Here is a 118176-nt window from a genome sequence, read left to right on the forward strand (position 1 = left end):
AGATGAATCCTTGCAGTCACGAAAGCTTTAAATCGAAATTAAACTATGAACATTTTTTTTATTTTGCCATGTAAGTGCCCACAGAGCTGTCGCTATTTTTCAGTCGTGACCTGGCCAAAAATGATAACTCGACGAAGTGGATTATCACGTGTACACTCATAGCAGCCAAATTATCTACATGCGTGATGTTGATTTAAAATGTGGAGGGGAAAAACATCCACGCGAGCACGGGAAGAACATGCAAACTCCAAATATACAGCAGCATGCGTCAGGGTCGGGGTTAAACCCACGACCTCCTGCATACCAGGCGAGGTAGTCAACATCTCCAAGCCACCGCGGCGCCTCGAGGGCACGAGCTCTACTGCCTCAATGCTCATTTGTGCAGGAGATCACTTTGAACGGGAACAGCTGCTCACACCGGAACTGCAGAAAAGAGCAGAGCCATTTGGCGAATGGACAAGGAAACACTTTAATTTCACCCTCATTTCTGAGCTGAGAAAGTGGAGGCTATCTATAGTCAACGTTTGAAGACGTAAATGGGACTTTAACAATCAAATTTTTATTTCAATATCCAACCCAAAACTACCGTGACAAACAGCACCTTTGTATACAGAAATACCTCTTGTTAATTTCAAGTACATACAAAGTTTACAAAATGTTTAACTATATATGTCCAATTCTACATGCTATAAAAAAATAAAACACCTGCTGTGGAAGAATATCTGTGAACACTCAGATTTACGAATTCCTGCTCTGCTCTCCCTCCCCAAGCAATGAGCTTCAAACTGCCCCGTTCATCATCCAAACATTGAACGTGTTAGAAGGACAAAAAAAGCAACGCTGCATTTCCAAACTATTCCCGTAACAGTATGTACAACACACGGGGAACGGATGCAATTGTAAGTCCTGCCGACGGCCGAAGTTGTCGGCACGCAGCTTGATCCGTGCGGACATGAACAACGCAAAAACAAAAGCGCACCGCAAACAAACGCGGAGGGTAAACGCGAAGAACGGGAGTCCAGCAGACTTCAAACGCCTCTGTCCTCACGTGCGTGGCGCGTTGTGCGCCGTGTTTGTGTGTTGTGTTTATTGTGACGTTCTCGACTCGCCCCGACTGGACGTTGTGTGAAAAAAAGAGCTTCATAGCTCATGGGATTCCTCCAGCACGAATTCTGATTCTGACATCACACAGCCCTACGCGCCGTGGCAGGGAGCGGACACGTGCGGCTTGCGTTCATGTGGAACGCTCCAAGAAGAGCCGTGTGTCGATTACCCAACAGTCCGGGCAATGAACAACGCCACGTTATGGAAACTCCAAGCTGCTGTGGCTTTCACCAACCGGTTAATCCGTGCGGGGCTCTGGACGAACGTGCTACGACTGTGAAACACCAACTCGCAAGGCGACGTCGCAAATCGCTCGATTTGCCGAAGCAAATGACACGTCCCATAAACATCTGTTAAGAGGTAGTCTAAATAATCAGTAGTTCTAATTGGGTGGGTGTGTGCGTGCGTCAGTTGCAAATCAGCTATACTTCGGGCACGGGGGGGGGCTCAAAAAGAAGCGCACGTGAAGCAATGGGGCGGCATCACCGAAAGGGGGGGGGGGGAAGCCGGGGGGTGAGACGCATCGAAGCGCGAGATCACACGCCAGATGTTGCAGACAAGTCAAGAACTCGGATGCGCGCAGCCAAGCTCAGGGCTGCTCGACAAGCCGGGCCGAAACAGATGAGAGGCCTTGAGATGTTTCTTACAAGTCAGATGTTGCGGATGTGCAAAGGGATGGAGAGTTCCACACCGTGGTGGGCGACAGCAGAGCATGGTCACATGGTGTGGGGCCATGGGAAGTCGGCGCAAATCGTGTCGATTCAAAATAATTTCACAAAATCAGCAGATTTCATCCGCGAACTCTCCACTATCCCAGGATTCAACACGGGGTTGGGAACCACTGCTGTAGCAGACGAACCGACTGCTGTACACGGCTTCATGCTGTGTGATGAACAAGAGAGACGGGATGCAGTTGCAGACTTCTGGTTAAGTACGTGTGTGTGGATGTGTTGTGTGCCGTGTACAGATATGGAGAATGCATACATGTGCACGCGTGTAACTTATGAACTTACATGCAAATGACAGGGGGTTGGATAGAATCAGGTCTTTGAAGCACAGCAGCTTAAAAATACCATAGAAACTAAAATTGCACTTGTTAACTTTGGCGATAATTTAGTTTGCTGTAAATTAAAAAATAAAACTTCACCTAATTAATGATATATACACCGTGGTTTTATATTTCTTTACACGTACATTTGCGACTGCAAAATAATCGATCCGGCAATGCACAAGTACAAGTCTTCTACCCAAAGCTTGATCAATTCTTGCACGCGCCTGCATTTGTTCCGAAGACAATGGCAAGCTCTTCCCAGCGCGCATCGCAGCGTTGCATAGCGACGACACACGGCATCGATCGTGCACAGCCATCGTCGGTGTTAGGCGAGGCTGGATGAGCGCATTTGAAATCCATGGTTTACAAAGCCCGTTTTAGGTGCAATATCAATCAAAAAGGCGATAACACAGCATGTGGCGGTAAACGACACACGTACATTATAAACACGGAGACGTACACTCAAAAGAGCACCCACAAAGTCAGCAAACTTGCCAGTGCATTCAGAGTAGCGACAGCGGAGTTTGCGCCAAAGCGAGAACTGAATTTGTCGATAAACATGTTTCTTTTACAATGCTGTTCTTTGCTCAAGTTTGGTACACCATATTTAACTTCATACCATGTGTCACTCAGAAAATTCGGTCATAGTTTGCACATAAAGACATCACACATTATGACGTGTACTTAAATCGCTTTCACCTTACCTGAACATGACAAGAGCAAGTTGAATTCAGCTGGGCCTTAACCGAGAAATAATGGAAAATAAAAACATAGCCCAGCATATTGTCAGGTCGGTCACAGCGAATGATGTAGGTACAGCCAATGCAAAACACCCGCTTGCCTCTGTGTTACTCCCACATGTTTTTTTTTTTAAAGCCAATCTAAATCTCACTGCTGAATGTCAGAAGGCGGTCGGGGACCACATGCAGTTTAGGTTTCCCTCGCTCTTTGCGGGTTCTGTTTGTGACCTATTTCCACTTCACATTTACGACATGCGATTTGAATTCACTCATGTGTGGTCGCACGTGGGACAACCTCGTGTGTCTGCGCTACTCGGCAGGCAGCTGTCTCACGTGGTGCATTGTGGGTCGGGTGACTGCGGTCCACGGTCGGTGGTTTCGCTTTGTGCGCCCCTTTTTTTTGGAAAGCATCTACCGCATAAAGCGAGGGAAGCCTACACACAATCACTCACCGTGCTATAGTAACACCGGTGAATGACATTGGAGAGCAACGTCACGATGTGCAACTAAACCAGCGCCGTACCAGCGAATATCAGCGCAGTCATGTTAAGTTGAACTGAATTATATCCAGAACGGTTAACTTCACTGGAGCAGTACTGAACTACTGGGGATTGACTAATAGCCAACAGCAGTGGACAGGAGCTGAACAGAGACCGGATTACTCTTCAGTTTAATTTGAGCTGCTATGGACTAATATGCAGACAAGCATGGCAAAGCGAGCTCAATTATAGGACGTACCAATGGACCACAAATGTTTCTACGTTGCTGCACAGAAACTTTATTTGTAACCAAAGTTGTACTGTAGAATTCTAATGTACCAGAGCACCCTGGCTGGCCTAATTTCAGTACGATTCAAGCAACGCACGTGCTGGCTAGTCAACCACACCCAAACGTCTCATTGAACATCGTCACCACCACGCTTGTCTCGATGACCCAGAGAAACACAACTTTTCTCTGAAACGCAATTGCCCATGGGTGATGCAACGGACGTGGGGGGGGGGGGCGCTCTCAAACAGAAAACCTAACTAAATCTTGACTTAAAGCTTTCGTGACTGCAGGAATTAATATTGTTTGGGTCTTTCGATAAAGTCACGTAAATAGGTTCAAATTTAAAAAAAATAAAATAAACAAACTACGTTTTGATCACAACACAAGCGATCGTCAGTGGTTTTTGGTTTATTTTATTTTTATTCATTTGAACCCATCTACGTGACTTTACCGAAAGACCCAAATAATAAAAACGTCACTACTTGCAATGCAAATTTTTTATTGCTGTGGGGGGAAAATAAACCTTAAAACGAGATTAAAAACACAACAGCGCATCTCATTGTAATTTGGAAGTCCTGAAATTAAAAAAAAAAAAACAAGATTTAAAACTACGTTAGTTTGATTCTTTCACATTGTGGTGCATGAGTGCTTGTAGCGGTTGAAGGCGATCCCATACAGCATCAAGGAACCAAATATAATTGATCATTTGTGCGATTTGCTGGACGTGTCTCGAGCCAAAAGCAATGTTCTTACCCCCCCAACTCCCAGACGAGCCAGGCAACAGGGCACCAACATCAGGGTTCTCTGGACAGTCGATGGCAGCAACCACAAGCCGGTAACCAACAGAGCAACGGTGTAGAGGTAATCGGGTTTAATGGATCAACGCAAAAGGACAAGACAAAGATCCCCCATATAGCCTCAACAGACTGTTGGGGCAAGTGCTGTTAGCGAGCACCTGTGAAGGCCGCCACGGCACACGAGGGGTGGATGGCCAGCACGACGCCAGACCGCCTCTGTCTCCCAAGTGGCGACGATTAAACACCGCACCAGGTACTCGTTGGAGGCCTAGTCCACGTAGGGGAGGCCCAGAGGCGCTTCAGACAATCGTCACTGGTGCTGGCCGTGAACAGGAATCGAACTCGGGTCGCCGAGTGCAACGCAGTGGGACAGGCTGGGCAATTCACCAACAGCAGCACCCTCTCAGACCTCATTCACATGCACGAGGATACGAAGTAAAAGTTTAAAATAACCCAGTTAGCATGGTTTGCAGGAGAGGTAAGCAGAGGATTTTTTTAATTCAATAAAATATAATAATATACTTAAGTCCATAACATAGGGTTTTTTTGGGCTGGATCGCGTAAATATAAATGTGTCGTTAAACCCGCCACCACCGACACAAATTTATATTTACGAGATCTAACGCAAAAAAACATGGATATTGGTCGCGAAAGCCGACATGTCAAATGCTGAAGTGTGTAAATGTTAAAAGACACATTGAAATAAAAACTCAGCACTTGCGTCAATAACACTGCCTTAAAAAAGAAATGTATTATAATACTGATGACTAATAATATATTATGTACCTTGCTTTTTAAGGCAACGTTATTGAGAAGCGTGTCGAGGGTTTTTTTGGTGCTCATGCACCAACGCAGCATCACAAAATTATTAATTTAAATCTTAAACAGTTACTCTGTGAACTTTCACAACTGCATGTTTCCCTCTGTACAGGTGTCATCACTTGCCCTGCGATCACACCTGACAGCAACACTGCTTGTTCTGAAGTCTTCAATGTAATTTCAAAACGAAACATTTTAGACAAGACAAAAAAGATGCGTTTCTCGTCACGAAAATGGCATTCAATTACTTCTTAGCAACTCGCGAATGAAGAAACGCTGGAATTCCCCCAAAAATATAGATCGTATAGCTATGCAGTGTGTTCACATGCAATCATCGGCCTAACACAATTCAGCTCATTCCACTCCAAATTATGAACGCGTAAACCAAGTGACAGGAGCGTCGGTGAGCATGAAATCCACGTGATTGTGTAGCAGTGGCCACCCACCGCGGTACAATACTCACATCAGAGCCTTCCAACCATTCAACGTAGGCGAGGCAGAAAGATTTGCCCATTTACCTCGTTTTTTGTCTCGCTTGCAACATTAACTTTGCGATCAAAAATAAAATGTGGACTTTCTCAGGTTCCATTCGCTTCGACGAAGCGTCCCCAGCCGGGCAGCGGTGACATCTGCACTCGCGTGGAGTCGGGTAAAGGTGAACAAAAACTAAACATCGCTGTGTCCGATGGTGCGAGGTGCAAGCAAGTCTATCGACGCACGACATTGTCAGTTGGAAAGCCCTTTAACCGAGACCAGTATGCAACAATTGACAAAAAAAAACTAAATCATAAAACATAATTATTTTCCCAAGATCGGAGGAATCAAAGATACACGCGGACCGTGGAGATTTTGCGAAGGATGTATCTGGCGAGCGGCGACACCCCTTCACCATTTAACGAAACAAAGAGATATGCAGAAAATATTTTATCCACAAAATCAGCCAGCACTTGAGCACAAGCGTGGGAGCCGACAAAAACCAAAAAAAATATTGAAATATTAATACCACCCACTTTGTCTTCACGTTAATCCAAAGCAGAAAGTATATCAATCATGGCATTATTATTATCATCACAATACTCCAAAGCGTGAACAACAAATGAGGATATTCACAGTTACATTAGTGCACCTGAAAACTACATCAGGTGAGCCACCAACCACCTAAAATAGCTGCCAACGGTGAGAGATTTAAATATGAAATTTAAACCTGGTAATGGATCAAAGATCTCTTCACGCAAGGTCTAACATATCAGTCCAGCTATTTTTTTTGCTTTTTTTAAGTTTTCTGGGTTTTTTTTTTTTACCCCAAGACGGTCTCTGCGATATTAAATGTACAAAAATAAACACTGTGTTCAATGCTGTAAAGACACAGTTATGTACAACGTTAAATGTATTAATAACTATGACATGTCAAGGATTTTTAAGTATTGTTACAATAATTTTATGTTATTTACTTTGTATTTGGTATGTTTGAAAAATTATACAGTCCTATAGGATAAGACTCAATGGAATTCACGACAGTGTAGTTGCGTGTTTTATTTCTGTACAAGGTAATGCTTTCCTGTCGTTCACAATTCGGGTCAACAATAAACTCGCAAAGAAAAAATAATAGGATAAAATAAGAAGTTTTCAGAAAGAATCTCGTTCAATGTCCCTTCCTACGCATGTCTCTGCAAGTTGTTACAATACAAAAATAAGGAATAACTCTGCAGAAAATGAGTGCGCACTTCAACTTGTAAAAAGGAGCGAACGGTTAAACGTGTCGCAATAAGGTTGTTTTCGTCGAAAGATTTTCATTCGGCCGTTTCAAATTCCTTGCCATGCCTACCCGAGCACGGACCCCGCAACACCCGTCTCTCTCTCTCACCCCGTCTCTCTCTCTCTCTCACCCCGTCTCTCTCTCTCTCTCACCCCGTCTCTCTCACTCTCACCTCGTATCTCTCTCACTCTCACCCCGTCTCTCTCTCTCTCTCTCACCCCGTCTCTCTCTCTCTCTCTCACCCCGTCTCTCTCTCTCTCTCTCACCCCGTCTCTCTCTCTCTCTCTCACCCCGTCTCTCTCTCTCTCTCTCACCCCGTCTCTCTCTCTCTCTCTCACCCCGTCTCTCTCTCTCTCTCACCCCGTCTCTCTCTCTCTCTCACCCCGTCTCTCTCTCTCTCTCACCCCGTCGCTCTCTCTCTCTCACCCCGTCGCTCTCTCTCTCTCACCCCGTCTCTCTCTCTCTCTCACCCCGTCTCTCTCTCTCTCTCACCCCGTCTCTCTCTCTCTCTCACCCCGTCTCTCTCTCTCTCACCCCGTCTCTCTCTCTCTCACCCCGTCTCTCTCTCTCTCTCACCCCGTCTCTCTCTCTCTCTCACCCCGTCTCTCTCTCTCTCACCCCGTCTCTCTCTCTCTCACCCCGTCTCTCTCTCTCTCACCCCGTCTCTCTCTCACCCCGTCTCTCTCTCTCACCCCGTCTCTCTCTCTCACCCCGTCTCTCTCTCTCTCTCTCACCCCGTCTCTCTCTCTCTCACCCCGTCTCTCTCTCTCTCACCCCGTCTCTCTCTCTCTCACCCCGTCTCTCTCTCTCACCCCGTCTCCTGCCTGCCCTCGTTTGTGGAATAGGATTGGGGGGGGGGGCAAGGGAGGGCTTTGGCAAACCTCGCGAGGGCCGGTGGCGAGGTGCGACGATACCGTCCAGATATCCCGACGATAAAAGACGCACGCAATTGGAAAGTTTAACAATTTCATATTTGAAATAGGAAGAAATTTGGTGCGTGCCACTTTAAGCCAACCGACCAGCAAGAAAAATGCAGTGTGATGATCTGCATTTTAAACATTAGACTTATTTCCTGAGGATGAATGTTCTGCACATATTAGTTGGAATGCTGTGCAAAGCTCATGGCTCCAGCGGCTTGCAAGTCACTGCTATGCATCAACACCATGCGGATCGCCAGTCCTTACTAAAACCTCATCATTTGGTCACCATCGGCAGTCTTCTACCATTGTGAACTTACAATCATTGTTGTTTTATCAGGCCACGCTCATCTCTGCAATCACTCCCAATGCGAACTCAATAAAGATGATACTTTTACAAGGCCCCGTCAATCCACCGCCGGATGGAGGCCTCCCCCGACACTTGTGGAGGTCAATGGGGTTGTTTGACTATACTTCACTACGCAGGCCAGTGTGGTTTAGTGGAAGGTGGGGGGGGGGCAAGGACTGGTTGAGAGAGATCACTCAAGGAATAAATTGACAAATTAAAATGATACTTCCGCTGAAATCTATTTCCACAGCAAGCAACTTTAGTCGCTTTATTCTTGGTTCTTTCGGTAAAGTCACCACGTAGAAGAGAAACAATAAAATAATAAAATATAAAACAATAAAATTCTCACGTTTCGACTGCAGCACAAGCAACCATCGAAAGAACCAAGAATATGAATCCCTACAGTCACGAAAGCTTTAAATCAAAATTCAACTTTAACCTGTTTTTGTACTTCAAAATCCGCTCAGAATTTCAGGCTACCCCATTTCTTAAAGTTCCTTGAGATGCAGTCACATTCAGACACTTTATAAATCCAAATTACATTGCACATCTGTGGAGTCACGGATACATTACATTCTGCAAAACGCTCAACAGGTGCTCTAAAATCAGAGCTATCACTAATCATGTCAGGCTGACCGACTTAACCGCACCAGCTGTTATTGAAGAATTGTATTTGCAAAATCACAAACTCATGAGTAACGTTAGAAATATATATTTCCATTGAGATGCAAAACACGATGAGCACGGTTGGCTGCGTACGGTGCAAAAGAAGTTGAAGATACTTGCGTACATAATCAAGTACGATTATTAATGACATGGATATAGAACCTCTTTACCACCTAGTGGCCAATGGGTACAGCCTTTTGCAGATTTTGATTGAGAGCCAACTTCAGAACACCCATTCCACTGGTCGCTTAATTTGAATCCGAGCAGAGCCATCAACACGGATTGTCGTGCCCGCCGATGGGATACCACCTCTGCTGTTAAACCAAAATGTTTTATCACGGGATGGATGCCCCAATCACCGCTGTAAAAGGAAACACTTGAATACAAACTGGTATCATTCAGTGCCGTGTGCACGCAAAGTCCACGTCAGGTACGGGCGCGGTACAACGTTCCGCCTGCTATTTGATGAACCTCTCCCAAGGACTCGACGTCACCACCGCTTCAAAGGTCACTCGAGCAATGAAAACCAAAATCAGTTGAAAATATAGATAGTACACGGCTTTTCAAAACCAGAGCAATTACACGTGTGCTCTTCAAGCAATAAGCAGTCAAACTTGTACGTGCAATTGATGTCCCGGCCATAAACGAATCCCAAAACACTGCAAAAGCCATGCTCAGCTTGTAAACGGCTTTCCTTGACCGACAATCTGCGCCTTGCACAGCAGTTTAATTCTGGATTACGGCAGTGGGTCGCTACATTCGGCAGAACAAAATTAATCGTCCGCCCAGAGTCTTCATGCTGGTGGTGAGATACGATTTCGTTTCCAATGAAAAACATGAAAAGAGACCCCCCGAACAATCTTTAACATTTAAACTCCCCTCATTTTTGAAAGACCGTGTGCACGTTTACAGCAAACCCTAAACATTCATCAAACACAAGGACTTACAAAAACCCTACGGAAAATAATCTACTGGTTTTTCTTAACAGACCAAGTGTTCTCTTCTGTCTTCTCAAATGTTGTTAAAGTATTTCAAGCCATTGGCCCCATTTGTACAAGAACAATTATGAAAAAATACTCGACTTGTCAGATTTTACACTCCGTTTTCTACAAAAGGCGGTACTGGATAAGCACCATAGGAATCAGATTTAGAAATTCTACTTCCTCTAGGAGATATAAACTTAACAGCCAAATGCCATTTTTATTGTAGCAAAAATGTACGCGATTCTGTACAGTTATTAGGGAGACATTTGAAATGGGACGTTTCGATGTCACCAAAAAAACATAAATTAAAAAAATGGTGACTTTCACAAGACCATAAAAAAAACCATTTAATTCAAAACGTATTACACAGTAATGCCTACTCCATGTCTGGGCTGTCATTTTGGTTCCAAGTCCCAAACACAAGTAGACCAACGTTTTAAATGTAATAGATGAAACGGAGAACAGATATGGGTCTATACAGGAGTTCCGAGTTCACCGTGTGGGTCACTAGCTCTTGCAGCTTTAAACAAAAGTGTTTGTTTTCCAGTTTGTAAATACGTCAACGTGAAAAACGGCACTGCCAGTGTCAACGCTCGCCCTTAAATCAAAACACGATGCGACCAAACGGCCACCAACGTTGAACCTCCTTCCCCACCCCCACCCCGAGCCCTTCAAGGGGCATTGCAGCAGAGACGGAAAGTACGTACGCAGCACGGTCCTGTTGGCTGACTTGTCTTCGTCCCATAGCATTGGCCACGAGGCCTGAATAAGACCGGCTTGGTGGAACCTGCAACTCACATTCCTCGTATTCAGTTTGTTTTTCGTGAAGCAACTCTTCGATTGCAGTTCATCGTTTTCACAACAGCCGAGAATTTCCCCCGTGGCAAGACGGTTCAGCATACTGGCACAGCAACGTGATGTACCCCCAATTTCAAAGCCACAAATTGGGGATACAGTCAAAAGTTAATTTAGGAGTGCTTGACTTTTCTTCTGGGGAGGTGCCCCGCAGAGAAACTAAGAAAAGCAAACCCCTCACCCCTTCACGCTCACCCGAGGGAGCCCCCAACCACTAAAATCGCACGCCACTATTTTGGAAATCCACACCTTGAATACTCGCAGGCACTTTTGAGCACTAAAAAGAACTGGCGTCAGTCTCGCTCCGACGAACATCGCCACATGCCCACCATCGGCACGTAGGTACCAACGAAAAACCTTGCGGGCCGTCGTGCGTCGCGGGGCGGCAGGGCGAGTGACGGTCATCGGGCGGCCACCGTGCCGTCTCGCCGACGTAGCGACGCACGCCGTTTGGGACGGGGGGGGGGGGGGGGGGCGGGGGTGCTCAGGGCTCCTGCTTGGTGCTGAAGAGCGCGAGGCTGGAGGAAGAGGCTGCGTTCACGCCGCACGGGGGGTCTGCGTCCATGGGCTCCTCCTTGACTGCCATCACTTTGTGGAAGGTTATGGAATGGATTTAGGCGAGCGGAAGACAAAAATAAGAAGACGCATAAGAAATACAGCTTCAACGGGAAAGACGCAGGAGAGGCACGTTATACGCCAACAGAAATCGCACAATTGTATAAAAAGGAAAATATACATTTTATCCGCACACCGCATATCAATATTTGCCAACATAATTTGTATAAAAAGGAAAATATACATTTTATCCGCACACCGCATATCAATATTTACCAACATAATTTTTTGTAAATAGGATCAACTTTATACTGCTAATATAGGTGTATTCCAGTGGCCGTTCATAGTTCCATACATCTCTATAACAAAGCACACGATACCAGCCAAGTCGAGAGAGCACTGCGTGCGCACAGCAGCCTTCACGAACTCCACTTGGGAAACGGAACCGGCACCGGCTGAAACCTTGCATTCAAATCCAGGCAATAGCCCATGATTAAACCAGCTTTACGAGTATACCGAGTTGATGGTCTCAGTCCAGTCACCAAGGAATGCACAACAATCCCATTACATAAAAGTTGGCGGTACATTTATTTCAGCTATGAAAATTCACATTTTCGGTTCGATTGACGTGCGATCACTCTTTTCACAGCATGAAATGGTGTGCTGCTAGTGGTTACAGAGGCCCCATTGAAGAGACTTCAGAAGTCGTTCTGTTACGTCAACTTCCGGGGAGAGGTGGGGGTGGGGCAGGCGTTCTCCGACACAAGATGGGTTTTTACTGCTCAGCGCGAGAGTTCCAAATGGAATTTTTTTTTTTTTATCTCATGACGTATGAAGCCAATGGGCACAATCGAAATGCAATTGTGGAGAAAAATAAAAACGAGCAACACAAAACCCAGTGCAGCGTGACTGAGCGAGTGCTCACCGTGCCCCTCCGGCCTGCGCTCGGCTCGGCAGTCCACGCTGCCCAGGGCGAGGCCGTCGCGCCCTGACACGACCGTCTGTGTGGCCGGGAACGTCCTGCACGGGGGCGCTGCAGTGCTCTCGTCCTCACGGACACCGCCCCCGGCCGCCGGGTACCGCAACACCAAACCTGGCGACTGCTGCGGGCCCCCAAGGGCTATGGGCCGTCGACCCAGCGCCATTTTCCTCTCTGCGCGGGACGCAATACACTGCGTTTGGCACAATAACGCTTGCCGTTGTTGTCCCTAAGCGCGCGTGGAAAGGGGTTAGGCGGCCCGTACTCTTAGTCGAGGCTCGGCTCCTCTCAGACTCGAGTAAGCCGACTCAAAGCCGTGCTTGACTGGAGCAGGCTTCGATCACGGTCCCGAGCCACGCTGCGGGTTTCCACGAGGCGAGCCAAGCCACGGCAGAGCAGCCGAGCGGCTCAAGCCAGATCCGAGCCGTGACTAAGGAGCTGAGCCGTGACTAAAAATACAGCCCCTTAGGCAGGTGGAAGCGGCATTCTAAATGAAGTTATTTTAATCAATTAGCTCACTCACTTTTCTTGTGTCCTTTGTACCCAGATTTCGTTTTTTTCTTTTGCTTTGCGCCAGCGGGGTGGGGCGAAGCGGGCACTGTGAAAAATGTTGCGAGATGTTGCGTTTTTACCATTTTATACTTTCAATTGTTGTTATCTTAGGCCCAAAGAATGTCACGCGCTTTTCATGGTTTTTTTTGGAAATGGTTTGCAATCATCAAAGATCGTAACAAAGCAATGGAACATGCCAGGAAAGTTATGCACTGTAAAAACAATACATTGCAATGGCAACATTGGGGTGAACCTTATGCACAAGTGGACACTCAGCTGTTTGAAACGCACAAATTTAGATCGTGACCCAAATACACACGCACACCAAAATAAATTAGCCATCAGACTAAATATTAAATCCCTAAGGGATCAATAAAATAAGAATCATTTAAACTAGATTTGAAGCGTTCGTGACAGCAGGAATTACTCTTTGGTTCTTTCGGTAAAGTCACTTAGAAATAAATAATAATATAACACGACGTTTCGATTGCAACGCAAGCAACCATCATCAGGTAAGAATGAATGATAAAACACAGACACGGGAACAGCATAGGCAGACGCACATGCAGAGAGATACACAAAGACACGCCGAGCGAGACACACCTTGTGCGTGTGTCTGTGTGTGTGTCTCTCTCTCTCTGCATGTGCGTCTGCCTCTGCTGTTCCCGTGTCCGTGTTTTATCATTAATTCACATCTGATGATGGTCGCTTGAGTTGCAACCGAAACGTCGTATTCTATTATTATTTTATTTTCTACGTGACTTTATCGAAAAAACCAAAGAGTAAGAATCATTTAATGCGGAAATCAACAGTGGTATTCCTATAGATATACTCACCCTCGACATGAGAATGTGGGATTTCCACCACTGGGTCAGGGATGTACAAATAAACAGAAGATGAGCACCGATGCCTAATACAGCTAATTTGAGCAAAAAATCCCTGTGACCTTCACGACTTTGAGTGAACGCCAGGGGTCTGAGAGAGGAGCACGGCCCGGGCACCCACCCACCCACTCACCGGAGGAGAGGGGCGGCTGCAGCTGGTACCCCGTGAGCTCACACCAGCCGACAGGGAAGAGGTCCGGGGACTGGCAGTCCACCCACTGGTCGTACTCGTCCTCCCAGCCGTCAAAGTGGATGCGCAGCAACCGGTTGACGATGCGCACGACCGTCGCCACGCAGATGAGCCGCGGCTCCATGAGGTCCACCGCCTCCAGCTTCATGCCCACACGGAAGCCGTGGTTTGGGATTTCCTGCCGACGACGAGGCGGGCGGGCAGCAATAATGGAGGGGGCGGGGTATGTATGGATGTATGACACCGTAGGCTTTCGAGACCTAACTCAGAAGCGTTTATGTATGGATGCATGTTGAACTTTTGCACCGTACGTAGCCAACCTTGGTAATCGGAGGTGCGGGGGAAGGACGACAAATTAAACCACAAAAAAGGGGTAGAAGAGGAGGAAATTTTATAAAGAGGCGGCCTTTCCCACAGGCCCAATAAAATAGAGCTTATTGGTACCCCTCGGGGTCGCATGTGCAACCAATGATTTTCTCAAAGCATTTTATCCGTAGATTATAATTATGTACGATAGCAAGGGCAAAGTGGTAGCTTTTTTATGGAAAACAATCGTTAGAAGTAGGGTACTGTAGTGTTGGACGGAGAATATAGTTTCAGAAGAACAAAAAAACAATGCGAAATGAAACATCCACGAAATGTGAAAATAGGAAGTGCGTCTATAAAAGACACTATGTATAGTATGTACACGAATCTTTCTGCCCATGGCGGACAGTGGTCGCATTTTCCTCCCCGGGTGGTACCGAAAAAGCCCCTCGGCTCGAGGAAATACAACTTTGGCGTGCACCACTGCGCAAACAGCACCCTCTGTGGGTGATCAGTAGATGCACTCTCACGTAACCATTGCGCTCACCTTGTTGAAGAGGCTGACTGGAGCAGCAGGGGAGCTGGTTTCCCGCAGGTACTCAAACCAATTGAACGGTGTCTTGTTGTAACCTGGTAGATTAAAGCATACGCTGCGTTATGCGCGTACAGTTTCTAACACTTGCATCAATAACAGCTTGCAGAAATGGTAAACCTGTGCAGCTTAAAAACATTAAGCTGAAAACTTCATAAGTCACGCAACTGCAATAAACATTTGGATAATATTTCACGAATGCGGCAGCATAGAGTTGGAACATCAAAATAAAACCTTTAAAAACGTTTGCTTTTACCAGGTAAGGCCCACTGAGCTCTATAGCTCTTTTTTTAAGAATCGACATAGCCACAAATGATAGCTAAACATGTGGCTTATCATGTGGAAATGTATAGCAGCCAAATACTCAAAACGCACATTTCTAAAATTTGGGGGGAAAAACACAGAGGACCCGGAGAAAAATCCACGCGAACACGGGCAGAGACACCGCAAACTCCAATATACAGCAGCAGGCATCAGGGTCGGGATCGAACTCATGACCTCCTGCATACCAGGCGAGGGGGATAACATCTCGCCACCGATGACGGTACGGGCGGCGGGGATAGGCGGCGCACGCCGCACGTGAACCAACACGAACACCCCTACCACGAGGTGACGCCAGCTCGATCTGGTTGATCTCGCAGAATCCAACGGGGAAGATGGACGGCGACATGGAGTGGTAGCAGAACCAATCCGTGCCGTCAGCCGCCTCGGAGCCATCGATGCCGATCATCAGAAAGCCGTCACCCAGCACCTGCGCGCGGACGCACGGTCGTCAGGAAGAAGTTAACCACGGGCTCGGCGCAAAAAGGGTTACAAGGCACGTATTGATATATCGCAGAAAGCAAGTCGGTGGACCATGCCTTTCGAACGGTAGCCACGCAGATGGAGGACAGGTTTAGCGGGTCGATGGCTTCCAGCTTCATTCCTTCCCGAAAGCACTCCTGCTTCTGGGGCATCTCTTTCACCTGGATTGAGGCACACAACAATGACACACACATGTACACAAAACAGACACCAACAACCAGAACCATGACACACACGCGCATACACACATGGCGTAGCACGATGCCAGATGGTTTGGGCATGTGTTGAGAAGAGACGGAGAAAATGCAATGAGAAGAGCCATGCCAACAGCATAGGAGAGATTGAGTAGAGGGAGGGCGAGAAGGAAAGATAATGTGGGTCAAGATGAGGCAAGTGGAAATGACTCGAGAACAGGCACAGCACAGAAGCAGATGGAAAGCGAAAATAAGCAGCCGAGCCCAATTAGTGATGGGACTTGGTAAAGATATGCGTAATAATCAACTCAGCTTAACAATGAATAAAGATAAATTGTATGGACATTGATGGATAGAATTCCAAATTAAATCTCCAGACACTCACAATGGGGAACAAGTAGGACCCTGCATCTGAACTCCCATCATGTTTCTTGGCTCCTTCTGAAAAGAAAAGCATCATGGCCAGGCCAGCAGTCGGGCGATGGATATTTGCGAAGGTAAAACGAAAGTTATTTTCACACGAATGTAATCTTCTGGCGTCCGTGTGCATGCACGAGGGTTGTCGCAAGGTGACGACAATCGTAAGGTCATTTTTACAGTTTTACCACCGTATTGCAATTATCGTTTTCACGTCGTGGTTGCGCACCAGGGCTCTTGTGCTGGTGCCCAACGGCCCGCGACCAGCCAATGGGGTGGATGAGCGGGCTGCGCATGTGGCACCAGAAGTCGTCCTCCTCGACGCCAGCCACGCTCCCGGCGCCGCCCCCCGCCGTGCCCGTCGCCACCGTGCCGGCGCCGTCCCTGTACGCGAGGCGCAGCCGGCCGCCGATCACACTGTCCACGAGAGCGACGCGTGTCCGGGAGATCTGCGCCTTGTCCACCACCTCCAGACGCATGCCACGCTTGAAGGGAAAGCTCAGACTCTCCTGCACCTGGCGGTGGGATAGGGGATGGGGTGGGATCGGCGTGGGCATGGCCGGAGCGAAGGGAAGGTACAACGGGTAGAAAGGTTAAGATCAAGTCAAGATTAAAGCATTTCGGAAGCGTGTCGGTCATGTCCTGCATCACACCGCTACCGTCAACTAAATCTAGATGAGTTTGTTGTCCTTCCCCACACCTCCGATAAGCACGGTTGGCTACGTACGGTACGAAAGAAGTTAAAACACACACGCAACTATGTCGCGCTTACTTTGGCTTGGAAGTCTGGCGGGAGAGTCTTGGAGCCCGTCAATTTCTTAACGAGGAACGCTTTCCAGTTGGAGCACCTGTGCATGATCGCTGAACAGCGTTCAACGCAGGCAGACACACGTAAACACACGCCTTTAGATACGCGTCCCAACATGGTCCACACATTTCACCCGGACAATAAAGCACAGGCAATATAGCAAAACGTCTCATTGAAAAACTGGTCATAGTATACATTTACACAAGTGATGCACAGGCGTGAGAACGATAAAATTTGTGAATTTGCAGTCTGCGTTGGCACTGTCCGCTGGCTTACTCTGCGGCGGGACAAGCGGCTTGCCAATGGTTGCGCACCAGCCGATGGGGTGCACATCCGGCGTGCAAAGGTTGCACCAGAAGTCCCGGCTGGAATCACTCTCGTAACCCTCGTATCTGAGCAGACCCTTGTAACCTGAGTTAGAGGAGAGGCAAGAGGTTACATCGTGGATGGTGTGGTGGAGCAGTGGAAATGCTTGTGCCTCATGGCAAGACTGGCCCAGGATCGATTTCACGACTCTGGTGCTTTGCGGTGTGCTTTGTACGTTCTCTCGCTGGTCTGCATTGGTTTCCTACGGTTTTATCTCACGGATAAAAAAATTTACTAAAACAATGGAATTGGTATTGGCCAACATCCCAATGCTGAAATATGTACTTGAAAATTGCTCAATTTGGATTACACACAGTAACGTCAACCACCAACTACAAAAAACTTTGTAGGGCCCTACTTAAAAAGTATCAAGCCTCAATGGAGGCTTCTCCTGGGTAAACAAGCGTAATAATAAAACAGAATCTGGTTCCCGTGAGCAGCTGTGCAAGCAGATCTTCAGAGCGACGTCATAAACGGCGGCCACTTCACACTCACCTGCCAGCTTGATAACCCACGCGATCCAGAACACCTTGCTGGATACCACGCAGTCCGTGTTCACCACTTCCACCCTCATGCCCTCCGTTATGTCTCCCCAGTGATCCGCCATGGGAGCCTGCGAACATCAACGCGCATGGTGAAGGCAGAGGCAGAGCGCAAGCTGGCGGGCCACGCTGCACGCGGGCTGCAATTCGGCACTGTGGAGACGAGGGTTGATGGATCACACACACAGTCGTGAAACTCCGCCTCTAGCCGCAGGCATCAAGGTTGCTATCTCCTGGCCTACCAGGAAATTACATCACAGCAAGTAATTTAATTTCCATCTGTATGGGGATTTAAGTGTTATCCCCCCTCCCCCACTTGCTTAGGACATCTCCAGGTACTCAGGTTTCCACCCACATGTAAAAACGCTCATCAATGGAATTGACCAAACATCCCTATATAGTACCATAGAGCTTGGGCAATTGTTGGCACCGGTTCTGGTTGCCTTCCCGCTTGTTTGTCATCTCCCGCACATTCAATTAATTTTCTCTGCGACCGAACAATACCTGTGCGCGTTGAAAAATATGAATTGATATGCTACGTGCTCTGCATCCAGAGCATCAAGTGTACGAAATGACCGATTTAGAATGTAGAAATTCACCAAAGAACAGCAATCAGCAGTGTCCATCATAAACAGGTACAGTAATCAGGTACAGTATAAGAAAAATGCGTTGCCATTTTCACACGTCGCCCACTCACGTGCTTGAAGCAGCCGACGGACGCTGCGGTCAGACTGTTCTTCCAGATGTAGCGCCCCCATTCAAAGCCATCCGACGGCGTTTTTACTGCAGAGAAATTGGGACATGGGAAACGCAGGTTTTACTATTGCAAAAGAAGATTTTTATTTTTTTCCCAGATAAGCTCCCACATTGTTTAACGTTTGGAAAGTGATTTTTACTGGCCAAAACCACGGAGGCACAAAGAGGCTCACTTGATTTGCGCTTGGCCTGACTCTGCAACGTAGCCTGCAGCATGCTGCTTTGCGTTAGCTTGGGTGCCATCGGTTTTGGCAGCAGTTTGGCTTTTTTCGATGGCGATTTTCCCTGCAAATGAGAAACATGGCCACTTTCAAGTATAATGCACTCACGTAACACAGTTCAAATCAGACAGTCTCCGATCGCCAATGCATTTTGCTCCAGGAGATAGGAAAACAGCAGCGTCAGGCACCTGCAGGCGGGCGAGCACGCTGGCCTTCTTTGAGTTGGAAGAATAACTACGTGAGCAGGACACGCTGCAGAACCGCTTTGTTTTGGAGTAGAACGCGTCCCTCACACCCACCATGCCACACATTTCACAGGTAGCTGGAAAGAAACAAAATACATGTTACACTTTAAAAAAATCATTGTTCAATGACAACAAATTTTAAAAGACCAAGGGAACATCCATTGTCAATGTGGTCGTCTGAAGAATGCGCACAATGGTCCAACGAGGAACACGGGCCCATCCTCCACCACGTTACTCCACCCTCTCCCTGTGGTCTTCTGTTCAACCTTCCAGTCTGCCTAATCCAAACACACGTGAGGTGCCCTGCGTGTGGGCCACTCGGGACAGAGGGAAAGAACGTGGGCCCGGCACACATGCACCCGCGCGACTCCACTCACCCATGCCCGACTTGCCATCAGGATAGGTATACACCTGCCCGTTGGTCTTGATGACGGGGAGGCTGGCCGGGGGAGTCTGCACCACCTCATCTTCGCTCTCCTCCGAGCTGCTGCTGCTGTTGCCTCTCTCGTCAGAGCTCTCGTAGCTGTCCATCGCTCAGCCACTCGGTGCCGCGCTCACGCCGTCACCAGCCCCACCTGTCCGGTGGAAGCACGGGGAACGCGGGCTCACGGTCGTCAACGCTAACGATGGCTCAACGGATCGCAGCGACTCATGCTGAACCACGAGTGCCACAACTCAAGGCAGCGAGACGATTGCAGAGCACTGCATCTCAAGGTGATGGGCATGTTGATGCAATTGGCTTTGTCTATGCCACTTCCTTTATTTAAAAAGCGAGAACCAACCACACTTCACAATTGAAACACCGTGCGGAACTTTAAATGACAGAGTTATAGATATTGTAGATTACGCAAAGATAATTTTAATAAGCTTAAACATTTCAATAAAGTGTTGCATTCATATTTTCATAAAATCTTACTTGCCTCTTACCTTTCCAAATAACAATAGTGAAACTTTCCTGCGTTAAAAAAACACCTTCATGTCTGACTAAACCAACTGCCCAAACCGGATTTTGCAGCCCATCAATGTCAGCTATGGTACATCTAAGGAAAGGAAGTCACTTAAAGAGCTGTCGGCCATCCAATTCATCATAGTTGCTACACCCAGGGTTACAAAGCTGGGTTGGGCTAATTTGCCTCGTGCTCGCACACATTTAAAGACCCGGTGTAAAATACTCAGTTGTTTCTGTTCTTTAAACTGCTGTATGTTGAAAGGCTAAACAAGAATGTATAATCAATATTCTCGAATATATTCCCATAACTAAAGGCCAACCACGTCACACCGACATGGGAAATAAACTACGTTAATTGTATAGTTTTGGGTTCATGCCTAAACTACCCAGCAATGCCAGTACACATCGTTGACATTGAGAACCACCAAAGGCTTTTAAACGAACAAGGTGTGTAAAGATAGCTGTTGACAAAATTACAGCATTGAATTAAAATACAAAAACACTGCAGCAATGTTCCATATGGCAGATGCCCACGGTTGGTATTCATTCAACACAAGGTAGATTATTCACACTCGAACTGTGTTACGTGTATATCTGAATATGGAAATGGATAAATAGTGAGCAGAAGAAGCATGCATATTCTCTAACTTTAGGTTTTACATTGCGAGGGCAAAATAATTATTCGTTTACCGAAACATCCATCTCGTTGGTACACGAAGCAACAATGCAAGCCATCGTGGGGGAGTTTGTTTAATGTTATTAAAGGGGTGATATGTTTATAAATACCCCATTAAAATAATACGGAACTTAAACAAAAGCAGCATTTAATTTTATCCCACACATCATGACCTATACGTATTACAGTTTACAACTTTATTTGTAACACCATGCCATAATAGCACTTTGCTGATTAAGTTACTTCGCAATGAAATTTGCACAACTGAAGAAATGCTGCTCCTAATCAAAAATACTGTAGAGAAAGAATAAAGAGCTATACATCACAACAAGCTAATTTAGTTTCGATTTAAAGCTTTCGTGACTGCAATGATTCATCTTCTTTGGTTCTTTCGGTAAAGTCACGTTGAATGAGAATAAAATAATAAATTGATAAAATAAAATAACACAATAATATTCTCATGACGTTTCGGCCACAACACAAGCGGCCTTCATCAGGTGAAGGGACGAGACTGTCTGGTAGGACTCCAGCGCTAATATTCTCACGACGAAACGTCGTGAGAATATTACGAAACGTCGTGAGAATATTATTGTTATTTTATTTTATCAATTTATTATTTTATTCTCATTCTACGTGACTGGAGACTCCCACTTAATTGTTTGAGCCACGGAGTTATTTGCGAATGCGCACACACACAGACGACACGTTACGAAAACTCCAACCAACATCATCAAAAAGTAATAATGGTTTTATGGAAGCATCAAAATAACTATCCACAAAATGCCGATCTACCCAGCATTAAAAGCTGCATGTTGTTCCAATGCAGGATGGCAATAGCTTGGAGAGGACTTAATTCAGGAATGGATTGATATGAATGGCCGATGACGATGATAGCACGTCGTGTACTACTTATCGCATTCAGCCCGCGACTGCTCAAGGTCTCTCTGCGTGTGTAAATGGAATGAACAAGACGTGCACACACACCGTGTCATTTCGGACAGAAGTTTGAGCCTCCAATCGCATCCGCCAAGTCACACGTGGTGGAAGCGGCGGCAGCAGCACAAAGGCGGTCCGTGGCAGTGCTGCTGCGTGGACATTTCCACAGCGAGACAATAGCAGAGACAGCGTAAAAACTGTGCTGCAAGGCACTGCACAGCCCAAACAAGTACATCAAGGAGTGTAACACTCACCATCCCTTTCTAGTCCGCCTCACTGTTTAACCATCATGTACCACTTCATTTACATCTCCCTCCTGCACAATCCCTCATGTAACTATCTCTTCGCTTCACGTATTGCATCTCATTCCCCCCCTCATGCTCTCCTTTCCCTCGGTCGCGTTATCGCTCTCAACACACGAGAATCGCCTCACACAGAATCACAAGACAAAACACGGTCACACCGCACACCACGATAACCACCCCACACACCTCCCTCTCCTTTTGTTCATCACAGTTGTCATCTCACTCTCCCGCTACTCCTCTTCTATTTACCCACGATCTCCCCCCCACCCCCGTTGCGTTTCCCTCCTCGTGTTGAATCCGGAGCAGCACAATCATCGCACACGCCGAGCATCGCGACAAACCCACGCGGGCACCACCACCACCACACACCATCACCACACGTCCACACATCATCACAAAATCTCACACACACCATCACCACACGTCCACACATCATCACAACCCCCCCACACACACCATCACCACACGTCCACACATCATCACAACCCCCCCCACACACACCATCACCACACATCATCACAAAACCTCCCACACACCATCACCACACGTCCACACATCACAACCCCCCCCTCCCACACACCATCACCACACGTCCACACATCACAACCCCCCCCCACACACACACCATCACACGTCCACACATCATCACACCCCCCCCCACACACCATCACCACACGTCCACACATCCCACACGTCCAAACACCATCACCAGATGTCCACACATCATCACAACCCCCCCCACACACCATCACCACACGTCCACACAATCTCACACACACCATCACCACACGTCCACACATCATCACAAACCCCCCCCCCCCCACACACCACCATCACCACATGTCCATACATCATCACACAATCCCACACACACCATCACCACACGTCGACATCATCACAACATCCCACACACCTTCACCACACGTCACCGCGACAACACGGCAGCATCGGCATTCATAGCACGTCCTGGCCTTACATGGGGGGCAGGGGGGGGGGCGGGCGACGATACGAATTAAACGTTAGGAAAACATGGATTCAAACAATTACCAGAAATAATATACACGGAAAGAGCAACGTAAACATTAACAGCTCCACCACCAGGTAGCAGCGGTAGCGGCAGCCACAACAAAGGCGCTGTGCTGGCTCCCAGCGAGCTTCATGTGGCGAAACAACGAGAGATGTAACTCGCGCTGCTATGGGAAACATCGCACACGCTTCCTGACAAGCCGAACAAAATATAAAGGTAGTTTTTTTTTCCCTCCCGCGATTAAAGCGTTTCACGACGACGCGTAACGCTCGTATAAAGAGAGTTTAAAAAAAAAACACAATTAAACAAACAAAACACAAGGCATACAATAGGGCGATTGAAACCTGAGAAACTTGTAAAGCGCGGCCTTTACCCGGGACATGGAGGGGGGTGGGCAGCGGCGGCGGGCGAACGGCGAGACTCGGGGGCGAGCTTCAACCCCGACACACCGAGAGATCGCGGCACAGCAAACAACCGAGGAGGACGACGAGAACAGCAGCAGCAACAACAACAACAGGACAGTGATATACAAAAAAAATTAAACAAATAAACTCAGCGCGCGCGCACAGTCGGCCGTGCCACACGTAACGCGCGCTCCTATTGGCCGAGGCGCCCCGTCACGTGCCGTTTATGGCCAATCCGCGGGCGCGTAACAAAACTGAGGCGCGCTTTGTGTTTTAAGTTTTAATTTTAATTTTTGTTTCGGGGGTCGGATTTTGGCGTTTTTTGACGGGAGGAGTTGAAATGTACACCGTGGCTTGATTTGTTTTAATTGTTTTCGCGTCGTGTGTCTGCAGACCGGAAATGTTGCACTGTACAATGCACTGTAGTACAGTGCAGGGCGCACAGTGCTGTCACGTGCGCGTACAGTGCTGCTGTGATTGTCTCCATTAACTGAAAATGTCATGGGCCGTTTTGTCTAAGTGCCACATTAAATATCCTGTAGCTTGCTAGACGCGTGCTGCACGCTTGTTTATTATCTCATTGTTCAGGTGATTGGCATGATCCTTGACTGCCCTCGCCATATGAATGTGGAATTTCCACTGCGGGCTCTTATATTTGAATCGGGGAAGAGACTCGTTGACTGTCACGGCGCTTCGCGGAAATTCACTGTAATGACGCTTCATTCATCCACAGCATCTGCCACTTGTTAAACGCTCCAGTATAGTTTAAAAGGTTTGCCAAATATATAGGTACCCCACTAAAATAATACATTCTCGAGAAAACATTTTAGTTCTTAGCCTCTGCGCGTCTCCCACCAATCTCAATACAGTTTATGAATTATGTTAACACTTTCTACAACATAGCCTGTCCTGTTCTTGCGAATAGCAATATGTTCAGGAGCTCAATGCCAATGAGAGCTTTGATCACTATACAGGATTCAAGGATTCACTTGTTGAGAAGTTTATAAATGGATGGCTCTTTACGAGTTCTGCATATGCAGTAGTGATTTGTTCTCGTTATTCTGATTAATCCGAAAACCAGGCTTGAATAAGAAATGTTGGATGATGCAATAAAAAAATCATATCCGAAAGCAAGACGTCAGAAATAACAATTACTGTGCTTTGACTAGGTAAAATAATTTTTATTGAATTGATTATAATCGTAATAATCGTGGTTTGGAGGATATCTTCATCCAGCAGTGGATTGATAATGACTGACGAAAATGCTCAGATAATATTTGCACATTCTTAAAGGGAGAACGCTGCTGATGGCGACCTCACTGGACATCTGTGAAAGAGCTTCATAGCTCATCGTATTAGTCCAGTCGATATAAAGATTCTAAGATTGACAAATTATCCGGTAACTCGCTTTTTTGCCCGTCCAGGGACGGGTGCATATGGCAGTAAATCTGAAATATTCAATAAAAAAATTGTTCAGCTCATGATTATTAATGAGGGGGAGGGGTTGCCCCATGTGGAGTGACGTCATCCGCTAATGGTTATTGGGGAGGGGTGCGGCATGTGGAGTGACGTCACCCGCTCATGATTATTAATGAGGGGAGGGGTGCCGCATGTGGAGTGGGCGACCTTCTTTGTGCGTTCGTGTAAATTTCCACGCGCGTATGAATATTAATGAAGGGAGGGGGGGGGGCTCTTTTGCAGTGACGTCACGCACGGATGTAGCAGTGTGCTGCGTATATTTCTTTTTACCGTTACTTTCTTTAAAGAAACGTCATATTTGAAGCGACTTTGCGTAATAAATTATTAAATTCAGCTCGACCTGCGTTCGTGTAAAAATCCACCCACTCATGAATATTAACGAGGGGGGTGGGCCTCATGTGGAGTGACGTCACGCGCGGGACGGACAGACATTTCTGTGTGATTATAGTCGGCAATACTGCTGCATTGACAGAGGTGGTGCACAAGCAGAAAGAACAAAACAGTCAACACATTTGTCAATAACGCTGTGCTATTAACAAGGACATTTAATAGGCGGCGTTCTGGGCGATTGCCCTTCTTCATAGCACGTAAATGTAAAGGCCAGGGAGATAGAGTGGATCAGAGATGGAGACTGCACTTTACAGCATAAGATTGACAAGAGGGCTGTTACAGAGCCGCGTGCGAGGCATCTGATTGGCTACTGCAGCCTCATCAGATGATTGAATCAATAAGGAGGGTTTCATCCAGCGGTGGAACTATAAATTCAACCTTAGTTTGATTTCAACTGTTTCCCCTGGATTATCCCTTGAGGTGAAACATCTCGTTTGCAAGCGTGTCCATGGTGTCAAATTACGCGTAGAAAATACGTAAAGACACGTGTGAAAAAACTAAATCAACAACTTATTGTGTTTATATAATACAATCTCTCTGGAATATCTCTCTGCTATGAAGGATCATTGCCCAAAACGTCGCTTGTTGCTTTCCTTTTGGGACCGTATTATTTAAAATGTGCTGAGATGAGCTCACGTGCATGTGCACATGAGCAATATGATTGTATACCTGTCAACTCCTTATCAGTGCCGACCTTATTACAGACCAATTCAGACCGTATTGGTTACCCCGTGCCCTTATAAATCTCAAAGTTAATCCTACAAAGTCCCATCACAAGGGAGAAACACGAACAATGTGTTTGTTGTTAGCCCGTATTGAAACGGCTGTACGCCATATGGACCTGCAAACTCAGGTATGTGACTGGCTCCTGCAGCCTCATTCACTAATTGAACCAATGGGGGTCTCATCCAGCAGTGGATGGACAATGGGGGTCTCATCCAGCAGTGGGTTGACAATGGGGGTCTCATCCAGCAGTGGGTTGACAATGGGGGTCTCATACAGCAGTGGGTTGAAAATGGGGGTCTCAGCAGCAGTGGATGGACAATGGGGGTCTCATCCAGCAGTGGATGGACAATGGGGGTCTCATCCAGGAGTGTATTGACAGTGGGGGTCTTATCCAGGTGGATTAACAGTGGGGGTCTCATCCAGCAGTGGAGTGACGCACGTGCACGTGTGAGGAATCCGATTGGCTGCCGCTGCATCACCAGCTGATTGAGTCAATGCGGTTTTACATTTCACAGAGCGCACTAACCCCCTGCGTAATCCAATAGGCCGCCGCACCTCACGTGAACCAATCAGATGTCGTATCGCCCTGAGCGAGGGGGGGTGCTAATGCGATCTACAATTTCCAATCGCGCGTCGTAATAATATTGCTACTATTGATAAGAGCCCCGGGGGGCGACACTTAGATTCCTTAGCACGCATAGGCGGCATGTGCCTCGTGCCACCGTGCGAAGCTAATGGCTATGTGGGCCTTATCTGGTAAAAGAAAAAAATTAAGTTTCATTTGTATATATATTTTAAGTGATTTGTTTAGCCTTTCCTATACTTTGCATTTCCATCGCGTTTTTGTGTCGTTTGTTGTTATGAAGTTCTGACCCCGTGTCCCTACTGGACATCTGTGTGGGGGGGAACAAAGAGCTTTATAGCTCACCGGATTCCGATTCTGACCGCGACCAATGGGGGGGGGGGGGTGTGGTGGGTGGGGGCCGGTGAGCTGTCACGTGCGCCGCGCGGGTCAAATCAGAGTGTGCGCGGGGCGGGGCGGCGCGAGGTTATATAAAGCGCGGGCTGCGGCGTCACCCGGCGCAGTCGCGCGGTGGAAGGAGGCGGAGGTGGATGAGTGGGCTCCGCCCGGAGGCGTGGGCCGCCCATACGCAACAACAACAACAAAACACCGCCACCACCGCACCGACACACGCTCAAATCACAGCGGTAGACATTTGACGAGCAAAACGCAACCCGTCGCGGGTTTGTTATTTTTGTTGTAACGCTAAGTGCGATTTAAAATAAGACGGGTCACATTTGCTCGAGCGACGGTGGGTGGGGTGTCGTCGTCACAGCTGTCAAAAGAAAAAAAAATCGCCTGTTCGTGGTTCAATAAAAAAATATATATTAAAGGGCGGGCCCGGCCAGACGACCGGCGCCCTGGGGGTGGGTGGGCGAGCGAGCGAAGCAGACCCCTCGCATTTATTAATTAACAACACCGACAACAATCACAGCAAGCACGCACAACGGCACCGGCTAATTAACGACGCGAAATCAACAACCCCCCGCCAACTCAAACCGGCGAGTCGCCATGGAGCTAGACGATGGCGTGCTGTACCAGGACGACTGCAACGTGTCCGTCATGTCGGAGCGGGTGTCGGGCCTCGCCAGCAGTATCTACACGGAGTTCGAGCGCATGATCCGGCGCTACGACGAGGACGTGGTGAAGGATCTGATGCCGCTCGTGGTGAACGTCCTGGAGAATCTGGACGCGGTGTTCACCGAGAACCAGGAGCACGAGATCGAGCTGGAGCTGCTCAAGGAGGACAACGAGCAGCTGATCACGCAGTACGAGCGCGAGAAGGCGCTGCGCAAGCAGACGGAGGAGGTGGGTGGGGTGAGAGAAGGCTGGGTTGTGAATGTGGGGGGCGAGTGAGGAGGAGGTGATGGAGAGGTTTTGTGGATGGGGTGAGCGAGTGCGGTTGTGGGTGAGTGCGAGGCTGAATGGGTGAGTGTGAATGTGGGGGGCGAGTGAGGAGGAGGTGATGGAGAGGTTTTTGTGGATGGGGTGAGCGAGTGCGGTTGTGGGTGAGTGACTGGGCAGATTGGTGGGTGAGTGCGAGGCTGAATGGGTGAGTGTGTGAATGTGGGGGGCGAGTGAGGAGGAGGTGATGGAGAGGTTTTTGTGGATGGGGTGAGCGAGTGCGGTTGTGGGTGAGTGACTGGGCAGATTGGTGGGTGAGTGCGAGGCTGAATGGGTGAGTGTGTGAATGTGGGGGGGGAGTGAGGAGGAGGTGATGGAGAGGTTTTGTGGATGGGGTGAGCGAGTGTGGTTGTGGGTGAGTGACTGGGCAGATTGGTGGGTGAGTGCGAGGCTGAATGGGTGAGTGTGTGAATGTGGGGGGCGAGTGAGGAGGAGGTGATGGAGAGGTTTTGTGGATGGGGTGAGCGAGTGCGCTTGTGGGTGACTGGGCAGATTGGTGGATGGGTGGGGTGGGTGAGAGGATGCGTGTGTGTGTCTTGAGGATGGATCTGTGAGGGTGGATGGGTGTGAGGGCGAGTGAGTAGGTGATTAAGAGGTTTCGTAGATGGGTGAGCGAGTGAGTTGGTTGAGTTGACAGATGGGTGGGTGTGTGGGGTGTGCGAGAGGATGAGTATATGCTAGGATGAGTGTGTGGTGAGTTCGGTGGGTGAATGAGTGAGTTGGTGGGTGACTCAATATATCGGTAGGTGAGTGTGCTAGTGGATTGATGTGCCAGAGAGGGTGAGTGCTTGAATTGGTGATTGGCAAGTGGGTGCGTGCTACAGTAGATAGGTGGGTAGGTGAGTGAGCAGATGAGTAATTGTGTGAGTTATTGATTTACTGCATGGATGAGTGGGTTTGTGGATGGGTGGACAAGTGAGCAGGTTGGTGAGTCCTGGGTGTACGAGTCCGTGTGTAGATTTGTCCATCACAGGCGCTAAACGTTGTTTGCGCTCTTGGGTTTCCCCTGCAGCGGTAGCGAGGTTTGATGGCACTGACGCCACGAGACCCGTTATGACCTTTGCGTTCAATTAGATCGGCATCCACATCGTTTGCGGAGCTGGCGAGGACGCGGGGAAGCCTTTGTCCAGCAGTGGATAGGCAATGCACAATTAAGTACGAGTAGGGTAGAGCGACAGAGCCGAGTGTCACGTGTGCGTGAGGTCAGTGTTGACTGAGCCCTATCATCATCATCCCTCTGGGGTTGGTAAAATGAGCACCACCTGCTGAGGATGGATCTCTTGATGGCAGGTCACCAGTGGGACTGTCTGTCCTATGCACCGACTCCCCCCACCCCGCCAGAGCAATGACGAATCTCCCAACATTGGCTAAAGGCAGCGAATAGAAACGCGCACAGACCCATTCATTGCTCGTTCGGGAGTGAGGAACGTGCATATTTTACATTGAATATGCGTAGTTTGACGTTACGTGCTACGCAGTACACACTGCAGATGTATTGTAGCTAATGGACTTTAATTGGATGCGTTTTAAAATGTTTTGTTCTGCACAAATGCGTTAATCGGCACCCAGAAAATTACAGGACATCATCATGAACCATGGTCAATCATTCACTGTTGAATGAAGGCATCTCCCTAAGCCACCGCCACATGCCAAAAGTGCAGTACATTGCATACAAATTGAACGGCTGTATAACGTGGCCACTTGCAATACTATAGAAATTAAATAGGCGTGTTTGGATGAAAACTCAGGTAATTGCAGAATACGAGCAATTTGTGTTTTAGCAGCAGGAGAGCGACTCTCCAGTTACGCAGACAAGGATGGGCATTGAAAGCAGAAGAAGTGATTTTGGAAGCAGAGAGACCGAGAGAGAGATATTGGTCAGTGTCAACACACGTGAAATGCGTTCGTCCACCGAAGGCCGTGGGTGATTCAGCAAAAGCAAACACAAATGCCTTCACAGCATCAGGCAGCGCGAGAGAAGACGCACGGCTTGCCCCAGTCCCCCGCTCGTGGGCGTTTTACAATGAAATACCACGGCGATGGCTGCGCTCATTTGTCAATGCATCCGTTTTACAAATCCGCACTGCACAGGGCTTCATTTCTCGTGGAATCATTTTCCTGGACCCCCTCCAACTGCTTTGACCACCGCCCCCCGCGGCCGCCACGCCGACAGCAAGGGTGGGGGGTAGTGGGTGGATAGGGAAATGTTTTCTGGCGCTAAGCCCCAGACAGCTTCTGGCTGAAATGAAACCCAGGCATCCTGCGGCGGCAGGCGAGGTGTAGGTGTGGCCCTGATGATGGTGGCCCTGCTCGCTCGCAGTCATTTCACTGAAATCCATTATCTGCCAAATTAGCTCGATTGCCTTGAGTAATGCCACAGGCGGTGGTGGGCGGGCGGGGGCAGCAGTTTCTGCAAGTATAGGTCTGTGCGTCTCGCTCGCATTCGCCGTAATACAAATCGCGGCATGTTTTCAAGTGCCGGTGAAATTCATATGCCGGTGTGTGCGCCGCCATGTGTCACACATGTTACACAATGTTGCGTGGTTGTGCCTGAGAGGGATTGTGCGTGCAATACCAACTGCAAGGATCTGGTTGAGCACCGCAGTCGAGTCGTGGCCATGCCTGTCCGGTTGCCTTGGTTTGGCCGCCGCTGTGTTCAGCCCGAACAATGTTATTCTGTGCAGCTTCAGGGCGGATTATTAACGTCCCAGGATCGTGAGAGGTGGCAATGAAATATAGGCCTTCATTCGGCAGTGGATTGACCGCAGCTGATGATGAATGATGATGAAGGCTATCGGATGATATTCATGCGGTGCTACTAAATTTGCGCGTCATATTTTTAATAGAATTAAGCACAGACCATTGCTGCAACATTGGCTGTAGAAAGCCTCAAGAAAGATGAATCCACCTTGGTGGCGTCGTAGCCTCCGATTAAGCACGGTTGGCTACGTATGGTGCGAAAGAAGTTCAACATACGTAGATATGAACGGTGAGCCGGTGCCAAATTCCCTTGCCGAGCAACACGGCCCGAGCAATTGCGTTGTAGGGTAGTGTACAGTCGGTGGAGCGAGCCACAGTTCATAGCCATTTCCCAGGCCTGTGAATCACTAGGTAAGGTGCTTACAGAATGTGTATCCCTGTTTTATTTGTAATGCCTTGGATTATGATGCTTACATCTGTCGATGTTTGGTTTGCCTTGACACCGACGTTAATGCGGATTCGTAATGCAGTTACAGAACCTCTTGCCGGATTCCCAGAAAGGGCTTGCCACGTTTACCGTGCTCGGGGTTAGTGATGGCACAGCGGCTCCACGCGCCACAATCGAAATGCTGCGACCCGAGTTGGAGGCACGGTGGTGGCTAACATAAGCGGCAAGTGACATCTGAACCGGTCCTGGGCCATTTTTTTCACCAACCCGCACCGACCAGCGTGATGAAGTATGGTCAAATAAACCCCCATAACCGACACGTCGTGGGTATGCATTCATCCAGCATTGGATTGATAGAGCGAAGGTTCAAGTGCTTACGGAATGCATCGCATGTTTTATAGAAATGCATTGCTATATATATGACCAAGGTTCAAGACTTGTCACGTATCTCTTGCCAAGTTGTGCGATGTTTATTTAGCCAGATTGACGAGTCACCCAAAGGCTCTCATTGCTTTGATCATTCTGCGATGGAAATGTGATCAAATGTTAACATCAGTTCGTCCTGGTCATCTAAGTTCAAGTTGGGAAAAAAAACAGGAATTGTGTGCTGCATGTAGGCATGCTTTGACATAGGGGAGTGGTAGTGCAGTGGTTAGCGCACTGCGCTTGGATTTTAATTCCCACTCGAGACCAATAACAGTGGCAAATGTTTGAACCGATTCTAACTTTGACTGAGACGACTCAGCCTTAGTTGTGCACTGGAGAGACAAAGGAGGCCTGGCGTGTTGTTTGCCACCCACCGTCCTCGTGTAACATGCCCACATTTCAAAGGTGCTCGCTAACAGCTCTTGCCCCAACAGTCTCTTAAAGGCTATTTTTGACGTAGGAGGATCATTTTGGATTTTAACGGAAGGATGGCAGCCTCTGTAAACAATTATTTGGGATTTCAAAATAAAATTGGGAACATTGTTTCTCCCGTGGTATGCTTATACTCAAAATGTCGTTCATCTGGAGAACATTAACAATGCCGCACAAAGACAACGCGATTGCCCTATCGGCCTTGTAGCGCATACCGGAAGCCAGTGACCCTTTTACCGCGCATTGTGCAGTCATAACAATACCGGTGTCGGGTGTCTGTCACGTGGGCACGGCCCCGTCAATATTTTATTTAGTTTCCCTTTGAACTCTCTCTGTTGTGTGCGGTTTTTTTTGTTGCTGATTTCAGTTTAATCTGTCGGGTTTTTAACTTGGCAGGTAAAATGTAACCACGTTCAAAGAGCCGATCGATCCTTTTTATATCTCTCATCTTGAAGCAGGCACGGGTCCTCGTTATATTATCCCTCTTGAAGCAGACGGACTCTGTTGACGAATTGCAAATTGGGCGGTTTTTAAATTGCCGCGTGCCGCTTTAAAAGTTGCAGTCAAGGAATGGAACGCGTCTCAGGATCTGAAGCGGTGCGATCAGCTCGTGTGCACATGCCTGCAGTGTAATAATCCAGGACCGCGGGAAAGTGGCAGTGGATTGACCACTCATTTGGGTTTGGTATTTTGTTTCGTCTGCCCATTATATAATTCTTCAGTCGCAAATCAAAGTTTGAAAGTAACACATTTTCCTGCATCAAACACGTTGGCATTCCATGTAGTCTATAAATTGTTTGCCTTCTTGAGTTTGTATTTGTTTGTCATACCTACGATATTAAACACGCCTTTGGAGTATTTGGCTGCTGTACATTTCCACGTGGTAAGCCACTTCGTTGAGCTATCATTTGTCGCCAGGTCACTTCTAAAAGAGAGCTATATAGCTCAGTGGGCCTTACCTGCTAAAATAAAAATAGCTCAATCGTAAGAGTATAAACGGGTTCTCAGATGTGCTTTTGGGTTGTGTACTGCATTTTGTTCAGTGTGATGGTCCCGGAAGCGCCAAGTAGCTCCCAGCGATTCGTCGTCGGTCATCGAGCCGAGCAACACGCGCTGTACGGCCCGAGAACAGAACGGAGAGGCGTACGGCGCAACCGCGAGCCAAGGACAAAAACAACCCCCACTCGGTGGTATTTAACGTTATTTCTTTGGAATTTTGTAAGCGGTAGTATTTAACGTTCTGTTGGGCCAAGCGATACAGATGAGGCAGTAATGTAAGGTGATAGCCGATACAGAGAGAGCGCACGCAGCGCGGGCGTGTGCGAGCATGACGAGCCAGCTCCCTTCCCGGGCGGTGACTCAGCGTGGTGCATTTTTAATGTTGTTTTCGCCATCACGGGCGATGTGGTGGGGGGTCCTCTTAATGGGTGGCGGCGACGATGCCTTGCGCTGGGCTGCCGTCTACAGCAATGATGACTTGTCCGCCGGAGGATTCTCGACAGTTTTACCTTGGATCTGTTGTGAAGCTAAAGTCAACCAAGTCCGTAATCCTTTTGGGTGGGGCGGGGGGGGGGGGTCAGTAAAAAATGTTCACCACTGCCACCCGTGCAAAGGCATCAACAGTTGTGTAAATGGTGAACAAGAAGAATGGATTGAAGCAGGGGACTGCATTCCGGCACCAACACTATTTGGCGTCTTCTCAGTTATTTTGAGCTACGGCTTTGGCGGTGCGGACACGGAGGTGGGCGGGGGGCGGTGGAGGGGGGGGGTCTACCCGCACACGAGGAGGTCCACCGGCGAGTTGTCCCGTGCGGTGAGGCATCTCTCACCGGGGGAACTCCTGGTCGCAGACGATGCTGCGAAGGCAGCTGGAGAACGTTTATGCACCGTTTTTCTCCTTCGGTCGCGATCAGCATCAAGACAACGGCAGTCGTGGGTCAAGGTGTTCACCAACAGTCGGTAATAAACCTTTGATATTACTTCTTGAGGTGGTCAGCAAATTCTGCTACTTTGGATCCACGGTGACCGATGGTAACCTTTCGCTCGAAGAATAATTAATCGTCGCCATCGGGAAGGCAGCCCACCACACTTGGCAGACTTGGGAACAGACGCCGAGTTAACAATTCGGATGGAAATGCTGATCTCCAATGTCCTCGGTACCCTACTGTACAGTCGTGAGATATGGACCACTTAAGGCACCAAGGGAACAAACTCAATAGCTTCTACCTCCGCTGTTTGTGTTGCATCCTTTGTATTGCCTGGCAAGACAAAATTACCAATGCAGATGTACGTACCCGGGCCATCTTACCCAGTATCCCTGCCCTCGTAAACAACGGCGGCAATGGCTTGGACACGTTCACAAGATGGGCGCATGCCAAAGGACGTGCTCTACGGTGAGATCCCAAATGCCAAGAGACTTGTAGGTCGCCAAATATTCCGATTCAAGGACATCTGCAAGGAGGACGATCGAAAGTAAAAAAAAAAATTTACATCAACGTCGATGAGTGGGAAGCTCTGGCAAGAGAGAGGGAAAACTGGCGCAGCAGCAGATTTTGGGGCAGGCGCGCCACGGGACTACGACGTGAGCTGGTTTCAGCAACTCTGGGACAAGCGCGTGTGTGGACAGGAGCGACGTGCTGGGCCTTGTCAATCAGAAAGTCGGCGGCCGTGACAGGACCACAGTCAATCACAGGCGCGACATCGGCGGCAGGCTCGGTCATGTGAAGATGGGCCTTTGCAGTCGTCGCATGTCGTGTTCAAATCATTTCAATCCTCTCCAACGAAAAGAGAGCTGAAACCACATCCCCTTCCGTGGATGAAAGGATGCCACTGAATACACCCGCAGTAATATCCACGGCAGCCGCTGGATTCGAACCGCGAACTTATAAAGCAAGCGGCGCTGCCGCTAGGCCATAGTTACAAACTCGGACATGGCAGGTAGCCACCCCGCGTACCGCTGGGGGTTTTTCTTGAGGCTGGCTAGCATGCACTGCCGTGCCTGCTTTACATACAGAATTGTTCAACTGTTGAAGACGTTGCAGTCGCATGTTTGAAATACTTCCCATTCCACTGCCTTCACACCTTGAAGAAAAACGTGACTTCCCCTTTGCAATTGGCGCTCGGTTAGCAACGTAATGTTCAAATGTATGCGAGAGGGAAACTGAGATAGCAGCCAATATGTGGCGCATACACACACTACGAAGTTGGCCACACGGGATGTTATAAAAGCTGGAAAACTCCAGCTGGCTCACATTTACTGCCCGTTTCTCACTTCACTGCTGGGTGAAGGCCTCCCGACACGGCCCACCTTGCAGCCCGTGAGGTATATTTGACCATACTTCACCACGCTGGTGAGCGCGTGTTGGTGGAGAGTGCAGAACAAAGTGGGTTTTACTGCACTGCTCCCTCTGCTGCCCACAGCGCCGACTGCACTGCTCTACTGTGTGCATGGTGGTGGTTACCCATCACAAGCGCTCTCCAGGCTCAGCCCTGCTTAGCTTCCCAGGTGTGATGAGACCAGGCGCATTCCAGGGGATTTGGTCATAGTCTTGTTCCTGCACGTGTGATGTTTTGCTCGTAACACTAGGCTTATAAATCACTCGGCCTGTCCATAGACATAAATATGTTTAAACGGTGTGTGTGTGTGCACTCAAGATGTTGGGTCCCAGTGACTGCTCCATTTTTGTCTCAATTCTAATGTTTTGGACCTTTTAGTCGGTTTATTGGATGAGCGTTGCACGTGGCCGATGGTGATGCGACCTCTCGTAGGTCTGCAAGTGCTCACTCGTGGCTCCCTGCTGGGCTTCAAGCACAGGGCCACACCGCTGTGGGTGGCAGGCAGCGCTCGCTCAAAGCCAGATATGTCCTTATTTACTAAACGCTTGTTTTACACAGGAAGGCCTGTCCTTCCAAATTTTTAATATAAGGGGGCAACGTTGTTGCAGTGTGTGATCCCAATTGAGCAGGTACATTTTTCAGTATTGGGATGTTTGACCAATACCAGTTACAGAGAATGTTTTTTTTTTACTTTGAGAGGAAACTGGAGAACCAGAGGAAGTCCATGCAGAACAGAGGGGGAGAGAGCTGTGATCACCAAGAACAGGGGGGGGGGGAGGGAGAGCTGTGATCACCAAGGAACAGACCGTACAACATAACGGACGCAATGACTGATCCACAAATACGAAGGAGACATCGCAGCGATGCACTCCGCTACTCCTGGCTTGACGGGCTGAATGTGAAATCGTTGCTCTGCGTCTACATCAGCCACACAGAAGAAAAAGACGAAGAAGACTATACGCACTCCAGACAAAGGCGACCCCAGTCGAGAGTCGAACCCCAGGACCTTGTTGCTGCGAGGCGCGGGTGTTACCACACCGCACCACCCTTCCGCCTGAGAATCGTTGAATGGGCTGAATGCCGTGCTCTCGGGCAGCCGCCCTGCAACACGTAGCCGTCCGTGGCCGCGCGTTGAGATTGCGTTATCCTTCAGCGCAGTTTGACTTCTTTTCAGTGCACGCATTAACGCGATAGCTCAGGCTCCCGGCCACTTGCAGCACAAAACAATTGGCACCGAGCCCTTGGCTATCGCTACTGCGCCGTCATCCGTCGACTTTGAGCCATCAATACACGGCGACAAGACATGAGACTAAAGGTGGATTCGAATTCGTTTTTGGAGCAAGTGTTTATGAGAGTGCTGCTGCGTGTTAGTAGGTCATAATTGTAATGCATAATTGCGTTAAACGACCTCGGATTGCTTACCTGGCCGTGACGCTGTCTCAGTTTTACAGGAGCGACAGTCATCTTTGGCACATTTTAACTCGTCGATTGCCCCTTTTCTACGGAACTGTTTCTACCTCGCTGCGCTGTAAGCAGATAAAAGCGCAGCCCTGCAGTAGCTCACTCACGCCACTGCTGGCGGAAGGGTTTCTGCTAGAGGGAGCTCTGGAGCGCCCGCCTTTCTAGACGATGTTTTGGCCTACTCTTCCACGCTGGCCCAGACTTTTTGGGAGAGGGCTGCGCTTTACCTGTACGGTGTCGGTGCCGTTCACCTGAAGGTCTGCACTTGAACCCGGTTCTTGTCTTGAGCGTGCTCGCGAGTGCAATGGTGAAAATACGAAAGGGAAACACGTTTAGAGCTGAGCATCCACATTGCATGCTTAAAAAAAGTCACCAACACTCTGACATGGTAATAATAATCATCTTTATTTTATAAGGGGCCTTTCCTGTCGAGATATCCCAAAGCACAGTTTATTACAAGAAATCACTACACAAGTAGAAAAAAACATCCCATCGAAATACAGTAAACGCTAGTAATAATATAACAATATTGATACCGACACTCAATATGAATAAAATAAAAGCCAATAATAATAATCATTACCCTCGCAGTAATGGGTAGTTTGAGGCAAAATGGGGGAATAATCCCCACGTCCGGCCACATTAACATTTCATGGGACCGGCTTCGAGAATTTCCACCTTTGCACGCACGAACCACGCCCCCGGCACGTCTGCAGAGGAGTGCGTCTGTCACGGGACGCGCCGTGGAGGAGTTTCCCAGGATTCTCACTGCTCCTCGGCCGCTGCCGCCGCCGCCGCAATTCTCCTCATCCCAACAGCGTGGTGCCGGCAGCGCCGCGTCGGGGGTTGGGGGTGCGACAGTGAATCCTGAAGGGCAAACCCGGCCAACGGGGGAGGGCGAGGGGGGAGCCTCCGTTGCGTTCGGCGATTCGAGCGGCCAAAGGAAAAGTGCGCGCGCGGGCAGACGTGCACGGGATCACGTCATTTATTTTTCATAAAGTACTTTTGCAAAAAAATATGACTTTCCAATCATGCCCCATGACAATATTGGTGCGGTCATGCTGTGTGTAAGTATATATTTATATAGATTAGTGGAGAGGTTTTGTAGTTATGTGAAGATACGTTATGGGTCCCAGGAGGGTATAGACCAACACAATCTATCGCGAGCATCGCAATTAAGCAATCTGATGCAACTTCCCATCAGCCTTGCTCATCTCGTACTTAATTTGCGATTCAAAACACGAAGTGCCACTGTATATTTCCGGTACAGACACACACGCATGCCAGTCGTGTTGTCTTTGCTAATTGAGTTAATGATTATCTTTTTTTTTCCCCCATTGGTTTGCAAAGGCAAATTGATCGATCGATGGCAGCACCTGACGCAGGCTTGTTGGAAAGGTTTGGCCTCATTTACACGCAGTCCAGTCGCAGTCACGCTCCACAGCCTGAGCCATCGATCCAAAAACGTTTATTCTGCACAAGGTAGCAAAGTAATTGTATTCGGAAACACCTTCACCCCACCACTGCAGTGCAGCCGAGTTTGAGGCAAAATGGGTTTGTGTTTGGGGAGCACGAGGGCATCGCACCGAGCCTGGCAATCCAAGTTCAATTCCCAGCCAAATCCCCTCCCCCTTTACGCTTAAGCAGCCCACATTTGTCCATAGAAGATGTTTCTTGGGGTAGTTTGCGTAAATATAAATGTGTCGTTAAACCCACCGCCGCCTGACACAGACAATTAGTATGGGTTGTAACGTCAACAAAAACGTGGCAATTCGTTACTAGTTCAGCACACCGGTGTGTTGGAGAGTAAACCCACAACATCTACAGCCCACATTTGACCGGAGTGGTGAAGTAAAGCAACGGCTACGACTAACGTCGCACGGGGGAGGCCTTCATCCAGCAGTGCCTTGACAAATGGTTGTATACAATCGTGTTATCTATCTACGTGTGCATGTACGCACGAGACCTTTTCTTTAACGTATTTTAAATATACCAGCCTCGGAATGTGCAGCATTCTCGCAAGCATCGGCTATGGCAAGCGGGACGTGTGAAGCGTGGGGGTGAGAGTCGCGCATGCCACTCTTGGCCCGGGCTGCCGTCCCTGGCGGCTGGCTGTTTTTTTCTGCAAAATATTCGTCACGAGACGCGTGTCATGTGACAGCCGTCACCACGGGAAGGACTCCGAGGCAAGATGTGCGATAGCTTTTTAACCCCTCTTATTCTTCGGTGCACTGTCCACCCAACTCTCGATACTTGTATAGCCTTTAAAACCTTCTTTAACCACATTAGGCGAAGGCGGACGGTAAAGGCGCAGCCCTGCAATTTCTGTGCTCACGCCTCTGCTGGCAGAAGGGCCTCCACTCGATGGAGCTCTAGAGAGCCGGGAGTACCCATGCTTTATCCCACCGCATACCACCTGCCTGCCGGTCGACTCACCGCAGTGTACCCAGTTATACTACTGAGGCAGAACGGGGAGGTGCACTTGAATGAACTTGTCCCATTGTTTCAACCGCTGTGCCGGAAGATCAAACGGGCGACCTCTGGATTGCAAAGTCCGATGTGCTGACCATTACACCACGGCATCATCCCCGTACTGTATTGCCCACTGTGAAAGCATGATCCACGTGCAAAGGAAACGTTAATGAACGGGGTGTTTCACTTCTGCATCGTACAGCTTCGTTCCGTACGGCTGCCTTGTTTATTTCCACGTAGAGTCTTTATATAGGACGGCTTCTTTTAGCCGCAGAAAGTTTTCTCTCGGTGGCAGTGTTTATGCATTTGTCAGGCATCCGCTTTTAGTCGACACGCGGGATCTGAATTTAAGGTTACGCGGCATCTTTCCAAGCGGCTTGTGAAAAAACAATTGCATGAGCATGAGGACTCCCGTTTATAGCCCTGGGCCAGTGGTGGAAATTCTGCATTCCTATGACGAGGGCGAATCTCTTCACATAACAACCATTGTGGCCTTCCCCATACAGTCGTGCGCGTTTTTTTTACCAACACCAGAGGGATGATGGGCCGATTCGCTCCCCCCAACCGGGATGTGAACTCGTAACTGCCCGGTCGCGAGCCGCTCGCTCGCTCTCCCGCTGAGTCACCTGGCCGGGTGATTTTGTAATGACACCCGCTGCTTCTGTGTGGCGCAGGGTCATGTCCGCACGTCCCCACGCAGAGGGATGGCAGGCAGCACAATCGTTTTGGCCCTCGGGAATGCACGTGCTCATTGCAGGCCGGGGCTACAGAACAACGGAGCCCATTGACTCTGCTGAATCGCATCGCTCCTGTGTTCGTCTTGTGTTCAGTGCAAAAGGTCACGAAAATTTTTTTCTGCCCTCTCTATGGCTGTGATGAAGCACAACTCGCATTGCATCAGCCCTGTGATCGCTTCCTGCTCTCAGTTCATCGAGGGGACAGGGCATGGGCCAAGGGCCAGCTCTGCTATCACTCGCCACCGATGTTATCTGTGGCCGGGAATTGAACTCGGATCGCCCAGCTCGGAGTGCAGTGCACTTAACCACTCGATCGCCACTCCACATCAGGCACTGTCCAAGGAAAGCATAGAGAATCAATCGTTGAATAGAAGTGTGGGCTCAACGTCTTGATAGGTCATCGGATTGTAGAGGGAGATGACTCATTCCATGCCCAACGCCTGAGGCAGTGTATCCGGGATGTCTGTAATTTGTTCATGCCCTTGGCAATTTGATTAATTGTCACGATTGTGGTTCGCGAGGTTAGTCAAGAATCGGTTATTTTTTGTCTCCCTTGTCCAGTTTTCTGAATTACGGGACAGTTTTTTTCTGTTTTCATTGTATCATTTTAAAGGTTCAAGGCGCAGCCCCGCAATTTCTTTATCACACCACTGCTGGGAGAAGGGGCCTCCACCAGAGGGAGCTCTAGTGGAGGCCTCCTCCATAGGGTATTTGGCCTACTCTTCCACTACAGGCCTAACATCTCTGAAGAGGTGGGAGTACTCAGTTTACCCCACCACAGGGCGACCTGCCCATTGACTAACTGTAATGAAGCCATTCATACTGCTCGGTGAGGCAGGAGATTTGGGAAACTTGCGCGTTGTTTTAACTGCCACGCCAGGAGATGGAATTGGTGACCTCTATTTTTGCAAGTGGCGGGGCACGCCAACCGCGATACCCCGGCAGCATCGCTTTGAACGTAAACATCCGTACATAATTATCGGATATCATGAATATTGGATTGTTACACGCGGTGTACAAATTCACGTATTGTGAGTGTGTGTAAGCATCAATTTCCACCAATAAATGAGAAGAATCGTTCCGCTTTCCGTGTGTATGTGTGCGCGCGACTCGCATTCGCTCCTCGGTAAACGACCCAACGTAATTGTGCCGACGGACATGCAGTGGTGGTCATGATAGCAGTAAATAGATAATCGCCCCGACCGTAACGTGCAGCCGGACTCGGTCTTCACTCGCCCTGGAAGAGATAAAAAGGCCCGGAGGCACGAGGAGGAGGAAGTACAGACCAGCAGGAAGGCGGCGGCGGCAGCAGCAGCAGCAGCCAGGTTGTGAGCCGGTGCCAAATTCACCACCGAGCTCTGCGGTCCTTTATGTATATATGTTACAGTGTTATCGGTCAGTTAATTAGTGGTTGAATGTGGGAGGAATCCAGAGGGCCTGGAGAAAACCCACACATGCGAGTGGGCAACCCTCTATCCAATGCAGATGGAACAGATGGAGATGAGTCCATGGGAAAGGAGTTTCGCAAGATTTGTTCGCTTCACCAACCCTCGCCTCCACAGTGCTGAATTACAGGCCACGTATATTGCCACCACCTCCTGCCACGTCTATTGCCGCCACCTCCTGCCATCAGGAGGTCTCCTAGGCATAAATAAACCTGCGCTCTGATACATTCTGTAATGTTACGGAATGTTATTTCTCATTATTTTTGGAGTGCAACGTTTCAAGTGTTTGTTTTAACCAGGTGAGACCTCGACACCAGGTTGAGTCTCAATTAGCAAAAGGAATGAGTGACCTGGGTCGTCAAAAATCACAAAAAGCAAATCAACAAAGCTCAGCAACAGCGTGAACAGCAACAACAACAAAATGGGAACTTTTTGCCAGCATGTTTATTTGCATGTTCACCACAAGCGCTGTGTGGTTAATGCAGTAACCTGATTCCTTGCAAAACGTTCTTATTTGGTGTTGGAATATATTCACACCGCCTGTTTTATTGCCACCAAGGGTAAAACCTCGTCTTAGTTTTTAATGAAACAACGAAAAAATTGCCGTGTCACATGAGAAATCTAAAATACTGTACAAACGCAAATCGAAGCCAAATAATAAATTCCCTGCAGCACAAGTAGATTATTTTTATACTGATCTTCACACAATTACAAATTAAGTAAAAAAAAACACCAAAGGAATATATATACTGGTGACGATTTTCATGACATTGTTATTGAGATGGGAGAGCAATAATGCATGTGTGAGGCTCGCTAGCAAGGGTAGGCTTGGCCCGACTGAGGAACCTCTTTTCCGCCTAGCTTGCAATTGTATTAAATATTAAGGGAAATTGATCCTGTCTTAGGGAGGCTATGGGACACATGTTCTGAAAAAGAATATGGTCTTTGTTTATCGCGGTGGTCACAGTCACGGGCAGACAGGTGGAGGGCACGAGACTCCTGTTGAAGGGATCCCGTGGTGACGTTTATTGGGTTTTGTAAAACGTTGACGTTTGTTTGCGGCTGAGAACATTTACGTGAATCGTCTGTTGCCTGTGGACGAATCATTCGTGGCCACATCAGGTTTCATCTTTATGTTTGAAAGGCATCACGGACCGCAGTTTGTGGATTTGCGCGGTGCTGTGGCCGCAGCGGTCGCGTGTTCGCCACCTGTTGCAGAAGCTCGCGGTTCGGATTCTGCAGGCTGCCCTGGTTATTATTGTGGGTGCATTAACCGTAAAATACTACAGTGTCTGCTTCACAGTGGATGATGAATGATCCCCTTACATGATTTGAAAAGAGTGCCATAGCCTGCCGACATCATCGTCCAAATTTGGCAAATTCGGAAATGTAACCACAATTTACTCAATTTGGATTGCACAAAGCAATATCACCCCCTACTGTGAAACTATTACAGACTATGTCTATGAAACATAGTGCCTTCCTTCATGATAGCCCTGCGATATAAGAACAAGTGTGCGAATACGACATGTGCAAAGTCATTATTTTCACATGGAGTTTGGCATTGACACTCAAAGGGTAGCCAGAAGCTGGAAGAGACTACTTCCATACGGGGTGATGGGAGCGCGTGATGAGAATTTGGGAACGCGTGTTGGAATCCCGTGTTGGGAAAGTGTGATCGGAACGTAGGAGTGCGTGATGGGAACGTGGGAACGTGTGATGGGAATGTGGGAATGCGTAATGGGAATGTAGGAGCGCATGATGGGAACATGGGAACGTGTGATGGGAACGTGGGAACCTGTGATGGGAACGTGGGAACGTGTGATGGGAATGTGGGAACGTGTGATGGGAATGTGGGAACGTGTGATGGGAATGTGGGAATGCGTGATGGGAACGTATGCTTGGAATGCGTGGTGGGAATGCGTGATGGGAACGTGTGAACGTGTGATGGGAACGTGTGAACATGTGATGGGAATGTGGGAATGCGTGATGGGAACTCATGTTTGGAATGCGTGGTGGGAACGCGTGATGGGAATGTGTGAACGTGTGATGGGAATGTGTGAACGTGTGATGGGAACATGTGAACGTGTGATGGGAACATGTGAACGTGTGATGGGAACGTGGGAACGTGGGAACGTGTGATGAGGAACGCGTGATGGGAATGTGTGATGGGAACGTGGGAACGTGTGAACGTGTGATGGGAACGCATGATGGGAACGTAGGAACGCGTGATTGGAACGCGTGATGGGAACATGGGAACGTGTGATGGGAGCGAGTGCCTTGCTGTCGCTGTGCGTGCAGAAATACATCGAGTTTGAAGATGTCCTGGAGCAAGAGAAAAAGGATCTGCAGATGAAGGTGGAGGGCTTGGAGCTTCAGTCCAGGCAGCTGGAGCTTAAAGTCAAAAACTACTGTGACCAAAGTAAGAGCTCGGGAAAACGTATAACGGGTGACGTAACAGGCAGATTCCTCGTAATTGAGTAACCTGCGGGGTAAATTTTGCCAATGTACGCGCCATGTAACATCACCGGTTATGTTAGCGATTCCCTTCAAGGCCGCAGTGCCGTTGACCAATGTGTTGAATTGTTTTTGTTCTTTATGCTTGTGCACCTAATGCGGCAGCATCGGCAAATCATATTTTTATTTTTTTGTAAGCGGAGTTATTCTTTACCGATTTGCTTGCACGGCAAGACGTGCATCGTATCTGCTTCATTGATTGCCGAGTGAGAGAGTAAAACGCGCCGGTTCGTTTACGGTGTGCTGCACACAGGCGCACGCGCCTGGTTAATTTTTAATAGGAGCGGGGTATTTTTAATATTGGGGCGGCAGGGTGGTGCCCATGGTAATACCCGCGCCTCACGGCGAGAAGGGCCTGGGTTCGATTCGCGAATTGTGTGCCTTTCTGCGTGTGGAGTTTGTAGGTTCTCTCCCCCTGTTCCGCATGGTTTTCCTCACTGTTCTCCTGTTTCCTCCCATTACGAAATATATATGTAACTGGTATTGACCAAAAACATTGTTTTGAATTACTCAAATGATGAGCGCGTACACAGCGGCAACATGGCCCAACGCTCCTGCTAAAGCTTGGCAGGACCCTCCTGAAAACTAAGTGAGACTCGGTAAAGCTTTACTTGTTGATCAAGTGGAGTAAAAATAATATATTTGAAGCGTTGTACTCAATTTGGCAAAGCACCCCTGAACATCTGGCGCAGACTTGTATTGTGGTCATTTTGGCCAGTCGGTCACCGCGTAGACGACCGTAGTGGAGCGCGGCATGTCTGCCCGTGTGACCTGGCTATCACAAATGACTTCTCAACGAAGTGGCTTATCACGTGGAAATTTATAGCAACCAAATACTCTATAAACGCACCTTGATTATAAATGTGGAGAGAGAAAACAGAGGACCCGGGATAAAATTCCACACGACCGCGGGGGGGAGGGACATGCAAACTTAAAAAAATATACAGCAGGCGTCAGGGTCTGGATTGAACCCACGACCTCCTGCTGCATACCAGACGAGGTGGTTAACATCTCCCAGCCACCGTGGCTCCCGGAACCGCAGCCGTGGCGCAAGACGGACGGCGAAGCGCACCGTCACTGGCCGTGTCCGCTAAGTAAACAAGCTTTAGCGGCGGTGCCTGGGTGCCACCGCAGTCCGCAGACGACGAAGCTGCTGCCTGGCTAGGCGCGAACGCCCACGGCCGAGAGCGCGACGGTAACAGCGCGTACGCACGTCCGCCCCCCGTTGCAGTTACGAGGCACGACGAGAGGGAGGCGGAGATGAAGCGGGAATACAACATGCTGCACCAGAGGCACACAGAGGTACGGGCGCACGGCGAAGCGGTAAAGGTTCTCTGCTCTCCTCGGTAGCCTGGAACGCCGTCCCTCCAAGCCATCTGTGCGACCAACTTCCTGCCCCCTGTTCAAGGCCTTCCTCTTCATCTCTGCCTATGACTCTGACTTCTCTTTTAAGCAATATTTTTGTACGGGTACAGTTTATATTAATTGTCGAATTTCCCCCCCCCCCCGTATTTCTCGCCCCACTAGTTTATACAATATCTTGAGATGTGGGGTGCATTTCGGTGCCGTATAAATGAGAATTGTATGGTAAAACATCTCCATGTTAATGTAAAAAAATTTGAAAACCGGGCGAGATGTCTGTTGAAAACATTGCCAAGTGGGGCCCGTACCTGGCTAGCGCTGTGTGAGTGTGTGTGAGTGAGTGTGTGTGTTGAGCGCACGCTGTGTTTTGTCGCCGTGCTTTTCAGATGATTCAGACGTACATGGAGCACATGGAGCGGACCAAAGCTCAGCAGGCAAACGCCGGTCAGCCCGACGGCTCCCAGACTTCTCGTAAAACGTACGCGCAGCACCAGCCCGCTTTGACAATTACTACTAACTGGCACGTTTCAGTACCTAACATACAAACGTGTGTGTGTGTTCGTGTTCCTGCCTCATTGCGACGGCCATTTTCGAATACAACTTATGCAGATTGCAGTGGGAAATGTCGATCTGGACTTGGCCTGTATTGTTTTGAAAATGCATGCTGGTCTGTATACGCCTACACGTTGCATACTACACACAAACACGGGGCGTGCGAGATTAAATTGGGCGGAGTTGTCAAATGCGTGTTTTTTTTACATATAAAATGCAGCGGAGTATCTCATGAAGGGGCAGTGCATAAGCTCGCTGTCATTTCATTAGCACGCATTGCCTTTGCAAAACGGCCGCGCTGTGTCCACGCTCGCAAGCCGCATTAACGTGCGGATTATTCGCAACGTGTACAGAGCCAGCGCTCGCACGCAATCCACCCCGCTTCGTACAACCTCACGCTCGATCCCCTGCCCCCTGTAAAGACTGCTGACGCTCTGCTTCAGTGAGTTTTATTTCTACGCCATGTGTGGCTTTTTTGTCTTCCTTTGTAGTTCGGCCGTGCCATGCCCTTTCATCATTTTCCTTCCCCTTTTTTTTCCCCCTTCCCCTCCGTGAAACCGCTCCATCGCCACGTTGGTTTTGGCCACGAACAGGACGATTGTCCTCTGCTGTGCTGCTGAACAGCGGTATTCCCTTCCCGGTCTTTTACCGTGGGGGGTGGGGGCAGAAACCCCGAGATGTTAATAATTACATCTTAGTGGCGCTGCAAGTCACACGGTGCGATTGTGGCCACTTACGCCAATCTGTGGGCCAGATAGTGAACCACCGTAGTCTGCACTCCAACGGAGGAGGAACAGCACAACTGCTGCACCAACTCCATCCCGAAGCCCTCTCATGGCTGGAAGGTCACGCGCGGAGTTTAATTTTAAACTAATCGTCCGACCCTCCCTGAAGTTCAGCAAACGGTGTTTGTTTATTCCTTAAAAATCCATTTGAATTCGTTTTAAGAAACCCAGGGGGTTGATGGTCCTCACAGGCGATTGGCCGCACCTTGAAAAGAGCTTTGTTTTTACTCTCTTTGGTGACGCCACCTGCGGAGTGACAGGCGGTTTCTTGCGCTCTGTCTGGGGGGCTGAAGATCATGAGTTTTAAACAACACGCACAAATTTGTAATACACACAGCCTTGTGCAATATGCAAAAGCAGTCGGCATTTCCTTAAGTGCATTGTGGTCCCCTTTTCTTCGGTCACCATCAAAAGACAATAGGACCACAATGCACTTCTTCAAGATGCTTATTGTATAATGCACAAATACTACGTGCTTAAAACGTACGGTTTTCCTTCCTGCGCTATTACTCTGTTCCGCAGGGGTTTGTCTCGTCAGTTAAAGGTTTGATTAGCTAACGACTACATTTTAGCGGGGTGGCAGTATCTGCTAACCCACACCCTCTCAGGCCACCAAAGCCTCGGCCTCTCGGGGGAGGGGGAGAGGGGTGACACCGTTTCATCTATTTCCATTTAGCTCATCCGTCTGGCACACAGACGCACTCTTTGAAAGTAAACGGACAAAGGAAGGAAAAAACCTTTTCAATACGAACATTGAATCTGCTGCTTTGCCTTCCTCGCTTACTGCGTTTCCCCCCCTTGTGTGTTCGCCCTGCCGCCACGCTTGCTTACCTGCGCACAGCCGCGTCCACTGGAGAAGCAGGTACGGTATGGCTTGGCCGTCTTGCCTCTGCGCTCACATCCCTCGGCCGTGTCCTTCGCGCTGCGCCACGCTCTCATAGACCCCCCCCCCCCTCGACCACCACTCGCACTCACACCCACATGAATTGATGAATTAATCCTTTCTCCGAGTTTAAAGTTCACTTTGTTTTGTTGCTCGGTGACAGCCCTTTTGGTGAAACGCAGACCGGTTCAAGCGCGTGACGGCAGCGCTACAAAAGCGCTCGTGAAAACAAAAATGACAATGATGACGATATGAAGTGGATAAGATGTTGTCAGCACCGACGGAAATCACGCGAGTGACGACGCACAGCGAATGTTTTAAGGTGTTGCGCGGTGAGCAAAGGCTGTGGAGCATTTGTCAGCGCTCGTGTGGCCGTGCCGCACTGTATGGATTGGTTTCAAGGGAGGCCTCGCTTGGGTGCGTTCGTGTGCCATCGAACGCACACACGCGCTTCCACAGGGGTCCACGGTTACCACCACGGCTCTTCACGTGTGGTGGGAACCTGCGTCGTGTCTGGCGAGACGACCCTGTCAGCGGCCCCCGTACGTGCGGCCTGCCCCTTTGGGACCGCGGTTGTTGGTCTCGGCGCACGTTTCCATCACCGGTGAAAGAACTCTTACGTAACGCTGCTTTTAAAGCCCGCGTCGAGACTACCACCTGAACGCAGGCTGCTTGCCGATCGCGCTCAACCCGTCTGGGTTGCATTTGTTCGTTTGGCGTTGTGGCCAACTGAAGGCTTAGTTATCATCGCGGTGTCCTTTTAACTTAACAACTTAACAATGTGAGCCAGTTGGACTTGTAAAATGTGTTGCAACCACGCCTGGCGTTTGTAGGCGATCTTAAAGGGGCGAGCTCTCACCAAAACCTTCATTAAGACGATAGAGAAATTATCAAAACCATTGCTACAGTTGGAACCGCTTTAGCTGATACTGCATGAAGACACAAAATGAGGAGGCCTTCATCCAGCAGTGGTAAGACCGTGACTGCTGATGGTGATCATCATCGTCATCACCACCAGCCTTGGATTTATTTTTGCCAACAGAAAGGGGATTATTAACGGGTCGCGCTCGAGAGAGCGTGGGTGGCCATTGCGCACTTGAAATCTGTGCCAATGAAGTAACGTAATTAAGTAACGTAATTAAGTAACGTAATTAAGTAACGTAACATTTCGAGTGCTTCTTTAGCGATGCGCGGAGTCCGAGAGCAGCGGACTGCGAGACGATGGAGGGGGCGAATCTGCCTGGGAGCGGCGGTGCAGCGGTTAGCGCTACGCTGCGCCACGAGCCCGGCTACCCGAGTTCGATTCCCGCTCACGACCAACACCGGTGACGATTATTCAAATTGGTCCTGGGTACGTGGTGCGACGTGTAAAATCATCGCCACCGGGGAGACAAAGGCGGCCGGGCGTGGTGCTGGCCACCCACCCCCCTCGTGTGCCGTTACGGCCTTCATAGGTGCTGCTACTCGCTAACAGCACTTGCCCCTACAGTCTCTTTAAGGCTACTCGGGGGACCTTTGTTTATTGCGTTAAAACCCACTCGGGCCTGACCAAAGAGGATACCCGCCGCTCCCGAGGGGGCGACGCGAAAACACCAACGAGCGCACGTGGCCACCACGTGCTGCGCCGTGACGCCCCAGGTGTCGCCGGCGCGGCAGGGGACACTGTCGTCTAGAGCAGCGGTGGGCAACCTGCGGCTCAGGAGCCGCGTGTGGCTCTCTGCGGACCGCTTCGTGACGTTGTGTGTGTGTGCAGTCACACGCATTGGAGCTCTTTGAAATGTTGATTTTTGTGCCGAATTCGGGGGAAAAAAAATACCCGCTCTTGTTATTCTGGTTGGAGACCCCTGGTATAGACAATAGAGTAACGTGTACAATACTGTCGGAGAGAAACAAGTGGACGCAAACGAACACTCGGCAATGGTTGGTTGTGGCAGAGCCGCCACTCACGAGCCCCCTGATGAAGTCGTTCGCGTGTTTCTTCTAGCCAATGGCAGCGGGGGCACCGCTTTCTCGGGCGGCAATGGGTCCACCTTGGGGAGCCACGGTGGCTAGGAGATGTTAACTGCCTCGCTTGGTATGCAGGAGTTCGTGGGTTCGATCCCGACCCCTGACGCCTGTTGCTGTATATTTGGAGTTTCCTTGCGGTCGCGTGGATTTTTCTCAGGTTCTTCTGATTTTTCCCTCCACATTTAGAATCGGCATCACGCATTTAGAGTATACGGCTACTGATCTCAATGTCCACATGATGATAAGCAGCTTCGTTGAGCTATCGCATGCGATAGCCAGGTTACTTCTCAAAAAGAGCTATATTGCAGCTTGCTGGGCCCTTACCTGATAGTATTTTAATAAAACGTTCCGATTGCTCGCGCGCAACGTGCGATCATTGCGCTGACCCTCCTCTTCCCCGCGCGGTAACTCCCTCCACTTGTGGGCACAGCCCCACCACTCTGCTGCGGTACGGGGGGGGTGGGGGACTAGCGGTGCGCGCTCGCTCACCCCCCCGGCTCGCCCCCCCGTGTGTGACAGAGCATGATGCGTTGTTGTGTGGCTGTGTGTACGCCGTTAAGGAAGGAGCAAAAGGGGCTCGTTGGCCCCGAGGCGCAGCCGGGCAGCGGGGACCAGCGGTGGGTACAGTGCCGCTGTGTCGGGAGCGTTGTGCCAATCGCCGCCGCCGCTGCTGCAGTGTGCCGTGGGTTCGCCATAATCCTCCGCAGGGGGTGGTGGTGGTCAGAATTTGTCTCGCCGCACCCCACTATTGCATCCCTAATGGTACATCCCACAGCAAATGTAGCCAAGCCGATGTAACATCCCCCTCATCCCCCCGCGGCCTTCACTGCTGCACATGTATTGGGCCTCGGTGGTAGTTGGGGCATCGTCACGTGGATTGGGAATGACTGTGCAGGCTTGGAGACATTGCTGGCGGGTTGTACCATTGGGTGCGTGGATGCGGGGAGGGAATTCTTCAAACCGCCCCCTCACTAACCGCGCTCTTCATAGGTTGGTTTCTGTTGTCACTGCTGCTGCTGCTACCGCTGTAGTTGTACACGCTGCCTGCAAGGAATGATTCAAATGTCACTTCCATTAGTCAACAAAAAATGGTCCGGTCCTGGTTCTCACATTGATCCTGTCAACAGGGTGTTTCATTGGTGTTAATGAAACGGGTGGGTGATTTATTTTGGCTTGCTCTATAATTAGTGTTGGTCACGTGTGATACACACACTCTAAAATAATCCTAAAAACATGAATAGGACCGGCCCATCACACGAAGCGAGCCAGACTCATTGAATCCTCTATGTGTGTGTGTGTGTCCGTGCTCTTGCACAAGTCCATTACAGCACCTAGGATGTAGGACACGCAACATAACAATGCACATTTGCTACTTGCGCCCCTTATAGCACAGAGGCTATTAGTAGGGTGCTGTGTTGCACAGATGGGAAAACGTCTACCGGTAATTTGCGCATAAACCTCTTCACATTTGTACTGTGCCGCTCGCACACATGGCCTCCTCTGCAGACGGCGCGCATTTTTTGTTTAAATTCCTAACCAGGTCAGCCGCCAGGCTTGAATTGCGAACCTCGGCAGCACCGCGGCTAACGCACTGCTACGGTTCGGCCCGTGTCACCGCACACCGGACGCGGCGTACGGATCCAGATGCTGCAGCCACTCGGCTCGAATCATCGGCGAGTCGTTCCCATCAGCGAGCCACTCCCTTGGGAAAATTTTCCCCATCGGCGAGCCGTCCCCATCCCCTCTCAGGTGCTGCGTTCGCTCCAAGAGCAGCTCGAGGCATTCCACAGAAAGGAATTTATCCGGCCGGCAGCTGGTGCAGCGGTGAATCTGAGAAGCGAGGGCATCGCAGGTCACGAATCGATGAACCGAGGGCATTGCACTGTCGAACAGAGCACTGCCAGGCAGTACAAAATACACAGCCTCAATCCTGCTGTCTCTCTGCAATGTGTTCAACTCTTTTAAGTGTATTTCACAAAACAAGTACGTAGAATTATTATGAATAATGTCATTCATTTAAAAAAAATGCAACCTAGCTCGGCTTCTTGATATTGATTGAGAAATTAGGCAGTGGGGTCCATGTCAAGGAGTCAGCGGGGCCCATGGAGCTAATTGAGGGGGGCACGGCAATTTCCTTACCCCATGTCCACAAGTTTAGGGGCAGAAGAGGGGCAGCTGTTCCCGCCTCCCTGCTATAATTCGATACGCGTCGCTTTCGCACACAGAGCTCTTCATGCAGACCGCACCAGGAAGCCTTACAATAAATACTCGGACAACATTAAAAACCATCGGCCAATCAACCCCGGTCAAAGGATAAGCGAATGCAAACAAATGTTTTCTAGATTTGAAGCTTTCGTGACTGCAAGGATCCATACTCTTTGGTTCTATTCGGTAAAGTCACGTAGGTAAAAAATAAAACAACAAAAATCACGACGTTTCGGCCACAACACAAGCGGCCTTGATCAGGTGAAGGGACCAAACTGTCCAGCGGACAGTTTGGTCCCTTTACCTACGTGACTTTACCGAATAGAAGCAAACAAATGTGTTTGTGCATTTGATTTAAAAGATTCCACTGTGCCCGATGGGACTTCAGCGGGCGGCGTTCCAAAGGTCGGGAGCGGAACAACTCACGGACCCAGCCCCTCCGAAGGTTTAAACAACGTCTAGGAAACCACCAACCGATCGCAAGTTGTCCACATGTCCGCAGTTCTGGCCAATCGTGCTGTAATGGGCTTGGTGCTGTTACCACGTTTATAGCTTCTAGCCCTTTGGTGCGTTACGCAAGTCTTGATGCAGTCAGGGTTTCCCAGAGGGGCTAGTGTTGGGCGTGACCTCTGTGTGGAATCGCCAGACGCCGGTGCTCTGGAAAACCCTGGCCGGGTCGCGTATCGTTCACATCGCGGCCACGCTCTCTCTGTGTGCGTCTCACTCTGTACAGAGCCTTACTGTCCAATTCACCATTCACTGCTCTCACGTGTGGTGCGCTTTCTGGTCTACGATGATTGCCAGTGGCTGGAATTCCGAAAACTAAAAATATCCTTGTCCAGCTGTGATTGCTTGGGTGTCTGGACGCACGGATCCATCGGCGAGCACGCGGGGCCCAGGGTTTCAAAGGTCACGGAGCGAGCAGCACGGCGCTGGAGGGCGCCGTGCTGCGCGTGGGAGTGTGCGCAGAGAAGGCGGAAGGCCCTGCAGCTGATGGGGCCGCAGTGTTACCTTGGATTACATGACAACGAGAGTACGATAGTAATGTCGCTAATTTGCACGAGTTGCATAATGATAAATAGTGAATCATGATTTGTTTCTGATACCGCGCCCTCCGATACCCTTTTAAATAGTATCTAATCTCCACGCTTTTTTTCTAAAGGGGGCGCACCCAGTGGCAGCTGTCCCTGTGGGCACAGCGTTGCTCAGCACCCGGTATGCAAATGGTCATGAGTCCACCACATTAATAATCGGCATCACGCTGATTTTAAATGTTCTGTGGTGTTATCACTTGGACAGTTTAATGTAATTCCATTTATGTACCATAAATGAAGTTAAATATGACAAGCCAATTTAGAATACATCCATGGCTCTGGAAATTACATACTGCGGGTGAGATATTGTCATTGAATTATTGTACATTGGTTATATCTCACAGGCAGGGTACATCAGATAGATAAATTAAATAAAGTAAAGAACGTGTTCACGTCAGAGAGGCAAATATAACCTTGCGCAGGGCCTGTTGACTCATTGGTGACCTTTGAATTTCGCGTTTCACGTGGCTTGTGCGTGTCTGCTTCTGTGTCATCCGGCTTGATTGCTTCTATCTGATCGTCGCCGGCAGACGTGCTGCGCGTGTTTAAACTAAGAACGTTGGCACACATCCAGGGGCGGGTCTGGGAATCCGAACGTGGGAGGTTTCACATTTAAGCTTGACAAGTGATTCGAGCCGTTCGCTTGGCCAAGAACTCGTGAACCGTGATAGGGGACGTTAACCTACCAATGAACCCAGGCATTGTGAAACGAATAGTTAACTCTCGTTGATGCCTGTCCAGGTGAAGCGGCGTCTCGCGCCTAGCGAGAACTCGCCAGCGACGCGCGCCATTAGGCACGCGTATGCTTCCCTGGCGCACGTTCGTGCAGACCCCCCCGCACGGCCTATTTGGTAATTTGTCTATTGCAGCTGGATAGGCGCTCGTCCTCTTAATTATACAACGCAGTCCATTGTTCCCACCGAGCTTCGTCGTGGAGAAAACTGCGACGAACCCAGGGTGTGCTGTGAAGCCGAGTACGCACCCACACACAGCACGACCTCCTCTGGGTTCATGACCAAACGAGAATCATGCGTGCGCCTAGCGTGCCGCGGTGGGCCAGTGGCTTGGTGGGAGGGAGGATCTCGCTCGATCGCGAGCTGCGAAGGGGCCCGTTCCCGTACCGCCGGGCTCTGTGGCTGGCGCCGGGCGGTGCGTAAATGAAGGTCATCTGTGCCGGGTGACGTCTGTCCAGAGGGAAGGAGCAAAACCCCCAGAGTAGTCTCTCGTGTGTAAGGGCGCAGAGTAAAATCGCCCGTTAGGAAATTAGCGGGCGCGTGTGTACTCCCAACCGAGTTAGTGTCGGTGAAGACTATGTGGCGTGGGGGAGGGGTGCCGTGCGTGGCACTCACAGCCTGCTTCATGCCTCCCACCCCAGGAAGGAGCGGCCCGCCTCGCTGAGCCTCTTCCCGTTCGGGGCAGTCGATGCTGAGGCAGGCGTGTGCGCCGATCCGCCGTGCGAGGGCGACACTCCGGGCAACGAGAGCTGGGAGCGGCCCTGCGCCGAGTCGGGCCGCTCGGTGCAGGTGCTCGCCAACGCCAGCATCAAGGTAGCCCGGAGCTCCTCTCCCATCACAGAGGCCCTGGTACACATGGGGCCATGTTAGGGTGACAATGTCTGTTTTGTTTGACGCACTTCCTACTCATTCTCGTGTTCCACAGATGTTACATTCAACCCGTTGGTGGATTTTTTTTTCCCCCAAAACGATATTCTCTGTCAAGCATACCATGGGTACCCATATTTTATTTTTCTGATGAGCTACCACGGTGAGCTTGCTATCGTGCATATGTGTCATTGCGAGATAGAATGCGTTAAGGAAAATCATTGTTAGCGTTTGTGTGGTACCGACAAGCCATGTTAGAAATTTGCTTGTTTTTCAAAGTTTGTGCAACGATGCTTCTGCTACATTGCCGTGACTGAAATCGTACTCGCGTGCCGGGTTCATCAATCGCTGTCGCGTGTTGTCAACCCGGTGATGTCTGTCTGGAGGGAGGGGACAATGTGCCGGAGGAGTCCCACACGAGTGGCCATAGTAAATTAGCTTCTGTTGCAGAAGAGGCCACGGAAGGAACCAAGGTAGACGGACACCTCTCGTCTGTGCGCACGCGTGCCGATCTTCGTGGCGTCTGCTGCGCCACTTCTGATTGCTCGCTTGACCAATAACCCCTGGGGGTCATCCTCTCGATTTCTGCCAAGACCATCACGGACGTCTGTTATTAATGCGTGTGTGCGTGCGTGCGTGCGTGCGTGCGCGCGCGGTGGAGATGGGCAACGCCTCTTGCCGATTCGCGTATGTTGGATCAGCTGATCTGAGTGTGCTGCGTGGAGAGGCCGTAGACCTCGATCGCGTCTGCAGGCCGCAGCCAGCGATTGCCTCTTGAATCGGTTCGCGTAAAGAGTACGGCTTTGACTCGGGCCGTTGTGGAAGAGTAAATAAACGCCTTTGAAATTTACCAAATTGTACCATGTGCTGCAGAGGGCACCTTAAAGACCCTGTAATATCAAATTGGTGCATGCCCATGTAATAGTTCAAATCAAACATTTGGCATAATCAACAGTCATTTGACCATGACGACAATTAATCAAGTAATCGTTAAGAGTTAAAATATCGCTTTTCACCTGGTCCAACGCTCGGTTTGAGCTGTGAGTTTCTCATCTCCGTTGTGCGATGTCGTGTGTCTCCAATAACCAAGTAACCAGCAGTCGCGTCACTTTTCTGAATCTGTTTTTAAATTGTCACATTGCAAGAGGTCCGTGTCTGTCTGCACAAGATCCTAACCTGTGCTGATTTAATCCCTTAATGTGTTTACAATTCTTCCGAAATGACTAAACTCGGTCCGTTCTTAACTCTCTGCACGTTTTACTTGATGTACCTTTCACATTGCCTTGAAGTCCGAACACACTAAATATCCATTGCTGATTGTGTTTCCAGATTTCCCAATGTTAACGATAGTATTGGTTTCAGTGTTAAATTATTCTCATGGAATTGAAAAGGTTCCCCGCATGGAATTTCCTCTTGTGCCGCTGGATGGGAGGTGATGGGCAGGATTTGGTGATCATCGGCTGCATCACACTGGGCTTGGCTTGTAGGAGGTTTTCCGCCATTTTTAAAGGAGCGGTAGTAAGCAAGCATGAATTGAAGTAGTCTTACAATTTTAGTCAATAATTTAAATTAATCTTCTAATTGTCTCAGTTCTAGTTCATTCCCGCAATTCTGTACTTCCTGAAAATTTGTTTTCTATTAATGTATTTTGATTGGCAATAACGCACACGCACGCCACGCGACGTCTCCCGTTTCTAACGCCGCGTGTGTGTGTGTGTCCCCCGTTCACTCGCCACCGCACCACCACTCAGGACGAGCTGTCCAACTCGAGCCAGTCGTCGGTGGCTGCCACGCCGAGCACAGGCGGCACCAAGTCTGCAACGCCGTCCTCCTCGCTGCCGTCGGACGTCCTCTCCCCGGCCGCCGGCGACACGGCCGCCGGCCTGGCGGCGGCGCGCGCCGGCGGGCGGAGGCTCGGGAGCAGACACACGGAGGTGCAGGCCTCGCAGGAGACCAAGAACGTGTCCATAGGTGAACGCCCAAAGTGGGAGGGGAGCCGTTCGTTCGTCCACGTAGATGAGCACCGCGGTTTGCGTTTGTTGCCGAACGTTTCCGTGTTGGTTGGGTTTTTGGGCAGAAAACGTGCCAACGTCTCGACCGCCCAATGACTCCATCGCCGTGGCGAATGGCGATCACTGGTAGTTGATTTGTAGACATTACATTTTTGGTCTTGACCACATTAGGTGTGTTAGATGGATGTTTTGCCAATTTTTGTTATGAATCTAAAATCCAAAAATCAAGGTCAGATAATGAAAAATTTAATCGCTTCACATTAATCCTAAATTGGACATCACTTCCATGATTTTCCTGCCACGCAAGAGCTCAGCGTTGTGAACAGCTGATGATGCTGGATGTAATCTCCAACCCGATGTACCAAATTGTCAAACTGTTGCTTGCTTTTAAACAGTCCTCCCTCGGTTTGCTGACAAGCAAAATTAATGGTTCGTTACAGAAAATATATTGATTTTGATGGCGATTAATGCTTGTGTACCGTGTTTTTATTCCATCTGTACCTTGGTGGTTTTTGGCTCTGATGTTGTACTTTGTTTTCATGACATTTCTCGGGTCGTTTCGATGACCCAGGTCACGCTTGCAAATCGGACAAACATCCTGCACTCTTCTTGAGTTCTCGCCTGCTGAAACAAAACGCACTCGAGATACTAGGCTCGCGTTTGTGCGTGCGTGCGTCCAAACGCAGGGATGGAGAGCAGTGACGAGTGGTCGGAGATCCAGGACATCATCGACTCCACCCCAGAGCTGGACATGGTGCCGGAGGCTCCCCTCGACGGCTTTGGTGGCACCAGGTGACTGGGCAGCAACTGCCGTCTCTGCGTTGACGACACGCGAGAGGCGTCGGTCACCGTCAACTTTCACCGTTTCCGCTACAATGCCACGAAGCTAAATGTCAATCGAGGCTGCGTCCGGTTTGGCGCAGTCGGGTGAGCCGTGCGCTCGTGATCGCAAGGTTTTGCGTTCAAGCCCCGGTTGTGCCTAAGGGGTCTGTTAAAATTGGTTACCGCGTTGTGGGAAGTCTGCAGTGGAGTCACCGCGAGTGTGGGCACTGCCCGTGGAGGGAGTGGCGCGTTGCCCCGCGCTGGCTCGGGGAACTCTGATGGGGCGAGGGCGGCGCGCGGCTCACTTGAGAGCGCGCGAGCGCGGTGATGGTTTCCGAGCGAGGGGCGGTGATCCTTACCGAGTGAGTGCGGTCTCGCCTCCGCTGCGTCGCAGCACCCCCACCCAGGGCATCGTGAACAAAGCCTTCGGGATCAACACCGACTCCCTCTACAAGGAGCTCTCAACCGCAGGGTCGGAGGTCATCGGGGATGTGGACGAGGGGGCGGACCTTCTCGGTACGTTCCGCGCGGCGCCGCCCCCCGCACACGGCACGACGGGCAGGCGAACGACTCCCCGGGCGGCAACGTTGGGTCGTTGTCGTAGGCCGCAGCGGTGGGTAGCACATGTATGGGGGGGGGGCACCTAAGTGCTCCCGCTCAAGCCCACGAGAACCTCGTCGAGCTGCCGAGGATGTTTAAAACACAGTCCACGCGCCCCGGCGCGGTGCAAACCGGACCCCCGACACCTGTGTGGTAACTTGCGGCCAAGGACTCGGGTGCATGACCATGTGACCCATTTCGCCCAGCCTGTTAGGGAAATCTGACCAATTGAACATTCACTTGTGTTATTTCACGCACTATCTTCCACTGTAAGGTGCAATGATAAGTACAGATGACACGAACTTTTGTTTGGGGCCTGCATCTTGTCCACTTTTTTCACGGGCTGCCCGTAGATAGAACCTGGCTGTTTATAAATGTCATCTTCTTGGGTTCTTTTGGTTAAGTCACGTAGAATGAGAATAAAATAATAAAATAAAATAAGACAAGAAAATTCTCACGACGTTTCAGCCACAACACAAGCAGCCTTCATCAGGTGAAAGAACAGAACTGTCGGGACGACAGTGTTCCAATGAGCGTTGTTAAGATTCATAGCGTCTTTTTAAGCTCGGTGAGAGGCGTGAAACCTCTTGACAAAGGAGTTTAAGTATCAAAGCAGGATAATTTAGCATTGAAATAGCTGAGGGATTAGCTTGTGACAGAAATAGCTATGTTAAAGTCAGAGTTTGCCTATCAACAGAGGCATTTAGTATATGGACGCTAAAGGCCTCCAACTACCCAACTTTCATACAGTAAACCGATGTGAAAAGAACTAAGTCTATATTACATAATATAATAAATGTACTTAATATATTCTTCAAGAACATTTATTATATTATGTAATATAGACTTAGTTCTTTTCACATCGGTTTACTGTATGAAAGTTGGGTAGTTGGAGGCCTTTAGCGTCCATATACTAAATGCCTCTGTTGATAGGTAAACTCTGACTTTAACATAGCTATTTCTGTCACAAGCTTAATCCCTCAGCTATTTCAATGCTAAATTATCCTGCTTTGATACTTAAACTCCTTTGTCAAGAGGTTTCACGCCTCTCACCGAGCTTAAAAAGACGCTACGAATCTTAACAATGCTCATTGGAGCACTGTCCCAACAATTATGTTCTTTCACCTGATGAAGGCTGCTTGTGTTGTGGCTGAAACGTCGTGAGAATTTTCTTGTCTTATTTTATTATTTTATTCTCATTCTACGTCGTGACTTTACCGAAAGAACCAAAGAAGATGAATCCTTGCAGTCACGAAAGCTTTAAATCGAAATTTATAAACGTCATGTTTCACCAGCTCATTACGGTTAGCATCGTTAATGATTATACCTCAATTGTCTTGAACACTCAAGTTCTGTCTGGCATAATAACGCTTGCCCTGCTGCAGTAAGGGTTGGTTAATGGCCACCCAAATGTGTCCGTGATTGCAGCTGTGGTGTGTGAAGTACTTGCGAGGTTGGGCATGGTGTGAATACAAATTGCACGTTGTGAGAAAGTACAGAGTAATTTGTCGATGTCCGTAATGAGTGAATGTTTTTCACATGTTATGGTAAGTATGAAGCCATACCAGACGCATTGTCCAGTCTCCAGACTGGGTGGAAATGCAAGGAAGCTCCAACTTCATGAAAACAAAAAAAGGACTTTTAGTTTGAGATGAACGGTATTCGTATAAATGCGTAGACGTGAAGGTCTGCCTGCGCGTTTTAGACAACCTGAAGTCTCCTCGGACACCGGCCGCCGTCACTGCCGCCGATGCACTGTGTTGCAATTGCGCCGTGTGAATCGAGTGGCTTCCGCAGAATTCGATTTTCCCTGTTGCGCACCGGCCTGGCTCTGCCCCGCATTAATTATCCTTACCGAAGTGCCTTCTCTCCTCTGTCCCTCCTGCTGCTCCATCGGAATGTCCTTGACTCATAGGAGAGTTTTCCGGTGTGTATCTCTTCCCAGTTGTTTATTTCTCTCCAATGCCATTCCCGCTTTTCCACACCTCCTTTAGTTTCCCCTGCGACATTATCGGTGGGGAGGAATGCCCTCTTGCGTGGCGCGGGCTGGCGCGCGTGCGTGCATGTGGGGCAGTGCCCTCGCTTGCACAGGGGGGCGGCCTTTGTCCGGCAGGGCCTCGTGTCGGCGTGCGCGTAGTTCACCTGTGCCAAGTCTGCAGCGAGCGGCGTACACCCGGGGACACGTTCGCCCAGTAAATCCACGCGTCCGGGGCGGTGACAACGAGAGGGCGACTGATTTGCGTGAATTATTGGCAATACGGTAGAACGTCGCACATCCGACTCACTCTAGGGGCAGAGGCGTGTGCGGACGTTACGGAAAAACAAGGTCGGACGTGTGAACGTCCGTTGAAAGTGGGAGTTGCGACTCTGCACAAGTCGCGCCCTGGGCGTGGACGTAGCTTGATTGGGCGGTAGAGGATATGCGCCGGTCAGGTATGCTATCGTTGGAGCTCCACCGCGCCAGGAGCTTCCTCGGGGAATAGCCGTCGGGAATTCGGTTCCTGAAGAAGCAGCCGGCACGCGGGGCGAAACGTCGTCGGACGTCGTGCCGAACGAGAGTTGGGGTAACAGCCCGAGAGCACGCGGGAGAGCCGTGCAGCGCCGCCGTGAAAACCGGCGCGGCAGCGGCGTGACGCTGCTGCGTGACGTTTAATGGGCTTGCTGCACGTGGCTAGCGCCCGAGAACTTTACATCGTCATTATTATTTGTTTTATACCGTCCTTCGCTTTCAGCTTGTGCTTCCAGTCGTGACTCGGTTTGTTCGACACCGCAGTGTTGACCGGCTGTGTGTTGTTAAGACACTGGGCCGGTCCACAGGGATCGCGCACCGAGGTTGGGTATCGCACGTGGTCACTGGGTTCGGATATTGACTGTCGCCTCCGCGTGACCGTGGTTCCGTGTGCATGTTTGTCGGGCTGGCGCGCCTTCCATTTGCATCCGAGTCTCCTGTTTCGCTGTACGAGTCTGTTTCTCTCGCCGTGCGTTTATGACTTTTCACGGATTCCTAACTTTTCTAAACTTTCTTTGTGATTCCCGCCCTCGCCCCTGATGCGGGACCTTAGCGCGCGATAACTTTTATGGTAAGGCTGTTGTCAACCTTGCTCTCTTTTACTCACGGCTATGTCACTTTGCATTTTGTGAACGTACAGATCGCGAATAAGATTAACGGCACATGGCCATTCACGCCAGCATTATGCTAGTTTACATTTATATTCTTAGCTCTTTCGATAAAGTCACGTTATATATTTTATTATTTTATTGTTTCCCTTCAACGTGACTTTACCAAAAGAGCTCAGAATATGAATTACTGCAGTCACGAAAGCTTTGAATCAAAATTTAGTTTACATTTATTGAATAACAGAGCGTCTGATTTTGCACATAAGCTTAGCATAAGGTTAAGTACAGTGTAATACGTGCGTAGTGGCGTACGTTCCCCGTTGAGGAGTCTGAGTGGTTGCCGCACTGGCGATACTACGGTATACATCATCGATACTCCGGTATATATCATTGATACTACGGTATATATAATGCGATATAAAGGTGCATCATAATGGTTGAGTGCGCTTGTAAATTATTGTCATATCCCGATTACCTTTCTATTCATTTGAGTGTTCAATATCCCGGCAAATTTTTGTTGCGAATTAACAAACGTGAATTGAAGTTGTAAATAAGTAACGATGACACATTCAATTTACCAATTGTGGTTATTGATGCCATGACAAAATGTTCCCATGGCATTTCATTCAGCATGTGTGTCATGGGCCCTGCGCATTGCAACATTGCAATGATTGTAAGGCTTATGTTGAGTGAACTTAAGTTGAATAATTTTTTAAGTTGAATAATTTTTGTAAGTTATCTGGAAGTAGATAATAGAAAATAAAACAACGATAAAAATGCAAAGAACAATTACAACGTGATGAGGAATACCGATATCGCGGTAATCATCATATCGTTACATTTAAAAACTTATCGAATTTTAAACAAATTTAATTAAAACATCGTGGCAATTCTGTGTAGTAACAGCGGATTGGTTGCGATTTGGCACCCCCGGTAGCTGTCAACAAAGCCGTCTTTTAAAAGGACCTTCTGGCAGCGTGCTGCACGCTAGGGCAGTGTAACCTGTGCTTGGTTGCCCTCTACAAGTCCGTCTTGTTGACGAAGTAATCTAGATTTATTTTGTTGTTCCCCGTGTTTGATTCAACGTTGTCATTTGTCGTGGCCCGCTCGAGAAGAGGTCACCGAGTCCCTCTTGGCGTTCGTCAAATCCTGCGCGTGGAGTAGTCACGCCGCCGTTGGGTTGACAGTAAAACCCCAGACCCCGTTGTTGCTGCTGCGTCGTGCCGTTTTTTCTGCGTCGTACCGTTTTTGCTGCTGCTGCTGCTGCGTCATCCCACGTGACCTTTTGCTCTTTTCGCGTCAACCGCAGGCATGGGCCGCGAAGTCGAGAATCTCATCCTGGAAAACACGCAGCTCATGGAGACCAAGTAAGGACTGCTGCTGTCACCGAGCAAGCTTTTAGCGGGCTTGCGGCCTACGCTCAAACAGCGCTCTTTACTCAATTTTCAGAGGAGGGGGCACTTTCGCCGATAAGACAGTATCAGTGTGAGGGTCAACACACAGTTGAAACCATTGGGGGTTTGACAGCACGATGATGATTATGATGATGATCGGTGGTTGTTTTCACTTTTGTGGATTGTCGGGGGCGGCACTAAAGGCCACCATGGGCGGCCAGTGGCCTGCGGGCCTTGCAATGAAGAACACCGCTCTAAAAAGAATGACGTGGATTTATAGCCGACCTGTAAGCTCGAATAGTAATAATAATAAACACCACTCTGTGAGTTGACCAATTCAGCCGGCATGCTCCCGATCTCACGAGGCCTCGGAAACTAAGCAGAGTTGAGCCTGTATAGTGGCTTGGACGGGAGCGACCACCGTACCACGCACAGGTCGGATGCTAAAGGCGCTGTGGGCAGCAGAGGGAAGCGCAGACAATTCCACTGTTCTGTACTTCCCCCACGTCCGCAAACCCGCACCGACCAGTGTGGTGAAGTATGGTCAAGATAAGCCTCGTTTCCTGCGCAGCCTTGGGAGGCCATCATCCAGCATTGGAATGACAAACCGACATCCGTGTATTTGCATGTACATACACAGGGGTACGATGATATTGATCACGATTCATAATTGATTTTGGTTTTAGGCCACGTTAATGATCTGGCTAACTTTATGTCCACCAACTGACACAGCCAACCCAATAAAATTGTCACGCGGTGTACGAGCGTTTAACAACGCCGATTATTATCGTTTCGGCTCACTTCCGGCAAGTTGAAGAGCGATTCCCACAACCAAATTTCGCAATTAGATGCGCAGTGTTTCGCCTGAGGCTATGTGAAGCATCTTCAGGATGAGATCCAGGGAAGTCAGGATGATTGTTGTGGTTAAAACTGCAAGGACGGTATTGGCAATGAGCACAGTGATCCTTGATGACCATAGTCTTGGCCCGGCCCCTAACGTGGCCGGGCTCAGGCTTGAGCCGCTGCGTAGCTTCCAAAGACGCCCAAGGAAGCGGCTCAGCTGTGGCTCGGCTCGGCTCGCACAAGTTCTAAGCACGCCTGGGATCGCCACTCTGAGAGCCAGCTCCAGTGATGTGCGGCTATGAGTCGGCTCACTTGAACCAGAGCCAAGCCTGAGAGCAGAGCCGTGACTTCATTTGCCCCCCCCCCCCCCCCCCAATCAAGGAACGCGCTGAACATCGTGAAGAACGACCTGATCGCAAAGGTGGATGACCTGGCAAGCGAGCACGAGGTGCTGCGCGGGGAGCTGGAGAGCGCACGCCAAGCCAAGGCCAGGGTGGAGGCCCGCGTGAAGGAGCTCGACGAGGAGCTAAAGAGGTGAGCCGAGCCTCCCAACCCCCCGGCTAGCTCCGCAGAGAGCGACTTTGCCACATCTCGGTGGATGCTCATCGGGTTAAGTGTAAAGGACACGACGATGACGACGATGATGATGACGACGACGACGACGACCATTGTGCCGGTGATGATGGTGTTGGATGTGATGATGTGGTGGCGATAATGCTGCTGGTGATCGCTCGGATAGCTCTCGGGTCAGTGGATTTCAATGTTGGTGTCCCCCTTAGCACGTAGGTGTGCCCGCGGTGGTTTGAGTGGGTGGCGGTGCAATGCAGCTCACCGATATACTCGCTCATCAGAACGGTCTGTTTCAGGTTGAAAACCGAAGCAGACAAGTTCCGAAAGTTCAAGAAGGAAGAACCAGATGACGTAAGAGACACCACACTCACCTACACTCGCCAGGTTGACACCACACTCACCTACACTCGCCAGGTAGACACCACACTCACCTACACTCGCCCAGGTAGACACCACACTCACCTACACTCGCCAGGTTGACACCACACTCACCTACACTCGCCAGGTTGACACCACACTCACCTACACTCGCCCAGGTTGACACCACACTCGCCTACACTCGCCCAGGTTGACACCACACTCACCTACACTCGCCAGGTTGACACCACACTCACCTACACTCGCCCAGGTAGACACCACACTCGCCTACACTCGCCCAGGTTGACACCACACTCACCTACACTCGCCCAGGTTGACACCACACTCACCTACACTCGCCAGGTTGACACCACACTCACCTACACTCGCCCAGGTTGACACCACACTCACCTACACTCGCCCAGGTTGACACCACACTCACCTACACTCGCCCAGGTTGACACCACACTCACCTACACTCGCCCAGGTTGACACCACACTCACCTACACTCGCCCAGGTTGACACCACACTCACCTACACTCGCCCAGGTTGACACCACACTCGCCTACACTCGCCCAGGTTGACACCACACTCACCTACACTCGCCCAGGTTGACACCACACTCACCTACACTCGCCCAGGTTGACACCACACTCACCTACACTCGCCCAGGTTGACACCACACTCGCCTACACTCGCCCAGGTTGACACCACACTCACCTACACTCGCCCAGGTTGACACCACACTCGCCTACACTCGCCCAGGTTGACACCACACTCACCTACACTCGCCAGGTTGAATGAGACTCCTGGACCCTCGACGGTTTACTTGACCGCACACTTTCACCTGACCCCACACTGTCACCTGACCCCACACTGTCACCTGACCCCACACTCTCACCTGACCCCACACTCTCACGTGACCCCACACTCTCACGTGACCCCACACTCTCACGTGACCCCACACTCTCACGTGACCCCACACTCTCACGTGACCCCACACTCTCACGTGACCCCACACTCTCACGTGACCCCACACTCTCACGTGACCCCACACTCTCACCTGACCCCACACTCTCACGTGACCCCACACTCTCACCGGACCCCGAATTCCCGCACGCCCCCCAGGAGGACGTGCCAATGGCGCAGCGCAAGCGCTTCACGCGCGTGGAGATGGCGCGCGTGCTCATGGAGCGCAACCAGTACAAGGAGCGGCTCATGGAGCTGCAGGAGGCGGTCAGGTGGACCGAGATGATCCGGTGAGGGCCTTCAAGCCTGCAGTGGGTTGACAAAGGTCGATAAATTATTATTATTAATACACTGCTGGGTTAAGGATTCCCCCACGCACTGTCACCCATTGGGGTTGTTTCACCGTGCCCTGTTCACCCCCGTTTCGTGCTTGGTGGTGGTCACCCTTCCAGTAACAATACAGGCTCAGGCCTGCTTAGCTTACAAGCTTTGACCAGCATGGCATGGTGAGCTTTTCATCCAGCAGTGGATAATGAAATCGTCCGTAGGTGTGCGTGCCTTTATGGTTATTATAATATTGTTGTTGTTGCTGCCCCCGCGTGCTTTCCAGGGCGTCGCGAGAGCACCCTTCCATCGTGGAGAAGAAGAACAAGTCTTCCATCTGGCAGTTGTGAGTGAGAAGGCCTTGCTCGGTCGCCCGCCTCGTCTCGTCACGCGATACCAATTGCAGCGCTATCGTCATAACATTCGAAGATATTTTTTTTTTAAACATTCTGTCATTGGCTACCCGGTTGTATTTGCGGGACGATCACTCAACTGTCTTGAAAGCAAACTCATCGCTAACCAACAACTGTGCGATCCTGCCGGCTTTTCCTGACGCTCGTCGTGTGCGAATGCGTGCGTGCGTTGCGGCGTGAAGCTTCAGCCGTCTGTTCAGCGGCTCCAACGCGGCGCAGCCCAAGAAGCCGTACCACGCCGTGAACATCAAGTACAGCGCCCCCAACTCCGGCGGCGGCGGCGGCGGCCTGGCCCGGCGGAGCGCCACGCTGTCCCAGCTGCCCAGCGACAAGTCCCGCGCGCTCGACTTCCTGCACGAAAAGTAGTTCCCCCCCCTTCCCCTCCACCGTTAGCGTCCCTCGGGCACCCTCTCCCTTGGTGTTGTGTGCACGTAGGGAGACGCAACCCTATTGCCCGGTCGGGTTAACCTGTACAAGCATGATTTAATTCAATATCACCGTTTGTCGCTGGCCGCCTGCCGTTTTGGCTCCCTTTGGGGGCTGTGCTCGGCAACTGTGTAAACGCACACACACACACGTAATGTATGTAAATATATATATATAAACAAAACAAGTTAAAAGGCTGGGTTATGATTCAGCACTTGCTGATTCATTCGGGTGGTTTCACTCGGTCACCTCCTTATCGCTCTTCTATTCCTGCTACTCTCTCGCTTACTCTTCCCATGACCTTCACTCATTCATTCCTCCACCCATGTTCAGGTCTCGGTCTACTACACTGTTTTTAATCCCACTCGCCCACCCACTCACTCACCAATTCACCCACCCACTCACTCAGCACACTGTAGGTCACATCACTTCTCATTCTGCTTCCCGAGCACTTGCTCCGCTTGGAAATTCCCTCCCATCATCTATTTTCCCAAGGTTTTATAATCGAAACCTTGCTCAATTCAAGCAACGTATGAACTCTGATTTATTTTAACTTCAAATCGTGCTGTTTGTTGCTGGATATTGGGCCTGTCCTCATCTCACCCACATCATGTAAACTCGGCAGAGCTGTTTTATTTTGGGTTGCGTCTTGTTAATTTATCATCGTCATTAGATGCTCAAAGCCTCATTCGGGCGCTGAAAGACAGAAACCTCTGCACCCTTTTAGAGGCACGATGAGAATTAAAATCTGAAACTTAAATTGAGGCGCGCGCTTGCGCAGCTCCGCATCCGCGGTGCCGCGCGGCCATCCCCACCGTAACCGCCGCACTGTTTTGTTCCTCAGGAAGGTCCGGTCTAAGGAAGACGTCATCCTTTCCAAAGGATTGCCCAAACAGTATGCACGGGAGAGGCACCACATCCCCCCCCCCCCCCTGGCACGGGGCTCGGTGCGGAGTGCTTGCTGCCGGTGTCGTCATTTGCTCTAAGGGGGCTGCGTTTTGTGTGATAGGAGGGTGCCGAGTTGGCAGGCGCTGCCGCTCGCCGCGTTCCGCACCTTGGGTTTTGTTTACGAGCGTGAAGTTGTTTCCTGTGGCGCTGTGCAAATCTGGCGCCTAAGTTTAGTACCGTTTTGTTACGTGCCGTATATAATGACAATCGACTGGCAAAGTAGAAACACCATTTTGTTGCAGGCTCGTCCAGTCTTGGCTTGAGCTTATTTTGGCAAAGCTTGCGGCGCCTTTATTTGCGCTCGTCACCCCGACAAGGAGCAGCGAATATGAGAACCACGAGCGCAATCGTTTGATAACGTGACACGATTTGTTCTTAACAAGAGCGAATGATCAGGTTTCAATTTCACCTGATATGAAACACATTTTACAGATGTTGCGGATTGCATTCGTACGCATTAAGTGCGCAGTGCTCTTAAAACACACAAACCCACAAGGTGAACAATCGTGAAGTTAAACCAGCTTGGCGGGTGGTGGGTTCACACTGGACGGGCTGTGAAGCATTCTTGCAGGAGCTATGGGACTCTGGTTCTATCCCCGGATGCGTCGGTCAGTCGGTTGGTGATGTAGGGGCGGTCTTCTCGCGTGAGCGCCCCTCTCCGTGTGCGCTTGCGTCACTCACAGGCAACGGGTGGCACGCCCCCCCCCCCCCCCCCCATTGGGCACGGCACGGAGGTGGCGTTTCTTCACCGCGACGCCTCTTTGCCACGAATAAACCCTCAAAGCGGTTGTCAAACCTGTCGGCCTTCCCGTGCCGAATTGTTCGAGCGCAAGATCGGAGGGTGCAGCCGCGGCGTGCTTGGCGCAAACCCATCAGCACGTGTGCACAGCAGCCCTTTGGTCAATCCGCTGCTGGATGAAGGCCTACCCATAGCCTGTATGGGTTCGGGGAGATTTTTGAACAGCTTAGTTGCCGACGTCTTACTTGGCTGCGAATTGCTGTGTGGGTCTCCCGTTGCCGTGGTGCGCACGCATGTACGTGTGTGTGTATGTGTGTATGTGCGTGTGTGTGCTTGTGCATACGTGAGTGCACGCATGAATTCCGAATTCGATTCCCGGCCATGGCTGACATCAGTGGTGATTATCTGAACTGGTCCTGGGGCCTCCTCTAGGTCGAGTCGGCATTAAATGAGTACATTTTACAATGCGTAAACATCAGCACTTGGGGAGACGAAGGTGACCAGGTGTGATGCCGGCCTCGTGTGCCATGCCGGCCTTCCTAACAGCACATGGCCCGGGGGCCTGTGTGGGCTACACTGGGGATCTGTCTGCGTCTCTCTCTCTGTGCGTGTGTGCGTCTCTGCGTGTAATGTTGCGTGCGCTCGCATCTCCGTTATCTCGACGGAGCCGCTGGTGCTGGGCCTTTACCACGAGCGCCGCATCCCCCTGCTCGCGCTTGCGGTTTGCGTTGCGTGCCAACGCGCGTCCGCTCACGCGGTGGCGCGTGCGTGTCTCCCGTGCCCCCTTCCCCCCCCCTCTCCACTCCCCGCTCGTGCCGCCAGCAGCGAGAACACGTCGGCGGCGCGGCGCGAGCAGAAGCGCGAGCAGTACCGGCAGGTGCGTGCCCACGTGCAGAAGGAGGACGGGCGGCTGCAAGCCTTCGGCTGGAGCCTGCCGCCCAAGCACAAGCAGGTGAACCGCCGCCCGCTAGTCCAGGAAGCTCGCTCGCCGCTTTATAAAAACTATTTTAAAAATATTCTTTATTTACCAGGTTAAAGGCCCCGCCGAGCCACGTAGCTATTTTTCACAAGCGGCCTGGCCACTAATGATAACTCAGCAAAGTGGCTTATCACGTGGAAATGTATAGCAGCTTCCTGGTTTCTTGAGTTCTCACTGCCTGGTTTATGTTGCATTAAATCCATGCCTTTGTGTGGACAATCGCTGTCCCTGCCAACCCAGGGACTGTGTGTTATTAGAGCTGGCACACACCTGGCTTGGATTCAACATCGAGTATCTTGGATTAAACATTAAAAAGCTTATTTACTTCCAGAGTCCCAACGAAGGGCAAGAGGACAACAAGGTGGTTAACATGGCCATCCCGGTGTACTGCAGGCCACTGGTGGAGAAAGACCCCACGATGAAGGCGAGTCCTCCATAAGCAGCTGCGAGTAGTAATAGCTCGGCGGTGAGATGCGGAGTCTGGGAGGAGCGGTGGCACAGTGCAGGGTCTGGTTGAACTGTCACGTGGCACGGTTGCGACAGATTGGATTGATTATGCCTGATGAGGTTGTTGATTGGATTACGCTGGCAGGGCCCCTGGTGTGGCATAGCGGCCGGCTTGGCCCCGCTCCCCCCGCGCCCCCCTCCGCTGTGTGGGGGTGCAGTGGCCGTCCCTTCACCCGCTCCTAATGAATTAATTTATCGTGAACGATGACGATGACACCGACGATGACGATGATGATGATGATGACACATGACTGTTCATGTGCAGCTGTGGTGTGCGGCCGGTGTGAACCTGGCCGGGGGCCCCTCTCCCGCCTCTCCCGCCAGCCGGAGGCGCATGTCGCCCTCCCTCGCCAACGGGGACAGCCAGTACGACAAGGTCTGTGCCCGTCTCCCTCTCTCCAACTCTCTCTCTCTCTCTATCAGTGCAGCTCGCTACTCATGTCACTGCCGCAGGGCGCTCCGGGGACACCCACGATGCCGTGCACACCAAGCGAGCTCCTGCGTATCTTTTAGCAGACCTTGTGTCGCCATTCCGGATGCAGCCAGACGGCATCCCCCACCGCAGCACGTGTCTCACCGAGCAGGACAAATGGGTTCGCCACAATAAGGCGATCGGCAGGTCGAGTGTGGCGGGGGTAAAGTGTGGGTACTCAAACCTCTTCCTATGCGTCCGTCCAGCGGGGACGAGAGCTCTCTACAGCTTCCTCGAGCGCGGAGGCCGCTGCGGTCGGCACTGACCTTTACCCTTTTACGCAGCCATCGTTGGCAAATGGAGAGTGCTTGTGATTGACGTGCCCGGTCTCGCTGAGCGCGCGAGCACTTAACAGGATTGCCGTCGGCAGTGAGGAATGTTTTGTCGGCGTCGGCAGAAGGAGGCGACGCCGAGCCTGGTGTGGATCTGCACGAGCACGCACTCCACCAGCAAGGTGATCATCATCGACGCGAACCAGCCAGCCAACATCATGGACCAGTTCGTCGTCTGCAACTCGCACATCCTCTGCATCTCCAGCGTGCCCGGTGAGCGGCTCGCGTCCGCCGCTCGCTCAGTTCGCCGAGTTTTCGCGTGCACTCGGATCTCCCTCGTGTCAGACTTATTTCCCCACCACCGCCGATCGTTTTAATTTGTTGTTGTTTTTTCACATTATTCCAAAGTACATTCCGGCATTGATGTCCACATCGCGTACCGAAATAGAATGAACGCCGTTCAACGGAGAGCCCTCTTGCAGAAGTTGATTATGAACGCGCTGCTTTAAAGTGGGGGAGATACTTTTCCTGCAAGATTATTCCGAACACTACATTAAAACAAGACTTCCTGAAGACTATATTGTAAGATGCACCCCCAACTTTTCCTTTTAAAATACAGGGAGGAAGGTGCGTCTCGTAATCCGGAGAACACGGTTCGCATTTTCTCTGCGCCGGCAATCTTGTCAGGCCGCCCCCTCGATTGTCTCCTCCCCCCCCCCCCCAACCTCTCTCTCTGGCGCAGGCTACCAGGAGGGCGACTACCCGGCCGGGGAGGTGGTGACGGACGCGGGCACACCCAGCAGCCCCCCTGAGGGCAGCCCTGGCGAAGGCGTCCTCGGAGCCATCACCCTGGTCGGCTCGTGTGCCGCCGTCGGATGCAAGAGCCTGCAGACAGACAGCCCCTCCTGCTCCGACACGCCCGGCTCCGAGAAGGGCGCCGCCGGTGAGCGGCGGCTGCCTTCCCACCTCCCCCCACCACCCCCCGCCCCCCCCCCCCCGCCCCCCACATGGCCACCGCCACCACCGCACGAGGGCAGCCAACTTGTGCTGCCGCGCCACCGCCACACTGCAGCGTTCGCTCGCTCGCAGTCGACTCGGAGCCGAGGGGGGGGGGGCGTATGTGTGTATGCGTGTTGAACTTCTTTCACACCGTACGTAGCCAACCGTGCCAATCGGAGGTGCGGGAACCACAGACAACCGAGAAGGCATCGGCAACCACGCAGTGAAAACTAATTGCTTCATGACTGCTTTTTGTGTTTGGTTTGTTGTCCTTCCCCCACACCTCCGATTAGCGCGATTGGCTACGTACGACGCCAAAGAAGTTGTACGTACATGCGTACGGAGAGCCGGTGGCAAATTCTCGTGCCGAAAAACGCGCGGCACAGCCAGAGGAGCTCGTTGCAGCCCCGGGCTGTGAGCGAGCTGCAGTGTGGCCGGCTGCCCCTCCGGGGTCACCTGTTGAGGCAGCGGTCGCTCCCACGGAATCGATGTCTGAACAAGTCGGCTCGGGTGCCGCGTTGAGACTTGGTGCCCTGCGGTTTCTAAACGTTTGAAATATCGTCCGTTTATCTTTTGCTCACGGTTGGATTAACGCACACGGGCCACCTACGGAGCCTGAACTTGACGCAGGAGTCTTGGTGGAGACGATTCCTTGTCATCCCCAATCAGTGCGACTCGTAACGTCACGAACTTGTCTTACCTACCATGTGATCGCTAAAGTTACCTGGGCACTGTGGCAAAACGAGACACCATACCTCAAGGGACGTTCCATGTGGAACATTTCGATAAATGAAATACAAATGTATTTCTAAATGGACATGACGAAACTAAATGCACTCCAATTAACGTAATGAGAAGGCCTCTGCGCAATCAGTCTTTACGCCGTTTAACAGAATGTCCTTGGAGGCTTCCATCGATCACATTGATCCTGTTTGCACGTGGTCCTGTGACCATGGCAACCGGCACGGCAACATTTATCACAATTCACTCCGAAATAATTTACCTTTTTTCCATCTAAAATGTGCCCACGGCTTCGAGAAAATTTGTATTTAGAAAAATACACTCACGGCACGTACAATACACCTTGCCGCTCAGTGAAAGATATGAAATGATGTTTAATCGAGGCTCGGAAATGCAGATGCACATTGCAGTGAATTTATGTGTTTGTCCAGCCTAGCAGCAAACACAGCCGTCCGCCCCTGCTCGGTATAATTCTTGGTTTGCCACCTCACCTCTACCTGTAAAAGAGAGCGGCACTTTCCCTTCCTCGCTCTTTCTGTATTCACTTGGCCAGTCAGAGGCCTGGTCCAAGTCACCAGTTATCCGTCTCCAGTTCGCCTTGATTTTTCTTCGCTCCTCTCGTTATCTCTGTCACGGCGGAGATTGCCGGCCCTCGTAGTCGGCCCTCGGATCCTGCCCACGGCCCGCGGGGTGCGCCAACCGTTTGGGCGCTGCACGCCGAGCGTCGCGGACCGCGCCTCGCCGCCCGCCTCGCGGCAGGCCCGCCGGCACGAGCGGCGGGCCCCGTACGTAACGCGCCCGCCCGTGCCCCCTCGCCGCCGCAGGTCGCTCCGCCGCGGCGGCTCCGGCCTCCGGCGCCGCCGCCGCCGCCGCCGCCGCCGGAGGGACCTCGTCGTCGTCGCAAGACGAGGAGGACGGCGGCGGCGCTTTCTGCCCGGACGCCCCGAACGCGGAGGAGGCCACGGAGGCCACGGAGATCGCCGCCGGGGCGACGGACGTGGACTCGGCCGCCACCGTGCCGGGCTCGGAGCGGCTGGGGCCGCACACGGAGCACGTGTTCACCGACCCGCTGGGCGTACAGAGCCCCACGGAGACGGCCCGCGAGCACCCCGCCGGGTGAGGGGCCGCCACGGCCTGGGACGAATTTTTCGTCGCAGCTCGGCTCGAGTTTTGCCTCTGGCTGACGTGAGCCCGGCTCGAAGCCGTATGCTCATCCTGAGCCGGCTCTCGGCGTGGTCCCGGCCACGCTTAGGATTCCCGTGAGCCGAGCCGATCCGCTCACTCGCGCGCCTCTCTGGAAGCTTCTGAGTCGGCCTGCGTTGAGAGGCTGAGCCAGGATCTATTTACATGGTGAATGTTGATCTACAGCGTTGATACGTTCGTGTCGAGGTTGGTGTGAGTGAGCCAGTGGGCGGCTTCAGGAGCATCCTCACGGTGAGCGTCTGAAATGCTACGGACGAGCGAACGAATCGGGCAGTGGCGTCGCGACGTGGTCCTTGGTTGAATAAAAAAAATATTCCATTATAACCTACTTGTGAACCCTATCTATGTTAATTTTACAGTCCATGTTTGTCAGGGGCTGGATGAGCAGGGGACAAATAGTCACAATTAATATTTACTCATTTAAACTTGGTACCTCCTGATCTTCTTTGCCTTCTGGCCAAAATGTCTCAAATGGTTTATGTTTATTTCTTCATCTTCCCAACTCCATTCCAATTCCCTACCCCCCCCCACTTAACACTCATGCACTCTCACTCCGATCCCCGGCCTCATGCGATCAGCAGTGGGGTGGACGATCCCCTGACGAGAGAGGGGTCCCCCTCACCCTCCTCAGAGCAGGACCCGTCGGCCTGCGACGGCGAGCTGAGCAGCATGCTGCCCACCATGTGGCTGGGTGCGCAGAACGGATGGTACGGCGCCCCCAACAACCCGAACAACCTGAACCCGCTCTTCCACTTTGCGATTCCGAGCCGCGCTGGTGGGGGGGGGGGGGGTGGGCTCGCTGGGGCTGAAGCGGCGCCGGTCAGGAAGCACGGCGTTGCTTTTCCACCGCACGAGCAGAGCCGTGCCACTGGCGCCGTGCTTAACTGACTGACCTTCCGCGGATCCCTGCCCCGCAGCACAGCTGGGACCCGAGCCAGATTCAGACGTGTCGTGAGGCCGGCGTAGCACGGCTTGGTTACCGGCTCGGCTCGGCAAATGGCCAGTGGAAAACCACCGTGCCGTGCTGGCTTGGCCCAGACGGTGCCAGTGTATATGGGGTCCCTGTGACCACCAGCACCGCACCGCTGGCATCGCTTTGCTTTTCCACTGTGAGCTGACCTTACCGGAGATGTGCATCACAATATTAATGACAAACACGTGACCAGAGTGTCGAGAACATCGCTGGCTCCCAGCCTGTGGTCAACACACCACTGGTGCTGCCCAGCAAGGCCGTGGAAAGCGGTCTGTGCAAATATTGACAATACGAACCTTGTAAGGTACTTCTATCCATGCTGTCAATAGGATGGCTTGAGTTTGTTTGACACTTTAACGTATGGTGAGCGCTTTTATATATATATGTATGTTCTTGTGTGCGTGCGTGCAGCCTGTATGTGCACTTGGCAGCCCGGCACTGGAAAAAGTGTTTACATACCATCAAGCTGAAGGACGCGGTGCTGAGCATCGTGTAAGTGCCCTGCACGTCTGCCAAACGTTAGTTTCGGTCTGACGCGTCGGGTTTCGCAGACGGCATCGCGATTCGTGCTAGGTTTTCTTGGGTTGTGCCCCGTAATGATCGAGCCAAAAACGTATGTCGTCATTCCCTCCACCACTCGACGTAGCCCAAGTAGAATGGGTGTTGATCATCGCGCGCACGAGCGTTTTAACGCGCCGATTGTCGTTGTTTTCGGCTCGCTCGCCCACAAGCCGAAGAACAGTGATCACTGCCAAGTTGACCAAATATAGAGAGAGACGCGACGTTCACTTGAAGCTGCACCGAGCCAGTTGTGAAATTCACCGTGACACGGTGACCAGTGTGTGCGCACGCAAGTTGCGCTGTTAACACGGACATATTCTACTATTCCTCTTCTTTGAGTGCTCGTATTGTTAATAACGTGATTTGTGTTATCGCTGTCTTGCGCGCCTGCGTTTTGTGCGCCCGCGCACAACACAGGCGTGGTTTGCTATGTATGGTGCGAAAGAAGTTCTACCGACATCGCGTGCGTTCTCCTGCCGTGTGTGTGTGTCTGTGTGACTCTGTAACCGTGCGTTCTCCTGCCCCCCCCGTGTCTGTGTGCGTACGTTGCAGGCACGTCAAGGGCAGGGTGCTCGTCGCCTTGGCTGATGGCACACTCGCCATTTTCCACCGTGCCACAGGTCCTTCCCTACAGTCTTCCCCGCATCTCTCACACCGGGCATGGCAGTTGAAACGAGAGAGCGAGTTTCTTCACACGAGAGAGCGTTGCCGACTGAGCTAAAAGTCTGTATTCTCTCTCAATAACGAAGCTTTAGATTGACGTCAGAACGCACAGCCTAGGTACTATCTGCGAAATAAGAGCTATTCGTTTCTGGAATCTTATCTTTAATACGACTGAAGTCTCCTCCCTCCTCTCCACGCAGCAGGATGAATGGGTAAAGTGTGGGTAGCACCGCCTCTTGCAGCATTTCTGGGCAGCGTGAAAGAGTAGGCCAATGACCCTATGAAGGGGGCTGTCTGTCGAGCTCCCTCGAGCTGAGTCGTTTGCGCCAGCAGTGGCGCGAGGCGGCGGTTGCTGAAATTGAATTACAACTGCAGAGTCGAGGGAAGCCAATAATCCCGATCATTGGTCGCATCTTAACGTTTTACGTCGTTTCGTTAAAAACATTCTCACGGCAACCCCCGACACGCACCTTCACTGACGCACGCACGCGTCTGTGTGTACGTCGCGCTCATGCCTGCGCGCGTTGCTCCCCTGAACCCCCCCCCCCCCCGCGTACGTCCGCCGACGCCGTGTGCCCAGAGGGCTGCTGGGACCTCTCCAACTACCACCTGCTGGACCTGGGCCGGCCTCACCACTCGATCCGCTGCATGACGGTGGTGCACGACCGCGTGTGGTGCGGCTACCGCAACAAAGTGCACGTGGTGCACCCCAAGAACATGCGCATCGAGGTGCGGGCGACTCGCCCCACCCCCCCCACCTGCCCATCCCCCGCCCCCCATTCCCCCCCGACCCTCCATCCCCACGCACTTTCGTTTTGTGCATGGGACGGGCGGAACAACAGCGGAGCGAGCGCCTCGCAATCGGAAGTTCGCGAGGAATTCAAATCCTGGTTGTGGGGGGGAGGGGTTTGACTCAGGCCATCCTCTGGGGTCGATAAAACGAGCACCTCTTTGTGGGGAAGTCAACAGTGGCTGTGGGACCGCACGGCACGAACGAGACAAAGCAAAACGAGACGTTGGAAACAAAGCCAAAAATTAGTTCCAGAATCAAATTGAGAACGCAAACGGTGACATTCGATCAAGTCATGGGACTTGGCCACACGCCTGACCCTCGTGCCAATTAGTTTAATGAGCAAGCATTGCAACACAATCGGAACGTGGCTTTACCTAAAACCGGGCGGTTGTGGCGCGCGTCTCGTGGCACAGAAATCGTTTGATGCGCACCCACGCAAGGAGAGCCAGGTGCGGCAGCTGGCGTGGATCGGCGACGGCGTGTGGGTCTCCATCCGGCTGGACTCGACGCTGCGGCTCTACCACGCGCACACGCACCAGCACCTGCAGGACGTCGACATCGAACCCTACGTCAGCAAGATGCTGGGTAACCCGGCCGGAGCCTGTCGCACGCACGCACGCACGCACCGGTCGTTTAGCCCGTACGGTGCGGAAGACGTTCAACGTAAACGTGCAATTGAGCGACGAACGCGGTTGCCGCCACCGCATCGGATCGCGCCGGGAGTAGATCGATGTGCGGCGTGCGCAACGGTGTGGTGTGGCAGGCACGGGGAAGCTGGGCTTCTCCTTCGTGCGCATCACGGCGCTGCTGGTGGCCTGCAACCGCCTGTGGGTGGGCACGGGCAACGGCGTCATCATCTCCATCCCGCTCACCGAGAGTAAGTTGTGCTCCGGCCGTACAGCGCACGCCACCGCCACTGCCGCTGCCATAGCATTGCGAAACTAAAAGAAGGCCCAAGCAAAGCAAATCCCCCGGACCTTGTACCTTGGGGAGCTGTGCCCAGGCCCAGCGTCCGCGGCCTGTCCCAAACCGGTTTGTGAAGCCTTCGCTAATAGAACAATTTTTCATCTCGTCGCTGAATTCCGTTGTGAGAATTCGGCGAGCTAAAAGAAATGGTCGTTGGTGCGTCATTCAGCACTGGTGAACCTGACTTGGTTTGGCCGTGTTGGTGGCGAAAGGTTTCGCGACATAAATCTATCCCAATAATTTGAAGTATAAACATTCAGCAAGTATAGAAAAGCGACGATAAAGCGCCTCATTCTGTCAGCACAGGGATGTAGACTAAAGCCCGATCAGAGTGCTTGACCGTGATTTTAAAGTCTTGTCGACAACGAACCTTGGGAGTCTTCTCGACGTGACACACGCAGCCCGGGGGGGAGGGGGGGGCGTGTTTACCAGATGAGAGCCACATGTCTTTTTTTTGGGTTGCGCTTTTCTTGAAGCAAAGCCCTTCTAAATCCGTGCCCACGTGGGCCGGTGAGCCGTCGACCTGATGGCACGACTTGCTGGGTGTCGATAGCCTGGCTGTCCGGTTGGTCCCCTTTGATCTCCGGCGGACGGGTGATCTCTGTAAGCTGATATGTCACACGCTTGACCGACCCTTTTATTATCTGGTCAACTGGTGAAGCAGCCATATGGGCGAGTGTGATCGGCTGACTATTTGCGTGGCAAGGTGAGCTGCTTACTGGCTGGTGTTGGATGTTACCTTGGCCGTCTTCAACTTTTTCCAAAACCCCAAAAGAGACCCGGGCAGTCAAGTGTACTAAGTGTCTATGTCTGAGAAGTCGTCACTTGGTCAGGGTGGCTTCGACAACGACGGCTCCGTAGTCTCGCAGGCGGAGAGCGTCAAAGGATTTACGAAGCGTGGTGAGATTGGTGGGAGGGGTGGGAGTGGTGTCGAGGCTTTGAATTAAAACGTTGCTTATCTTCCCTTTAGTTGAGCCTCATTACTCTCGCGGCGTATCTATAAATGGATCACCCTGTGTGTGCGCGTGTGTGTATCCGTGCAAAACAACAACACTACAGCGGCTAATTTTGTCCTTTCCCTGCTTAGCTGTAGTGCTCATGGAGGGACGTGTGTTGGGTTTGCGGGGTAAGTGTGACCAGCCCCGTTGCTCTGTGCGCGCACGGACCCAGGCCTGCCGTGACGGAGCGTGCATGTGGCACCCTCCCAACCGCCGTCCCACCCCCCACCGCCGCACGCGCTCGTGCTTGGCTTCCGTGTCTCATTATTTTTTGCTCTTTTTGTCTTCTTCGTCGTCGTCGTTGGAGGTTTTGCCGTCTGTCTTGTCGAGCTCGTGTCTGCGCAATCCCAAGTTCGGCGTGCCCAGCCCGTCGCCCGCCGTGTTGCGTTGAACGCCAGTTTTAGACTCTCGAGGTGTCCACAAAGGGCTGGAGCTTTCCCGCTGATATGAGCGGTGAGCCATTGGTTGCTCATCTCCCGTTTTTAACAGCCCGGAACCAGTGGGGGGAAAATTCCACATTGCTGTTGTGGGGGGCGAGCCGATCCACAGGATGACCGGTGGTTGATTTCCCCAAAAAGTGGTACTCGTTTTATTGAGCCCAGAGAGATGATGGGCAGAGTGAACCCCCAACTAGGATATGAGCTCTCCCGCTGAGCCACCCGGCGGTAACAAAAATATATATAATAATATTATAAAAATGTCAACCAAAATTTAAAAAAATTGTTCAACCTGCTTTAAGTTACTTAGTGAGAATTTACAATATTCACGTTTCATTTAAATTATTCAGCCTTTAAAGCTGAGCTAAGCTGGAAAAGTGACAATCGTACAGAGTACAGTGCTCTTGTTTGTGGAGTCGTGGGTGGCCAGGTGGCTGAGATGATCGTTTCGCTGCACTTGAGAACCCTGGATTCAACTCAAACCTCGGGTTTCGGCGTTGCTGGCTCGGAGCTCTGATATTCACCACAGCAGGATCCTGCGCCCCGGCAATAGGAAGAAGGGGTCCTTCCACAAGAGGGAGGGGGGGTTGACATTAATTGGCAAGCTCACAGGGAGTGCATCATATCAAATAATCACAATCACAACAACATCAGCGTTCTCATCACGGTACGAACATAATCGCTAAATAAGGCCTTGCTTCCTCGTTAACCGCACCTATTTCTGAGTATTCATCTCTGGCATGAAAGCCTGAAATAAAATTCAGATGTTTTATTTATTTGTTTATTAATTCTGGATATTGGCAGCACACGGCACTGTGCTGTCTAAAACTTTTGGTGCCTTTTTCAAAAAATTTATTTAAAAAAATTAGTTCCCGGTTCTTCATGTTTGGAATCGTTGAGCAATAATGTTAATTATTTTGGGTTTACCCACGATTTTATACGTGTATACACACACTCACTCTTAAAACAATTGAGTAAAAGAAGTGTAATGTTACATTCTCAACAAGACACGGGTTGTACAACGCCCTGCTTGAACAACGAGACGTTTTCCGTGCGGCCGGCTGCGTTCTTTGGGCTGTGTCACGTGTTAAACGGAGCCTCTTACGCTTGCGCAAACGCTTACGCCTGCCACTGCTCGGTCCCTCCGTCGTTGTATTCGTCAACGTCCGCGTCTTTCATCGGCCACGTTCTTCTTTAGCAGCTCTCCAAATCCCAGAGCAATTTCCCAACGACTAAACGCCTGCCTTGAAGGAAGGAGTCATCATCCTAATTGTTCCCACTTGCTCACGAGTTTTCATCGCTGACATCCCCCAACACCGTTTAATGATAATACTAATCCCACTGTTAATAATCGGAAAAGCGATTTTAATTAAAGGGCCTGCATTGAAAGTGGACTGTGCCGAACTATGTACCCACGAGTGCAGCAATTGGTCTGCTCCTCCTGTAAGCCGCCTTGCGTCAGCGCAGGAGGCCCCCCACATGAGGCCCCTCCATCGGTGCCCCACTCTTGGCCTCCTCCTTCAAGCGTCCAGGGCTCTCCCTGCCTCCATGCCGAGGGGAGTGACTGCGTCACCGAGTCTGTCGTGCGACGACATTCAAGATCAGTGCTATTCTGTATGGAAAGTCGCGGGCAAACGAAACGTCTTCCTGGCTCCCCCGGCGTAACGGGTTCAGCTCCTTGGCTCAACCACTTGCCAGTCCGTACGCTCAACCACTCCTATTGGTGTCCTGACACCGCCGGCGCCCGACAGGGCTCGGCCCGTCCACCAGGTGTGCGCGATGGGCGGGAGAGACGACGTTGGCGCGTCGGCCGTCACCACGTGCCGGGGCAGCAGGACAGGAGGGAGTCGGCTGCCCCTGCCGCAGTCTCGCGCACGTGCCCCACGCACGCATGGCCATGGCCACGTGCCCCATGCACGCATGGCTTGTGCCGGAGCAACGCACGCACGCACGCGCGCCCCTGTCGCTCGCTCGCTTTTTTGCACATTGTGCCGCACAACCGCACGTACGCGCGTGCGTTGTGCCGGCGTAACCGCGTGTGCATGCGCGTATAACCGCGCGAATACGCCCGCGCGTGTTTATCTTTCATACACGTGCGTGTTAGTGTGCGTGCGCGCGCGCGTAACTGTGTGTGTGCGTGACACCAGGGAGGGCGTCTCCTGCGACCGGCGCCCACACGGACGAGGAAACGAGCGGAGAGGAGCAGGCGCCGGCCCCCGCCTCCTTCATCCCCTACTGCTCCATGCTGCAGGCCCAGCTGTGCTTCCACGGTCACCGCGACGCCGTCAAGTTCTTCGTGGCCGTGCCGGGTGAGCAGGGCGGCAAGGTGGTGGTGGTGGTGGCGGCGGCGGCGGCGTACTGGTGACACTCGCGGCCTCGCAGCAAGAAGGGCCAGGGTTCGATTCCCGACACAGGCGCCTTTGTGTGTGTGGAGTTTATGTTAGCCTTTGGGTCTTTCGGCAAAGTTACGTACGTAGGTTTTTTTGTTATTTTCTTTGAACCTATCTATGTGACTTTACCGAAAGACCCAAAGAATATGAATTCCTGCAGTCCCGAGTTTATATGTTCTTCCTCCTGTTCTGCACTGGTGTCCTCTGGGCTCTCCGGTTTCCTCCCATAGTGAAAAAAAAACCATACAGTGTAACCGGCCGACTTTTCAATTGACATCACACACAGCGGCAGCATGGCCCCTAACTGTGACGACTTGGCAGGACTCTCCTGAAAGTGAGTCTTGAGACTTGGTGAGGCGACGCTGCTGCCTTGGCCACTGCTTGAACTGTTGGGATTTGCGCCAGACCCCCAGAGTGTCCGTGTGGGGAGGATCTCGCCAAGATCCAGCTCTTGTTGACTCTTGACGAGACACCGAATGTTAAGAGTTTGCTTGCATCCAACAAATGCTGCCGACTAATTTCACTCCCAGTCATATATTTTGAGGGCAATCATATATTTGTCCAATGTTATTTAATTATTCATTAACATTTACACCACGAATCATCAACAATCACCAGCCACGATAAATCAACTGCTGGACGAAGTCCTCCCCGAGTTTCTGCCGACTCTGCCTGCCTCGCGACGCAGCTGGAGGCCGTGAAGGTCCGCGGGCATCGAGGCTGCGGCCACCGCGCTCCTCGCTACGGTCGTGCCGTCGGCGCTGACTCTGCGCTCTCTCCCCGCCCGCGCCCGCGGCAGGCTCGGCGCGAGCGTGCCTGCTGAGCAGGAGCTGCTCGGAGAACTTTGGGGAGAAGACTGCGCTGTCCCCCACGAGCGAGACGCACCACCCCATGGTGCAGCAGCCGCAGCAGCACCTCAAGTCCATGCTGGTGATGAGCGGTGGAGAGGGCTACATCGACTTCCGCATCGGTCGGTGCTCCCCCCCCCCCCTCCCCGCCGCACCTCCCCCATGAGACTGCGCGCACGGTCCGACCGGGTAAAACCGGCCATGGAGGTCAACCGGTCACACGGATCATCTGGTCAAAACCGGTCGCGCGGGTCAATTGGTAAAAAACGGTCGCGCGGGTCAACTGGTAAAAACCGGTCGTGCGGGAAAACCGGTCGTGCGGGTCAACCGGTCAAAACCGGTCGCGCGGGTCAACCGGTCAAAACCGGTCACGCGGGTCAGCCCGCCTCCTCCTTACTGCAGCCACGTGACTTGGAATGTATCGACTTGTTGAATGAAAATGGATTCTCACATTCACGATGCATGCAGCCGACCGTGCTCGTAAAAGATCTATTGGTTCCGAGGCATTTTTGGATTCGGTGTTTGCACAGCGAAACTCTCCAGCAGGGCTGGCCATACTAGCACTGTGATGAGTTGAACGATGAAGGGGACCGCGTCTCTTAACTTGTGGAACCAGAGAAAGGAAATGGGGCCGGGTGACAATTAGGATAAAGATGGAAGGACGAAGAGAGTGGGAGAAATCAGGGAGAGTGTAATTAGGACTTAACTTGTGAAGAGCACAGGCGAGAAGGATTAGAGGTGGAGGGGGGGGGATCAGCAGCGTGGACCACCAGGAGAAGAGAATTCTAAACATTAGGGGCAGCAGAGGAGAGGGAGAAACCGTCTGAACGGGGGAGACTGGCGAGGAGGGAGGTCGACTGGTGTAAGACTATTTAGGATTTTTTAAACCGTGGGGGTGCTATCGTTTGATTTTAGCTCAAATTGGGAGGCAGGGGAGTGATTTTGGTAATTGGCGTTTTGTGATATCCTTGATAAAGTGCAAGTTAAAACTCTGGAGTTTTGAATCGTCGAGTTTTGCAGTGAAGGATGTAAGGCCACAGGGAAGAGACTTTCAGTCGTCTATTCGATGTGGCAAAACCAACACACGGGGTTTCAGCAGCAGAAAGGGTAGGACAATTGTAGATACGGAAGACGTTGCCCAGGCGAAGGTAAGAGATGAGAGACGTGAGGAGAGAAAGAAGAAGGCTTCGGATCAAGGAATGTCACCCAAGGTTACAGACATTCTCAACAAATGTAATCTAAGAATAGAACTTAAACTAGGAGGAGCATCATAATCAAGGACCGACTCTGTGCCATTGAGACCCAGATTTATAACTATTCCTGTGGAGAACATTTGAGGATATCCCGGTTATTGCATTATTGTGCACAATTGTCCACGTGTCTATATGTATGTGCGCACGTGTGTCTGTGTTGCGTGCAGGCGATGGGGAAGAGGAGGACACCGATGACAGCTTGGGGAAGTTGAAACCCGTCGTCACGAAAGCCGAGCGTAGCCACCTCATCGTCTGGCAAGTCATGTGCCCCGAAGAGTAACGGCAGCCACAGAGCAGAAGCGCTCCAAGAGTCGCCTATTCACCCGCACTGCCGGATCCATGGGGGGGTGTAGGGGGGGACGAATGGTCACGTGACCCCGCGCGCTTCCTCCCCCACCCACCCGCCTGCTCGCCAGCCGGTGTCGTTGGGGTGTGGAGGACTTTCTCCAGCAGTCCGGTTCCAAACGAGCTCATTGTACTCACTTTGTACTGCACTAAAAGAGAAAACGAAATCCACCCCCCCACCTCCCCCACGTTAAAAATGGAACTCCGCGTTGGTCAGGTGTCCACACACTGACGACCGTGAGTTTGCATGCGACGGCGACGCGTTCCATTTTACGCCCGGGGGTTTTACCAAGCCGCCGCTGTCGTGGCTGCCCCCCCCGGGGGGCCTGAACGCCGAGGCCGCCCTGAAATTTGATTCGTCGAGTTGTGCATTTTTTTTTGTATTGGTGTTCATTTTCCGAAAATCTCACTAATCAATGAAAAAACCCTTCACGTGCCCATGTGATTAATCGTGTGACAGAAAAGAAGATAACTTTGGACCACACGGCAGGCCCCTCGACGGTGGCTGTAGAATTGAGCTCACCCTGCTGGTGTGGTCAACCCCCCCCCCCCGGGGTTGCGTGCAGCGCTTTTCGCTCTCACGGGGCTGTTGGCAACCGCGGAGTGATCGAGGCCGGTCGGACTGCAGCGGTCCTAAGACATTTTTACATAATCGTAGCAAGGTGGCAGTGATTGCTTCGGTCGATTGCAGCCTTCGCCACAAACGTGCAGCGAAACATCTCCGAGCTTCGTTTTAACTTTCCTGTCAAAAAAAAATTCAAGTTTCGCTCAACTTGAATGATGCCGAATCAGAATCCAGAAACGGGCTTGCTAGTTAACCGTGAACATCGCAAGATCCGGCGTTTGGGGACTCCCCATAGCAAGACAAATGTACGCCCCGTATAAAGAAACATTTGTGAAAGTCATTGCCTGGGGCAGTGTTTATGCAGCCTTAATTGTATGCGAATGAAACACGGGCACAGGAGAGTGTACTTAATCTTGAACCCTCGGTGAACGTGTGCGGACTTGGGTGGTTGCGTTTATTATTTTCGTTATTGTATTTATTCAACTTGATTTTTTTTGTGTTGTCCGTTTGCGATGACGGCTCTCGTTATGTTGCACAGCGCACCGAGGGCGGTGCGGTGAGACCGCAGGGAAAGGCATCCCTCACCCTCGTCCTTGCTCCACACAAAATGAAATAATGCATTGGGATCCCCACCCACCTCCTCCACTTGAAAATGAGATGTAATGCAGTCTTATGGAGCCAGCTGCCCTGCACAGGAGGGGGTGGGTTAGAGGGTAGGAAAGTAACGGAAACTTTACACAAAGTTTTCCCGAAGGTTCGCCACAATTCCACCGTGGATCGCGTGCATTGTCAAGGGCTTGTCATCTTATCGGTATTCCCGATGTTAACATAGTAAGTTGAAATTGTGAATCAAAAAAACCTTTTAAAAAATGCAAACAACTGTAAAGTTATTAATTTTCAATATGTTGAACTTTTGCACCGTACGTAGCCAGCTAATCGGAGGTTTTGGGGAAGGACAACAGTGCATCACTTTGGAATTCCAAATACCAATACACACACAGGGTCCGATTCACACCCCCCCCCCCCCCCCCCCCGCCATTATGCTCTGATCTGCCGTTCCCGAGGTCGGCTCAAGTTGCTTGAGCATCGTTTTGTGGCCCCTAACCTGTGGCGAGAATCTGCGGTGGTCGTCAACCCCCCGGGGAAGTCCATCGATGATAAAACCCCAACCCCGGCTCAGAGTCCGACATGGTGGAGCTTGCGCGACCGCAGTTGCGAACCCTGCCATGCGAGCAACTCGGGACACCTTAAATCCTTATTTTAAATCTTTTACCTCGGCTTAACAGCATGTTTGTGTAAACACTACCCGTTTTAAAATATTTAAAAAAAAACATGAAACTAATTCTGTACAGATCCATAACTTGCAAAACAAAGGAACCTGCTGTTACTCTCGACTTGTAATTAATGAACAAATGCGGATGAAATTGTTGTGCACTGTAAACGTTAAAGGTGTGTGTGTGTGCCGTCTCACGACGTTGCTGGTGTGGTGTGTACATTGAGAACAATAACTGCTGTTAATGTAGGTGCATAACAAGCACGGCTTCCCTGTATTAGTGCAACGTCATTGCAGCTGTTGTGTTTGTGTCGAAGCATATCCTTGTACCATATCAATGTACCCACCTGATGTTGTCCAAGCAACTATAAAGCAGTATTTGTGCGTCAGAATTTGGTGTTCCTGCTCGTCTTCCAGTTCTATCTCGTCAATCGACACCTCACGTGTGGTGTTAAGAGTACCACGAATGGTGGAGTGACGCCATGCAATCCACATGAACCCAGACACGTCATGTCCACTGGTGGATGAGCACGATTGGAATTTCAGGCTTCACTTTTGGTGCATGCAGTCCGCTTCGAAAAGGATATCAGCTTTGAATGGTCACTTGCTGCTAAAAAAAATTTCCAGGTTTCGACTTTTTTCACTCGGTTAAGCAAAGCTCGACTATCCAGTGCGGCCACCTAGTGGTGGAGAATGTAATAACTAGTGAATGTACCGACTCCTAGCGGCGGAGGATGTAATAACGACTCAAGCAGAAAATGCTGAGGTTGGAATTCAAGATGGCGCCCCTTAGAAGCGCTTCTCACCCATGGCCAGGATTGGAATTGTGAATGCAATTTTGTTTTTACATTTAACAGTAAGATTAAAATGGTTATTTTAATAATGCATGTGGATGAAATTACTCTCGGCATATTTTCCTCAAATCAGGGCAGTCGCCAAATTTAATTTGGTCCCATTTCCAATGACCTTGTTTTTGAATGGGCTTGGAATGAACACGACCTATGGTTGTACAGTACATGTTCACCAGTCAGTAGCACCTCCCCTCAACAATTTGCCATCCACAAATGAGTAAGAGGACAAGTGAGGATTGGAATGCAGTAAGGATTCAGGACGTTTTACAAATCATTCAAGTGGGACGCACGACATAAATTGTGTAGCATCGAGCTAAATCGATAACACGTAGGCATTCGCGACCAATATTATTGCCCGATGATGCTGGATGTAATTACTAGCGAAACGTCGTATTCAAACTGTAAATATTGTGGATTCTCTTCACACCGGTGGGCTAAAGTAGTGAATTGTCTTTTGTCAACGTTACACTTTTTTGCTGATTTGCCGTGTCGGGTGGTGGAGGGTTATGACACAAATAACACGATCTAACCCAAAAACCTTTGAGGTAAATCGAGTTTGCAAAAAGAGTTCTTGAAATAACCCTCAACTGCTTTATGAAGGCATTATCGAGTTCATGGTTTGCTTGAAATCAGATCAGCCACTCTGCTGTAAAGGTTGCACACGAACCTGCTTTCAGAAATCAGACATTTGGTTGAAAACATAACACTCCTGATGACGTAACTTTTAAACACTTTATTAAATGAACGTGAAGTACAAGTAAACAAAAGATAAGACCAATAAACATGAAAGCCTACTGTGTTTGTACACTCTTGGAAAAGTAAAACTTAGCTAAAAATATAGCGAGGAAAATGGCAGCACTTTGTTTAAAAAGATTCACAAATCCTACCTCAATTCCCAAGCTACACCTTTTCAGTAGAAACTGATCAACTCCGCTGTTCTTGGACGTTTCCATCCTCCAACCTCTACACAAATACAGACTGCATTCACTACAACATGCACGGAAAATTAAATGCGACAAACCCTTTGTGAATCCTTTTAAATCATAACGAATGCTCATCAGAGTCAAATGGTATAGGACAGGACCATTTATTACATTCTAATTAAACAAAGTGAAATTACAAACCATCACAAAAAGATTAATCAATGTGGGCTTCCACTCAGGGTCTTTTGGATAATGCACTACACATATCAATGGGGCCTAATAATTGGGCTGTCACTTGCAGAAAGGTGTACATAATTCAAGATGGCCACCATTGCCATCAAAACCAGCAGTTACAGTATGTCAGCATTAGCTTTGGAAAAATGTATGCATTAGCGAGAATTTAAAAAAATGAAGGTGCTCCATTTAGCGAGTAAGATTTAATTACTAAAACTGACAAGAATTCTGAAGGCGTAGATACGGGACCCTTGTAAATGACTGCATTTTCCTTACTTTTATTTCCAGATGGTGTTAACACAACATACTGGTCCTTTTTCCATTTCAGCAATGCCGCTTGCTTCGACGCTATTGAACGTGGGGGGATAACTTCGGGGGCCGAGTTGACAGAACAGTAAAAAGAAACGCGACCATTTTTTTTAAGTTTTTTTACTCAGTGGGAGGCCAGGTACTGCCACTGTCTGCTTAGCAACCGCCTCCTGTCTGCTGCTGGAAAACATCAATGGTGTCCTCGTCTTCCATCTCCAACTGTCGAGCAACAAAGATAACACACACCTTTAACATTACCTCTGGTTACAGAGTTAACCCACAAATCAGAATATTTATGCTGGGAGAAATCCGATTAACTATTAAGCTCATTTTATTCACAAATGTCAATTCGGGGCACGGGGTCAGAAAGTTACAACAAATACAAAAAAACGATGGGAGTGCAAAATTATAGGAAAGGTAAACATATCACTGAAAATAAATCAAAACTAGACTTTTACCAGGTGAAGCCCACTGCGCTATTTAGTTTTCCAAAAGCGACCTGGGCCCCAACTTTTGCTCGTTACCATTCAAAATCTATCGTGGGCCACTGGGTCCACCCTGGTTATCTTGCAAGCTTGTGTGTAACGTACAGCTGCAGCTACGCGTAGCTTTTTAAAAGTGCAGGTGTTCGCCAAGCGCGTGATCGCGAGCTTCGCGATGCTGTAACGTAAACTTCTCACCTGTGCTGGTGTGTCCGTTTCATTTATGGGCTGCCCGTCGAACCGAAATCTTATCTGACGCATTTGCAGCCCCTGTGTTACAGAACAAAAACACGATTGCATTAAAATCGAAATAATGCCTTAGGAGCAACATGAAATTGTTTTCCAGCGGTTTACAGATCTACCTCTCGAGAGAACAATTACTCATTGTACATGCTAGCGGGGAAAAGATCAAGATGCACTCGATACAAACAAGCAGCGCACAGGGACATCCATTACTCAGAATGCTGTAGCTGTACTTTGTGCAACACGAATACTTGGGGGGGGGGGGGTGGGCGGGGATGCTGTGAGCAGGATTCGAAGTGAACACAAACGGGGTTATGGAAACGCAGGCACTACCGGCAAGTCATTGTACGGCTGGCTGCTCTCACCTGTCTTTCGCAGTACGCCTTCATCAGCTTGGTCAGAGGAGTATGCCGCTTGATTTTAAACTGCACCACGGAGCCGTCCTGGCCCGCCACCTTCAGGTTGATGTGATCATTCTCCGTCTTCACTCCCTCCTGCGGCACCACCAGACGTTCAAAAGGAACACGGCTTTGTGTAGGTACAGCATGTGCCAGAGACAAGCGCTTGCAAGAGGCCCAAGACCAGAGGCGAGAAACAACGGACCGCAGGAGTTGTACACAGAAGACAATTGTGTAATTTATACAGGGCATACATTCGGCATGCACGCGATGTAATATCGGGAGTTTTATGGGGGGGGGGGTGAAATTAACTGCAATAAAACAATAGAATAAATCGAGGCTAATGGGGAGCTGCAGAATTTCAGGCGAGATGTGATTTAGCAGCAAGTAGCTTCTGGTGACTGGAAGTTCACCAGCCACTGTAAATGCACATTGTACACAATTGACGACTTGAGCACCTACCCACGCCGTTCAGCCACGTGCAAGAATGTAGCCAACCCAAAAGAGTCGCGGGGCTGGAGTCACAGCAAATTTACAACACGTACTGCTGCTTACACGTGCCCTACACCGGGGAAATGTGCATTTTATTGTTGCTGTATTTTAATTAAAAACAATTCTTAGCGGCCTGCTGTTGTTCTTGTACATACTGCCACATCTCCCCGCTAAGTCTGCTGCCTCGGCTCGACCCCCCCCCCCCCGAAACATTGAGTGAACATTGAGTACGCATGCTTGCATACACCACAGCGTGCACGCGAGAGATGTTTCCCCATCCTGTGTCAAGCAATCGCCGTCGAGAAGCGAGAGGAGCGGTGGGAAGTTCGGTCAGCACAGCGCGGTGGAAGCCACCAAGATGCACCGCGATTGTGCACGCCATCATGGCGCCCCCATGAGAAGTTTAAGTGGCTTTGTGTGCGTGTGGGGGGCAGCTTGGCCATGCTGGGACACGGCAGGGCACCAAGTGAAGACCACCAGATCGTCGTGGGCCGCAGTGGGGGACGATCAATAACCTGACGGTGCTAGGATGTTCGGGCATTACAGGTCCAGAAAAGGGGCAGGCCGCACCAAAAAGGGCCGGAGGGCTGGCCATGCACCAAGTTTGGCTGGCCCTGGGAAGCAACGGGCAGATCTGGACATGGTTGGGTGAGGATTATTCAGATTCCAGGTAGAGACACGGACAGCCACGTTAGGCCGTACAAGACGAAGCGGGGCCGCAGAAGAGCGAGCGCGGTTGGCTTACGTACGGTGCGAAAGAAGTTCAACATACAAGCAGGGCCATAGGCAGGGTGGTTCGGGGGCTAAAAGCACAGCGTGTAAGGTTACCGCAGCATGATGTATTGTGATTGGGGAAACCCGGCTAGGCCACAGGAGGCCGGGCAGGCCGAGGAGGAAGGGACAATGAAAGCGATAGGAGGCCGCGCAGGTCGAGAGAGAAGGGGGCTGGGGGAGTGGAAGCAGCAGCGGCGCAGGCCGGCCGGCCACTCGGCCGGCTGGGCGGGCCTCTTGGGGCAGCAGCAGCAGCACGGCCATGTGCCAAGCGGGCGGGACACAGGCCACGCGGGGGCCTTGGCGCGCCGGGCTTCGGGAGGGCCAGGCCTGGCCAAGGGAAGAGGCCGGGGCGGACGCATCTCGTAAAGACTTAAAGTCTCCTCAACCGTACAGCAACAACAACATCAAAAATAACCCCCGAGCGAGCTAAAAGGCGAACATCTTAAACCCCCCGCACCCACCCCGTCTCGTTCGTCGCGCGAAACCCCCAGAACGCAACAACAAAAACAAGCGGGAGAAATGTGGCGCGATCGGCGAAGTGCTCGGCGGCCCATCATTGTGCAGACGCCGCAGCCCAGGCGGGAGTAGTTGGGGAAGGCCTCTTTAGAATAACACCGCCGGCGACTTGGGGACGGCGGTGAAGGTTGGAGGGCAACGAGGAAGTCGGTCGATCGGGTGGCGCGAACATCGTTCCCGGAGGCGAGCTTCGGAGCGCGGCAATCGCGAGAGAGAGAGAGGGTGGCACGGGGCCGGGGCCTGTCGCATCGGCACCATCGTCGTCGTCGTTAACATGGCGGCAACAGCGAGCGCGGGACGCGGGGACGACAAAAACGCGAGGCGATCCTCCCTCCTCCCTCCTCCTCACCACCACCTCCTCGCCGCCACCTCCACCGGCAACAGCGGCGGCGAATCAACGCGAGCGGCGAGGGACGGAGGCGCCTCTCACCTTGGGTTTCTCGTCTCCCATGGTTCGAGGCGGCGTTGGCTGTAGGCGGCTGGTGGCGGCAAGAGGCCGAGCGAGAGGCGAGCGCGGCGAGCTGCGAGGCTTTTGTTGCCGTGCCCCCCACCCACCTACCCCACCCCCGTCGTGATGCGCCAACTGCCCGGGCGCCACCCACCACTCGGCCGCCGCTTCCTCGTGCGCCGATTGGTCGAGTCGTGTGACGTAAGGGGCAGGGGGCAAGGTTTTATAGAGTGGGGTGGGGATGGAAGGGGTGGTGGGGGATTGTAGGGGGGGGGTTGGAGGGGTAGGGGGGATTGTAGGGGGGGATTGGAGGGGTAGGGGGGTTGGAGGGGTGGGGGGGGATTGGAGGGTGGTGGGGGATTGTAGGGGGGGATTGGAGGGGTGGGGGGATTGGAGGGGTGGGGGGGTTGGAGGGGTGGGGGGGATTGGAGGGGTGGTGGGGGATTGTAGGGGGGGATTGGAGGGGTGGGGGGGTTGGAGGGGTGGGGGGGTTGTAGGGGGGGATTGGAGGGGTGGGGGGATTGGAGGGGTGGGGGGGATTGTAGGGGGGGATTGGAGGGGTGGGGGGGTTGAGGGGTGGGGGGGGATGCAGAGGTGGGGGGGGTTGAGGGGTGGGGGTGGAGGGGGGGAATGAGGGTGGGGGTTGGGATGGAGGGGAGGTGGGGTGGCTAGAAAATGAGGAGTGGAAGGGGGAGAGGGAGGGAGGGAGCAGGAGGGGTGGGGTGGAGGGGTCGGGAATTGGGGAGGGAGTGGGAGGGAGAATTTGAGGAGTAGGGGAGGGAGGGAGTTGAAGGATGAGAGGAGAGGCTTTCGTGGGGAATAAAAATGAATCGGTTGCTGACTGCAGTACGAGTTAACGTAACTATTCAAAGTCTCCATTTTAAACCTGGGCATCGTGCCCACACGGAGTGTCTTGCAGTCTCCAACTCGTATTGGTCTCTCGAGCCCGCGTATTCGCTATGAAGGGCCATTGCCCGAAACATTGCCGATTATATATTTTTTTTTATTTTAAGGCAGTGTTGTTGATGAGTGTGTTGACTTTGAACCGTTGGGAAATATTAAATTCGTGGGCCATTCTATGCGTAATGAAGAAAGGCCAGTATTGACGAATGTATTTAGTTTTTTTATGCTGATTGCACCACTGCCAAAGCAATAATCACATGTTTACTGTTGGTTGGGTTTTTGCTGATAAGATGTGGCAACCGAGGAATGGAGGTGAATCAATGTTGGGTTATTGTAACGATTCGATTATTGGGTAGGATAGGGAAACGACAAATATGAATATATTGTTAATTATGCACGACGTGAAGTAGCCACTATGACGTCATCTGGTTGAGGCCTACCGCCCCGCGATCAGGCCTCGCTCGCCTGCTTTCCCTGCCCGGGTCACCCACGCCTCCCCGGGCAAGCGAATTTAAATGAGGCCGATTGCGATCCACGTCACTCGAATTCATCACATGAACCGGCTTGGTTGAAGGCCAATTACGCTGTCTCTGATGAGAGTATGCTGCCTTATCCGTTTGTTCCTCTTCCTGTGTCTCAATTTTAATCCCGATTATGCACATTTCCATGCTGCTTTGCACGCTTTTAAGTTTTTTGGTTCCAATTGTGAATTTCCCTGTTTCCGATCCATCCCGTAACATGCAGCAGTGCCGGATTAAGCTAGTGCGGGGCCTGTAGCAGATTCTAGATTTGAAGTTTTCGTGACTGCAAGGATCCATACTCATTGGTTCTTTCGGTAAAGTCACGTAGGTGAAAAAAATTGCAGATGTTATAAAGGGGCCCTAAATATAAAAAACACACAAATATTAAACACAAATGTTTAATTTTCGATTTAAAGCTTTCGTGACTGCAAGGATTCATCTTCTTTGGTTCTTTCGGTAAAGTCATTCTACGTGACTTTACCGAAAGAACCAAAGAAGACAAATGTTTAACTTGCATAGTAAAGTAATTATATGCTTTCATTTGCTGTACACCCAGATAATACGACAAATCGCTAACATTAAACACCGGGTCGTTCATCCAAGTTAAAGGCGGTATAGTACTATAGTAGTAGAGCAAGTGCAGACTCACTGAAACGGAGTTGACAGCTTGAAAGCATTTAGCGCGGGGCCCTTGAAAGTGCGGGGCCCGTAGCTACTACACACAGTGAGGGGGAAAGTATTTGATCCCCTGCTAATTTTGTACGTTTGCCCACTGACAAAGAAATGATCAGTCTATAATTTTAATGGTAGGTTTATTTGCACACTTTTAAAGGAAGTGCTCCTAATCTCAGCTTGTTACCTGTATAAAAGACACCTGTCCACAGAAGTAATCAATCAGATTCCAAACTCTCCACCATGGCCAAGACCAAAGAGCTCTCCAAGGATCTCAGGGACAAGATTGTAGACCTACACAAGGCTGGAATGGGCTACAAGACCATTGCTAAGCAGCTTGGTGAGAAGGTGACAACAGTTGGTGCGATATTCGCAAATGGAAGAAACACAAAAGAACTGTCAATCTCCCTCGGCCTGGGGCTCCATGCAAGATCTCACCTCGTGGAGTTGCAATGATCATGAGAACGGTGAGGAATCAGCCCAGAACTACACGGGAGGATCTTGTCAATGATCTCAAGGCAGCTGGGACCATAGTCACCAAGAAAACAATTGGTAACACACTATGCTGTGAAGGACTGAAATCCTGCAGTGCCCGCAAGGCCCCCCTGCTCAAGAAAGCACATATACATGTCCGTCTGAAGTTTGCCAATGAACATCTGAATGATTCAGAGGACAACTGGGTGAAAGTGTTGTGGTCAGATGAGACCAAAATGGAGCTCTTTGGCATCAACTCAACTCGCCGTGTTTGGAGGAGGAGGAATGCTGCCTATGACCCCAAGAACACCATCCCCACCGTTAAACATGGAGGTGGAAACATTATGCTTTGGCGGTGTTTTTCTTCTAAGGGGACAGGACATCTTCACCACATCAAAGGGACGATGGACGGGGCCATGTACCGTCAAATCTTGGGTGAGAACCTCCTTCCCTCAGCCAGGGCATTGAAAATGGGTCGTGGATGGGTATTCCAGCATGACAATGATCCAAAACACACGGCCAAGGCAACAAAGGAGTGGCTCAAGAAGAAGCACATTAAGGTCCTGGAGTGGCCTAGCCAGTCTTCAGACCTTAATCCCATAGAAAATATGTGGAGGGAGCTGAAGGTTCGAGTTGCCAAACGTCAGTCTCGAAACCTTAATGACTTGGAGAAGATCTGCAGAGAGGAGTGGGACAAAATCCCTCCTGAGATGTGTGCAAACCTGGTGGCCAACTACAAGAAACGTCTGACCTCTGTGATTGCCAACAAGGGTTTTGCCACCAAGTACTAAGTCATGTTTTGCAGAGGGGTCAAATATTTATTTCCCTCATTAAAATGCAAATCAATTTATAACATTTTTGACATGCGTTTTTTGGATTTTTTTGTTGTTATTCTGTCTCTCACTGCTCAAATAACCCTACCATGAAAATTATAGGCTGATCACTTCTTTGTCAGTGGGCAAACGTACAAAATCAGCAGGGGATCAAATACTTTTTTCCCTCACTGTATGTAGCTACTTTTCCTACTATAATCATATAATCGGGCACTGCTCTGGGTCCCACTGATAACATCGCTTTTCATTAATTTAATTGTTTTTTCAAAAAAGCTCTCCAAGCCTCGTGTTGTGCATCTATTTAATAATCGTTTTGACCTCGGCCCACCTTCAATTTTGCCCCAGGCGATTGTCACGCAAAGGGACGCTACAGCGCCCGTCAAGGTGAGCGGGGATTGAGAGACCAACAATAAAAATAACGCTTAGGCTGCGTTGTTTATTACACCAAAAAGACATAAGCAGGCTCAACAACCTCAAGCTATTGCGCGATCACACACATTGCACTCGCAAGGGCCGGAGATCGAGGACCTTGACGGAAGTTAAGTTCGTGCTGTGGCTGCAGGGTTGAGTCACTTGCACTGGGTTCTCATAGCCGTCAACCCCTTGTCAGTGCCCTACCTCATTACAGACCAATTCAGACCTTATTGATCACCCCGTGCCCCTTAGAAATCTCAATGTTCATCCTACAAAGCCCCATCACAAGGGAGTAAACACAGACAAACACACAAATGTTTTGTTGTTAGCCCCTATTGAAACGGCTGGAGGCCACGTGAACCTAGAAACTCAATTTCCCTGCACAAGACTACAGGGTAAACCGTATGGGTTGACACGGTGTGCGTTCTGTATCCACATCGGTGTGCCGTGTGTATCTCGCGACGCAACATCTATCAAAAGAAAACAATAACATACAGAACACAAGAGCTCACAGAACACAAGAGCTCACAGAACACAAGAGCTCACAGAACACAATACGTGACTTTATCTAAAGACCCAAAGAATATGAATTCCTGCAGTCACGAAAGCTTTAAGTCAAGATTTAGAACACGATAGCTTACAGAACGCAATAGCATACAGAACACAATAGCATACAGAACACAATGGCATACAGAACACAATAGCATACGCTCAACGACCCGCTCGTACCCTTCTAGAGGCGGCCAATCATGCACCTACTGTACCCACGGAATCACCCCTACCCACTTCAACACTGGCGCCTGGGTACCCTGGGTATGGGAGTCTGTCTGATGAGGATCAAAGTGTCCCAGGTGTCTGTCTGATGAGGATCAAAGTGTCCCAGGTGTCTGTCTGATGAAGATCAAAGTGTCCCAGGTGTCTGTCTGATGAGGATCAAAGTGTCCCAGCAGTCTGTCTGATGAGGATCAAAGTGTCGCAGGAGTCTGTCTGATGAGGATCAAAGTGTCGCAGGAGTCTGTCTGATGAGGATCAAAGTGTCGCAGGAGTCTGTCTGATGAGGATTAAAGTGTCGCAGGAGTCTGTCTGATGAGGATCAAAGTGTCGCAGGAGTCTGTCTGATGAGGATCAAAGTGTCCCAGGAGTATGTCTGATGAGGATCAAAGTGTCCCAGGAGTCTGTCTGATGAGGATCAAAGTGTCGCAGGTGTCTGTCTGATGAGGATAAAAGTGTCGCAGGAGTCTGTCTGATGAGGCCCCTCGTCGTTGAGATGGACTCTGAGGACTCGGAGGACAGAGGCCTCGCCCGGCTCCACGCCGCTCGCTCCCGGTCCTTGCTGGGTCCTGGCCCACAAGTTCTGGCCCACAGGTCCTGGCTCACAGGTCCTGGCTCACAAGTCCTGGCCCACAAGTCCTGGCTCACAAGTCCTGGCCCACAGGTCCTGGCCCACAAGTCCTGGCCAACAGGTCCTGGCCCACAAGTCCTGGCCCACAAGTCCTGGCCCACAAGTCCTGGCCCACAAGTCCTGGCCCACAAGTCCTGGCCCACAAGTCCTGGCCCACAAGTCCTGGCTCACAAGTTCTGGCCCACAGGTCCTGGCTCACAGGTCCTGGCTCACAAGTCCTGGCCCACAAGTCCTGGCTCACAAGTCCTGGCCCACAGGTCCTAGCCCACAAGTCCTGGCCCACAGGTCCTGGCCCACAAGTCCTGGCCCACAAGTCCTGGCCCACAGGTCCTGGCCCACAAGTCCTGGCCCACAGGTCCTGGCCCACAAGTCCTGGCTCACAAGTCCTGGCCCACAAGTCCTGGCTCACAAGTCCTGGCTCACAAGTCCTGGCCCACAAGTCCTGGCTCACAAGTCCCTGGGGTCGCTGGAATGCCGTGAGGTCGCGTGCTCGCCGACTTGGCCCTGGCACTTGCAGTGGAGAGGCCCGACTTGGTCCCGGCACTTGCAGTGGAGTGGCCGGACTTTTAAAACACAAGTAAATCCACCAGGAATTCGTACAAGAGTTTCGCCCGCGTTCTCCAGATTATAAGACACAGTTTCACCCCCCCCCCCCCCCCCCGCCGTGTGTTCTAATTGTAAAGTTGATGGTGGTGCGTCTTGTAATCCAGCACGCATAAGACCACATTTCACGGACCGTTATTGCCACCGGGCACACGTTTACGGGGAGGGGGGGGGGGGGTGCGTCTTATAATCCGGAGAACGAGGGCGAAAATCTTGTACAAATTCGTGCTGGATTTTTCGCGCCAAAACGTCACTAAAAATATAAACGACCCCCCCACCACAACCACCCCCCCCCTTTTTCAGGCATCCACTTTTCTTACTTCGTTTTGTGTTTTAAATATCAAGTCGGGCGTTTGACAAATTCCATTGTAATCGGTCTTCTTTAAATTTCCACGTTATTGCGTTCGTCTCCTTTGTAATGCCGCACCCAAACCATAAATCATGGAAATGGCTGCACATCTCCAATGCAGGACCATCCTGAGAAGGAGTCTTGACACTTCCAAATAAATAATCGATAGTCTTACTCCTGTATACTGCACTGGCTTTTTGGCTTAATTGCAGTATAGTATTGTTATCAGTAGATTTCAAGTCTCATGTGCATAGCTGATCTTCCACAATCCTGTCGCTCATCGAATGTCGAGTTTATTAAGATTGGTTGTGCTCATTACATGGTGTTGTGTGACTGCAGTAGAGTATTTGCTTTCCATGAATAAACACCTTCATCCAATTACTTCATCGATCAGTCGGTTGACTGGTTTATGATGATAATGAAATGTCTAAAATGTTTGTCAGTCCCTTGATCAAGATGAAGATGCCGGGTGCTGCACAAATGTTGTATTCTCATCTTTGGCAATCTGTTCAGGAGATAAATGCCAATGTCGAGGTCTACTAGTTACGACAAGAGGGCCTCGGGAGAGTTAATGTAAGTCACAAGCTAATCACTCAGTTATTTCAATGCTAAATTCGCCTAGTTATTTCAATGCTAAATTCTCCTGTTTGATTTGTACTAGGTGCCTCTGTGAATGTGTATGCTCTGACTTTAACATAGCTATTTCTGTGACCAGTTACAAGCTAATCACTCAGCTATTTCAATGCTAAATTCTATGCTAATTCCTTTGTCAAGGGGTGCCTATGCGGATGTGTATGCTTTAACTTTAACATAGCCATTTCTGTGACCAGTCACAAGCTAATCACTCAGCCATTTCAATGCTAAATTCTATGCTAATTCCTTTGTCAAGGCGCTTTGTTTCTTCTCACACAGCTTAAAGGTCGCGATCTGAGCATGGCTTTTTCGCTCCAGCGCTGTCCTCCAGACAGTCTCGTCCCTTCACCTGATGAAGGCCGCTTGTGTTGTGGCCAAATCGTCGTGAGAATTTTATTGTGTTATTTTATCAATTTATTATTTTATTCTCATTCTACGTGACTTTACCGAAAGAACCAAAGAAGAGTTAATGTAGTTTTGCTATTCGTCCATGTAGAAAATGACAATGGGTGGTGGTGGTGGTGGTGATATTTGGGGGTAATTTTTCGAGGGGTAAGTTGCTCAAATTATGCATTTACTTTCTTTTACACTTTTGCCATTGGAATAAAATATAAATTCTCTCTCTTCGGAACTGTTCTGATTTTTTTGTATTTTCAACTATCGGTGAATCGAGCCATTTCACAAAGTGTAAAAAAAACCCTGTTCCTGTACTACAATTAAGTGATGGATAAGTGCCCTACACTGACAGCATTTTCAATATTGAGAAACGTGCTGTTCATTTCACATCGACAACGCTCAGCGTAGCATCATCCAACGGCCTCAAAACATCATCAGTAAGAGCACCACAGAGTGGAGCACGAAAAGACAGAAGCACAGGAGCACTCCGGTCCACATCAGCGCTTCATGCCGGGCGACGCCTGTCTGCCACGTCTTGATGCGGGTGATCTTCGGCACGTCCAGCGTCTCGGACAAACAGAACTTTCGTGGACGGTATCCCAGCTGGCGGCGTGCCTTGCTGATGCAGAATGTGTGCGTCACGCCGACGTTCCACACCTACACACGAAGCACACCGGAGGCAATGACGATTGACGTCGCGTACAAAAAAAAACGTGTGCACTTTCAAAAACGAACAAAATATGCCCCTGGTCGCTGAGCACAGAGGTCCTCAAGGACGAGAACGCCAAGCGGCCGGCAACTTACAGCATTGGTATAAAAGATAAAAAGTGAATGTTGCTTGAATTGAGCAGAGTGATAAGAACTGGGAGGGGGACACGACGATGGGAGAGCATTCCAAGGTGGAGCAGGATGAAGGAAGAGCAGGCTTTTTGACCTGCGGTGGATGAACGCGGTGCGGGGGTTTCCACTCGTAATCAAAGCTGCGGCGTGAGAGTGCACGCGGCGTGTCAGTAACTCTCTCAATTCACCCGATTGAAACCCAACTCTGTTGGGCCGGTGCTGCCCGCCGTCTCCTGCGAGGCAGCCACTCCGCCCGTGACGAGGCCAGCCGAGACTGCCCCTGCCTTCCTCCGGAGGGTGCCGAGTGTCTGGTGACATTTTGGCATCGTGTAGTTGTGACTTGAATTCATTCGCCAATTGTCACCACAATGACCTTCGCATTGACGGGCGCCCATTTTATACCGGTGCTTTTACTCGCATTAATCACTTTAAAATAAATATATAAACGAGCGACTTTTGTTTTCTGATTGGTGGCTTGTTATTCACATTTCACGTGAGCTATTGCGTCGCTTTGCTGATGATTCCAGCACCGGTTGGCACGAGGTGAATACTATATTGTAAATAACACAGCATTAAATAAATATGGTGTCCGGGAAACACGACGGCTGGCGGCTTGGGTTAAGTAACCGCTCGGTTTAAGGTTCACGCCGAATCCCATGAATGAGGTCATCAAAGCGGAATGGTATTATTATAGACCCAGAGGCGTAATTCCACACGGCACTTCTTAAACAATGTCTGTCAATAATGCAACTCCACCTGCTCTATTATGCATGCGTGCCTCGTTATTATAACGTGCACTTTGAAGACCCTTAAAAGCCTTTCCCCGTGTGCCTCGTGCCCTGTTTCTCTCCTCGCATCTCAGCAGCCTGGAGCCCGCGTGTTGCAGTGCCGTTCGCCAAATATCCGACTCGTAGTACATTAAAGCGGCGGTGACCGCATTCCACAGGTGCATTGCACGGGCGCCCATCAATCGGAATTTGTTCATCTGATGAGTCAGCAATCGTGAGAGAGGAAATGCTCAACACGCAGGCCCAAGCCAGAAGACCCCGTTTGGATTACCTGGATTACAGATATCGCTGCCTCACGTCAACTCTCAAGAAATGCCAACGCCCAGAGGAGATTTGGCAAGAAGTGCTCTGAAACGGCCGCTGGATGACGAAGCCTCTGCCGCACCGACATATCGGCGTTTGGGAGTAAGCGTCTCGCAGAAGCCCGAAAGAAGCGACGTGAATGCATCTCTCACCGGTGCTGGTTTCAAACGGCCAGAATATATTTGGGACCGTGGGTCCAGATTTAGATTACGCAGTCACATGATTTTGAGACGTGTGAAATCCCGTCCGAATGTGTTGCAGGCTCATGTGCAAGAGAGCGTACAACACACGGCACGTCCACACAACCCTCTTTTGCCCGTGCCATGCCGTACGATGGATTGCCCCAGAGTTCAGTGCATTTCGGTGCGGATTATTTGACAAAATATCGAGTATTTGGTGACTCTACCTCACTCCTGGTGAGGAGTGGAGGGAGGTCCACCAAAGGCCTCAGCAGTAGGTGCACCCATTCCATCGCCAGGGCTGCAGCCAAACCACACGGGGGGGGAGGGGCAGAGGGGGGGCATAAAAGACATGAAGAGCTCTCAGAGGTTTACGCAGGTAACAACAAGTGCAGATACAGTGGTATCATGTGACTACTGCAGTATATTGTGTAAAATCTGTAAGTGATGAGAAAACATTGAGCGGGCTGGAAAACCACGGGTTTCAAACAACGCGCAAACATATGTAAAACATTAAAATATCACATTTGATCAAAAGTATTTTGTTGCTGACCCAAGACAAGATAGCAATGCACTTCTTCAGGTCAAGCTGATTGATGGTCGTGGCATCGTGTGCACGATGTTACGTGTGGACGTGAGGTCTACTTGAAAGTAAAATTATGCACGCGTGGACTTGGCAATTCGTAACGTGGATGTAGGTGAGTTCGCACCTGCAGCGTAGACCAGGTGAACAGGTACGCATGTCCGAGGCATGCTGTGCCCAAGCTTCTCAAACTGTTAAACAGAAGCATTGCCTGAGCATGAATGACCAGCACCGGTTTTATATATGCGATAAACAGGGGTGGAGCAAATAGTGACCACAGGTGATATGCATTTAATAGAGTTCGTCACCCCCCCTCCCAAATATATGATGACGCTTGTCTTGATGGTGGTGGTGATGAGTGTGGTGGTATCGGTATTGGTGGTGATTCTAGTTGGCACAGTTGGTGGTACAACTAGTGTATCTACCAGTTATCTCAGTCAGCCAACCCATGGAATCTGCTGGATCTGTCCCGTGACCTCCTGCACCTAGGCTGGTATAGTAGGGGGTACAGCTGGTGCATATATCGGCCATCTCAGTCAGCCAACCCATGGAACCTGCTGGGTCTGTCCCGAGATCTGTCAGCGAGCCTTTGACACTTCACGTGGTGGCCTCAAAGTGCAACCTGGCATGGCACAAGCGCAGTGGTGATGTCACCGTTATTTATGGCGAATTGGCGGGTATTGGTATTATTGATTGGTGATACTAATACATAATAGTGATGGTATGGGTGGTGTATGTGTGTGTGTGTGATGGCAATCGTGTGATTTGCAGTGGCAATGATGATAGTGATAGTAACGAATAAAAACTCGACGACAAACCAGCGGCTGTAGCCATTGAAACACGTTCACTTCCTCTCCGTCATTAATAAAATACGCTTGGCCTCCCTGCGCACAGGCACAAAGGGACACGCGCACACACACGCGCACTATACAGCCGCTGCACAGAACACGACTCCCAACAAAGTTGAGTAATGAGCAGTATAACGTGACACTTGAAACACGACGCATACAGCACAGTCCTGACAGTTACACTAACTTCGACCCCATTTGTCATCACCGTTAACCACCCTTTTCCACGAGCGCTCTCAGTCTTCTTTCTCGTTTTCTTACGATGTGAATTGGCTCGGTGCTGTTGGAACGCCAGGGTATTTTCCATTTCCAGTAGCTTGCAGCTTTCTCTGTTAAAGGTTTATGCGGCCCGAAACACAAAGTTGCGGCTCTGTCATCCCGTATATATCTCCCTCAGCTGTGTGTCCTTTGTTCTGAAAATGGTTTGAGGCTGCATTCATGAAAAAGAGACAATACAATCGTGGTCTAGGGCACTTCAGTGAGATCACTGCAGTGACAGGGATGCACGAGAATGAGTGACAGCACGGTGACGTCATTTGTCTTTGGTGTCGCCGTGCGAACGCACCACGCACCACACAATAACAGAGCGACTGGCTAAACGGCATCATCCGTGTAACAAATAAAATTAACTTCAAACGCTTGAGCACTTTACGGCTAAATTGAATGTCATTTTTTTTAAATCTCAAAAACCAAGCTTTGAATTGCGTCCGTTTGAGGCTCGTTAAAGCGGTGCACGGGGAGCCTTTGCAGAGCGCTCGATCGCACGTACGGCGCCGTGTGGCGGGGGAGCGGTGCCGCTCGCCGCGAGGGCGCACGCCGCCAGCACGTGGGCCTCCGCCAGGTTCTCCACGTGCACCCAGTTGATGCGAACGTCCGGGCTGCCGAATCGGAAGCTGAAGAGGCGACGTCGGATGTTCGTCTGCGGAGGGGGATTTCTGTGTCGTTGGGGCAGTCGCAGAAACGGCTCTTCGCGTTGGCACCACGCATCAGCGAAACCGGTTAAAAGTGCAGCGCGACGTCGCAAATACGACCATCGCATATCCGCCCGTACCTCGGTCCCCAGTAAGTCGGATACGCAGCACCGTACCCCGCGCAACGCCACATTGCGCAGAGTACGATGGGAAATGAGGATATTTGGCGCACCGAGTGCTGTGCCGCTTCGTCCTGGCGAGCCGACGTATGGGCACGTCGGCACGCACGCGAAGGGAGCTTCACAACGCCTCCCGTGCCATCCACCGACCCTCGCTGCTGCCTCCACAGAGCCGGATTGGAGGCAGCCGCTTGCATCGTAGCCGCCGCCACCCCGCGGCTCGACCGTTCCCGTTACAACCCAGGTGCCCGCGTGGGAGAGGTACCGCCACCCTCGGTATGTGCCTCGGTTCTCCAGGGCCATAGATCCCAGGGGGCCTCAGCACGCACGTCCGTAACAAGCCGCCTCCTGTGTGCGCACGTCACCACAGACAAACGGACCGATTCGGTCAGAGCCCCGGTCCGCAGTGTACTCGACTGAAACCGAGTGAGCGAGGTAATCGTCAGTTTAACGCGTAGGCTTTTGCGATCGATATCATCCATCATACAGGTTTTTTTTTAGGTTAGATCGCGTACATATTTTTGTGTTAACGCGACATATTTACGCGACCTAACCCAATAAACCTGTTTTATGGAGGTAATCGTTGCGGATTCAGTCTCGAGAGCGGTGGACTCGACCTTCAAGAGGAGTCCCGTGCGCCAGCAGCACCATTTGGTCGGCGATGGTTTTCGTGCGCGAGTAGTGGTCCACGAACTGCGTGTGCGGAAGCGAGAGTAGCGCACGGTACTGTTACAGCATCGAGCCCGGGCGGCGCATCGAGCGATCGCTCCGGCTCCACTCCAAAGCGCAAACGCGGCGAAGAACCCCAGCAGCAGCAGCTCCTGGGAACACCCCGAGAGGGTCTCGACAAGGATGGAATTCTCGGCAACGTAAATTTGGCGTTAGAAGACATTGGTGGTGGTGGTGGTGATGAAGAATTCAGATTCATTTGTATTTGCTAAGCAGTGGGGTTTTGGTTTCGCATTTGTGTGCAGAACTGGACACTTGACGTGCAGCGCTGTGGGATGCAATCGCATGCATGGCGCTGTCTAAAATGAAAACGTTGTTTAATTTGGGGGACCTTGTTCAGTGGGACGTAGCGCGCTTGTTCGTCGCCTTGGTGGATGGGCTCCCCATGGAAGACCACGTTCACCGTGCTGGTGTAGACCACCGAGGGCACCCCGCAGGCCACGCACGCTGCGCACGCCGCACGCCACGCGCAGGCCCATGGGTCAGGTCGTGGAAACGTCGCGACGCTGCCGCGCTCTGCCCAGCCCTCCACCGTCGCGACGGTGTTCAGCGGCCGGACCTTTACCTGGAACAACGTGGCACTTGGCTCTCTCTCTCTACGCACACTGGCTTGAGGACAGCCAAGCGGTAGAACCCCGGGGGTTAACTCGTGCCCTCGATAGAATGGTGGCACCATTCTATATATATACATAGATAAATTGTGTGGAGTGTGTATGACTTCAATGCGACCGTTTACCCAGTTCTATTTACCTGCAATGACGACTTGCGTGCCCAACACATTCACAGACTCCACTTCGACCTTGTTCAGCTGCAGCAAAATCACAATATTGCCTTTTATAATTGCGACCACGACCATAATCATTTAATTCTGTAACACGCGAAGCATTTGCTCCCTCTCGAAGAGTGAGAATGACTAGGGGGATGAGCCGGCGCCAACAGCTGCCCAAGCTCTGAGGTCCTCTATATATTAAGTTGTTATCGGCCAATTAATGTGGCAGAAACACAGAGCACCCGGAGAAAACTCATGCATGCAAGGGGGCAACACTCTACCCAGAGATGGAACATTGTGCTGTATCGCCTTCTATGTCATGTGCTATGGAGAAGGCCCATTGCCCAAAACGTCGCGTAGTATATATATATTTGCCTTCTAAGGCCACGCAGTATTATTGACAAACGTGTTGAGGTTGTTGTTGTTGATTATTGTGCTTGTACACCACTGCCAAAGCAGCAGCATCACCAAATAATGTGTTTAACGGGTATAGGTTATAGATTTCAAATCCTTATGTACACGTGCCATTCCAGCGTTTGCTAAGGGGCCGTCCATAAATGACGTCACGCACCTGGGGGGGGGTCATACATTTGTGACGAGGGGGGGGGGGTCAAAAATCGTCCAAAATCTCGTGACGTCATTTATGGACGGCCCCTAATGCCCCCATCAATTGAGACCCTGGACACCCTCGCAGGCGAAGCTATTCCATCTCAAGGGACTCTTCCAGGTGCACTATTTTAACGATTAGATATCTGAACAACAGTTTGCGTGTGGACATGATATTCCGGTGCGATACGACAGCAGCTTACATCGTTGCAACATCTGCGGAGTGCGCATTAGATCCTCTCCTGTATGCGAACGGTTTCCGTGGGATTCTCGGCAACCCCGGCGGGACAGTACCTGCTCGCTACCGGACATGCCGCAGGAGGCCGTGTGGAACACGCAGGCGACGCCGCTGCAAGCCTTCGCGACCGCCTCGTAGTCCCTCACGTCGGCCTGCGTGCGCCACAGGACACGGGACACGGTTGGATCTCCGAACCAGTCCGCTCCGACTGCCCCATTTGCGTTGGAGTCGTGTTTTGTCCTGGATGAAGTTTCCCCATGATGGGAGAGCTGTGGAGTTTCGTCCCAGTTACTGGCGTGCCGAGGTAAGAAAAACACTGCGAAGTTGATCTGTGCCGTGGATTCCGTTGAAATCTACTTCCCGGTTGGAGCTGGCAAGGGGTGGATATTTGTCGAGTTCGGGTGAAGCCTTGAAACCCACCCAGCAAACACCCAACTTTGGGCTAACACTGGAGCGTGGTCGGAAACGTTGGACAAAAATTGGCCACGTCGGGCAGCGATTCCCAACCGTTCACTGTCAACCCATCTATATATTTTATTTTTTTTAGCTGAGACGACCGCAGCAACAAAATATTTTTCAAAAATTACAACTTCCCCACGCCCTGCTGGACCCCCACGGTGTGTGCGCCTGCGATGCCGTCCCCGCGTTGCGACGCCTGGCGCGGCTCACCCGAACGAAGCTCGCGCCAGCCGGCAGGGGTTCCGGGGGACTCCGCACGTCCAGCAGCCGCACGCGGAAGCCGCGGCCGCTCAGCGCCGCTCCGAGGCGCCAGCCGAAGTACCCCGTGCCGCCCGTCACCAGAGCGGTCGGCCGCGGTGTCGCGGGCCAGGCGCGCTCGGGGGTCGCCGGGCCGCGGGGGGGGATCGCGAACGGCACGGGCGCCACGGGGTGGCCACGGCGGTCTCCGCAGCTCCCCGCTGCACGCCCGCTCCGGTGACTGCCGTGGGGAGGGCGGAGGCTTGCTTCACGGCCGACGGGCTCATCGTCGTTGCCGAGTCGACGGGCAAATCAATAGAAGCTGAGACGCACACTCACGCAGCTCGTGGGACTATTAGTCGATTGAGCCGATCAATCGATGACAACTTGTATTCGACTGCTGCTCATGTTGATGGCAACTGTTGTCTCAATCATTTGTTGGGTTTGATGCTCACGTTGTTATTCCGCACTGAGATATGCCGTGCCACGCGTTAACGCCCAGCATTGTTGGAAAAGAGACTTTCTGAAGAATATTTTTGTTTACGATTCGTTATTTAACAATATTAAACCTCCAAACAGATCCTCGGAATGTGTCACCATTCGCCAATGTCAAGTGCTCAACTCATCGCGCAGGTAGTCATACATTCGCCAGCTATTTCAATGCTAAATTCTATGCTAATTCCTTTGTCAAGGGGTGCCTCTGTGAATGTGTATGCTTTGACTTTAACATAGCCATTTCTGTGACCAGTCACAAGATAATCACTCAGCCGTTTCAATGCTAAATTCTATGCTAATTCCTTTGTCAAGGCGCTTTGTTTCTTCTCACAGCTTAAAGGTCGCAATCTGAGCGTGGCTTTTTCGCTCCAGCGCTGTCCTCCAGACAGTCTCGTCCCTTCACCTGATGAAGGCCGCTTGTGTTGTGGCCGAAACGTCGTGAGAATTTTATTGTGTTATTTTATTTTATCAATTTATTATTTTATTCTCATTCTACGTGACTTTACCGAAAGAACCAAAGAAGATGAATCCTTGCAGGCTTTAAATCAAAATTTGTTGTTGTTGTGTTCACGTTCGCCAACGATGACTGCGAGCGGATGATAGCCATCGCGCGTGAGTGTGACGAGAGGACGTGAACGAGTCTGGGCGAAGACGCAGACTCGGATCATCAGCAACGTGCAATTGGCTCGACAGGCAAAGGCGCAGCCCTGCAATTGCACGCCCACGTCACTGCTGGCGGAAGGGTCTCCAGGAGAGGGAGGTCAAGAAGAGCCCCTTCTAGAGGGTATTTGGCCTACTCTTCCACGCTGGCCAGGCGCCTTTTAAGAGAAACTGGCTATACGTACACAGCATGGATATGACGATCATACGTGCTGAGTTCATTGATTAGCTGCCCTGATAGTATTGGGGTGGGGTGGGGCAATTGTTCCTCACACCAACATTGAATAGACGAGTCTCGCGCTCACTGCTTGACAGCGTTAGCCGACTTGCGACACGAAACCCACAGACTCCACTCACATTGCACAGCTTGTGGCTGCTGTCATCGTCGTAGCAGGCTACAGAGACTACTGCAATAAGAAAAACGAGTGGCGGCTCAGGAAATCAGAAATTTACTTCCAGAGCTCTCCATAGGGGGGGGTGTGGGGCCCGGGTAAGATCACACGTGAAGTATTACATCTGCGGGAGCCCTCCCGCCCCCCCACGCGCGGGGCCCGAGGCGGTCGCCGCGATTGTATGTATGTTGAACTTCTTTCGCACCGTACGTAGCCAACCGTGTTAATTGGAGGTGCCGGAGGAGGGGGTGGGGTGGGACAACAAACGAAACACGTACCCAAGAAAATCCGTTCAAAAGAAATTCATTTTCAAAAAAGGTATTCGCCATATCCTAGGGGAACGGACCTCTTGGAGTGACCCCACTCACCGGAGTGACCCCACCCACCGGAGTGACCCCACTCATGTGAGTGACCCCACTCACCGGAGTGACCCCGCTCACTAGAGTGACCCCACTCACCGGAGTGACCCCACTCACCGGTCTGACCCCACTCACCAGAGTGACCCCACTCACCGGAGTGACCCCACCACTCACCGGAGTGACCCCACTCACCAGAGTGACCCCACTCACCGGAGTGACCCCACTCACTAGAGTGACCCCGCTCACCAGGGTGACCACACTCACCGGAGTGACCCCACTCACCAGAGTGACCCCACTCACCGGAGTGACCCCACTCACTAGAGTGACCCCACTCACCAGAGTGACCCCACTCACCGGAGTGACCCCACTCACTAGAGTGACCCCACTCACCAGAGTGACCCCACTCACCGGAGTTGACCCCACTCACCGGAGTGACCCCACTCACCGGAGTGACCCCACTCACCGGTCTGACCCCACTCACCGGAGTGACCCCACCACTCACCGCAGTGACCCCACCACTCACCGGAGTGACCCCACTCACCGGAGTGACCCCACTCACCGGTCTGACCCCACTCACCTGTCCGGCTCCCGTGTCGGCGTCGACTTGCGGCCCTCGTCCGCCCCGCGGGGGAGCGAGGGCCGCCTGCCCACGGCGCGCGCCTCCGGGCACCCGCAGCGCCTCCCCCTCCTCCTCGCCTCGAGCTGAGGGCACGCGGCCACGGCGGCCGCACCGGGGAGCCGGGCAAGGCCCTGCCCCTCGTCGAGTTCACCCTCGCAGGACGGCGGAGACGGCCACTCGTGGGCCCGGCCGTACATCGTCGTCGTCTTCACGGACGCTCGTCCACTGTTTTCTCTGCTGGAGTGTTTATCGGCTCCACTGTCGAATACACTGCCCCCAAGAAACCACACTGTTCCACCGAAGTGTCAAGCCGAGTGATGGAGTAGCCCAGTGGACAGCACCGCTCGCCGCTACTCATTGCACGAAGCTGAAGATTCGCATCGTCTCACAGCTGTGCAGTTGTTGACATCTTACGGAAACAATCGGCATTAGTAATGCCTTCAACTCTAATTACAGCAACGGTATTTTAAGTTTACAAAAAGCAACGACGTTTTTTTTATCAAGTTAATCCGTAAAGCGAACGTGCAGTCCGAGCATCAGTCCGAACACGAGAACGCACCGCGTGCCACACGCGAGAAGAACGACGCCAAACTCCACGGGGCCGCTCCTCCATCTCTCTCGCGGCTCACCACGAGGTCTGTAGCGGTCCGGGTGGCCCGCCTGTCCGTCACCGGCGAGGCGGCAAAGCCCCCACGCCGACTCTGCCCCTCCATCAAGACGACACGCGGAGTCGCTCCCCGTAGGGAGCCCCCTGGCTCGCACTGCTGCCCCTCTCGCGAGCTCGCGTCTCGTGTGGCCCAAGAGGAGAGCGGCGAGCGCGAGTCGACGAAAGGAAACAGTAGAATGTAATCAATACTTAATGAAGACCCCCAACACACGCCCGTTTGCTTAACAACAACGGAGGGCGGAGGAGCGACGCTCACAACAACGAGCGGAGCGCCGGGTGGCTGAAGCACAGCAGGTTGACACAGTAGGGGGCACAGGTGGTGCATCAGCCAGTCATCTCAGTCAGTCGACCCGTGGCACCTGCTGGGTCTGCCCCGTGACCTCCTGCCAGCGGGCGTTCGACACTTCACGTGGCCTCAGGGTGCACATAGCCTGGCACAAGCGTCGTGGTGACGTCACCACCACTTAGTGGCGAATGGCGGTTGTTGCTGTGTCTGTGTGTGTGTGCATCAGTGTGTCTGTGTGTGTGTGCATCAGTGTGTGTGTCTGTGTGTGTGTCTGTGTGCATCAGTGTGTGTGTGTCTATGTGTGAATGGCGGTTGTTGTTGTTGTCGGGCGTGGTGTTGGCCACCACAGCCAATCGGCCTTCATAGGTTCTGCTCGTTCACAGCGCTTGCCCCAACAGTCTGTTAAGAGGCTACACGGGGGATCTTTGTCTTTACAGTGTGTTCTAAGAGGCAGTGCGTACTTCGTAGAACGGGTAAAACAATGCCATTCGTGCTGTCACGTGGGTTGTCGTGGCCAGCGAATGTAACTACGTACAGCCACGGGCAGCGTTACTCTGTGCAGTAAGTCCTCGTGACCGAACAATGCAAAGTGCTGTTCGAATATGGTGCGTGGAATAGAAAAGCCATAATTGCCGAACGATAACAATTCACGCTAACAGTTGAGAAGCCCCTTTGCGAAGTGCCTTCCTGCTGGATGAAGAGCTCCCCCATGCTGTGTCAGCAGCCGTGGAGGGTGCTGCTTGACCACTCTTGACCACGCCGCTTCGAACCGATTGGTGTAGTGGGCACGCAGGGTCGGGTTGAGGCGTAACTCGCTACTACTGATGGCAGCCGTGGCCAAGAGTCGAACCGACGTAGCAGAGGTTCGTGGGTGTGCTAACCACTGTGCCCACTGCACCACCCACCACGTGGTTTGACTGCTTTCACGTAGCACGGTCGTCCAAATGTATAACGTCTACAGAACACATCCTGCCTAGGGCCGTCTCAGCATCATTATCTATCTCGGCAGTACACAATTGTTCCTGTGATTTGTTTACCTTTCATATACTGTACCGTACGTGTTTTTGTATTCTTCTTTGGTTCTTTCGGTAAAGTCACGTAGAATGAGAATAAAATAATAAATTGATAAAATAAAATAACACAATAAAATTCTCACGACGTTTCGGCCACAACACAAGCGGCTCCAGCGCTGTCCTCCAGACAGTCTCGTCCCTTCACCTGATGAAGGCCGCATTGTGTTGTGGCCGAAACGTCGTGAGAATTTTATTGTGTTATTTTATTTTATCAATTTATTATTTTATTCTCATTCTACGTGACTTTACCGAAAGAACCAAAGAAGATGAATCCTTGCAGTCACGAAAGCTTTAAATCGAGTGTTTTTTGTATTGTTTGTTGGATTATTCTGACCTGCCCCCACTGGACACCTGTGAAAAAGAGCTTTATAGCTCATCGGATTTCTCCTGCAGTATGAATACTGATTCTGAGTTGGTAAAAAACTGGTCGTCTGGTGAAATTTCGCCTGCGCGGTCTCCACCAGGGCTGCTTTATTTCTCACAGGATATTTGTTTAACCCCTCCACCGATAGCGCGGAGGGGGGTGGGTATTTTCTGGAGCTCAACCCTGGCCTGCTCCGTCTGAAATGAACCCCTGATCCCCATTGTATTGGCGCACACAACTCTATTAATAATGCTCAACCCTGGAAAGTCTCACTCGCTGAGTTTCTGCTCAGTTTTTTTTATTTCTAGGAGATTCCCGCATTGGGATATTTGGCCAACAATTGCCACCTTTGCTGCCACGCCATGATGCCCAATGTTGATTTCAGAAGCTTGAACAGAGCAAATACGTCCCTTGAACGACGTCCTTTCAGCGTGTTTGTGTGTGTGTGTGCGGGATCAATGCGCGGTTGCTAAGTGGTGACGTAATGCACACAACACGTGGAGCGCTGCGATGATGATGATGACGGGCTCCATGGAGGTTGTCGGCTTTGGGGGCTCTGCTCCGGTGCTGATTTTGGAGACGCGATAGTGCATCATACACGCACACCAGAGTAGCATAACTCACGTCGTCCGTTGCGTAACATGCAGGGACACACTTGAAGAGCAGTGCTTCTGGACTTGGGGTGCACGCATCCACTGGGCGTGCGAGACATGGGCCGATTTGTTTCAGAAGCTAAATAATCAAAAACACAAATTAGGCGCGGGCACGTAAGTACAACTTACTCTGTTGCGTCAACCCCCTGTGTAGTTATTAACATATTGTTTTACTATCGATAACCCAAGGGGGTGCAAGGCTACGGTAGAGGCTAAGAACCACCGCTTTAGAACATCAGCAGACGCCCTCCAGAATCGTTGAAACGTTCAAGCCAGCAGAGTGGCGCGGCTTTTACTGCGCTCAGCTTTGTTGGCCGCGCTCTTCCACGTGGGCGACCGTTCACGCAGCGGCTCGTGGGGCTCGCGAGGACACGGGAGGTCGCGTCCACGCCGCAGCGGGCCGTGTTTGCCTGTCGCCGTGGAGACGGCGAGCAGGAGACGGCGAGCAGGAGGCTGCGGCATGGCTCCCAAGACGATGAAGAAGAGCGGGCACAAGAAGGCGATCAAGAAGAAACGGCGAGTGTTGTACTGCCACCCTCGTTACACTTCGTGATTTTGTGTTTAGCCGGGCAACGCACGCACGGTCACGTAGGCGCGCGTGGTGTTTACGTTTACCGGACATCTGTGAAAAAGAGCTTCATGGCTCATCGGATTCCTCCAGTACAACGAAATATTCTGATTATGAATTTGTGTTCGCCGCCTGTCGCAGACGTGCACGGTTCGAATCCAGCGGCCGCACTCGCCTATCCGTGCGGGTGTAATAAGATCCTTGATAATACGCACTGTATCACGGGCAGCCCGCCTAACTCGCAGTGGAGACGTTAAAGACCCTCGCGCGTCGTGAGCGAGAGTAGGCACCATGGCGTGCCGGTGGCAAGCTCCAAATGTGTATTAATTTTGTATTCCCAATTTGAATAGTACACCACCCCAAGTTGTCACTCAGTTTGTGGATTATAGAGGGCAAAAAAATAACGCATCCCTCCCAGGTCACTCGTGCGAACGAATGTCATCCTGCACCTCGTGAGTTCTCAGCCGGGGTTAAAGCGAAATAAACTTCACCAGCCAGCGATGTTGGCAGCGTACGTGAACAGTGAGCTGTGTGACAGGACACGTGGATTGTTGTTGTTTATCGACAATGCCGTTGGTGGCAGTGGCGCGCGTGATGAGCAGAATTTATGAACACATGCGTCGATGACTCCGTGAACAATGAAAGGGATTTATTTTTTAAACAACAAAAAATAGGCGACGATTCGAGAAATGAGCCTTCTTCAGAGCACACCGGTCATTTTCTACGTGCCTACTATGCAGAATCAGAACATTCAATTAGACTGCAGGTGGAATCCGATGAGCCACAAAGCTCTTCGTCTTCACAGGTGTCCAGTCGGGACACGGGGTCGGAACGCTACGTGCATATTCAGCCGCATCCATGTTGCGCCACTGTTATGTTGCTGTTGCATTGCTGTTGTGTTGCTGTTGTGTTGTTGTATTGCTGTTGTGTTGCTGTTGTGTTGTTGTGTTGCTGTTGTGTTGTTGCGTGCCGATCGCGCTGTCACTCAAACCGCGACGCGAGGCCCTCCCAGCACGCTCCTCGCGCGCGTGAACATGGAGGGGGAGCGGTGGCGCAGCGGTTAGCGCTACGCTGCGCTACGAACCAGGCGACCCCCAGTTCGATTCCTGCTCACGGCCACCACCAACACCAGTGACGATTATCTGAACCGGTCCTGGCTGGGCCTCTCCTAGGTCGACTTAGCCTCAACTTAGTAACATCGCAACTGGGGAGGTAACGGCAGCCGGGCGTGGTGCTGACCACCCACCAACCCTCTTGTGTGCCGTGACGACCTTCAGAGGGGTTACTCGCTAACAGCAGCGCTTGCTCCAAACAGTCTGTTCGGACTACACGGAGGATCTTTGTCACGCGCGTGAATATTCAAATTCACTTCCCTCCCGTCGCCACGTGGAGTCTGTCGCACGCCATCCGCTGGCCGCTGCGTGCTCTACATTTGTTCATTTTTTAAAGATTGCCATTGTTTGATCGTTCGTCTAGTTCTGTCGAAGTAACGGGCTCCTCACGTTAATTATTGATCGATTCACGTTGATTCTAACCACTCTCGTACACGTGTGTAGGAGCAGCCTGTTTTTTTTTCTCTCTCGGACGAGTCAGACAATCTGTAAGTTACAAACAAAATTCGACTAACGAGCCGGTAGAATTATACTAAACCGTGGAGACCGGACCGTACAGTCGTAACCACTTCGGACAAACCAGACTATAAAAAAACGAGTCAGTACAAGACAAAATGGTATGTAGTTATATATTTTGTAATCAAATCATGCTGGTGACATCTGGCAGTTCACCAGCAATTGATTCTGAAGAGACACCGTGCATTTGCGTGTACACACATCGACTTACAAACACCCACACGACCCCTTCCTGTCAACCACTTATCAGCGCCCCCTACCTCATTACAGAACAATTCAGACATCATTGGTCACCCCGTGCCCCTTATAAATCTCAACGTTCATCCTACAAAGTCCCATCGCAAGGGAGTAAACACAGACAAATAGACACTTGTTTTGTTGTTAGCCCATAGTGAAACGGCTGTACGCCGTGTGGAACCTGAAAACTCAATGTCCCTGCACAAGAAAACGGGGTAAACCGTACGGGTTCACAGCGAACCAGCTGCCATGAAATATTTATTTCTGACATCGACTTAAAACGCGAACTCGCACTTGAAAACGGAACCGCGGATCTATTTTTGTTCAGCGATCGTGAACGCTGCTGGAATGATGTACTCCCAGAAATCGGTAGGGCCCCATTGCTTGTGTAAAACACAATACTTTACATTGGTTTGTGTGGAGAGACGGACGCAGCGATGGAGGGAAACGCATTGTATGCTTGTCGACGCTGTTAATCAATCCTGACAATTCGTCCGTACGTCTCTAGTTTGTACGGCAGTAATAACCCTAACCCTGGATCACAGTTCTTGATGGAATTCCTGCATACCCGTGGACGATGTGTATTATCCTTTGCTGCCCTATTGTGTCATTGATGTAATGCGGTGGTTTACTACAAACTACCGCGTTACAATGAATGTCTCTTACTTGAACCAGGAGAAACCCCTCTCCCTGGCTGCAGATGCTCTAACAGACGCCCGATGTGAACCCTGGGAGAGATTCGCGTTATGACCTGGGCTTGTTTGAGCTAATTACCCGAATGTAATTAAAAGCAGGGATCAACCCGTTCACGTCGAAGAACTCGGTTACCAATACAGCAGCGGCAGCAGCGGCTCGATTCGCTGCCTGGGTGAGAGGCGGTGGAAGTGAGTGGTCCACTCGCGCGTTAAGACGCACACGGTACCAGTGGTGGCGGTGCTGGTGGTGGTGTAGTTTATTTTAGTACATCACTTGAGACTCGCCTGTAAAGTGTCGTGGTTGTCATTCTCTGTAAACGCTCCTTTGCTGCCCTCGCCTCAACCCGCCACCCCTCCCATAGATTAACTCTGCCCCCCACTAAAGTTACAAAGCCACCCCTCCTATAGATTAACTCTGCCCCCCACTGAAGTTACAAGGCCACCCCTCCCATAGATTCACTCTGCCCCCCACTGAAGTTACAAAGCCTCCTCTCCCATAGAGTCACTCTGCCCCCCACTGAAGTTACAAAGCCACCCCTCCCATAGATTCACTCTGCCCCCCACTGAAGTTACAAAGCCTCCCTCCCCAAGCACTAAAAATAGTGTCCACACACCCAACTACCATCCCCACCACTCTTTGTCCACGAATACACGCACACCGACACCGATAAAGAGACACGCAGAGACAAAGATCCCCCGTGTAGCCTACACAGGCTGTCGGGTAAAGTGGCGTCAGCGAGGGGTGGTGTGGGCGTAAACATCGCCACGAGATCCCTCGTGGTGATGTTTACGCGTCGCACCAGGTACTCGTTTGAGGGCTGAGTCGACCGAGGGGGAGGCCCAGGACCGGTTCAAATAATTAACGTCACCGGTGTTGGCCGTTCAGCGATAATCGCGAATTTCGGGTCTTCTGATTCGTAGCGAAGTTGCGCTAACCACTGCGCCACCGCTCCCCACGCAGTACTGTACACGAACGCACCACACTCCCACGTGGACTTTTCCGAACGTGTCTTTTTTTCTGCTGTTGCGTGTGGCTCACACGTCTCGCGCCGAAGAGAGATGCACGTTCCCAAATGGACTGCCCGTCGGCACGGAGATGTTCAAACGAATGATGTCGCTGCGACATTCGCAGTTGTTGTGGCTCCGGGCACGATCATCGGCGACCAGTCCACACGATCGTCCATAGCAACAAGGCCGTGACCTCAAAAGCACAACATGTACAATCGGTGACGTTTCGGGTACTGGTCCTTCTCCATAGCGTTTGTAAATGTTATCTTGTTTTAATTGGCCGGTATATAGTCACAGTCATTGTAAATACCGAGTAACAGACAACACCTTCAAGAATAAAAAAAAGTGTTAGTCCAGAATAAACATTTAAATTCAGAGTACAATAACAAAACGTTGCTGGCCACAGCGCACTGTGTGGGAAGACTGCAGTCTTGTAGGCATGCGGCACAATGCACTCAGCGCAGCAGCAGCGTCACATCAACATGCGGTCCCCTGCTTGAGAATGCACCCTCCCAGACTGAAGGTTAAAGACACAACCCAGAGCGCCGCGACTGTGACCATGCAACCCCCCAACGCCCCGTGGGGCCGCCGAGTCAACCCCAAGTGTGGTCGCCTGCGACCCTTCAACGGGGCAGCAGCAGCAGCAGCAGGAGGCACGGCGGAGAGACACCAAGCGCCCTCCCCCTCTCTGCTGAAGCCCTCTCTCGCCGTGGCCAGCAGCAGCAGCAGCAGGAGACCTCCACGTTGGCATTCAGCGCCATGGTCACCTATTGCCACCGTGCGCACGAGCACACGCAACGTCTCTACGAGTGCCACACTTGACGAGTTGCACGCCGCCACACACCTGATAAGGGCGGCTGCTTTGCCGTGGTTTAGTGCTCGATGAACGAACGTCGCCACCCCCCCACCTCCCCCCCCCTGTCGCGTCCAGCTCGCCGACCGGAGCTCCAGACGGCGAGGTGGCGTCCGACCGCCCGGAGCCCGCCCCTGACGATGCCCGGCCCGAGGGGTCCGGCAAGGGCACGAAGAAGACGAAGAAGAGGTCGAGGAAAGGCAAAGTGAAGCTCACCAAGTCGGAGAGAGCTCTGGTAGGAGTGGACGAGGTCGTTTCGACAACGATAATAACAACAGTGTTTAGGATCATTTGGACTTGCGCAGTGCTCGGTCGCTCTCGGAGAGACGAGAGAGGACGACTCGGAGGGCGGTGGATGACACCGCACACGAAGGTGGAAGGCAGCTGCCCCCGTGGTGTGCCGCCGCTACCGATGATTACCCAAGCTCTGTCGTCCTCCTCTACAAAGATATTTTCAGCCAATTAATGGGTGTTTAGACGCGTGGAAGGAAACCGGAGCGCCCGGAGAGAGCCCACACGTGCGAGGGGGCAACACTCTATCCCACAGAGAAGGGACACGTGGCACTAGTCCACTTGTTGTACCACCTTCCGCTGGCGAGCCTGGGTACGGCAACCTCCATGCCGTAGCTCCACGTACATTTGTGTGATCCATCAACCCTGGTTCCCTCTACTATGCTGGATTACAGCCGTGCACAGGCACCACTGCCGGAATTCGGGGAGGGGGGTTCTAACATCGAGTGTGAAACTTATATTGCATGTTTTTTTTCCGACGGCAGGACAATTCCATTGCTTCAGTGTCAGCAATTCCAGAGCACAACTTACAAATAAACCAACAGCCACCCACTTAGAATCTGCTGTCCTGCTGAAAATCTTCTAAACTTGGGTAAATGCAAATCTGCTTATTTAGCAATCATTTTACTTGTGTGCAGTAAGCTAGGCAGTCCCCATTTCTGGAGAGGCTCACACCCTGCCCACTTAATCTGGCTTCGTAAGGTTTTTACCGTGATCGTATTTATCACTCGTGGTAAGTTTTGCACATGGTAGATTATTTCTGTAAATGTATGCCATGGAATGTACTATTTTATATTTACGAGTAGCATTCTATCACAGGGGCATCTAACACTCTGACATTGTCTGCAATGACGGAAACACTGAGGTCATGTACGGTGTCTTAAATAGCAGTTGCTGGCCTTGGGGTTTGGTGGTCGCATTTTGATGCAGTCTCGGGCAGGCCGAGTGTTGATGTGCTTCAGCACCAACCCACGCACCCAGTAAACACGGGACGTTGGGCCAACGTCGGAGGGTGGGGGGCGATGTTGATGCGTCTACCGGGCGGCCGCGTTGCCCCAGCGTCGGATCGCATCATGCCGCTCCCGATGTTGCCGTGGCAGGCCGGGCTGGAGAAATCCTGCGAGGCGTTTGAGCGGCAACCGGACAGCTACCGCGAGTTCCTCCTCTCCGCTGACCGCTGGCTGCGGAGGAACGGGCCCCTCGTCGCACGAGCTTTGCGCAAGATAGACGACGGAGCGGAGGGTGGCGCCGTGTCGCACGCCGACCTCAAACTCGGTGAGGGGTTTGTCCGCGCGACTTCGCCCTCTTCCGTTCGTGAGTCGACGCCTGCGGCCGGGGCTTTCCGTGCCGCCGGCGAAGACGCCCGGTTTGCTCGAAGGCTGTGACGTTGATTTCCGTGACCTTGACTCGAAGGTCTTCAGGTAGAAGATCCCCTCCTCGTAGAGGTCTCTTGTCACCACACGTCTACGCTGGCGCGTG

The 118176-nt window shown here is 51.1% G+C and overlaps 5 protein-coding genes across 25 annotated transcripts in view; 2 read left to right on the forward strand and 3 right to left on the reverse strand.

The window, feature by feature from the left end:
• Window positions 1–450: 450 nt before the first annotated feature.
• MBTD1 (mbt domain containing 1) lies at window positions 451–23719 on the reverse strand. Of its 6 annotated transcripts, none has more exons than XM_032969943.2 (18): window positions 23483–23718; window positions 21826–21923; window positions 19594–19791; window positions 19160–19293; window positions 18924–19035; window positions 18692–18777; window positions 17948–18065; window positions 17363–17497; window positions 17051–17139; window positions 16508–16793; window positions 16247–16302; window positions 15724–15828; window positions 15467–15614; window positions 14819–14901; window positions 13909–14143; window positions 12863–12937; window positions 12286–12513; window positions 451–11393 (listed from the first exon to the last, which is right to left on the reverse strand). In XM_032969943.2, the coding sequence occupies exons 3-18, from the start codon at window positions 19745–19747 to the stop codon at window positions 11290–11292; spliced, it is 2148 nt and encodes a 715-aa protein (XP_032825834.1). In that variant the 5' UTR covers window positions 19748–19791; window positions 21826–21923; window positions 23483–23718; the 3' UTR covers window positions 451–11289. The 6 variants fall into 6 exon arrangements, with proteins under 6 accessions (XP_032825834.1, XP_032825833.1, XP_032825835.1 ...); XM_032969942.2 differs by having other exon boundaries at window positions 21826–21926; XM_032969944.2 differs by having other exon boundaries at window positions 21826–21989.
• Window positions 23720–27172: 3453 nt separating this feature from the next.
• Window positions 27173–85702, forward strand: LOC116951427 (C-Jun-amino-terminal kinase-interacting protein 3-like). Of its 16 annotated transcripts, none has more exons than XM_032970005.2 (36): window positions 27173–27978; window positions 43833–43953; window positions 45280–45350; window positions 45797–45888; window positions 47589–47609; window positions 50198–50254; window positions 54312–54483; window positions 54924–55010; window positions 56289–56508; window positions 57236–57341; window positions 57766–57887; window positions 59887–59898; window positions 61034–61051; window positions 62398–62455; window positions 63707–63859; window positions 64192–64246; window positions 65382–65512; window positions 65833–65892; window positions 66142–66321; window positions 67230–67280; window positions 68895–69024; window positions 69383–69475; window positions 69824–69934; window positions 70428–70575; window positions 71045–71245; window positions 72867–73158; window positions 73824–73952; window positions 74630–74710; window positions 75332–75399; window positions 76023–76171; window positions 76649–76820; window positions 76999–77112; window positions 78289–78327; window positions 80784–80945; window positions 81826–81996; window positions 83295–85702. In XM_032970005.2, exons 1-36 carry the CDS (start codon window positions 27682–27684, stop codon window positions 83405–83407), a joined length of 4257 nt encoding a protein of 1418 aa, XP_032825896.2. In that variant the 5' UTR covers window positions 27173–27681; the 3' UTR covers window positions 83408–85702. The 16 variants fall into 16 exon arrangements, with proteins under 16 accessions (XP_032825896.2, XP_032825898.2, XP_032825899.2 ...); XM_032970007.2 differs by having other exon boundaries at window positions 73827–73952; XM_032970008.2 differs by having other exon boundaries at window positions 70431–70575.
• Window positions 85703–86879: 1177 nt separating this feature from the next.
• On the reverse strand, window positions 86880–91116 carry LOC116951428 (small ubiquitin-related modifier 3). The gene is made up of 4 exons (XM_032970025.2): window positions 90963–91116; window positions 88718–88846; window positions 88308–88379; window positions 86880–87846 (listed from the first exon to the last, which is right to left on the reverse strand). The coding sequence occupies exons 1-4, from the start codon at window positions 90981–90983 to the stop codon at window positions 87784–87786; spliced, it is 285 nt and encodes a 94-aa protein (XP_032825916.1). The 5' UTR covers window positions 90984–91116; the 3' UTR covers window positions 86880–87783.
• Window positions 91117–97422: 6306 nt separating this feature from the next.
• LOC116951351 (putative short-chain dehydrogenase/reductase family 42E member 2) lies at window positions 97423–108571 on the reverse strand. The gene is made up of 12 exons (XM_076073647.1): window positions 108333–108571; window positions 105823–106090; window positions 105210–105422; window positions 104291–104348; window positions 103872–103987; window positions 103429–103504; window positions 103077–103159; window positions 102455–102640; window positions 101692–101895; window positions 101001–101064; window positions 100518–100591; window positions 97423–98837 (listed from the first exon to the last, which is right to left on the reverse strand). Exons 1-12 carry the CDS (start codon window positions 108569–108571, stop codon window positions 98604–98606), a joined length of 1815 nt encoding a protein of 604 aa, XP_075929762.1. The 3' UTR covers window positions 97423–98603.
• A 2693-nt stretch (window positions 108572–111264) lies between these two features.
• LOC116951440 (uncharacterized) overlaps window positions 111265–118176 on the forward strand; it is a 14790-nt gene continuing 7878 nt past the window's right edge. Inside the window, exons 1-3 of the mRNA XM_032970053.2 lie at window positions 111265–111933; window positions 116485–116641; window positions 117798–117972. Coding sequence (XP_032825944.2) covers window positions 111878–111933; window positions 116485–116641; window positions 117798–117972 — 388 coding nt within the window. The 5' untranslated portion in view covers window positions 111265–111877. The remainder of the gene's footprint in view (window positions 111934–116484; window positions 116642–117797; window positions 117973–118176) is intronic.

Source organism: Petromyzon marinus, chromosome 43 (genome assembly GCF_048934315.1).
Source record: "Petromyzon marinus isolate PM22_M1 ecotype Great Lakes invasive population chromosome 43, UKy_Petmar_22M1.pri1.0, whole genome shotgun sequence".
NCBI classification, from domain to species: domain Eukaryota; kingdom Metazoa; phylum Chordata; class Hyperoartia; order Petromyzontiformes; family Petromyzontidae; genus Petromyzon; species Petromyzon marinus.

Excerpts from the sequence above, each read along its gene's own strand:
- MBTD1 (XM_032969946.2), bottom strand. The coding sequence starts at position 19,747 with ATGGACAGCTACGAGAGCTCTGACGAGAGAGGCAACAGCAGCAGCAGC. Across the intron at positions 18,778-18,923 it reads TCAGGCCAAGCGCAAATCAA|TAAAAACGCCGTCGGATGGC; the intron begins GTGAGCCTCTTT and ends ATTTCTCTGCAG. Across the intron at positions 16,303-16,507 it reads GCACCAGCACAAGAGCCCTG|AAGGAGCCAAGAAACATGAT; the intron begins GTGCGCAACCAC and ends TTTTCTTTTCAG.
- LOC116951427 (XM_032970005.2), top strand. The coding sequence starts at position 27,682 with ATGGAGCTAGACGATGGCGTGCTGTACCAGGACGACTGCAACGTGTCC. Across the intron at positions 76,172-76,648 it reads CCAAGAACATGCGCATCGAG|AAATCGTTTGATGCGCACCC; the intron begins GTGCGGGCGACT and ends CTCGTGGCACAG. Across the intron at positions 78,328-80,783 it reads ACGTGTGTTGGGTTTGCGGG|GGAGGGCGTCTCCTGCGACC; the intron begins GTAAGTGTGACC and ends GCGTGACACCAG.
- LOC116951428 (XM_032970025.2), bottom strand. The coding sequence starts at position 90,983 with ATGGGAGACGAGAAACCCAAG. Across the intron at positions 88,847-90,962 it reads TGGGAGACGAGAAACCCAAG|GAGGGAGTGAAGACGGAGAA; the intron begins GTGAGAGGCGCC and ends GTGGTGCCGCAG. Across the intron at positions 88,380-88,717 it reads AGGCGTACTGCGAAAGACAG|GGGCTGCAAATGCGTCAGAT; the intron begins GTGAGAGCAGCC and ends TCTGTAACACAG.
- LOC116951351 (XM_076073647.1), bottom strand. The coding sequence starts at position 108,571 with ATGTACGGCCGGGCCCACGAGTGGCCGTCTCCGCCGTCCTGCGAGGGT. Across the intron at positions 103,988-104,290 it reads CACGCAAGTCGTCATTGCAG|CGTGCGTGGCCTGCGGGGTG; the intron begins GTAAATAGAACT and ends CGGCGTGCGCAG. Across the intron at positions 103,505-103,871 it reads GCTACGTCCCACTGAACAAG|TTCGTGGACCACTACTCGCG; the intron begins GTCCCCCAAATT and ends CCGCACACGCAG.